Genomic DNA, 144,179 nt, shown 5'->3' on the forward strand with positions numbered 1-144,179 from the left:
ACATTACAGGTCGACCCCCCCTTGTAGCTCATGCTTGAAGCTCATTGGACCCCTGCAAGCCTGGAAAATCACCTACAAATAGCATATCAAGCAACAAGGGTAGGCTTGAGACAAGTGTCCCCCTTTCCCCTTTGAGAGAGAGGACTTGATAAATGCAAAAACAATAAATTAAATCTACTAAATTATCATTGGACTTCTTGGGAGGCCAACCAATAGGCTTTAAGTGCACCATGAGGGCAACATGTGGAGGAGCTTGACAAGTGTCCTATTTGCTTTTTTTGTACCAAGCTTGCCTTGTGTGAGGGTGTGTGTGTTCTCTCTCTTGCGGAACACCTCACCTTCAAGCACCTTAGTCAGCAAGCATGACAAAGCACCTCAAGCTCGGGTAGTGTTCCCACAAGCACCTCAAGCTCCCTAGTCGGCAAGCACAACAAGCACCTCAAGCATCTTAGTCAGCAAGCATGACAAGCACCTCAAGCACCTTAGTCATCAAGCACGACAAGCACTTCAAGCTTGGGCCGGACTCTTACCTCAAGCTCAGTCCTAGCTTTACCTAAGGTCAAAGGACTTTTAACACGAACCTTTGGAGGTCATTAATGAAGCTAACCCTAAGATCTTTTAAGCTCCATTGGTTAGCCTTGCCCTTTGACAGACCATCGGTTAGCAGTAAGCTAACACGGACACCATTTTTTGGAGTTCTCTTTGTAAAACATTTATTATTTTGATAAATTGGGAATATTGTATCTCCTATTTTCTCGAATAAACTCTGTAATTATTGAGCCGGGGCTACAAGCTTCCGAATTGTATCATCGAGTCAATTCCCAGCTTTGGTAGAACTCCAGATTATTAGTTTTGACCACCCAAAAACCTTGGCTAAGGTATAAAAGCCATTTTTTATAAGTTTTTGGATAAGAAATACACAGCGTGAGTTAACGGTGCTCACTCCTCTCCTTCTCATGCTTCCTACTCCCTCCCCGGTTGTCACATTGCAGTCCTGTTTGTTGCATTGTAACCGCAGGTAAGAGCTCTACGCATTGACGTAAGCAGTTCACAGTATTTCATAGCTTTTGGTGTCGCCGACCCGTGGCCTAATTTCATCATAACTAGGAATTTACACTTTCAAATCAAAAACTAAGCATAGGCGGGATATTGGGGCATCATTGCTAAGCATTTAGATGCATTGTGGGTCGAAAACGACTAGGTCAAAAATCCACTGTTGTTAATAGTCGCGATTTTGGAACTTGACCTAAAGTGGGATTTGAGACCATAATTATGTGTGCTTAGGTCTTATAAAGTTGTCCTAAAAGTTTCGTTACATTTGGATGTCATTTGATGCTGTACAACGGATGTGATTTGTTTGCCGATGAGCGATTGGCTTTTGGTGATTTCAGTCACTTGAGTGTAGCCTGAGTTAGATGCGAATTGTTAGTTGTTTTCTGAGAGATTGACACCCTCTTTTAGCCTCTATACACTAGTCAAGTTAGCTTCGTCCCATGCATTGACAATTTAATCGTGGTTCTTGCTAATACTGCAATAAGATAGGATGGTGAGGTTAGACATGCGTCCCACATTTGGCACCGTTGTCGGGGATCGAAAAGACCTAAACTACGGAAAAACACGAGCGTCTTGTGAAGTTATCCATAACTTCCTCTACGTTTGCCTAGAGTTCAAAACTTTCTTTTAGAAACCGCATAGCTTAAGATTGTCGTCTTTTGCTGTGTAGAGGTAGCTTGGAAGTAATCGTACTTGCTGAGTGCCTTTAGGATTGTAGGATTGTACAAATAGGTTAGGATTTTGAGAAAACGAGTGTTTGTGGACACTTTCCACAACCCCTTTGCATGAGAATCTAGGAGTAGGGTAAGTAGGATCCGAGGTGGATTTTAGAACATTGCTCTCTCTGAAAGAATCAAGTGTGAGTTGTTATTGGAAGTTGCAAAATTTCATGTCTACGGCTAGAAATAGCTCAAAAAGACTCGAAACCACTCAATCCGAATGGAGAGTAAGCTTAAGAGTTGTTTGAACCAATTGGTAAGCTCAAAAACACTTTGAGGTAAAATTTTCAAGAGTTGGCCAAAACTCAGACTATTTACTTTTTCTTGACATTTTAGGCCAAATTAAGTTTTGACTTGATTCATAGGCTTAAAATAGCTCATATAAAGACGGTCTTTGAAAAATTGCAAAAAAGTGATCATTTCAAGCCTGAAGTTAATAATCGCGATTATTAACTTTTTGCTCCAAATTGACCAAGGTTCATACCATTGACTCATTACATGTGTACAAACAACTTTAGTAAAGGCCCAAGAGATTTGGATCACCAAACTGGCAAAAAACTGGGTGAAAACTAAAGTTTGTACTGACTTTTTGAATCTTGAGTGAATATTAGGAAAAATTTGTCCAAACTTGTTGAATTGATTCATAGGCTTATATTGATGTGATAAACATGTGTACATGCTCACTTGACCAAAAATTTGCAAAAAAATATCATTTGTAAATAATCGCGATTATTTACATCTGCCTCATTTTTCAAATTTTTTGACCAAGTCAACATACCATTAGTTTTACCATGTTGTAATAAGCCCACAAACCGAATTTGGTAAGATTTGGATCACTGGATTGAAAAGTTAGTCTGCGGGGGACAGATAATTGATAACCATTTGACAAAAAATTATCCAAACTTTATGAAACTTGGCTATTGACCTTAACTTAAGGTGCTTAACAGATCTGTGTCAAAGTTGGGGCAAAAAGTTGCAAAAATATAGCTGGAGTAAATAATCGCGATTATTTACATCTGCTTCAAAACTTGAGAATTTTGCAAATTTGAGTATACCACAAGGTCAAGCACATCAAGTAGACCTCACAAAACCATCTTGGTGAAATTTGGATCACAAAAGTGAGACCCAAGCCATATTCTCAAAATCAGAGTTTGCAGACACAAAATAGTTGATAAAATTGATCAGATTTTGTCCAAACTTGTCGAAACTTATCCAGGGACTTTAACAAGTTGTATACTTGCCAAACCAATAAAAAAAGTGCTAAAAACTGACAAAAGGAAATAATCGCGATTATTTAGTACTACTATCCAGAGACATCAATTTTGACTTTTGAACTTAGACAATGTTAGACTAGCATAATATAAAGCCACCGGGCAATTTTGGGTTCAATCGGAACAAAACTGATACATGTTCACTCAGTTTTCAGGTTGCAGATTAAACCTTTGATTTTTGTTAAAGTTGAATCTGAAAGTTGAATTTTGACTCCCATAGCTTGATTTGAAGTGATACACAGAGACCAATCATGAGAGATGGCAAAAACTCTACTATCTTTATAGAAGAATAGCTAACTTGATCAAATTTATATAGGAATCAGGCTGCAGCCGAGGAATCAGTGGCTTAATAGAAAGTTGCAATTGAATCAAGTGGAAACTGACGACTGTTGAAAGGATGCCCTTTAAACAACGTTTCCACAAAGATTCCATTAAGATTCTGTAAAGATTCCACATGAAGATGGTGATGAAGTAATGAAGATGAAGATGTATGCTGCAACATAAAGATACGAGTTCATATATATCATCGAATATATAGGAATCAGGCTGCAGCCGAGGAATCAGTGGCTTAATAGAAAGTTGCAATTGAATCAAGTGGAAACTGACGACTGTTGAAAGGATGCCCTTTAAACAACGTTTCCACAAAGATTCCATTAAGATTCTGTAAAGATTCCACATGAAGATGGTGATGAAGTAATGAAGATGAAGATGTATGCTGCAACATGAAGATACGAGTTCATGGACATCATCGAATATCCTGTTATTAGTATTTTGAGCCATTACGGCCACGTTTGTAATGTTTACGGGAACCTCATATTTTAAATCGGCACTTGTATTTTGGCCGCAGATGCTTCTATAATGAGTAAAGCCAACTCAGTTTCTTGTAATTAAGCTCTGTAGAAGCCTAGGGACAATTCAGGTCATTTGGTCGGACATTAGGTTTGAAGGCTTGGTATATAAGGTGAAACCTAAGGCTTTGTAAAAACACGTTACGTTATCTCAAATAATATACAGTCGTGGGTTCTGCAACACACAGTAGTGAGCTTCAAACACACACACCATTGCGCACACTAATCACATTGCAGATATGAGAGTAGGAGCGTGTTAGCATTGAGGAGCTCTCCGCGTCAACGCAAGCAATGCAAGACCAAGACCACATCGCAAGCCCGCCTGCTACGAGCTATATTTGGTCGTAAGTACCTCAAATGACATCCGATCTGAATGATCAAGTAGTCGTTAGAATCAAGGCGAGAAGCTCTTCGTGTTGATGTCTTTGTAGATCAGCTCCGGACACTTTGGAAATTGCTGTTTTGAGTCTATCGCGACAGCGATTAGAGGTCTTACAGTTATGGTTTTCAGGGTTTAGGTGTTTGGCCATATAGGATATATCCTTGTGAGTCTTGCCCTCCGATTTCGAGTCATTCCGATATGATTTGAGACTGTTTCGAGCTTGTAGTGTTTCGTAGGATGCGTTGTCTGTTTCTTTGCTTTATGGTAGTGTTGTGGTAGGATTAGTGACTGTAGAGTGTTGTTCGTGTCTAGCTCAGGGTTAACAACCCAGAGATTGCCTCCATGCCCTAGTCAGGTCAGCTAAGGCCTCGGATTGACAGTTTGTTGGTCTGTGTTCTCGCTGTGCTCCATCGTCCGTCGCGGCGTACCCGCTAACATTGGCGCCGTTGCCGGGGATGAAGCGCCTAAAATAGCGTAGACCGTATCACTCGTGTTTGACAATATAGCGTTTCTCTAGAGTTTTCTAGAGTGTTGTCACCATTTGCCTTCTTAGTGGGAAGTCACAGAGCGGATCTCTTGACTGAGGGATAGCCATGGAGCCTGCGTCTCGCCGAGGTGGTCCACCATGAGGTTGAGGTATGGTTATATTATTTTGTTGTGTGTTTAGATTAGGTTTTATGGTTTGTGTGTTTGGTTGTGACTTATGGTTGTGAAGAACTCGAAAGAAAAAAAAAACGCAAAAGGTAAGCAGGAGGCTGTTTGCTTGCCAGAAAGCAAAAACAACCATTCAACCATCCAAAGTAGGACTTTAGGTAGTGCAGGACATCTGATGTTGATCTAGAGCAATTTTGACATGAAAATGTGCTTGAAAACACAAAAGGCGGAATTGTGCTGATTATGGTAAAAGTGCTCTAAAATGGTCGTTTGAAAGCCGATTTGAGTGCTTGTTTTTGCATTGGAGACCTTAAGGTAAGGGGCAAACACAGATTTGGTCCAATCCAAAAAACCCCCCAAAAAAAAAACTCCAAAAAACCCAAAAAAAAAACAAAAACAAAAACAAAAATCTGAAACCAAATCTGCAATTTTCAAAAAAAAAAGTTTTGCATATGACCTTGTTTTGCATAAGCTCTAGAGCTTGTATGTGGAATTTCAAAGCATTTGCATCACTGCTTGTGCATCTAAGTGGGAATTTGCTTTTTCTGAGTGTAAGGAAGTGAACTGTGAAATGCTTGAATCTAAAGGAAAAGAAGTCCAAATTGAATGAAACTTTGGGGATAGGCTTCTAAGGGCATTGGGAACCGAACTATCCAAAAACAGCAAAAAAATCACTTCCCAGTGGCTCTCTGCTCAGTCTATCGCGATAGACTGGTGAATTGGAGATAGACTCACAATCAAGAAAAATCCCTCATACCACAGGTAAAACACATCAATACAAGGCTGCTCCCAAAAATTGAGTATACTTGGACACCTGCTTGACCACCAAACCTCAAGTCTGGTGTTTAGAGTCAGACTTCAGAGACAAATTGGGTAAAGGGACTTGACCAAATTTCCAAACCTTATGAAACTTGGTATACATGATCTACAGAGGGTAGGGAACACATCTGTGAAGAGAAAATTTGAAAAAAGTGTCATTTTAGCATACTTGGTGAGTATATCGCGATAGACTAAGAACCCAGTGATAGAAACTGAATTTTTCAAAAACCTTTGTGGCATAGCTTGGAAAGGTGCTATCAAGGACACATAAAAATTTTTAAGTCATTTGGACATCAGAATGTGGGTCTAAGACCATTTGAGAGGATTCAGCTTGTAGAAAACACTAGATCTGGTCTAACTGACAAAGTAAAAGTCCAAACCACTTGAAAATTGGTAGGAGGACTAAGGAGAGATGTTGGAACACAGTGGTATAGTCAAAGTTCAAGTTTGACCTATAAAAGGGGTACTTGCTGAGTCTATCGCGATAGACTCAAAGCAGAGCCAAAGAAATTGAAATTTTCAAACCCCTCTGGAGCATAGCTTATTTAGCCTCTCAGGAGGTTACACACAAAATTTGGTGGATTTTGGACATTGGGAAGTCATCCTAAGTCTATTTTCTAGTGATCAAATAGACTCAGAATTCTAGAGTTGGAGTTAAGAGACCTAAGAAAAAGTCCAAAACAAGTGGAAATTGGTGAGCAAGGTGTACAGAGCATAGGGAACACAGTGGTAAAGAGAAATCTGGAACATTTTCAAAACTGAAGAATCTGTTGAGTCTATCGCGATAGACTAGGGTTTTTTCACAAAAATTGAAATTTTTGAAAATTGACCATAGGGGCTTGTTCTACATGTTGTTGTGAGCCTATGGTTAAAATTTGAGTAAATTTGGAGTATTGTAAGTGCATCTAAGAGGATTACTTCATAAGATCAGAAAAGAGATTGTTGTTTGATGCAAGTTACAAAGGAAAAGTATTCCAAATAGGTTGAAACTTGGTGAGTAGTATCTCAAGAGAAGGGGGAACTCAAATTTGTAAAAACAGTGGAACAATTGTATCCCAGTAACACTCTGGTGAGTCTATTGCGATAGACTCAGGAATTCACTGTAGAAAAATAAAAATTCAAATCTGACTTCATATTTGGGTTCAGAAGGCCCATTATACCCTGTACACAAAGTTTGAGTGCATTTGGACATCTTCAAGGGGTACTTGGTGAGCCTATCGCGATAGACAAGGGAAAAAATTTTGAGAAAATCTTTTGAAATCAAGTATACCACTGGGTTTATCATTGCCCAAGGAGTGCACACACCAATTTTGGGCTCAAACTGACCACTTACAAAAACATCAAATAGAGCAACTTTCCAAATTACATCTCACTGTTTTGGTCGTAACTTTCACATACGGACTCCGATTCCAAAACTTTTTTTATCAAAACGTAGCTTGAGAGCAGCACTACAGATCTTAGAGTAAATTGACCAAAATGGTTGCCGTAGGCTGCCGTAGGCATACATTTTCATTAGTTTTGAAAAAAAACATTGTTTAAGGCCTCAAAATGCATCCGGAAGTCAGGGGTGTCTAAAACCGACAATTTGAGAGAATTGTGAGAAAAAGCTCACGGTTTTGGACATAGTTTTGGATTTTCCCTGACCAAAACACTTGAACACACTGAGAGAGGTATTACTACAGCAAGCTAGAGCTATTAAGCCTAGAAGTCATGTCTACATCAGACTCAGACTCAGCTTATACAAGCACATGGATTGCAGGGATAGATGAACACCCACCCAGAATAGATCTTCCAAACCTACAGTACATAAAGACCAATTTTGTGGAGAGAGTTTGGACGTATAACCATGAAAGTGAAGGACTATATAGGTATATTAATGGAAATCAATTCAACCTTTACAGTTTCTTAGAGCCTTACCCAGATGACCTGACAGAGTACAAGCTCTTATATGTCTATACATACGAGGTCGACCGACAATGGACATCTTTATTTGTTGACAAGTATGGACAAGAATATAGAGTTGTAGAAAGCAAAAATCCGCGAACCAAATTAGAGATGAGTGGATATTTGGTCAATGAAGGACCTCAGATACACCCACCAAACACAGGAACCTCTAAGAGAATTCCAAAGAGGGGGCCACCACCTGGATTTCCCCCTAGAGCGATAACGAGAGATGAAACGATACCAGAGAGGAGTATGGTTCCATACTTTGCACCCCAAAGTATAAGACCATCTCAGCTAAGAAAATGGGTAAATAGAAAGTACAATGGCATAGGAGACCCATACGCCCATGTCTCGGCTTTCAAGCAAGTCCTACGAGCAGAACGAGTAGAGGACTTCCACACGTAGTATGAGGGTTTTGGACTTACATTGGAGGACAATGCACAAGCATGGTTCGAACTATTGAACCGGAGAGAGTTCACAACCATTGAGAAAATGTTGGATGAATTTGTTCAAGAATTCACCAAGAGGGGCATAAAACATAACACCCTTCCTAAGATTCAGGAATTTAAACAAGGCGAAACAGAAACATTGCGACATTCAATACTGCGTTTCAAGCAATATGTTGCTAGATGTCCTACCCAAGAGTTACCCACGCTAGAACGTCAGATCCTATGCTTCATCAGAGGGCTTAGGAATGAGAATCTCCAAAAGGACCTATACGTGAAAAGATATCAAACCTTGGAAGAAGTGACCAAAGCGGCAGTTGACCTAGTTGACAATTGCAAATTCTATGAAGATGGTCAGAAGAAGATGAATGATGCGAGTGAGAAAAAGAAAACCGCTGATCTTGAGGATCAAAGAGGGAATCTAGAACAAAACCAAGTAAATGTTGAGGAGCAAATCATAGAGAATGTGATGCAACGCATCAACCACTCTAACAGAGTACCAGCCTATAGAATTCCTCAACGACGCAGGTGCATGACATGTGGAGGGGACCATCCGACGCAACATTGTCCTGACTATAGACCTAAGACTCCACCAGGGTTTGAGCATGTTATGTCTCAACCGCCTAGATATCATCCTGTAGTAGCGGAACAAGTGTTCTTAAGTGAAAGACCCATAGCTGCTAGAAATGCATATGTGAGTCATGAGCTTCAAATAGAAAGAAATGTGGTAGATCAGAGGCCACTTCAAGGTCAATATCAAGTATTGCCACAACAACCAATACGTCCATGTGACAGATGTGGTAGTAGTGATCACTTCATTAAAGATTGTCCACACCATGATATCATGATAAATGTATATTGTAATGAGTGTGCAATCACACATATGATTTTGGATTGTCCTAAGAATCCAAGAAAGAAAGGTAAAATGCAACCACATGTTACCTTTCCTTCTACCAGCAAATCAGAGAAAGAACGAGCCGCAACAAAAGGAGAGACGACAACAACAACAGAGCAAGAAACCATTGCAAAAGAGCAGGTGCTTAAACAACAAGAAGATGAAAGTAAGCAAGTTTCTCCAGTAAACGTTGTCACAAGAGCACAAGCAAAAGTGCAAGAGCAGAAGCCTATAGATGGAGAGACTAGTAAGAGTTCCAAAAGCCGTAGAAACTCTAGACGAGCAAGAAGGACTAGAATGAAAGCGAGACTAGAAAGGGAGAAAGGAGAAGAAAAGGTTGTTACAGCTGAGTTGGAAACAACTCAAGAGCAACAGACACAACAAAGGGAAGTTGAAACCCTTAAACCAACTAAAGCACCCAAGAGTGCTAGTTCAGGAGCATCTGTCCTAGTGGACAAAGTGAATGAGCCTTTAGATGCGATTTTACAGGCTTATGAGGCTAGATTGGCAAATAGACAGACCTTAGAACAAAGATGGATGACCCATCCTTATCCTGAACTAGAGAAGCAGAGGCTAGAAATGTGTAAGCAGCTCATTATAACTGCTCAAGCATTGCTAGAACCACCTCCACCAGAAGTGAAGGATAGGATAGTCACCCCAGTGCACAAAGATGAGAGCATTAAAGTAGACGAATTGCCTAGAGAAGAGGTAGATCATAGGGAAGAACCACTGCCAAGGTCGCACGCAAGACTCGAGGGTAGTCCAAAATACAACAGATGAATCAATGAGGGATTTCCCACCCTATGTTCCTATAGTTGAGGAGCAGTGGCTAGAGGAGTTATGGAAGGCTGTCCGAGATGCCCAAAAAAGAGAAGAGGATGCTGGACCAGCACCATTTCCAGAAATCACATTAGATAGACCACAAATGAGTGTTGATGCGAGGTCATATCATGGTGACGTAGGATCGATAGCCTCCGAAGACAGTAGACCTACATCGTTAAGAACTTTGCCACAGTACATGGGAGATTTTGAGGCAAAGTCTGAGATTGTGAGAGTTCCATCACAGAGGCTAGGAGGGACAAAAGAATTGGAAACAAAAATTTTGACTGACTTGCTATCCACGCTAGTGAAGTGCACAATTACGTTGGCAGAACTTTTGAAAATCAGGCCAAGTATGTGGACGGATATAGGAAAATGCTTGGAAAAAATTGGGATCAAAAGCCCGTTAAGGTTCTTGGAAAAAGAGCTAGATGAGATCGAGAAGCCTAGATCAAATGTAAGACCGGTACCTCTGAACAAAGTAGGAGAACACTGTGAAGGAGAAGATGGTAATGCCACTTTGCCTGTCGAGTACAATGGGATTGAAACGAAAGCTATACTTGACAGCGGAGCAGGAATTGCCATAGCAACAAAACGAATATGGGATAAATGGGGTAGGCCCGCCTTTAGAACAACCAGAATAAAATTACAGTTAGTTGATGGGCATGTGGAAAGACCCATGGGATTGCTAGAAGCGATCGTGGTGTCTTCTTGTGGTATAGAGTATGCGCATACTTTTGCCATAGTTGACTTTGGCAAGAAAAATAACTATGAAATCATCCTTGGAAGACCATTCATGAGGCAACTCAAGATGGTACAAGATTGGGGTTATGATTATCTATACTTGAGACATGCTGAAACCACAACACATGTAAATATGAGAAATCATAGTTACCAAGATGTAACTAGAACACCCGTGGAAGATTTTGATTCTGCAACACAAAGTGGATCAACAGACCATCCGTGGATGGGCAAAAAGAAAGAAATCTGGATGTGCGGAGCATCGGAGTGTAGTGACTTTGGGAGAAATGAGAATTCCTTAGAGAGGGTCTTAGAAGATGATGCTTACATAAGAGAACCTTTTTCGGAAGAGGCGTTAGAATCGCTAGAGTGGACTCAGATATTGGCTACTTTGGATGTCTATGTTAATGAGACCACACCAACAAAATTTTGCTAAGGGTTATGTGTGAGACATATGAAGAATCTGAGTATGATGAACTCAAAGTCAAGACAAATGACTCTATGGGTGATCCTGCTTGTGATTCATATAATGAAGGGTCAGATAGGCAAGAAGTGAATACCTCAATGATGTCTACAATATCATTGGGTGGTATTGCTACACTTGCTACAACGGAGGGAGGTATGAAAGCTATCCAAAGTGCTAGATGCAAATCACCACCACATGATGCATCTCTCACCACTGGAACCTCAAACGACAAGGAGTCCAGGCCAAAGATTGCTCAAGTCACTCAAGAGAACACAAGCAATCTAGTACCAAAGAAGATCAACTTTTTGCTAAGTGCACAAGACGGAGTCAAGATGAATTTTATGGCAGAAATTGATACAAATTCCACGACTAATGTCATGTCATATGGCATGTGGTTACTTCTACGTAAGCCAAAGCTTTATGATATCCAATTAAAGGTAAATCTCTCACCCAAAGTAGATGTTATAAGTATGGGGATTGCAGAAGCTACTCTCCAACTACACTCACAGAATGTCAAAGAAAAATTCTTGGTGGTAGATTCTCGACAAATGGGAACACACTTGATTTTGTCCAAGCCATGGGCACAAGTCTTTGAAAACGAGCTTGAATCTTCAACAATGGTCATCACGACAAGCTATCAAGTGGCAACAGAGGTCAAGCCTACAACAGTTCAAAGATTCTTGGCTATTGAAAAAGGCAAAGCTAAAGTAAGCCCACAGTCTCTAGCCCAGCCAATGCAAGTGCAAGACAAAGCCTCTACATCAAAAGCCAAACCATCAACAAAACAATGGAAACCCAAGCAAAAAGTCTATCAAACGAAGTTTCCATTGCCCGAAAGTCTCCAAAGGAGGTCAAAACAAGTCAACCAAGTGCTAGTATCCAAGGCACAAATTAAAGTTAATGATCCAATTTGGATACAATCACAGGAACAACCTCAACAAGCAAAGGTAACAGGATGGATCACATCAAGCGAGTCAATTATTGCACAAGGCTACAAGAAAGGAAATTCAGATGTTTGGGTCAACAAGCCCAAGATAACAGCCTGGCGATATCCATCCCATGACAACCACTCAGTCAGGAATCACCAAAACCGTCAACGTCAATCACATAACTCAACCAAGAGAAAGGATAGATACAAAAATCAAAAGAGAAGGTCTTCCACTGGACAAACCGTACGACAAGTCTGGGTAATGAAATCAGAATTCTACCAGACTACCCAACAAAGTCAAGTGAAGATCACCTCCAAGCAAGTCCAAAGATTCATTCCAGTCGAGTTACTCGAAGCACAAGGATTCTATGAGGGTAACTTTCAAATCTAGTTACCTAAGGTAGTAGCTTATCAAGGAATCACCCAGGAAAAGCAAGAAACATCAAGAAATCAAGAGCAGCCACCCGCTACACCCAAGAGTACTACAGCCTATAGATGGATCCCTCGTCAATTACTACAAGAGCAAGGCTTTTACAAAAGCAATAGCCATATTTGGAAATTAAAGACAAGGTACCATCAAGTCAAAGAAGAAACAAGGCAAGTGGCAAAGGAGATCACACCAGGCCCAAGAACAATGTGGGTTCCAAAATCCGTGATTGAGGCTCAACAACAAGAAAGATACACAACTCCTTTACAGCCTCTTAACAACAAAAAGAAAGCAACGGTAAATGCGGAGGTCACAGTTTTGAACAACACTATCTGGAAGAAGAAGACTTCATCAACCATTACTTCAACATCATTACCTGTCTCATCAAGCGACCACAATTTGCTACCAAGGAATGAAGAGCAGATATATGCCAATGTGTTGGACAACATGGCATCTCAAACAGAAACTAACGAGAAAGGCCTAAATATCAAAAGAATATGGAATTGGATTTCAGGCCACGATCAGGTAAGTCCAAGTTGCCATTAAACTTACATGGCATAAGAGTCTAGAGTCGGGCAGCTAAGCCACTAAATGAGCGAAGTGTCAGACCCAAGCTTCAAGTTAATATTTTTATGTGGTCGTTGAGTCTAGCTAATAGGTATAAGCTCAAGCTGGAGAGTTGAGCATACATAAAGTCATGTCGCTCATGCTGGAAGAGGTGAGCATAAGAGTCAAAGTCCATATAAGATATAAGGTGGAGAAGGCGGAGTAGTCCAAAAAAAAAACACTCACGCACTTGACACAGTGAGGAAGAGTGGAGAAACCTCAACAGCAAAAACCCTTCTTGTGAGTAGTGAAAGCTTTTGAAGCACTCATGCTATATGTTTTGCTCGCTACACTAACTCCATGAAGAACCCATCAATACTCTTCTCTTGCACCGCATCTTGTTTAACATGCATAACTCTGTGCACGCATATAGATGTCCCATCATTGGACATATGCATTAGGCACTCTTTTTTATTCCACCCATGCACTTACACAAACAAACGACGATTACCAAGCGGAAACAGGTTTTATAAGCCTTTGCTCAACAACAATGACACTGACTTCAAGCTACTAACACTTATCCATGTATATCAAGTCCATACTAGTAGCCATATGGCCATATGTACTTTAACTCAACATAACTCTATAACATCAGAACCTAAGTACGTATAGCCTCGCATTTAATTATGACTAAAGACATTTTTTCCCACTGGGTTTTTCCCTTTAGTCTTATCCAGGTATCCAAGACCTTCATTTTGTATATACGCTACATTTTACTTTTACTCTTTTTATAACAACAAAAACAAGAAGAACCACGATATCCCCACACTACTAATTGCAAATCTACTGACAAGTCAAAAGGGAGAGGCAAAAAAATAGCTTGACAAGGCTTCAAGTCAACTTATAGGTACGACTTCCAGATAACAACCACAAGAACAGCAAACTAGAGCTACAATGACAATGACCTGCTGCACCAACAAGTCGATACAACCTCATGCAATTCAAGATACAACAACCAATTGGAGGGGGAGAGTTACAGGATTCAGATACACTACAGGTACAACTTCAAGGCAGCTTTAATATCACGCAAAGCAACCAACTACAGAAGAGGCTGCCACAAAAGCTTCAACCAACACCAAGACATCAAGAACTCGTCAAGGCCAGCAAAGGCATAGGGTCTTGTCGGGGACGACAAGAATTCGGAGGGGGAGAGTGTTGAAAGGATGCCCTTTAAACAACGTTTCCACAAAGATTCCATTAAGATTCCTCAAAGATTCTGTAAAGATTCCACATGAAGATGGTGATGAAGTAATGAAGATGAAGATGGATGCTGCAACGTGAAGATACGAGTTCATGGACGTCATCGAATATCCTGTTATTATTATTTTGAGCCATTACGGCCACTTTTGTAATGTTTACGGGAACCTCATATTTTAAATCGACACTTGTATTTTGGCCGCAGATGCTTGTATAATGAGTAAAGCCAACTCTGTTTCTTGTAATTAAGCTCTGTAGAAGCCTAGGGACAATTCAGGTCATTTGGCCGGACATTAGGTTTGAAGGCTTGGTATATAAGCTGAAACCTAAGGCTTTGTAAAAACACATTACGTTATCTCAAATAATATACAGTCGTGGGTCCTGCAGCACACAGTAGTGAGCTTCACACACACACACCATCGCGCACACTAACCACATTGCAGATATGATAGTAGGAGCGTGTTAGCATCGAGGAACTCTCCGCGTCAACGCAAGCAATGCAAGCTGAGGACCACATCGCGAGTCCGCCTGCTACGAGGTATATTTGGTCGTAAGTACCTCAAACGACATCCGATCTGAATGATCAAGCAGTCGTTAGAATCAGGGCGAGAAGCTCTTCGTGTTGATGTCTTTGTAGATCAGTTTCGGACACTTTGGAAATTGTTGCTTTGAGTCTATCGCGACAGCGATTAGAGGTCTTACAGTTATAGTTTTCAGGGTTTAGGTGTTTGGCCATATAGGATATATCCTTGTGAGTCTTGCCCTCCGATTTCGAGTCATTCCGATATGTTTTGAGACTGTTTCGAGCTTGTAGTGTTTCTTAGGATGCGTTGTCTGTTTCTTTGCTTTATGGTAGTGTTGTGGTAGGATTAGTGACTGTAGAGTGTTGTTCGTGTCTAGCTCAAGGTTAACAACCCAGAGATTGCCTCCATGCCCTAGTCGGATCAGCTACGTCCTCGGATTGACAGTTTGTTGATCTGTGTTCTCATTGTGCTTCATCGTCCGTCGCGGCGTACCCGCTAACAACGGCAAGTCAATCCAAAGGTGAGTACTCTATCCAGGGCTTCATAAGTCTATATGAACCTTAGATCTGATCGTGTACTAGGAAATCAGGGCATACTCAGAGAAACCTCCAGTAGAGTATCCACTGAAGAAAGAGTGAATCAAGGAAATTCCTTGCACACAATTCTTGAAGAAGTCTCAGACACTTTTTCAGACGCAACATCTGAAATGTCTTCTTACTCTACTTTCTCGGAAACCGGAATGACAATGTGCTATAAGCATATACTATCTTTTTACAAGACTAACTGTCATGGAGCCCAGGTTTACTTGGACCCTAACGAGGAGTATGCTATTTGCATTGATGACCATAGTATTGAGTTCGAAGAAGAGATTAGGGCAAACAAACAAGGAAAAATGTACATGGACAAAAATGGAACTCAGTATGTACAGGTCAAAAACCCTGATGTGGTAGACCAATGGGGGTTAGAAGTAAACACCATAATCCCAAATATGTCAGCAAAAGAAGGACCACCAACTTTAGAATTTGAGGGATACAATCAAGTAGACTTGAAGCCTTTAAAACGGCTTAGTATGGATAATCCTAGGATCGAAATCTATTGTTGGGAAGATAGAAACATCAAAGATCTTCTGTGGACTTCGCATGCCAAATCGGAAAAACTAACAGCCATGAAGATCATCTATATCTTCAAGCTCAAAGATAAGGGGTTAGCAGACCTACCAACCTACCTATTTAGGGATTGTTATAACAACAACTTTGTTATGATGACTCCTGAGGAGGTAGAGCAAACCAAATACCAAGGGTATTCCATACGGGATTGGATATTGGGACAAGGCCAGAAACAATTCTAAGGGATGAACACCGTGAGAGTGAAGGGGATAGGAGAGCACCACAGACGAAGAGAGAGAGAGAGAGAGAGAGAGAGAGAGAGAGAGAGAGAGAGAGAGGGAAGGAGACACACGACACACAGATATGGGTGGGGAGACTCAAAGAGTGAGCAGCCCCCTATACACTTATGCTATGTATAAGGTATACAAGTCAGTGGGCGCCCAGACTCTGGGCGGCCGGGCAAGGCACAGGCGCCTATACCTCAACAACCTCCCACTTAAAGGCGACTGTGCCTTTAAGCAAGGGAACCTAGTCTAAAGACTACAAAAGGCGAGAGAAAAACTGCTCTCAACCAATGCCCACTGGCTGGCTGTGATCATGTGCATCCGGCTGTCCTGCTCCCGTGTAAGTCCATACACCACCAGACGTATCGCACATGTACTGCAAGTATGTACGCAATACCTGCATATCTCCCTCGTGCACTATGCCATCATCAGTCAACAAATGACTGACAACCCGAACTGCTAATGCTCCCACTGCAGCTGCGATATCCGGTCTCAAGATCAACATCTCATACACGAGACCACCGAATGCCGATGAAATGCTAATGGGCCCTACTAGCTCTACGGAGCATGCATCAACATATATATCCCTGGCAATAGGCATCTCTGACTGACAAGGCGTGTCAGCCACATGCATCTCCTGACTGTCCGCAAAAGACACATCAACTTGTCGTGCAACCTCAGAGCAAACCAGCTGCTCTAGGTGTCTGCTGGAAGACATATCCTGTACAACTATATCCCCATGCTCACTGTCGATCATAGAAAGGAATGATTGCATAATCACTGACGTCTCAGCCTCCTCTACAATCATCCACTGCAAACATGACCACTCAATCTGCTGTGACTCACTAGAGCTCTCATGCTCTAACTCCTTATGCATAGACTCTTGCACAACTTCCTCCTGCCGTGACTCACTAGAGCAAGACCACTCTACCTGTCTATCCTGCATAGAAGTATCTCGCACAACTGACTCTCTGCTTTGCTCAGTCACTAGCAAAGCATGCATGTCTGACTCTGTCACCTCTCTGTGTGACTGCTCAAGTCGTGCCCCAACTGTGTGCACAACGAGCTCACTACTCTGCACTCCGTGCAAAGCACCCTGCAACCCATGAGCAAAAGATATTGTCCGGGTCTCTCTCTCTCTACATGGCTATAACAAGATTGAGACTCGACCATCTCGCACCAGTACTACATGCAATGGGTACCATGTGCCAACTCTAGCACCTCTCGCAATCATTAGCGAACACCCAAATGCAACGCAAAAGATCGCTCAAGCAGCGATACCCGACATCCACTATCCCGTAACTGTCTGACTGAGATCAAATCCCGTCTCAAATCTGGCACATAACACACATGACGCAGGGTAAATCTCATACCATTGGGAAAGGAAAAACATACGTCTCCTGCACCCTCAATGTCATACACAACACCATCAGCCATGTGCACACAACCAAGTCTCCCACTAGAAAACGTGCTAAACCACTCACGATGCGACGTGACATGGAAAGTAGCATCTGAATCTAGTAACCAATGTGAAGACAATGTGCAATCTGATATGCAATGCGTAGACATAAGATCGTCTGAAGACAAGCTAGATGTAAATGTGACATCACCGTCCCAAGCATACTCAGTAACCACCATACTGATCTCACTAGCATCTATCATGCCCAAATCTGCATCACGCTTCTGTCACCTCCGTTGTCTCAAACACCTGAAACATCGATGCCTAATGTGCCCTCTATGTCCACAATGCCAACATGTCAAGTCTCTATGCCGTCGAGACTTGCGTGTGGGACCAATCTCTCCCATGGACATAGAAGTGGGACTAAACTCCCCTGTAGACATGGATGTCGCGTACATAGCATGTAAACTCTGCCATAAAGCATGAGTTGTAGTCTCCCTCGAGACCTGCCAGTAAACAGACTCAACCAGATGCAAACGAATCGTAGACATGGCTAACTCATCAAGATCCTGCCAATCATCATCACGCATAGACTTGGGCTTCACCGATAAACCACGCAAGGGTTTATCCTACCCCAAATCCGCCAATGCAACAAGCATATGCTCCTTCCTAGCAACAAAATCTGCACCATCAAACTGTGTCAGACCATAACGTTGGAAGTCAAATGAAAAATCAGCCATAATGCTCGCAAAAGAGCAACCAACAATGAGTAGCAAATGTCAAAATTAGCCCTAAACTGGCTCGAGTCGCATCAACAAAATTCTGCAAATATGGCTCAAAACCTCATGCAAAATTGCGCCAATAACCGTGCAAAACCTTGCACAAAATCACAAGTCAATATGACTCAAATCCGTCTACCTAGCTCGTAGCCACACAAGCAAACATCACAATTTTCACTCATGTGAGTGTGCCAAGATAACTGTACGCCTGTCAAACCGTGAGCTAATCACCAAGCCCACACTCTGCGGTATCGATGCATACACACGCACAAATCTCCCACCTGCAGAGAACACTGCACGTAATCACTGAGTGCAATCGCAATCACAAGCTGGATCGCATCAACTTATGCGCATAAAACTCCTGGGAAAATTTCGCCAGAGTTTCAATGTACAATGGCTATCAACACAAAATAACCATTGTCCTGTAAGCTCAATACAATGAGCAATCAATGCGCATCAAACTACACTCAACATACATGCATAAGCTCTGCAAACCTGTGTCTAATAAATGCTCACAAAGAGTACCACAGGTGACCATACATGTCATCCACAACCAACCTTTGCACTTGCTCACAAGATCTACTGCTCACCACATAAGCATACATAGAGCATTACCCGCTCAAAGACCATGTATGCAAGCCACAACACTGCAGAAGAACCACTCAACTACAACTGGCAACACCTGTGGGAGTACTAGACTCAACCTGTACCTGGGAGTCAAACCTGATCTTGTAACATCTCATATGTGCCTGCTACCTGCAGTGTGCACGTGTAAGCTTTCTGCAACAAAGAAAACAACAGAGCCCAAAACTGTCCTGAAAAATAGTCTCTGTGTTTTTAATTTCAGACCCAGCTGCACTCCGAATCAGAAAACAATTCCTTCTACAAAGTCGTAGAGCTTGAAGCCAGCTCCATTTTAAACCAATTTTTTTTGGAATCGGAGCTTTGTAGCTCAAGTTATGAGCAAAACAGTAGACTGCTGTCAAACTACCAAAAATTGAACGACTTTCTTCTGCGCTTCTTTGAGCTCATAGAAAGGCTCAAAGTCACTTCTTATCTCGATGTGTGAGCTGAATGCATCAATCTCACAATGCTTCCATGTCTATGGAAGCTCCAAGCTCCAATTTGTCACCAATGTAGCCGTTGCAAAGCTTGCCGAGAAGAGGGAAGATGTTGTACACAGTGGGTTGATCTGTAGAGGAACTGTGGACTGATCTGTGAGCACTAGGAAGCTCGTGAGAGCTCTCTTGCAAGCCTCTGTATGGCTGTCCACAAGCCTCCTCTATTTCTTTGCTCAGATCTGTGACCACTCCGCCATAGCGGACGAGTTCATCGCGAAGCCGTCCATCTACGCTCTCACACCTGTCGCTCTGATACCAATTGAAGGGGATCGGAGAGCACCATAGACGGAGAGAGAGAGAGAGAGAGAGAGAGAGAGAGAGAGAGAGAGAGAGAGAGAGAGAGAGAGAGAGAGAGAGCAGACGGAGAGAGAGAGAGAGAGAGAAGGAGACACACGACACACAGATATGGGTGGGGAGACTCAAAGAGTGAGCAGTCCCCTATACACTTATGCTATGTATAAGGTATACAAGTCAATGGGCGCCCAGACTCTGGGCGGCCGGGCAAGGCACAGGCGCCTATACCCCAACAGAGAGATCATATGAGAGTAATGTAAAGAAACCAGAAACCATCTCATCACATAGAAAACGGGGTGACACTAAGACCAAACCAGGGCTACATGAGTCAATATTTCCAACAGACTGGTTTGAAGGACTCGGAATAGGACCAACTTCCATGAGACTGGGAGTTGAACCAAACAGACGCGTCAGACCAGCTGATTTCTAGAAATGGGTAGCAAGCTTTAAGCAAGTGCTAAGAGCAGAACGAATATTCAATTTTCATACTCAATTCGAGGGGTTTGGAATGACATTAGAAGGAAAAGCATTGACATGGTTCCAAAACATTCCACCAAGGTCAATCATGGACTTGAACTCATTAGCTCAAGGATTTGTAGCTGCTTGTTTCAAAAACGTGGATCAAACATAATATGGTAGCTCAAATCTACAGCTTTAAACAGAAACATGGTGAGTCTGTTAGAGATTTTACAACTCGAATGAAACAATACATTGCCAGATGCCCAAGGCTAGAGATACCTGCAGAAGAACGACTTGTATATTTGTTTCTAGAGGGACTGCTAAACAAAGAACTTCATGCTATACTCTAAGTAAAACACATACAACCCTAGAAGAGTGTGTGTCAGATGCTATTGACTTAGGAGACAATTGTGATATTTTCAACGAAGAAGATGTCCCTAAGGATAACCAAAGCGAGAAAATAGCATCCACTAAACACATACAACCCTAGAAGAGTGTGTGTCAGATGCTATTGACTTAGGAGACAATTGTGATATTTTCAACGAAGAAGATGTCCCTAAGGATAACCAAAGCGAGAAAATAGCATCCACTAAACCAGCACAAGTGGGAACGACTGCGCACCACTCTGAGCTATAGAAGATATGCTTGAAAGGATGAATGACATGATGAACAACATAAAAAAAGCACCTATGAGGGGACCAGGAAAGGGGATACCTCAACAGGGACAACCAATTATGCCACAAAAATGGTGTGCAATCGAGGGTAAATGGACCAACCATGAGATCCACGAGTGCTGTTTCAAAGTAAAGTATAATGGGAATGTTCAATACGTGCCCATGAGGCCACAAGGACAACCCATGTACAGATATCAGCCTAATATGGCCCAAGATCAAAGACCACCAATGGGTATGGAAAGACCTCAACCTCTGTTGGGACAACAACCTCCATAACCAAGACATAATGCAATGCCTGTAAAGTACATGCACTCTGAAGGAGTCATAGATGAACAAGCATTAGTGCATGTTACACCCTATGCAGAGCCTAGTCTATTTACGATAATGGTAGAAGGAGATTGGTATAATTCACATCCACCACCAATGGAAGAAACCGTGACTTATGCTCCATCAGAGCTTGCACCAATGTATTATGTAGCTAATCAAGGTGTCAGACCTCCCATGGTAAGACCCATGATGAAGCCAAGAACAGGGAACTGTCATAACTGTGGTGCTGATGATCATTGGAAAAATGAATGTCCAGAGCCTGACAAAAATCTCAAACCAGTTGAAGTATATCGCATACAATGTTGCAAAAAGGGAGGACACTTTCCAAAAGATTGTCCTAAAAATCCTTTGAACAAGGGTAAAACCGTAGTAAACGTAGTCCAAGTGATACCTAGTAGCTCATCAGAGAGTGAACCGATTATTCCAATCAAGGTAATCAATAGAGCCCAGGCCAAGAAAAAGAAACACAACTCCTCTGATGATTCAAAAAATACGAAAGTTTCCTCTCAAAGAATCAAAAGGAGCAGAAGTAAAAGATATGAGATGAGAAAACAAAAACAACGGGTTGAAAGCGAGGAGAAAGCAAAAAAGCTATTCCAGGAATAGTTGAAAGAAACTGGAAGTGAATTCAAGGAAACAACCATAAAATCTGGAGGATCCATTCTGGTTGATAAAATTTTTGAGCCTATTAATGCCGCCTTGGAAGCCTACCAAGCAGGACTTAAAGCAAACCAAAACATGAAAAATAAATGGAAAAACTATCCTTCTCCAGACATGGAAGCAATTAAGCTCGAAGCTTATCAAAATTTGGTAAGAATCACGCAAGAAATGATGGAAAAACAAAAACCCAAGCTTGAAAGTATTGCAAAACCTGAAGAACTTGTGGTAAGAGACACTAAAGAAATGGTGGCAGAACCCCACCTTGAAACAAAGGAACTAGAGCTTATAGTGCCTGACAACAAAGATGTCTTAGACGGAATTCCATTCATAGAGGAAGACTGGCTAGGACACTTATGGGAAAGAGTGAGAGAGATCAATGATGAGAGCCTAACTCTAAAGTCAGCTCCTATAGAGGAAGTCTCGTTGGATAACCTACCTTTTGATGTAAACATGGATGTACAATCCTTGTACGGGGATTGTGGATCTAAAGCTTCAGGAATGTCAAAACCATTGACCTTGAAAACATTACCTTCTTACTTGGGAGATAATGAAGATGAATCCATCGTGTGTAAGACCACTCAAGTAAAAAGAGCTGAATAGACCTTAGAAGTAGACAACATTCATTCAATCATGTCTACACACATCCGATGCACTCTTACCTTGAAAGAACTGTTAAAACTCAGACCATACTTATGGAATGATTTACAGAAAACCCTAGAGAAGGTGGGGATAACGGGGTTAATCTCAAAAAAATTTGAAAATTTGAAAAATGAAATGTACAACAAAGAGATTCGATATGTTCCCATGAACAAAGTCGGAGAATATTACGAAGGGGAAGAAGGAAACACCATCCTCCCAGTGAAATATAATGACAGTGAAACCATGGCAATACTGGATAGTGGAGCTGGCATAGCCATAGCCACTAAAGCAGTATGGGAATCCTAGGGACAGCTAGCCATTAGACAAACTCGAATGAAGCTGCAATTGGTTGACGGACACATTGAGAGACCATTAGGGCTGCTTGAAAAAGTGATAGTCAATTCTTGTGGAATTGAATATCAACACACTTTTGCCATAGTAGACTTTGGGAAAAAACTCAACTATGAAATCATATTGGGAAGACTTTCATGTGACAGGTACAGCTTATCCAAGATTGGGAAAACAATTATCTGTACTTGAAGCAAGTGGGATCTATAACAAGAGTAAATCTAACAGATCACACTTATAGAGATATCTTGAAAACACCCATCCAAGAGTTTGATTCAGTCTCTTCGGCTGAAACTAAACTTCCATCCTGGTTAAACAAAGACACTCCTATTTGGATGTGCGGAGCTTCAGAAAATGGAAGCTTAAGACGAAAAGAATGTATCCTAGAAAGGGACTGCACAGACGAAGCCATATACCTGAACCCTTTCCAGAGCATTTGTTTGAACCATTCGAATGGACTCAAATTTTAGCAACAATGGATGTATATGTGAATACGTCTATGCCTACTGAATTTTGCAATGAGGATGGCTACGGCATAATTCTCATCCAAATGATTTCAATCCTCAACATTCAAGACGAAGATGAGGAACCCAAGGACTTAATGAAAGCTCAACGAGTCTTTTCAGACCTCTATTACGATGCAACTAATGAGTTAGATGAATACTCAGCTACCTTAGAAGATTCGGGGTCAAAAAAAGAGCATATGAGAGCTAAGCTACTCTTAAAGGGAGGGGAGGAAAAGTTTTTTGACTTTCCAAACCAAAAATCGAGAAGACAAAAATGGTATAAACGAAAAAGAGACACCAAAAACGTAAAAAAACGACCTATGCCATCAATTTCGAGTAGAACACAATTCCTGATGTAGATAGATGCAAATGATTGTGTCAAGGACAAACAAAAACTCAAAAATGTCTTAGACATCGAGAAAAACAAGGAAGGGTACTCAAGCAAACCCACAGGATAAGAAACCACTCATGACTCGAGTCAAGCGGAAAAAGAAATATCAAGAGTTAAAAAAAGCTCTAAAGGAGATATACACTACCAAAATGGAAACCATAGAAGAGGATGGTAAGGATGTAATGAGTGTTCCATCCTATTACAAAAAGTATACTCTCCAAGATCGGAAAATCATAGTCAAACAACCTGTTAGGGAACTACAAAAACAGGGCGAGTCTTACGAAGGGCCTGAAAACGCTAAAAAATTAGACTTGGCTGGACTGGGAGAAGAGTCTAAACCTGCTTACATTGCGAATGACCTAGCAGAAGAAGAAGAAGAGCTTTTGCTAAGCTTGTTAAAGGAATACCGAGATATTTTTTCTTGGTCTTACAAGGATTTCAAGGGTGTTGATCCAAAAATCTGTCAACATACCATACCCATGAGAGATGATGCCATACAACTATAATGAAACATTTGCCAAGAAGATAAAAGAAGAAATTGAAAAACTAAAGAAAGCCGAATTCATTTATGAAATTGAACATACGGATTGGGTGTCTCCAATTGTGGTGGTACCCAAGAAGAATGGAAAATTATGAGTGTGTGTTAATCTCAAAAAAGTGAATGCAGCTACCATTAGGGATAACTTTCCTCTTCCAATCACTGAGCATGTTTTAGAACAAGTTTTAGGAAAAGAAGCTTACAGTTTCTAGATGGCTTTTTGGGATACAATCAACTTTTGGTTGACCCAAAAGATCAGCATAAAACTGCTTTTGCAACAGAATGGGGTATATTTGCCTATCGGGTTATGCCGTTTGGGTTAACTAATGCTCTAGCCACATTTCAAAGGTTGATGAGCCATGCTTTTAAAGAATATCTTAGGAAATTCTTAGAAGTATATATGGATGATCTATGCGTACATTCATCAATCCAGGCTGATCATTTTTGAACACCTCAAAAAGGTATTCGAAAAATGTAGACAAGGAAAAATTCTTGGACATATAGTGTCTAAAAATAGCATAGCTAATGATATTGAGAAGATTCAATTCATTGCTGATTTTCCTAGACCAACAACAGTCAAGGGGGTACAAGCCTTCATGGGGCATTGTGGATATTATCGACGGTTCATCTACATGTACGCTATAATTGCAAAATCCATGTATAGCTTGATTACACACTTTGAATGGACCGAGGCATGTGAAGAATCCTTCATGAAGCTTAAGCAAGCTCTCACCTCAACTCCAATATTAAAAGCACCAGATTGGAATAAGGTATTCCACGTACATGTAGATGCTTCCAAGTTTGCTATCGATTGTATACTAGCTCAACCAGGAGACGAGAAAATTGACTTTCCTATTTCTTATGCTAGCTGACAATTGAACATGTCGGAAAAGAATTACACCACCACCAAAAGGGAAGGATTAAGAATATCTATACCATTAAAAAGTATAGACATTACCTATTAGCCAACAAATTTGTGTTCTTTGTGGACCACCAAGCTTTGTTGTATTTGGTCAAAAAGCCATGCAACACATGAAGAATAGTGAGATGGTTCATCATTCTTCTAGAATTTGATTTCACTGTGGTTGTAAAAAAAGGCACTACACACCAATGACCAGATCATTTGTCCAGGATTGTTTCAGGAGAATCACCTAAGGGGTAGACGATGATCTACCAGATGCCTATTTGTTCTCCATGGAAATGATACGTAGATGGTTGAAAAACATTCTGTCATTGATGACAATAGCTCAAGTGGATTCAAAAATACCACTTCCTATTACGATCAGATTAATTGAGCAATCCGCTATGTACCAATTACTAGCTGGTCGGCTATACAAAAGAAATCGAGACGGGATATTGTTTTTATGCATCAAATCCTGAAGAAAAAGAATAGTACCTAAGTCAAGCACATGTTACCATAGTAGGACTTCACTTTGGGGAAGACCAAACTATGCAACGGATCTTGAGACTTGGAGTATTTTGGCCGACTATGAGGAGAGATGTTAGATCTTTTGTAAAGGATTGTCCTCAATATCAAAAACAAACACCCATACCTCATGTAACATTGTTTCAAATGTCACTTGTTCCTAAGTGGAGTAATTATCTGGTTACTTACTTATCCAGCCGAACATTCCCTGAGAGCAATTGAAACTGAACCAAGAGACTATGCTCTTATTGGGAACCAATTGTATCAGAGAGGTAAAGATCAACATTTGCATCTTTGTACAAATGAAAACGAGTATATTCCAGTTATGGAACAGGCACATGTTGGATTAGCTGGAGGTCACTTTTCTAGTGCGACCACCACGAGAGCAATCTTGGTGGCCAACACTTTTTGCAGATGCCAAAGAATATGTTCAAAGGTGTGATGCTTGTCAACGAGCAAAAATGCCAACACGAGTAGATAGCATGCCCTTAAGTCCAATGATGGGGGCTAGAGCTTTTGCAGAATGGGTTATAGATTTTGTTGGACCAATATAGCCACCTGCTTATAGAGCCCAAGCTCAATATATCATTATAGCTACGAACTATTTGACCAAGTGGTTCGAGGCCAAAGCAACTCAAAAGAATGATGCCAGAACCACTACTGCATTCTTATATGAGTATGTATTCACGAGATATGGACTACCAATAGAAATTATCAGTGATCGGGGAACTTATTTTCTCAATGAGTTAATCGAGTATTTGCTTAATGAGTTTATGGTTATCCATAATAAATCAGCTCCCTATCACCCACAAGCAAATGGACAAGTTGAGCATACGAATAAGATTCTAAGCTCGGTGCTGACTAAAGTGGTTAGTTCAAGAAGGACAGACTGGGAAATGAATCTCCATGCTGCTCTATGGGCTTATCAAGTTTCATTCAAAACAGTTTTAAATGTTAGACCCTTTAACCTTGTTTATGGTCTTGATGCCATACTTCCAATAGAATTTCTATTGCCGACATTAAGGGTATCATAGAACCTTGAGTGGACTAGACATGAATTATCAAAAAGACTTGAAGATTTGGAAAAGCTACATGAGCAAAGGCTAACTACTGTAGCTCATATCTATGCACAAAAGCAAAAACAAAAATAGTTTTTTGATTCCCACTTAATCACAAAAATCTTCAAGAAAGGGGACTTAGTTTTAATCTATTCCCTTAAGCAACACATTCCCAAGTTTAAGAAAAAGGGAAACGGACCGTTTATCATTGAAGATGTATCTCCAAGTGGTGCAGTAAAGTTGTCCACCCTAGATGGTGAACCAATGGCTAATTGGATTAGTGGATGTCGTTTAAAGAAATACAATTTGCCGCTAACCAATGAATTGCTAGAAAGAATGCATGCAGCCAAGCAAAGGAAGATTAAACGACATCACGTTATTGATGAAGCCCAAGAGGAAGCTCGACTTCGGGTACTCAAGCGGAAAGCTGCTCTCAAGAATCAACAGATACCGATTCCCATCAACACTCTGGAAATAGATGACTGACAATGGGAATTACCTAAATATGCAGTTTCAACAGATGATGGCTGGTTGAACGAAATGGACCTGCGCATCAAAGTACATATCAATAATCATAGCACCAATGCTTTGGTCGACACAGGAGCTAGAGTAAATGCAGTAAGTTATTCCACGTACAAGTAGGCAACAAGTCAAGCATTGACAGCAGGAATAACGACAATCAAAGGATGCAACAAGAACCCAACTCCAACATTAGGAGTAGTCAAGTTGAACGTGATAGTACATGGCTGTTCATGTCCTCATCAATTTGTATGCTTACAAGATGAACACATGAGTGAGACGATGATTCTTGGAATTCCCTGGATGCGAACATACAAAGCAGTACCAAATTGGGATACAAATCAGCTAAAGCTATCACCTAAAGGAGGGCAACTCATTTTTCCAATTGCACCAAGCAAGGAGGAATGGAAAAGAAGCAATCAACAAACCAAACCACGAAGTAGTCAATCTTCTCCATCCCCTCAACAATCAAATGCTACAAGTAGCATGCAAGGAGTCATGAAAATTTGGGTACCAAAAGCATAGCTTAAGGATAAGCCGGATCAAATATGGGTGCCTAAAACTTCACCGACAAAACAAAAGAAGGTTCCAAGGGTTAAAACACACAGACGAGCATCTCCGAGCCAGGAACCTAACATGAAATTGGTTTAGAAGAAAAAGGAGCACTTATCTTCCCCACAAACCGTAAAACCAATCAAGCAATGGCGAGTTAAGTCTCAAAAGACTTCACCACATCATACAACACCAAGCAAACCAAACTACCAATGGCGAGAAAAAGCTTGAAAGCAAACAAAAGTGCTACCAGTAGCTCAAGCAATCAGTGTGTTGAAGCATCCTGATGGTACAATCAAACAAAGAGCACACAAGCTACAAGATTTGCTCTTTGGAAGACATCAGCGACAAACCTCGACATCAGAAACCCTTGAGTTAATTACTCAAGACACAGCTCTTGCACAGCATATTGGTTTGAATTGCATTGATCTTCATAGCATGGTAGAGCCAATCATGGCTATGCATAGACATGATTGTTCAACCCATGCACACAGTTGTTCCGGAGTACGCCATCTAAGAGGCGTGGAAAGGCACTAAGTACTAAGTAATCAAGGGAAATGTTTGAAGAGGGAGCCCTTATAATTCATCATCAAGGGAAAATTCAGTGATAATATCTTCCCGATGAGTGTAAATAATGTATATACCATTAGAAGATTATCAAAAATAGTCCTTTTTTGGGTATTTTTCATCATTTTTATTGATAATGAGGCTTAAAAATAGAAAGATCCAACAAAAAACAATAAAGCTGTGTTTTTCAGTGGATTTTCTTAATTATTCGATTTTCACTTTACTTTTTTAGAACATTTTTCTATTTTCTTTGATTTTTTCAAATAAATAGGTCAAAAATTAATAATAAATACCAGGAAAGCTCAGATGGAAAAATGGAAGACACAATAATGGTGATCAAAAAGACAAGGTGGACAAGCACAAAAATTTTCAATGAAGTCAGAAGATGGAAGCAGGAAGCCTAAATTAGGCGGCCACACCTACTTTTGCAAAATTCTTGCAAAATGAGCTACAGGAATCCGATCAGGGAAATTTTTGAGTCTAACATAGATTTCACGGCTTAGTAGGACTAACGAGGGAATCTAGGAAAATTGGTTCGGGAAGTCCGGGTATAGATATCCAAGGTAGGCTAAAACCACCTCATTTCCACTTGCAGCCTTCACAGAGAGAGATTTCGACCTCTTTCGCGCGACTTTTCCGGAGCGCACATTTGATCGTTTTCAGCAATGTCTCACACGAGACATGAGGGGTAAGTTCTTTACTCGTCAATGATCCATTTTGTACGGCCGATAGCTAGTCTAAATCTCTAGAAAAAAACCCTAGAAATCGAGCAGTGCACGAAGACCTACGACCAAAAACTGACCATAGCGGCCTGTCAGCTCGACCAAATCAAATGGGATTTGAACTATAGCATGCCCTAACATAATAGAGTCTTTTCATATCATCAGTTGACCATTCGGCAGGGGTCGAGGGGGTGCCCATTAGAAAAGCTAGGTTTTTGGCAAATGCCAGAATTCCGATCTGACTCCACAGATAGCTTGCTTATGAGATCCATATACAATGTATATGATTAATTTGGTGAAATCAATCAAGCAAATCCCTCGAAAAGCAAAAAACGGTTTAAGACTACAAAGCGTCATATTCGACATATGGGGTCAAACTGACTTCAAATGACCCAGAATTGGACAAGTTGCTTCACGACTATGTTGCGGACAAGTCCAAAGCCTCGAAGTTGACCGACCAACCGAACAGGCAGTGTAGTCACAAGAAATGGTGATGTCAGAGTTGACAAAGCACAAAGTGATTCCGGCATGACCAAACTTGACCAAATTCAATTTAGGACTTGTTTTAGGTGTATAGAATATGTCTAGGTCAAAAGTTGTAAGTTTGCAAAGAATTTGTCACTGTTGTAAGTAATCATGAACATTTACTTTTGCATCATTTTTGCTTGGAAATTGTCCCATCACCTCACCTATCATATGTACACAGCTATTACATGCCAAAAATCAAGTATGAGCCAAAATCAGCACCCATTACTTGGAAAATTGTCAAAAAAGGCAAAGAAGTCTTTGCAAGCCAATTTTTGGGTTATGGATAACATTTCTTGATCCAAATCACCTCATATCTCACACAGAGGGTCTATATAATGCCTAGAACCAGTTTGTACCAAAAAATGTTAATTTTGGAAGAAAAGTTAATAACCACGATTATTTACTTTCTAACCAAAATTTAGGAGTTTTGATATTTTGCCATCATACATCCAAAGTACATGATGTGTTAAGCCCATTAGCCAAGTTTGAACCAATTTGGAGCTCAAAATCTCAAATTTCCTTTATATCTATTGTTTCAGAGACCTAAAGCCAAAATCTGGTACCATTTTCATCCTATGCATCCAAATAAGCCCAAAGTTCACTCAGAGTATGTATTTGGTATATACTTCAAGCCTATGAAGCCAAGTTTACAAAAAGTTGAAATTTTTTCTCAATTGTAAATAATCGCGATTATTTACTTTGGTTGCAAAAATTTGTTTGACTCTACAGTTTTGTTCCTTGCATGTTTTTATGCATCTATGCTTGTTCAGAAATTGATTTGAAGCAAATTGGACCAAAATTGTCAGCATTTCAGACTAAAGGACATTTCAGAGAAAATTTTGACAAATCTGCTAACTTTGCACTCTATTCACTGAACAGGATCCATGCAAGCAACAGAGAGGGCCAAGAAAAAGCTCAACCAGAAGGAGAAGTTGCAGGAACTGCCCGCTTATCAATTGGATCCAAACCTAGTCAAAGCAGCCAAGGCAGCCTACCTCTCCAAAGAGCAGCTAGAAGAGCATCATACCACAATATTCATCGGTAGATTCAAGAGTGAAGAGGGGCATGAGGTGGAGTTGCAACACTCCTACCTAAAGAAATTTATGATGTTGCCCCAAAGCCAGAGACCAAGGAAGTCAACCGCAGGCTGGGACTCAGAGACTTTTATGAACAGGAGCCTTGTGGAGTGGATTTTCAGGAAGCTTACGAGCTTCTATCCACAATTAAAGAAGATGGAACCACACAGATATCTGACACCCCGGGAGGTCACCTAATAAAAATGTAACCTATCACGTGAGTTCAACAGAAGGGTATTTAAAGTTCTTGAAACTTACACAAATATATATACAAAAGGGCATTATTTTTTCAAATTTGAAAAAAAATTACAGATTTTAAAAGAAAAGGGTACATTATATTCTTTAAAAAATCCACAGATAAGGGGTTTTACAAACATGTCTTAAACGCACGTGATATGGTAGTTTTACACATAGTGAACCCCCTGAGTCTGACACTCAGGGAAACAAGGTCGAAGCGGTCATAACCAAAGATATAGTGGCAGAGGCACTCAGACTGCCTACAGAGGGAATGACCATGAGAGCAAGGGACAGGAAAACAGCAAGCACCTTCACCAAGGAGACTGCCACGGCTACCTTTGCAGATTTGATTCACAAACAAGTGGAAGAGCCAACTAGATTATACCATCAGCACTTCCACTTTATGGCAAAAAGACCACCAAGGTACACCACTCCGAATCACGCGGTTGCCACCACATTGACCCAAGTTCTAAAGTCAACAACCAAGCAACCAGTGGACCACGCCTAGTATGTCTTAACCACCTTGAAGGGCACCAAGAAAGAAGGCAAGATCACTTACTTGGGTATGCCAGAAGTGTTGACAAGGATAGCGTACCATGCCATCAACATGGCCTACAATCTAACACCTGCCCCTGACCAAAATACAAGGATATTGGCTGCACAACCGTCTCCAAGAGCTACAAGGTCAGGAAAAAGATCTTATAAATCCAATGAAGAATCAGCTGAAAGCTCGCCGAAAAGGCACACCAGTGAGAGCTCTGATAACGAGGAGAAGAGAACGAGAAGAGAAGAAATGAAGAGAAAAGTTGTGGCCACCCACCAAGAAGAGCCCACTCAAAAACAAGCTCGTTTTGAAACAGAAAAACACGCCTACCAGCGCAGCCAACAAGCACAAGGGAAGGACCCAAAGAAATGGGTTCTGAGCAGACTTAAAGGCCCAAGAATGAAGCATCACACAAGAAAAGAGGTTGAAGACCCCACAGAGACTTTGGAGAAAATGTACCAAGAAGCCAAAGCCCTCAAGCTGAAAGAAGCCGAAGAAGCGGCTAGAAAAGCCAAAGAGGCAAAGGAACAGAGATGAGCTGAAGAAACGGCAACGGAAGAAGCACAAGAACAGGGCTACGAGTCTCCCAGACCCACCTCACCGCCTACAGAACAACAGGACTATCTCAAGCCCACCACCGCAAAAGAGCCAATTAAAGAAGCTGAAGTTGAGAAAGAGAGAGCCAAATAATCTGATTCCACCAAAGAAACAGAATCTGCATAAGAGGCGGACCAGCAAGAGAAAGAAAAAGATAAAGAAGAAGAGCCAGAACAAGAGGATACCACTGCACAAGAGGCCACCGCTACACAAGAGTAGCAACAACAGAAAGAACCTGAGCCAGAGAAGGAAGTGAGCCCTGCACCAGAAGAGACCACACAGTCTGAGCCCGCACCTACTTCCACACAGTAAGAAACAGTCGAGGCATCCACAAGGCCTCGGGATGACAAAGAAAAAGACCAACCTTGTACCTCCACGCAAGAAGAACCAGCAACCACAATGCAGCAGAAAGACACACATGAGGCTGCAGGCACATCTACTCAACTAGCAAGACTGGAGGATTGGCAGTCAAATGACGAGGTAATATTGCAAGTAAACAAATATGCAAGGCAAATGCAAGATATGAAAAAATAACTCCGTTTAGCAGCACTTAGCCACAGCACAAAGGCTAAGGAGCTCGAGATGGTGATTGATGCTCTCCAAGGAGAGTTAGAAGACAAAATGATTGTCATCACCAATCTTCAGAGGCAAGTGCAGGAGATGAAAGCCGAAGTTGAACAGCAGCAGCTAGCAAGAGACCATCAGCAGAAAGAAATGTTGGAGTTAGGTGATCTGCTCACCAAGTTATTCGATGCTTGCAAAGCAAGAGACGAGCAGCTAATAGAAGTTACAAATGAACTTCTTACAACATCCCTGTCAGCTCAAAAAATTCAAGTGCAATTGGATGTTGTAAATACCTCTTTACAGTAATCTGAACAACGAATCAATGATCAGGCAATCTTCTTACGACAAATAAGAGAAAATCGAGTCGTGGCCTCGATCAAAGGGGCTGATGAAGTATACAAGACACTAGAAAAGAAGAACAAGGACCTTGAGTTACGATTAAAGCTGGAGCAATCACAGCGTAGGGATTTGGCTTTGATGTGGGTCCAGAGAGAAGAAGAGATCCTTAAAGAAATAGTTGAGCTCAAGAGAGTTAACCAGCTCTTGAGGGAAGGAAGGCCGGATACGCAGGAAGAGGCAGGCACTTCAGAGCCACCGTAGATAGATATACCCTCGGTCTCATTTGATAAGTTGAAGACACAGTCCACGGCAGAGCCGAGTGGTGAAGAAGATTTTCAGATTAACATCACAGATACAGACACAACATTCTGTCTTGTACCCAGAGTAAGGACATGGCAGAGACCATGAGGCACTGACAAAAAAGAGGCCAACCTGGCTAAACTACCCAAGGCTGTCGGCTCCAGAGAGAGGACAAGCAACAGAGGAATACATGGTGAAAACCCTAACGGGCGCCATATCTTTCTTCAAGAGTCTACCGGATCTCTCCTGCGCAATGCTATTTAAAATCTGCAGAATGTTGCTCGCATGCATCGAAGTTTTTAATGAGCCTGAGCAAGCAGGAGCCCCATGGATGTCCTTTTTAGAGGTAACAAAGGCTTGTGTTATGATTTGAGTGGGCAACCTTCAGAAGAAGTCCTTTTACGGCTTCTATGCCAGATGTATGTTTTTACCATCAAGCAATATTTTGGCATTTGAGGAAGCTTTATTTCTACATTGGATTCTTCACCTGGCGAACGAAGATATTTGTGCCAGTTTGATCTGAAAATTTACCTCAAGATTTGTAGGCTACTCAGCGGTAGAGCTAAAGAACAGAGTGACCATGCAATTTCTGCAAGTGCCAGACAAAGAAAGAAAAAGCAAATACCAAAAGGCACTGAACGCGCTAAAAGACCACCTCGCCAGCTGTCAACCCAAAGATTATTTCAGCCCATGAAGCTGTGTCAAGGGACGACACAGACAAGGAGGGGGGGAATGTTAGCAGTAAGCTAACATGGACACCATTTTTGGAAGTTCTCTTTGTAAAACATTTATTATTTTGATAAATTGGGAATATTGTAACTCCTATTTTCTCGGATAAACTCTGTAATTAATGAGCCGAGGCTACAAGCTTCCAGATTGTATCAGCTAGTCATTTCCCAGCTTTGGTAGAACTCCAGATTATTAGTTTTGACCACCCAAAAACCTTGGCTAAGGTATAAAAGCCAATTTTTGTAAGTTTTTTTTAAATTTTTGGATAAGAAATACACAGCGTGAGCTAACGGCGCTCACTCCTCTCCTTCTCGTGCTTCCTACTCCCTCCCCGGTTGTCACATTGCAGCCATGTTTGCTGTATTGCAACCGCAAGTAAGCGCTCTACGCATTGACATAAGCAGTTCACAATATTTTGTAGCTTTTGGCGTCGCTGACCCGTGGCCTAATTTCATCATAACTAGGAATTTATACCTTTAAACCAAAAACTAAGCATAGGCGTGGTATTGGGCATTCATTGCTAAGCATTTAGATGCATTCTGGGTCGAAAACGACTAGGTCAAAAATCCACTGTTGTTAATATTCACGATTTTGGAACTTGACCTAAAGTGGGGTTTGAGACCATAAGTATATGTGCTTAGGTCTTATAAACTTGTCCTAGAAGTTTCTTTGCGTTTGGATGTCGTTTGATGCTGTAACGGATGTGATTTGTTTGTCGATGAGCGATTGGCTTTTGGTGATTTCAGTCACTTGAGTGTAGCCTGAGTTAGATGCGAGTTGTTAGTTTTTTTCCGAGAGATTGACACCCTCTTGTAGCCTCTATGCACTAGTTGAGTCAGCTTCGTCCCATGGATTGACAATTTAATCGTGGTTCTCACTAATACTGCAATAAGATAGGATGGTGAGGTTAGACATGCGTCCCACACCATCTCTCATTTGGGCCCCTTTACCATTGGCCCTGTGTCAAGATAGACCTAAAAGCACATGTCTATATTATAACCGTTGTTCCCGCTTATTCTCCCACATTAAGTGATCAATTTAATATGAGAAAATCATTTGGGTTGGTTAGATATTAGATTTTATGACACTCTTGGCTATGAAATGCAAATCCAACCAATAGCCATGCTTCAATGCTATACTTGCCATCTTCTTCATCTCCATTACCAAGTTACTATGCTATGCTAAGCACTATGAGTGATGGTATGAAAGGACACTACTTCTTTCTCGTATGTTACTTCTTCTTCCTCTTCCCTACCCTCATTCCCTGCTAGCTCTGTCCACCTTTGAAGGTGTTTGAGGTCTTGGGGTTGAGGCGGGGGACAAGTTAATGCTTTCATTAGATTAAGTTATGGGCATAATTGAGGTGGTGCATGAAGCTCTCTATCTTCATTGCACTATCAAGGTCTCAAGGAACACAAATATTGTATTGTACCAAATCTCTCTTTATGGGAGAAGCTATAATACAAAAGCCTTTTGGAGGGGGCACCGGCTCCATGTAAATCCAGTCCTCAACTATTGTGAATTTCTCTAACCCTTTCTCTCTCTCTTTTACAAGTATTGTTCATGCCAAGCAAATTAGGACTAATGTTCATTTTTTCTACCTTGAATCAATTATTCTTCTTATGATCTTTAAGAATTATCTTAAAGAAAATGCTTAATATGTCAATTTCCACTACAGTCAATGTTATAGACATATTCCATTACATTGGTGTTAGAGCTATTGGTTTCTCTTTTCTTGCTTAAGAAGAGAGGTCCTTAAGTTGTCCATGAAAGGTTGGACATATCCATTGCGAGAGGGTAAGTGGGATAGGGACATATTAACTTGGTTGAAAAGGACTTAGTTTGAGGTACACCGTTGGGAACTATAGACTTAATAAAGGAGTCTTTTGGGGCTTGGAACCATTATTGAGCTACTAGAAAGCTCAACCGGAACCATAATCAACCGAGCAATGTTAGAACCTCTCCACTACTCTTTGCAATCAACAGTCTCTAAACCACGGGTGTGGTTGCTTGAGAGCTAATTTTCAAATGTAAATAAGAGTAGCAACTAAGGTTTTTGAGGGTACCAAAGCACAAAGTAGCATACACGTAAGTTTAGTTAGCATGGATGACAATAACAAAGAGAGTAGAATGAATATTGACAACTATGATTTTGCATATGAAGGTGCTACTGATGATTCCCCAATATTTGTGAACTATCTTGTTACTAGGTTGCAACAAGCTATGGGCAACCTTGCCTTGCAAGCCGAAGTTACTCAAAACTTTGTGGTTATGGGATTTCTCTACCTCTCCAGGAAGAGAGAGAACTTAGGAAGCCTCTTGTTGAGACTTCCAAAAGAAGACTCTCTCCGATAAGAGAAGAGGAGGAATTCAGTGAACGAGAAAGAAGTGAATCTTTGAATTCTTCTGAAGATGTGGCTTCACGAAGACGATGGTCTCGACGATCCCCAACTCCTCCCAAGAGGAAAAGATCATCCTATAGTCCTTCTCCTTGTCACCGTGAAAGGGAAGAGAGGAGACAAAGGAACAAAAATCTGAGAAAGAGGTCACCCTCTTCTCCTTCGTCATCACCTTCCTCCTCTTTCGACGAAAGTAGCGGCTATTCTCCTTGAGAATACAAGAGGAGAGGACATTGCAAATCCTATCCTGCTTGGAAAAGGTCCCACAAGCTTAAGAAGTTCAAAAAGGGAGGAAAGAGTATCTCTTTTCTCACCTATGATGGCACCTTTGGTGCTACTGAAAAAGTATTGGCCTTCATCGATGCGGTCTTTCGAGTGAGGGATTCGCTAAATCCTCCATGTATCTATGCACTTTAAAAAATCTGCTCGTCAATGGTGGGCTAGGCTAGCCTTCGCGGCAATGGCAAAGCCCCAAAGACATGGAAAACTCTATGAGTTTCCATCATGAAGCAATTCCTTGCAAGCGACACCAAAGATAAAGTGCTCACCAAATGGCAGAGTTTGAAGTTACTTTCCATCAAGTCTATCCACAAATATGTAGGCAAGTTTTGGGATTTACATCTCAAAGCTACAATCTTTTAGAAGATAGACTTTGTCGAGCAAAAGCAATAATTATGTGCAGGATTATGTGAAGAAATGGCAGAGTATGTCAACTCCCAGCGGCCTGGTTCTATCACTGAAGTCATCCACCACACTATGGTTGCATCTCGTATCAATTTACAACAAGGGGCTAAAAGAAATGCCAAGCCCATGGAAAATAAAGATCAAAATGCTGCAAAGGGGAAGAACAATGCTCAAAGATCTTCCCAAGGCAATTCCAACAAGAACAACAACAACAACAACAACAAGAGCAACGAGAAAGGAGTTTACAAAGGTAAAAACAAACTCTCTCCTGAAGAGCTAGAGGCTTTTCGCAAAGATCACAAATGCTTTAAGTGTGGGGAGCAAGGACATGGCTATCGTTCTTACCCCAAAAGAAATGCCCGCAATGAGACTCCTAGAGCTTCCACGGTCAAATATCCAAAAGAGGATGCTCATTGCAAAGGATCATCCCTTTCATATGCTTGGGGAAAGGTGAGGGAGCATGATGCCTTCATCCTATTTGATCATGGCTCTACTCACAACTTCATATCACGAAGTTGGCCACAAAGCTGGGCATACAAGCTTTTGAGATGGGAGATACTATAACTGTTGATGGGGCTTTCAAGGGACAGCAAGCCTTTGTTACTCCCTTGATTGGGAAGTTGAGGCTTCATGTCCAATGCTATGTCGACAAAGAAGACTTTTTCATCTCTCCTCTTCAACATAGGATGTTATCCTAGGGGCACCATGCTTCAACCGCATGGCTACCAACATGAAGGTCCCTAAAAGGAGAATCTACTTCATCTATAGGAAAAAAAGCATGTATATAGATGTTAATGAGTCCGGTCGTACTATACCACTTGTAAATTCACCTGCTTTTGATAAGTCAATGAAAATCTTGATTTCCTCGTACATGATTTTTGTCAAAGAGTCTCTAAATGATGCAAATTTTTAAACAAAACAAAGTGATAGGAATAAAAAAGAATTAGACTTGTCTAATTTTTTAAATAGATTCCAAGATGTATTTATCGATGACATCCCTATGGAGTTACCTCCAAAATGAGGGGATGATGACCATAGGATAGAGCTTCTACGTGGGAGCTCATCGCCTAATAAACCTCCGTATAGAGTTTCTCAAGCTCAACAAGAGGAGATTATGAGGCAAGTGCATGATCTGGTATGAGGCAAGAGCATGAGCCTGAATATGAGCCTTTATGCAAGCGAAGTAAAACAAACACAGTAATAACACCCACAGAGAAAGAAAGACTCATAGTAGAGGGAGCAAAACACATAGAGTTATGGACTAATGGCTCTCTCTATCCTTTGAATCCTATGACCAATGCCTCCCCTCCATTTGCAAATCCCACTACTTTATTGACCTTTGCAAGTGACGGACAAAATGGTTTACTTGGTTATTGCAAAGCTCCCACTGGGAAATCAGAAATTCAGAAAAGCATGGTTCACCAATCAAGCAAATGAAATTATATGACTTTCTACTTTGCATTGTGAGGACCAAAAAACCCTTTTGCAGTGCACACAAGAAATACAGGTATTGCAAGAAAAAGTGCGGAACTTATAAAGGAAAGATACAAGCTTAGGTTCTTGTGTGCGAAAGAAGAGACTACGCAATCTTGAAACCTTGAAAAAAGAAAATCCAAGCATTGAAGTTGGGATTGTGAACCTTTTAGTTTATTTCAACTATACATTGTTTTTTATATGTCTGGTATATTTTCTATGTAGACATGCTATATATCCAAACAAAGAAAACATAGATCCAAAGGCCAATGTAGGAAAGCAATCAAAGCCTTTGATAACAAGTGGTCTTGCAAAGGATATAATGCATGACAAAAAGTATAAGGTTTTGCAGCGGGATGTTGTTGACCAGTTTATTACAAAGAGTGCAGTGTCTGCCAGTGAAATACAGGGCACACTTGACTCCCTTGGTGTGAGAAAGAGAGGGTACTCAGCTATTCAGTAGTCTATCTCCTCCATTTTTGTGAAGAATGAAATAAAGTCTAAACTTCTACCAATAGCAGCAAGTGTTTGAAAAGAGAGACTTCAACTCAACCATGCACGGACAGATTTCATTTGATGTCCATTTCATATAGTTGGTATTTATAGATCTCAAGGAACAACTGTAACCTACGATGAGTACAACAATATCTTCATGGACCTCACTTTGTTGCAAACTAGAATGGTTGAGTTCTACAATGTAACATTTGAAGAGACATGTGGTGTTTTGCATTTTGTTTTGAAGCTAGATGTGTGTGAGATCCTCAAAGAGAAGAAGCTAGAACGAGCCACAATAACATTGATGAATAGGACTTTTTCAAAATGCCCCATTGATGATCCTTCATGCTTTAGTATTCAATCAGAAGCAAACATATGGTGGCTTGGTGCTTTTCAGGTATTCCATTTCCATCTTCTCTTCAACTTTGGTGAACGCTCTTGAGATTTAATTTTAGATTTAGTTTCACGTCTCATGCGGATTTAATCTTGAAGGTAAAGAAACAAGACCACGACATTTTATATTGGGTGTTCCATCAAACCCCTATCTCTGATATCATTGATAAAAAAATGAATCAAGGAAAGGTGATGGTTGTCAATGGGAAGGGAGACTTTCAGGTCCAATGGCTTCTTGCAGGTGACCTTAAAACACTGAAGTGTATGTATAATTGTGGAATGCATGCTATGGTAAAGGCTCCATGCTTGTATTGCATGGAGCCTGCAAAGACGACGGACCCAAAATGGTGGAGAAAGGCACCTACTTACCACAATGAGGATCCTAATTTCCACCCAATTTTGGATATTCTGCTTGTCAATGTCCACATTTGTACAATGCATGCTCTTTGCAGAATTGTGGAGAAGTTGGTGTACATGTACATTGAGTTTTCTTGGAAAATCAGGAACTCAAAAGAACATAAGTTGCGGTAGAGGCGCTTGAACTGGTTTTGTCGGAGATGGGTCTCCATGGGGGCAATGTGAAAATCGAGCGGGACGAGAAAAGGTCAACCAATGATAAAGATGTACCTTGCAAACCATCTATTGGTGGGGTCAAAGGCACTTCGTTTTTTATCGAAACCAATAGGCGTCAAAGATAAGAAGCTAACTAAGCATGGAAGGATATATCAATCCACTTATGTTAGCAAAATTGAGTTTCAGCAATGGAGAAATCTCCATATGGCAGTGAAGGACCAAGAACACACAACTCACAATGCCAAGGGTGAAGTGTGGCATTCCATTGATGTGATATTTCAAATGTGTGACAAAGATGAGTGGACACAAAATGATCTGAACAAGTTTAGGGAGAACTTTCAGCTACTAAACAAAGCATTTAGGATAGCATGGACTAAAACTCAGATTACTCGCTACATGGTATTGTTAAAGCACCCTTTTAAACGATAAATGAAGATATCATAAAAACCGCGTTCCGCACAATGTTTGGTCTTTATGAATATCTTGTCATGCCTTTTGGTTTGAGAAATTCACCAGCCACGTTCAACCTCCTTATGGAGAAAATCTTTAGACTCTATCTATTGGGGCATTCTTTGACGACATTATCATATATTCCAAATCTTTGGAGGAGCATAAGCAACATCTCCAAGTAGTTTTTCAAGCTATGAGGGAGAATAAACTTTTCATTAACCAAAAAAAGAGTGAATTTTTCCTCCAAGAGATTCAATACTTAGGTCATATTATCTCTCAACATGGTATCTATATGGATCCAACCAAGCTTGAGGTAATAAAAGGATGGCCTAACCCAAGGAATCTACATGAGCCACGAAGCTTTATTGGTATGTGTGCATACTATAGATGCTTCACAGGTAAATTCTCCAAATAGCAGGACCACTACATGACTTGACCAAGGAAAATGCCAAGTATATATGGAGTACTAAAGAGAAAAGTGCTTTTGAAAAGCTTAAAGAAAATCTTACCTCTCAACCCCTGCTTACTGGAACTCTCAAAACCATTTGAGGTCCAAATGTGATGTTTGTGGAGATTTCCTTAAAGCAGTTTTGCTTCAAGAAGGGCATGCCATAGCATATGAGAGTCGAAGACTCAATTCCAATGAGCGAGTATTGGGCATCTACGAGAAGGAGCTACTAGCTGTCCTACATGCCCTCAATACATGGAAGCACTATCTTTTGTACACATGGATCACCAAAAAGTCTTAAGTACTTCATGACGCAAACCAAGCTCCTCGACAAACAAATGAGGTGGGAAAAGTTTCTTTGGTATAACTCCTATATTGCTCACATTGCTGGCAAGCACAATCAAGTAGCTTATGCACTATCACGAGCGACGACCAAGAGCCAATGCGGTGTCCATAGAAATCACAATGATCTATCTTCTAGGATAGATGAGTATGCTACTGACCCCAATTTTAAAGATGTAATTTCAGCCCTTGCCTTAGGGAAGAAAGAAGAACCATTCACCTTGCAGGATGGTTATCTTCTCCATGGCAATAGGCTATGTCTTAGTCACTCTCTTCGTGAGGAAGTAATGTATGAATCCCATGCTCCTCCTTATGGGGGACATTGAGGGATTCAACCTACCCTTCATGGAGTAGAGATGTATTTCTATTGGCCTACCATGAGGACGGACATACAAGACTATGTGTCAAAATGTGTGATATGCCAAAAGACAAAGTATGATAGGGGGAAGCAACCTGGATTGCTCCAGTCTCTACCAATTCCTAATTCACCATGGGAGAGCATATCCATGGATTTTATCTTTTGATTGCCCAAGTCCATCCATGGGAATATGGGAATATGGACAAAAGTAGACAGGTTTAGTAAACAAGCACATTTTATACTTGTCAAAAAGACTATTAAGGCACACCAAATGGTAACCCTCTTCATATCCCAAATTTTTAAACACCATGGCTTGCCAACATAAATAGTGTCGGATAGAGATCCTTGAATGACCAATAATTTTTGGGAGGGTCTCCTTGAGAATCTAGGTACTAGGCTCAATTTCTCTTTGGCCTATCACCCACAAACAGATGGCCAAAGTGAAATAGCCAACTTACAATTCTAGATCTACTTAAGACCTATGTTACCAAAGTAGATCAAAGTTCCCAATGGGAAAAGTACCTACCTCTTGTAGAGTATGCGTATAATAACATTGTCCATACTACTATTGAGAAGGCACCTTTTGAAATCATTGAAGGAAGAGATAAAAGTCCCTTGCTAATTAAGGTACATGGAAAGATCTTCGTTGCCGATGCATGTAGCTGAGACCTACAAGAATCTTTCCAAAAGATTAAGGAGGCTATATCCATCTCGCAACAAAGGCAAAAGGCTACTGCTAACATCAAGCATAGAAGGGCCTTAGCTTTCATGGAAAATGATTGGGTCCTACTCAAATTTCACAAGGCTCAATTGAGGCAGACCCAAGGCAAAAATCCTACCGGCCACCAACAGTATTATGCTAAACTAGAAAAAAGATACTATGGTCCTTTTCAAATCCTAAAACCAAACAATGAGATGGCCTATCAATTCAAGTTGCCCAACCATTGGTTCATTCACAATGCTTTTCATGTGAGCCTACTTCAGCCTTACAAAGGAGAACCACCACAAGAACCAATCATTGAGGACCCGCCCAAGATTGAAGATCAAGAAGAGGTGCTTCAGCCCAAACAGATTCTTCGGCATGAAGACAAGGTACTAACACATAATAAGTTTATCCGACGGTATCTTATTAAGTTCAAAAATTATCCTTTTGAAGATGCTACATGGATGCAAGGAACACAGCTTAAGAATAGTATGAACCTTATCAATGCTTATAATGCTACATTAGAGTAAGCAAACGTAAATCCTTTTTAAATGAAGTTTTTTTTGCCTTATAAGACTAGTTCTTTTTTTTGTGCACTAATTTAAGTAGTATGCATGCTTAGAATCATGTTTGTGATGACAACGTCTCTCAAACACCAAGTAGAATTTGTCACTCTACTTCGGGAATATGATATGGACTAAAGAGTAGACGTGCTTACGGCAGCTAGTCTCCCAAGCACCAAATGGAATTAGTCATCCATCCTGGAATGATGTCATAGGGTAAAAAGGGATCCTCTACCTGCTAAGAAACATAGACTAATGACTAAGGCTTTATCTTCTCTATCTCATAGTTGAGGACAACTATGATTTCAAGAGAGAGGTAATGTCATAAAATCTAATATCTAACTAACCCAAATGATTTTCTTATATTGAATTGATCATTTAATGTGGGAGAATAAATGGGAACAAGAGTTAGAATATAGACATATGCTTATGGATCTATGTCAGCACGAGACCAAAGGCAATGGGTCCAAATGAGAGATGGTCTGTCAAAGAGTAATGCCAACTAATGGAGCTTGAAAGACCTTAGGGTTAGCAAGGGACCCAAGTGGCTCAAGTAGGGCCATAGCGAGCTATCCTCGCCAATAGACCCACTGAAAGAGCCTCCAATTTGCATTGCAAATTTTTCAACATTAAGCGCACTTTGCAAAACATTTTAAAGAGCATTAATCTTATTCTTATGAAAATCTTAGACAATCTATCAAGTCAAGGTAACTTTTACCTCAGTATGGTCATCTGCTCGCATGCGAATTTTCTTTGCTAGGTCTATGTAGGAACGATCATCTCTATTCCCATTGTGATCAAAGGTGTGTGCGGGTGAAAAGCACTTTTGAGGACACTTTATGAAAAGAGTCGTAAGCCTTTATTTCCACCGAGGTGCTTAAGCTATTTTCTCTCAATCTATGACAAATTTAGAGAAGGCATCAACAACAAAAATTTAGTTTGTGATATGATCTAGTATGTCTAGATGATTTTGCAACCATTTTTTCATATAGAATCTCAGGAGATGATGGATTTTTTAAAGAATAGGAAAAGGGAAATGGGTGGACAATGATGTGACAGAGACGACTGGTGTGTACTGTGCGGAGAGCTAGGGTAGGTGGTGCGCAAACCCAGGCAATGAAGGTGGCAAGCTATGGATGCAAGGTTTTTTTTTTTAATTTGTGATATGATATATCATCTTACCTAATTGTATCATCAATTGAAAATTATGATCTCTACAAACAGGCATTGTAGTGCAAAATTTTAGGAGTCAAACTTACTAGTCACCTACCTTCAGAAGCATATAGAAAGAAACAGGTATACCTACTAAAGTGGGGGCATTCATAGGGTTGTAAAGGCTATCTTAGAGACTTAGTTTATAATTATTGGTTTGGGGATTGATTTCATTCGCCCACTTATTATTTTATGTCATTATAGCCTCTACACTTAATGTAATCTCGTTATTATGTTTATCTCTCTTGACTTATGTGAGTTTTCTTGGCCCATTACATCATTTTTATTAACTTGTGTGTGTGTTTGTGTGTGTGTGTGTGTGTGTGTGTGTGTGTGTGTGTGTGTGTGTGTGTGTGTGTGTGTGTGTGTGTGTGTGTGTGTGTGTGTGTGTGTGTGTGTGTGTGTGTGTGTGTGTGTGTGTGTGTGTGTGTGTGTGTGTGTGTGTACAAGATGAAGTCCAAACTCAAGTATTAGACATTGTCTTGGCTAAACAAATGCAACTAAAAGAAAAAGTGTCCCAAGAAAGAGAGCAACCCTTGCTTCATGAGACCACTAAACTCAAGCTAGCATTAGCAAGTAAAGAAGCTTGGGGTCCATATGAACCAAGCTGAAATATGCATACAAGTTAATAGGCCAATTACATTACATTGGTATCAGAGCATTTGGTTTCTCTTTTCTTGCTTAAGAAGAGAGGTCCTTAAGTAGCCTATAAATGGTTGATTTTGTTAATTATATTAGGGTAAGTGCAACTGGGATCTGTTATCGGTTTTGTTGAGCCCACTATGTGGGATACGGTGCACAGCTCTGGAGCTTTGGACTTAATAATGGAGTCTTTTTAGACTTGCCTACGGCTTTACCATTATTGATCCATAAGAAGTCCTAAAGGAGCTAGCCCTCGACAACTCTGCTATGTTAGACCTACTCCACTACTCTCTATAATTAACCACTTCGATCCGTGGTTGTAGATACTTAAGAGCCAATTTTCAAAGGCTAAGAGGAGTGGAAACTAAAGTTTTGAATTGCCAAAGCATACACTAAGTACATACATAAATTCTATTAACATGGCTGACAATAATCAAGAGAGTAGAATGAACATTGATAGCTTTGATTTTGCACATGAAGGTGCTAATAATGATGCCCCCATGTTTGTCAATTATCTCGTTACTAGGTTGCAACAAGCTATGGGCAACCGTGCTTTGCAAGCCGAAGTTACTCAACAAATTCGTGCTTATGGGAATTCCCTTCCTCTCCAAGAGGAGAGAGAGCTCAGGAGGCCTCTTGAATAGACCCCCAAAAAAAGACTCTCTCCCATTCGAGAGGAGGAATCCAAGAGCAAGAAAGCAATGAAAATATTAAGTTCCTCTTAAGATGTGGCTCCGCGAAGACGACGGTCTAGACGATCGCCCACTCCTCCCAAGAGGAAAAGATCAACACACAGTCCTTCTCCTCATCATTCCCAAAAGGAAGAGAGGAAACAAAGTAAGAAAAAGGCTAGGAAGAGGTCACCCTCTTCTCCTTCTTCTTCGCCTTCCTTCTCTTCCCATGAAATCTATGGCTATTCTCCCAAAGAATACAGGAGGGGAGGACATCGTAAATCATACCCTACATGGCGAAGGTCCCAAAAGCTAAAGAAGTTCAAGGAGGAAGGAAAGAGTATCTCTTTTCTCACCTATGATGGCACCTTTGGTGCTACCGACAAAGTATTGGCCTTCATCCAACAATTTAATGCGGCCTTTGGAGACGAGGGCTTTACGGAGTCCTCGAAGCTACACCATGTAGCTATGCACTTTCAAAAATCAACTCATCAATGGTGGGCAAAGCCCCAAAGACATGGAAAACTCTACGAGTTTCCATCATGAAGCAATTCCTTGCAAGCGATGCAAAGGACAAAGTGCTTACCAAATGACGCAGCTCGAAGCTCTCTCATGACTCTATCCACAAGTATGTAGACAAGTTTTGGGATTTACATCTCAAGGATACTGTCTTTCAAAAGATAGACTTTGCCAAACAAAGGTAGCAATTCTATGCAGGATTACCTGAAGAGATGGCCAAATACATCAACTCTCAATGGTCTGGTACTATTATCAAAGTAATCCATCACACCATGGTTGCTTCACGCATCAATTTCCATCAAGGGGCTAGACAGAATGTCAAGCCCATGGAAAACAAAGACAAAAATGATGCAAAGGGGAAAACCAATGTTCAAAATTCTTCCCAAGGCACTTCCAACAACAACAACAACAATCGGTCCAAGGAGAAGGGAGTTTACAAAGGCAAAAACAAACTCTCTCTTGAAGAGCTTGAAGCTTTTTGCAAGGAGCATAAGTGTTTCAAGTCTAGGGAGCAAGGACATGGCTATCGTTCTTGCCCCAAGAAGAATGCTCGCAATGAGACTCCTAGGGCTTCCACCATCGAAGCTCCAAAAGAGGATGCTCATTGTAAAGGATCATCACTCTCCTATGCTTGGGGAAAGGTAAGAGAGCATCATGCCTTCATTTTGTTTGACCCTGGCTCTACTCACAACTTCATATTAACAAAGTTGGCCACCAAGTTGGGCATTCAAGCTTTTGAGATGGGAGATATGGTAACGGCTGACACAGCTTTCAAGGGACAACAAACCTCCGTTACTCCCTTGATTGGGAAATTGAGGCTTCATGTCCAAAGCTATGTCAACAAACAAGACTTCTTCATCTCTCCTCTCCAACATAAGGATGCTATCCTAGGGGCGCCATGGTTTGGTCGCATGGCTACCAATGTGAAGTTCCCTGAAATGAGAATCTACTTCACCTCTACAGGGGACAGAACATGTATATAGATGCTTGTGAGTGTGGTCGCACTATTCCACTTGTAAATCCTCCTTCTTTTGATAAGTCAATGAAGAGCTCAATTTCTGCGTACATGATTTTTGTCAAAGAGTCTCTAAAAGATCCTAATGTTTCATAATGTAAATGGTAGGAATCAAGAAGAGTTAGACTTGTCTAATTTTCTAAAAGGATTCCAAGATGTGCTCATCAATGATATCCCTATGGACTTACCTCCAAAACAAGGGGATGATGACCATCGTATTGAGCTCCTTCCAGGAAGCTCACCGCCTAACAAGCCTCCTTATCGAGTCTCTCGAGCTCAACAAGAGGAGATCATGAGGCAAGTACAGGAATTGGTAGACAAAGGGATGGTGAGGCCTAGTTCCTCTCCCTTTTGTTTTCCAGTCCTTTTAGTGCAAAAGAAAGATGGTACATACCGTATGTGTGTGGACTATCAAGCACTAAACATATCACTATCAAAAACAGATTTCCCGTGCCTTGAGTAGAAGATCTATTTGATAATCTACAAGGCTCTACCTACTTTAGTAGGATTGGCCTTAAAAGTGGCTCATCAAATAAGGATAGTGGATGAAGATATCCTAAAGACCACGTTTCGCACAACATTTGGTCTTTATGAATATCTAGTCATGCCTTTTGGCTTGATTAATGCACTAGCTACATTCAAGGGTCTAATGGAGAAACATTTTAGACCTTATTGTAAATTCATTGGAGTGTTCTTTGATGATATCATCATCTACTCCAAGTCTTTGGAGGAACATAAACAACATCTCCAAGTGATTTTTCAAGCATTAGGGAAAACAAGCTTTTTCTCAATCAAAAGAAAATCGAATTTTTCCTTCAAGAGATTCAATACCTAGGTCATATTATCTCTGGTATCGTATGGATCCATCAAAGTTAGAGGTAATAAAAGCATTGCCTAATCTAAGAAATCTACATGAGCTAAGAATCTTTATTGGTATGTGCACATACTATAGACACTTCATAGCAAAATTCTCTCAAATACCAAGACCACTACATGACTTAACTAAGAAGAACGTTAAGTATGTATGGACTACTAACGAGAAAAATGCGTTTGATAAGCTTAAGGAGAAGCTTACTTCCCAACCAGTCCTCATGCTTACGGATCTCTCAAAGCCATTTGAGGTCCAATGTGATGCTTGTCGTGACTGCCTTGGAGCAGTTTTGCTTCAAGAAGGGCATGCCATAGCCTATGAGAGCCGAAGGCTCAATAAGGATGAATGAGTCTTGGTCATTTATGAGAAAGAGCTTTTAGCTGTTCTACATGCCCTAGACACATGGAAGCCCTAACTATTGGGGACTCCATTCATTCTACACACCGACCACCAAGGTCTCAAGTATTTCATGACGCAAATGAAGCTTTCTGACAAACAAATGAGGTGGAAAATTTTCTTTTGCAATTCAATTTCTATACTGCTCACATTGTTGGTAAGCACAATCAAGTATGGCCAATGCACTTTCACAATGACCAAAAGTTAATGCGGTGTCTATAGCTACTCACAGTGATCTATCCTCTATGATAGATGAGTATGCTACTGACCCTAACTTTAGAGATATAATGTCAGCCCTTGCTTTGGGGAAGAAAGAGGAACCATTCACCTTGCAGGATGGTTATCTTCTCCATGGCAATAGGCTATGTGTTACCCATTCCCTTCGTGAGAAAGTTATGTATGAATCTCATGTTCCTCCCTATGCGGGGCATAGAGGTATTCAACCTACTCTTTGAGGAGTAGAGACATATATTTCTATTGGCCTACCATGAAAGTGGACATACAAGAGTATGTTTCAAAATGCGTAGTATGCCAAAAGACCAAATATGATAGAGGGAAGCAACCCGGATTACTTCAGCCATTGCCTATCCCAAATTCACCATGGGAGAGTATATCCATGGATTTCATCTTTGGATTACCCAAGTCTATCCATGGGAGCATGGGAATATGGACAATAGTTGACAGGTTTAGCAAGCAAGCACACTTTATTCCTGTCAAAATTACTATTAAAGAACACCAAATGGCAACTCTCTTCATATCTCAGATTTTCAAGAACCATGGACTACCCACATCCATTGTGTCAGATAGAGATCTTAGAATGACCAGTAATTTTTGGAAAGGTCTCTTTGAAAGTCTAGGAACAAGATTGAATTTCTCTTCGGCCTATCACTCACAAACGGATGGCCAAAGTGAGATAGCCAATCTTACGATACTCGATCTACTAAAGACTTATGTTACAAAAAGTAGATCAATGCTCACAATGGGAAAAGTACTTACCACTTGTAGAATATGCTTACAATAATACTGTACATACTTCTATGGGAAAAGCACCTTTTGAGATCATTGAGGGAAGACCTAAAAGTCCCTTGCTACTCAAAGTACATGGGAAGATCTTCGTCGCCAATGAGTATAGCTGTGACCTACAAGAATCTTTTCAAAAGATTAAGGAGGCTATATCCATCTCTCAACAAAGGCAAAAAGCTATTGATACAAGCACAGAAGGGCCTTAACGTTTAAGGAAAATGATTTGGTCTTACTTAAGTTTCCTAAGGCTCGATTAAGGCAAATGACGGGCAAAAATCCTACTGGCCATCAAAATTATTATGCTAAGCTAACAAAAAGATACTATGGTCCTTTCCAAGTCTTGAAGCCTATCAATGAGACGGCCTACCAACTCAAGTTGCCCAACCATTGGCTCATACACGATGCCTTTCATGTGAGCCTACTTAAGCCCTACAAAGGAGAGTCACCAAGTGAACCAATCATTGAAGACCCTCCCGAATTTGAAGACCAAGAAGAGGTGCTACAACCCAAAGCTATCCTTCAGCATGAAGACAAGATACTACGACATGGTAAGATTATCCAACGGTATCTTATTAAGTTCAAAAATTATCCTTTTGAAGATGCTAGATGGATGCAAGGAATACAGCTTAAGGATAGTATGAACCTTGTCAATGCTTACAATGCTACGTTAGAGTAAGCAAATGTACAAGTTTCTTTTAAATGACCCATGTTTTTGTCTTATAAGACTATTTCTCTTTTTAATTGTGCTTAAATTTAAATAATATGCATGCTTACAATCATGTTATAATCATGTTTGTGATGACGACGTCTCTCAAACACCAAGTAGAATTTGTCACTCTACTGTGGGGCAATGAAATGGACTAAAGAGCAGACATGCTTGCGGCAGCTATTTCTCCCAAGCACCAAATGGATTAGTCATCCATCTTGGAAAGATGTCATAGGGTAAAAAGGGATCCTCTACCCGCTAAGTAAGATTGACTAATGACTAAGGCTTTATCTCTTCTACCTCATAGTCAAGAATGACTATGATTTCAAGAGAGAGGTAATGTCATAAAATCTATATCTAACCAACCCAAATGATTTTCTCATATTAAACTTATCACTTAATGTGGGAGAATAAACGAGAACAAGGGTTAAGTGTGCTTATGGATCTATTTCAACACAGGGTCAATGGTAAAGGGGCCCAAATGAGAGATGGTCTAACAAAGAGCAAGGCTACCAATGGAGCGTAGAAGACCTTAGGGTTAGCTTCATTGAAGACCTCCAATAGTTGGTGTAAAATTCCTTTGACCCTAGGTAAGCTAGGGTTGAGCTAGAGGTGGGAACCCGACCCAACCTTAAGGTGCTGGAGGTGGCAACCTGGCCCAAGATTAAGGTGCTTGAGGTGCTTGATGACTGAGGTGCTTGAGATGCTTGAGGTGCTTGATGATTGAGATGCTTGAGGTGCTTGACATGCTTGAGATGCTACGGCTGTACTTTATGTGAGAACCCAGCCCAAGCTTGAAGTGCTTAAGGGCCAAGCTTGTGGTGGGAACTGAACCTATGCATGAGGGGCTTGAGGTATCAAAAGTTCAAATCCAATCCCTACAAGGAAGGGGCGAGCCCTACAAGAGGGGGGATTAGAGGGAAGAAGAGGTTTGCAAGTCAGTTTCATTGCACAAGAGTACATACACCACCTTTTTCCTTGTTTGCTCCACCATGAGGCTTGGCTCAAAAGAAATGGGTTCAACGAACTCTTCTAAAGTTCCCTTTTGTGGCTCTCACAAAAGGGAGATGACATGCAGAGCCCCATGATTGAGCTCATCACGTTCCGGTTCCACTGAAATCTCCACTCTAAGCCACTTGCATGGAGCCACTTTGTTGCGCCTATTGCAATTACTTACATATTTAAAAAAAACAATTTCCTCACCCCTTGCCTGTGCGTTGCTTCTCTGACACCTGTCATCCCCTTGCCACTCGTCCCCTCCATCTGGCTCGCTAGTCGACCTCCCCCCTGAATTGCATCCCACACTGGCCTACCTCGCACATGCGTTCCATCACAAACTAGAGCATCCCATGAGAGTCCCTCTAATTAAGCTTCTTCCCAAAATCATGCCCACATACTTTCTCTATTTCTACTCAATTGCTATCTCGTAATGTAATGGATGGATGTGTCCATACATCTCTCTAAAGGCTCTCAATTTTTTTCACTAATGATCCCACTAGTGTAGTTTTTTTCTCGACAATATCGTTGATATTAGTCAGTCACTGCTATGACACATGATGCAAGATAGCTAGCAAAGCACTAACATACCAATGCCAATACTTGAGGAGTAGATCTAGAGAGGGCATGGAGGTCCTTAGGTTTGACAAACCTAATTGAATCACTAACTATGTGTTCAAAAATTAGGATTTTTGGGGCTTGCCTTTTACCCTAGGTCTACTTAGCCTCTATGCATCCCTTTCTCATACCTTTTATCCATAAAAAAAGGAGTTATTCCACAAATAGGGTTTGATTTGCCATTTGCTATGGTTTTTGGGTATTCAAGTTATGCTCACTTTTATTGTGTTTCTCGTGTATCCAACTATGCATAGAGGTATATATTTAGTAGCTCTAGAAGCTGATCAGGTCACTATCAAGGAATCCAAAAATCATAATTCTTGGGGCTCCAAAGACTTGTGGGTTTTCATCTCATCAACTCCTTGTTGCCTTTAATATTCAGCTACTTGGAGAGGTTTTTAGGAAATCAAAGATCAATTCATATTTAAATCCGCCAATTTGGAATGCAAATGGCTACATTTTTTGTGATTATGAGGGAAGAACTAACCCACATGGCCTTTGTAAGGTCTATATACAAAAAAATGGCTTCAATTGTATATTGTATGATGGGCCCCATGCAATTTTTAGGGAAAACCCAAAATCTACTATTTTTTTAGCTCTAAGTGTAACAAAATGATATTACATGTGTTTTAGAAGAATATTCAACTTTACAACCAATTTGAAGTCAAAAGAATATTCAACTTGAAAACCAATTTGAAGTCTCAATTTTTGCAACACTCTAGCCAATTTAGATAAAACTAGTGACACCTCTAGGAAAGGTTGGGATGACTTTTGACCCCCATACCAAAGAGCCAATAGGAATTTTTGACCCCTCTTACCATGCTCATATAGTAGATGGATGATCTCACTTATGCCACCATTTGGTCATTTATGACCATAAGATAACCTTTGTACTAGTTTTGGTCTAGTTTTTCTTTTAGTTTTCCTACCTCTAGCTTGCATTCTTGTAGACATAGCTCCAAACAATTGGCATCAGAGAAAGCTATGGCATCCTAGATAGCTATTCCAACACTCTCCTTTTTTGCTGGTTTTTCTACACTATAATTTTTTGTGTAAAATAGGCACTTTGGTCTTTTATAGGTTGTGCTATCTTGGATCCTCTACATAAGCAACGATTGCATACTATGCAATCACCAGTCATGGCTAACAAGAATGATTTCACATATGATCTTGTCACAGAATCTAATACTTTCATGCATTTGCAACAGAATTAGTGAATGAAAAGAGAATTTTTCATTAAAAGGATTCTTTAGAGGAGAACTGTAGGTAGGCTGATTTCATAGCATCACTTACACATAGAAATATCAAATCATGCAACATAACTTGAAGATAAAAAAACCAATTAAGATTTAAAGGTTGTTGCAGATCGGGTTTGCTTGGAGCCGCTTCCCCCTCCAAAAGGACTTTTGTATTATAATTATCATAATGAGAGCTCTGATTACAATACAAGCTTGTGCTCTTGCGGATCTTCCTTGAACCTATGAAGGTGGTGAGCTTCATGATTCCATTAACCAAGCATGGAACAACCCTCCTTCACAAGTCCTATGTTGGGGTAAAGGCAGTGTGCCTTAACCCATGCTAGACACTAGATTCATCCACCCACAATCTATCCTTATTGAGTATACATATACAAGCAATAAGGAGCACTTTCACTTACTTCTATTGGGAGGTTGCTCCACCCATTCCTTGCGTCATCGCCCATCTTCCTTTTCCTAATCATTAGAGCCGATACAGCTACATGTAGATCGAATGAGCTTGATAGGCTTCACATGGAGTTTTGTTGTCTGGATTAACTTTAGTTGTGTCTTTGCTAGCAATAACTGCTCCACCATGTCCATTGCTTGGTTGGACATGCGAGCTAAATAGATATCTCAAAAAGTTACAACGGAGGATTTGATCTTATTAGAGGGCCATTGCCTTACAGACAATGACACCGCTATGAGACTCCACCTGCAAGTAGGAAACCAATGGCAATATGATAAGCATAACTATTAGATTGGAAATAGTAATGAATCGCACTATTCTTACCAAGGAATACACCAAAACAAGCTTAATCTTCTTCCCAAACAATGCCAGTGCCAAAGAAGAGATTTTTTCTTGAAAAAGTTGTGGCATGAGGAAAGAAAATTTAAGATCTAGATGGGGAAGAAGGAGATTGCAAGATGTTGAAAATAATAGATCCTCTCAAGAGACAAACTCTAGAATCATCCTATGCTACAAATCTATAGCTATAGAGAGGGGCATGAAGGTGAGGTTCACTAAGCAATGGAGAGCTTCAATATATGTGGTGGCTACCATTGAGGAGAAATACAAGAAGCAAGATTAAGGTATGGCCTGATAGCTTGAGGAGGGAAGTGAGGTTTCAAACCTTTACACCATGAGGCATTTGGGAGGGAAAGGTGATTTTGAAGAAGGAGATGCAAGTTGCATAGTTAAAGTGGAGAAAGGATATAGATGGTAGAGTGTGGACTTCCTTTTTAGAGAGAAGGTAAAGAAACTACCAATTTCTAGAGAGGGAAACAACTAGTTTTTATCACAAAAGTTTCAAATTTTCTATTTTTTAATACATTTTGTAATTAAAATAATAAATATTTATTCCCCTAGGCCTACAAATTTGACCATTCACTTTTATCCACACTCACCATTTCAATGTACATGGAAGCCACCCATTTACTCATTCCTTAATCCCATTTTTAATCCCATGGCAAATAAAGAGGCCCTCCTAGATCGCATTTTTTTCCTTATCCATCCTACTACACAGACACGAAAATCAAGGGCTAGTAACAAACCTGAAGATTTTGATGACTCGATGATGTGCAATGAACTCATTCACAATGTTGATGTAAGGCTATGCTTTGATCCTATTTACTGTGATTGATATGCTGGAGTTGAAGATTGTGTCCCCATTTTTGCCAGTAGAAAGAAGGTCATATATCTCCAATGCAATAGGATGGTGACCTTTGCAAAAGGAGGATGGCACATCTTAGACACTCATTCTACAATGCTCTTCTCATTAATTTATCTCTTGCAATGCTCATGTTGCCTTGAGAGCTTGATCATTTGCATCTCCTTCCTAGCTTTATCTAAGTTAATAAAGTCTCTATTGTCCGGCATCTCACCCTTATTTATATATATATATATATATATATATATATATATATATATATATATATATATATATATATATATATATATATATATATACATATATATATATAGTGTTGATTGTTTCGTATCCCTGAACTGAAGAAGCTGTAACTATTTGGCGTTGTCTATGGCTATGATTGCATCATGGCAATTCATGCACGGCACGGAGACCCTTCTCACAGGTGTCCTGACGTTAACTAACTGGGGCTAGGGAATGTTGGTAGTGTAGTGTTTGTTAAATGTAAAGACGTATCCTCTAGTAGTAAAGGCCTGACACTGCGCCGCTGGGTGATCTAAGCGAGTCGCCCGTCTCGCCTCAACGTACCAAGCATAAGTAGACAATAACGTGATGGATCAGGGCTTAGACGACTTTACTTTTTTCTTTTTGCAGAACTCACAAATTGTGAGTGTTTAATGTATCAAAGCCAAAAAAAATTTACAAAGCCATCATGACGAGCCATGGTACCACCCCCTCAAGGGACAAACATCAGATTACATAGCTAACCATACATCGGCTGATAATGGGAGCCACCCGATCGACAACACATAAATCCGCAGAACAGTAGTCAAACTCCATCACCTGAGACATCTACTAATGCCGAGAAGAACCAGAACGGGAATGCCACCAAACAGGGGAATCTGCCACTTTCACCTGCATGTTCACCGAGCCGTCAAAGGAATCAACAAGGAAAGACTTCCAAGACCACCACCCATTAGAGATGGGCCACAAGACCAACATCCGCACACCATTCCGCATAAGGGGGGAGCCTGAGAGCTCCATCACCATCGCAAGAAACAACAGCCGAAAACACCAACTCCAAGCCGAAGACAACACATCCACCCCTGGCTTTTGAGGAGAGCCTTGCACCTTCAATGGGAGGATCAACGATGCCACCAAGAAGATGCAGGTCTGCCACCCCTGCATAACCCGTCGTTGAGCCAGACAAGCCACCAACCGTACCAAGCAAACACCAACCGCACCTTCGCAGATAGTGAACTATTAAAGGCCATTAAAATTAACGATTTAACCCTTAAACAAAGAATCTATTATGGTTAATAAGTAAACCCTATTTACCCTTAGAAAACAAGTTGTTATTACAAGTTGCACTAGCTCTTCCTTTGCTTTAGTAGCACCTTTGTTCCTACGACATAAAGCTAGCCCCTGTAATGGCAAGCGAAAGGTTTTCTAGGGAAAGCCCAAGAGGTCAAGCCAATACAAGAAAAGCATTTGTGGGTATACATATATATATATATATATACATTTTATTTATGTATGTAAAGATTTGTACTAGGATGGTATTTGATCGTCTTTGAGCCCCCAACTTTCGTTCTTGATTAATGAGAACATCCTTGGCAAATGCTTTTGCAATAGTTCATCTCTCATAAATCCAAGAATTTCACCTGTGACAATGAAATACAAATGCCCCCACATGTCCTTATCAATCATTGCTCCGGTCCCGAGGACTAACACAGTAGGACCAAAGTCCTATCACATTATTCCACACTATTATATTCAAAGCATAGGCTTGCTTTGAGCACTCTAATTCGTTCAAAGTAGCATCACTGTATCTACATCCTAGCCAATTAAGGCTAGTGATTTACGGCAAAACTACTCCCCTGTTCATACTCACGAGTACGACACAGACAACATACTTATCATCCGATGACACGACTAACCCATAGGTGCACGTAGGCAATCTCGTTAGCTTGTCAGGCTGAGACCAATCTACACATACGCACTTTTATGATGCATCACTCATTAACCCTGATAAAATGAAACCCACTCTATCCCTTAACGCTTACAACACAGTTTACACGTCCAATGAACTCGGAATCGCATCAAACTTACTAGGCATCATCCTCTCACTAGGATATACTTACCTATAAGTCTAATCTCACCAGATTTGAACCCTAGCTATCTCGAATGCTATCGCGATAGACCAACAGGTCATAATCCAAAAGTGGGCAAAACTTAAGTTTATCAGTATCTATGTGTAGCTAATCTCTTTCTCATTCCATGAAGCACTTGATTATTGAAAACAGACGCCGTTTGTGCTACTTACAAGCAAAAAAAGCTCGTGGAAGAATCGATCGTGATCAACTCGAAACGGCGAATGCGTGGCGTGGGCGCGTAGCTCTCGGAGAGAATATCGTGGTGGTGTGGTCGCGTCGTGAATCCGGTGAGGGAGAAGCGCGTAGCGAAGAGGATAAGACACACTCTCTCTCTCTCTCTCTCTCTCCGACTCGTACGACACAGGATTAATTCAAATGTTGTCTTTAAAAATGGTTCTAAGGTGACTTTTATACTTTAGTCACCTTAGCTCAAAAATGTACATGGGGTTCTCTTGCTCATGATTACAAAGTGGGAATAAATCTGAGTCCTAACTAACTGACTAATATTTACATAATCCAGACAAATGGATCAAACTGATAAGACGTCTTTGACATAAAAAATGGAATTTGATATGCTTTACAAATGGTCTCATTACAATAGTTGGACCAATGGGGCTCCAACACTCCCCCCCTCCTAGTTCATGTCTACCACGACATGATCGTCTTTGTCTTTATTGTCGTTGTCGCCTTTCTTGAGTGATTTGCTGTAGAAACGCTTCATAGCGCATGGAGTCACTTGCCATTAATGGGCCAAAATTTTTTGACTTATACATGAAGAAGCCCGTGTAAAATGCTTCTTCTAATGTCTGGAGATGGTAGCTTGGCAAAAACATCAGCCGTTTGAAATAAGCATACAATACTGGCTCTGTCGGTGGCCCGCTTAGATTGTATGACAATTCTGAGATGCTTCTTTCAGTATTCATATACTCTGATGTCCAGCTTTCCGAGAAGGCTTTGAGACAGGCCAAAAATGTGCAAGCTATTTTACATAGCATCTTGCAGGATAGGTCAGGAGAGCCTCCGAATTCTGCTATGGCGCCCTGCACAGTTTTCACCATGTAAGAACCGGATATTCTCTCTCCCTCTGCTGGCCCTGGCATTATTGGATAATTCAGCCATGTTGGATTTCTGCTCTGTAGTGCTTTATGTTGGCTGTAGGTGTATGTTCGTGGAGTTGGGCAAAACGTTCTATCATTCCTCAGCTCAGGCGGTGCGTTGACTAAGTGGATCAGGTTATGAGGATGATCCAATAGCCATTGACGCCTCCACTTTGGCTGGTTGTCCACTATTCTGTTTTGTTGTTCCCTATCTTGTACTTCTCCTTCAAACACCGGCACTTGTTCTTCTTTTTCTAGCTGCCGTTGATGTGTTAGAGTTTCGTACTTCAGCAGATCATAGGGCAACATGGGTGCACTCCATTCCTTTCGTAGCTCTGCTGCGGTTTTGCCCGATCTAGAAAGTCCTTGTAGCAACTCCTTCTCGAGTTGCATAGCCTTGTACCATATCATTTCTGTTTGCTTTTCCATCTGCTCGGCTAGCCTCTGCTCTTCCATCTTCGTGACTGAATCCTCTTCTGTCTCTTGGTCTTTGGAGTCGGGTTGATCCGTCTGCGTATCTGGTGCCTCCTGTTCATCTGAATCATCCCCGTACTCATCTTGACCCCCACATACTTCGGCGAGTCTAGCCAAATTCGTTGTGGTTGGCTCTGTGTGCACTTGTACCTGTCCCTGGTGCTGCCCTGCACTTTGTAGACTTGCGATTTGTGCGGCCATTGTTCTACTATTGATTTGTAGAGCTTGAAATTCCATGTCTTTTTTAGCGGCCGACTCCTCTAACTGTTTTATCTTGATGTGTAGGTTTTCATTTTCTTCCCTGAGTGATTTGGAAACAATGCTTTCCATTTCACTGTCAGGAGCTGGTCCTTGCTGTTGTTCACTTTGCAAATCTGAAATTTGTCTTTGTAGTTCACCTTCTGCTCTAAGCGCACTTTCAGCAATCATTAAACGTTGTTTTCTCTCTAACTCCAGCTCCCCGTTTAGTGCAGCCACTTCTTCTTCTGGATAGACTACTGATGTTGTTGGTAGCGACGTTTTTTGCTTTTTAGCGCGTTCGATTTCTCTTGCTTGGATATCTGTTACTGCTCTCAAATCTTTGACTTCAACTTGCAAGTCATCGATGACGAATTGCAAACTTGTGATGGCCTCCAGCGCATCTTGCTTTTCCTTTTCCAATTGTTGGATGTGTTCGTCTCTTTCACTAACATCCTCAAGGAACACGTTTATTGTATCTTCACATATGGCACTGAAGTCTTCCGATTCCCGTAAATTGTCCCTGAGAAGATCTATTGTGCCTTTGAGTCCCAATATTTCAGCATCTCTGATGTTGATCAGCTTTAAAGTGTCCTCCCTTTGCTCTTGCAGTCTCAGGACTTCTTCATCAGTTTTTTGTAGCTTCATTTTGTTGGATCGGTTCTGATCACCTAACCATTGACTGTGCAGTCTTGTTCGGCTTAGTATTGTCGCCATTGACTGCAAATCTTCATCTATAGTAGCTTCCAGCTCAATTTCCTGAGAGGAGGAAGCTTTATCTTAAGACTGATCCACCACCTTTTGCTTGCCTTTATCACTTTGTGATATGGCTCCAGTGTTTTGGCATCTATCTGTTCCTTCTTCTTCTTCTTCCTCTTCTTCCTGTTCACTGGGCGGTGTGTGAACTCTGTCATCTCGATGTGAGCTTTCTGAATGCGAAGTAGATTCAGCAAGTGGGCTAGAGTGCCTCTCACTTGTATCTGGCCTCTCCTGATCACGTGAAGTCAGCCTCAGCTGATCTCGCAAAATTTGGAGATCCTCCTCTTCTAGTAGCAGTTCTGGCTCATCCCTCGCATTTCTTTCTTGTATGTATTTCTCGAACCAGTCCAGCTCAAAGGCTTGGTTGTTTCTATTCTTCGTTCTCAGTGTGAAAGTGCTACGAGAAGGTTTCCAAGTGGCGCCTACATCGCCTCGTAGAGATCTTTCTAGAGCAAACCCTTCTAGCATTCTTTCCATCTTTGCTATCTTCTGCAACCTGGTGTTGTTTTCCAATTCAGCTTTCCGCTTCTTTAGTCGGCCATCTTCCCCTTCAGTTCTTTTGTCTTCTTCCATCTTTTCTTGTGTACTTCTTGTCACTCTTTCCATCTTGCATCCTCCAATGGTATTAATAGATGCCGGTACTTTCCTTTGTGATCTGTCTTCGCTATTTTCCCTTAATACCAGCCAGTCATTCTGATGAGGGGCAGGTGGCAACTGATCTGCCGCTCCTATGGCATGGTATATCACTCTGGTTAGGACTTCTCCTCCTGCAATGTAATTGGGTATGTGCTACCTTAGCTTTGTCATTTCTTCAAACAGATATGACGCGTGATCTATGTAGAATTCACGGGTCATTCCCATAGCCCATGTCAATGTGGTTGAGATGATCCCATGCGGTGTAGTGTATCTTGGCGGCCTTTTGTTGTAGCTCAACAAACACTGACTATAGATCTGTGTCAGTTCTTTTACTTCTGGGTTTTCTATGAGTTCGAAAGAAGGTAGCTTGGACTTTTGCAAGTAAACTGTGAGGTTTTTCCTTCTTTCTCTCATGTTTGCCCCTTGATCTTACAGTTTCAATGCTTCTTTGATGATCTCTTTGGTGATCTGGATCTCCATCACTTCATTATCCATGCCTGCCACTCTCCAAGTACCATCTTCTTGGATAGTCTCTATTAGATGTTGTACCCTCTTGAAATCTATCCCTACTGGTGGTAGTGACACAAAGTTCCACAAACCGACTTTTTTGAGCCATGACCTTTGCGGTGATCTTTTCAAGTAATTCTCTGCCTCCTTGGGAATCATCACCGTATCCACTAAGTTTCTTTTGTCATCCACATATGACCCTTGATATATCTGAAAGGCCGCTGCCTGTTGCACATCTGCAGGTATCCATGTGGCTGCTGGCTTTAAAGAATTGGGTAGAAGTGCATAGGGTATTGCACCTTCCGTTTCCAGATTCTTGCCTTTTCTTTTTCCCGGAGAAGCCTCCATAGATCCTGTCATCACAATTAGCAGTTAATGCACAAACATGGTACTACTCTCCTAAATTGATTCCCACTTAATCATGCATCTAGATGAGCCTTTTTAATCCCAAGATTAGTTAATATAAAATGTTAGCAGATAGACAAGCTCTTCCATTGTGCGACTTTGGCGGCTTCAAATTGATGTTGTTGGTGAAGGAGAATAAGTCCAAATGTCTTGAAATTTTGTGTGGTGTATGCTCTCATGGCATGTAAGGTCACTCTATAGGCCAAAGCTCAAAATCTGTCATTTTGCTACTTTTTCTTAGTCTATCGCGATAGACTGGCATTTTTTTGATCTGGCTCCTTTTTTGTAGTCGTGACTCCACCAATGGGTTTCCCATACCTTGCACATGGTCTGACCCCAATTTTACCTCAAATGAATGTCAAGTGACCCCTATTTTGATCAACTCCCATTTTTCTAGATTCCCTTCAAGGAGATGTTGGTCTATCTCCTTCATTTTGCGTTGTTTTGGGCTCAAACTTAGTGGGTGGTTACCTTGACTCATGTTGGAAGACAACTGCTAATTCAAATTTTTGAAAAGGTGGTCCAGTATCCATCTGCTTGGTCTATCGCGATAGACTGACCAGTGTCATTTTTTTTGGTTTTGTGACCATCTGTCTGTCTTCTCCCAGTTGATGCAAGGTTTCTTGACCCTTCACATGTAAATTTTACCTGTCTGCCCATGAGATGTCCTGTTCTGACTCTGAGTTGTCTGCATGTCTTTCTCAGCTTGCCATATGAGTCCCTCTTGGCACCAAATTTGGTGTACTGCCTTCATTTGCTCCCCCAAGTCTAGCTTGTAAAAATTTGAAAATCCTTCTCCCCCTTAATTGTTGTAGCAAGTCTATCGCGATAGACTGGGTTTTTTGGCCAAAATAGATTTTTCCTGCACTTTGACTTGATATTGGTGGTTAACCTCCCTTGTTAGTATTTTTCATGAAGCCAAAGTCAAAGATTTCCTTGTCTAAATGTAAGTCCTAGTCTATCGCGATAGACTGAGGTTTGGTGCCATTTTTTCCAGTTTTTTGATGTTAGTTGACAATCATGGTTTTAATAGGCCCTCCTAGACACACACATTAAGTTTTAATCAATTTAGCAGAATGTACTCCCTGTTTGCAGCACTTAGCTGGTCCTGAAGTCGAAGTCGACCACTTAGGTGATAGTCGCGGTTCCTTTTGGTCTTTGTATGATTCGGGCTATCTTTTACTTCCTTTTGACCTTCCATCCAAGCAGTCGGTTGTTGTTTTGGTGTTTGATACACCAAGAACGACCATTTGGACGTCTTTCTGGCCTGTTGCCGGCATTTGCCCTAGTGGCAGAACTTTTTTCCTGAGTGGAGACATTCCATCTCGTAGTTGATCTCCTTTGGATGTTCCTTGTTGAATTTGGTGTAATGTTGTCACTTGGTCGGCCCGTTAGAGTATCGTGACGCTTTGTGCGGTTTTTGTCAGATAGGGACTTCAGGCTTCGTTTTGACGAACTTTTTCATAATCTAATCTTTCAGTCGGTTTGTCGAGGTCATTGGCTTGCTGTCTATGAATTTTGGCTCATTTCCGATCACCTTGGTTTTGTCGCCCCTTTGCAGGTCCTGCTAAATTAGGGTTTTCTGAGCGGCTTCTTTCACGCTCACCGAGGTCATAGGCTCGATCCCTAAGCTATAGGCATTGTGCCTTTCACTTTTGGTCCCATTCGGTGGCCTCTAGGTCTCCCTAACAATCATTCTACCGTATGTGTGCACAGGTTGTGATTGTGATGCCGGCGAGGTTTTGCGACTAACTGAAGTAAACAACACTTAGAGTCAGTGTTGACGAGCATACCTCTCATATCTGATGTCGATCTGGCGACCGTGCGTGATGGATGAGCTCCTGGAAGTCTCAACTGCTGTAGGGAGCTCTCTCTCTCACTATGGAAAATGACTCAAATGAGGGATTTCTAGCCTAGCCTCTCTATATGTAATCGAGACTACGACACCAAATTTTCCCATCTTTTACCTGTGGTCATAAATTTTTGCGAGATGCGGTTTAGGCTCGCAAATTTCCTGATTTGGACTTCGGTTGCTCCAGTTTTACCAGTTTTGTAGATTTCCCCTGTTGGAGGTCCCTTCATGGCGGTGGTCATTTTGCTCTGTCACCTTTGCAGTCCTTATTTTTTCTGTGTCTTCTTTACTTTGCTCTGATCAGGCATCTCTTCTTTTGTGTTTCCATCTGGATTACGGAATTTTTTCTATAATTTTTGCTAGAAAATGGCTAAAATAAAGCAAATAAATCCCAAAATAACCCGAAAATAGCAATTCCAACCTAGAAAAATACCAATGAGAAGCTAAACACTTTGTAGCTCACTTTTCTCTCGTCTATGTACAATCTCGCTCACTATCGTCAACCTTGGCCTATTTTTTGCTGTTTTTAGACAGTTTTTGGCCAGAGTTGACTCTCTTTATAGTCTATACACATCCCTAGGGGCTCATGAATGATGATTTGGTACCCGATTTTGATTAATTATGAGGGCATATTCTTTTTCCCAAAATCACACAATAAAACGCAAAACTGGTTGAAAAATTACTCGCAAACATTGCCCTCTAATATATGACATGATGAGTCCGCATTTGGAATGCCTCCCCCCCTCCTAGTCGGAGTCCTCCCGGACGATAGGGTATCGTCAAGGGTATGTGTTGTGCATGGGTTTGAACTCGTGCTAATGCAGGCTTTGTAATATAGCCCTATATGCATGTACGGTCAATGCATGTAGAAAGAATTTATGCAGTGCAAGAGGAAGGTATAAGCGATTCGCTTATTGGCATTTGTCGTTGAGGTTTCCTGTGGTATCTTGAATTGGCTGGCAGATTTTCTTTGCAAGTAGTAGTTGTAACTCCGCCGCTCATTGTTTGATTGTTTTCCACTGATTTTGAATTGACGTCTGTGGTTCCTTTGAAGTCGATATTGTCGTATCTGGTGGAACATTCTCTCCTTCTGCCTTGATGACTCGGGTCTTAGACATTGTTGTTTTTGTTGTTGATTCTGTTTGTTTTCTCGTGCTGTTTCTATTATGTTGCTTGACCTTGACAGTTGTAGATATCTATACGATTGTCATCTTGGTCTGCCCTTCTTGTGTTGTTGGATTGTTTTGAATTCGCACTTTTGGTCGCCATATCAATAGAGTCCGTTGAGTATTTGACAGATTGACTATGTTTCTTTGAAATTCTGCTGGCTTTCGGTGTTTTGTATGTTCTTCAAACTCCTTTTTTATAGGGATTAGGCTATCGCGCCGTATCCACACTTTGTATTGCCCCTTTTGATGTAATTGTGCCTCGGTCAGATTTGTACTCCGTACCCAAACTTGCCTGGTTCCCTGCATGGTTGCTGATTTTTTATAAGACGTTGTTGGACTTGTAAACTTTGTTTGTTGTTGCTCAGATCTTTGTGGTTGTATTGACTTTTGTTTCCCCCTTGACATGAATTGGTTATATGATAAGAAGGATTCTGAAAGTTTTCCTTTCTGAACAATGCCTCATTCGTATCCAAATCAATGAATACCCTGTTAGCTTTCATCCATGACACTGCTAAGATACACGGAGTTGCTGATTTGCTTGTTGGCAGTACATGGAATTTTGTAGTGTACGTGTGTGCCTGCACTGTGATTGGTATTCTAATAGAACACATCGTGGTCACCTCATCACCCGAAGCTACTTTCAACCTATGTGTTTCTGGAATCGTCTTCATTGGTCCAAGTTTCTGAAAGAGCTCAGATGACACTCATTTTTGCTGCAGTATCAAGCAATGCATAGATTTCAACTTGTTTTGTGCCTACATAAGCTTTTATGTAAGGACTACACCATGTATCTTCAAGTCGTTGATGATGTTATCATCCTGAGCCCTAAGGTCTGTCATGGTCTTTTCTAATTCGTCGCTTTGTATATCCGCTTCGATTGTATGGGCTGTTGAAAGAGGATATTCGTCAGTCATCATTGGGGTGACCATGTTTATTGTTCTGAGAAACTGCTTTCGTTTAGCAATCCGTTCCTTTGCTTCTTGTTGTGCCTGGTCTTGAATTCGTTGTTGTTCCTGTCTATAGGTTTTTCCATAATGGAGTTGAAACGACATTTCCGGTGTTAAAGGTAGATGATATTTTTTTAAATGACACCCATTAATCCAGTTCGGCATTTCTTTTCCATCTAGTGTCGACAGTTTTACTGCTCCACTAGATGATATTTCTTGGATCACATAAGGCCCCATGCCCCTTTTCTTTAGCTTTTTGGCGTGTTGTTTAAGGGTGTATACTAAGACATAGTCGCCTGTTTTAAAGTCCTTGTTCTTGACATATTTGTCAAAAAACTCTTTCTGTTGTCTTTTTTTTGCATAGATTGCCGCTACAGCATTGAGTCGTAACTCATCTAGTTTTTCAAGGTCCTCTAACCATTCTGAAAGTTCATGCCCCGACCAGTCCAATTGTTTTGCTACCCTTAGTGTGGAGATCAAAAAGTCAATAGGCAATATTGCATTTAACCCATATACCATATTAAATGGTGTAGCATTGAGTGTTGTTTTGTTTGCAACTCCATAAGCCCACAATGCCGAATAGAGCATCTAATCCCAATCTGTTCTTGTTTCACTAACCAGTTTCGTAAGAACCGTGCACAATATTTTGTTGGTCGCTTCCGCTTGGCCATTGGCTTGAGGATGATAGCGTGCAGACTTGCGATGAATTACCATAAACTCATTTAAGAGATGTTGGATAACTTCATTTACAAAGTGTGTCCCTCTATCACTCACTAGCTCGATTGGAAGGCCATAACGTGTAAACACATATTCATATAAGAATTGTGTCGTGGTTCTCGCGTCTGCTTTTATTGTGGCTTTTGCTTCCACCCATTTGGTCATGTAGTCCGTGGCCACTATGATATATTGTGCGTGTGAACGATACGCTGGTGGAGTGATGGGACTAATAAAATCCAATCCCCATTTAGCAAATGCTCGAGCACTCATCATTGGTCTTAAGGGCATTTCGTCTCTTTTAACTAGTACCTTAGTGCGTTGACATTCATCACACCTTTTCACTAATTTTGTTGCGTCCTGAATCATGGTCGGCCACCATATACCTGCAACCATAATGATTTTCACGGTTCTCTCTGCTGAAAAATGACCACCTGCTATGCCTACATGAGCCTGTTCCAATAATGGAAAGTAGTCATTTTCATGTGGAACTAACCTCAGCTGGTCATCAATTCCTCTTTTATACAATTGGTCATAATGATGGTATACCTATTCGCTTCGATTTGTAAAGCCTTTTGTCTGGCTTTAGACCAATCTCCTGGCAGCTCCTTATTAGTCAAATAATCCGCAATAGCATGACTCCATGAGGGTGCTACTGTCACTTGGTATAATGTGGCATAATCCACAGTGGTATTGGATGTGCAAAAGTCGCATTTCTTGATGTAATTTGCTACATCGCCTGCCATTCCTGGCCAATACACTCCAAGTCTTCTTAATTGTGCATACATCATTTGATTTCCTCTATGGAATCCCCCTGTTGGTGTGTGGGCCTCCTCTAGATACGCTTCGTACTCCTCTGGGCCTATACACAATCTTAGAATCCCATCGTTTCCATGATGGTACATTCTTCCCGCAAGCATTGTGTAATTTCGTGCTTGTCTAATGTCTTCCACCGTGCGTTTGTCGTCAAGATTCATTCCATATGTCAGCAACGGAATAATTTGCTCTGACCATTTCGGTACCATCTCTATATTAAACAGGTATGCGTCTGGGAGATCATCATCTACTCCTATAGCTTTTTCGCCATGTAGTAATCGAGAAAGGTGGTCTGCTCTTTGATGAGTTTTTCCTTTCTTAACTACTACTGTAAAATCAAACTCCAGCAACACGATGAACCATCTTACAATTCGTCCCGTGTTGCAAGGTTTGTTTACCAAGTACAAGAGTGCCTAATGATCCACAAAGAATGTGAATTTGTTCGCGAGTAAGTAATGCCGAAATTTCTTTACAGCATATATCATACCCAATCCTTCTCTTTCAGTGGTAGTATAATTCTTCTCTGCACTGTTGAGTTGTCTACTAGCATAACTGATTGGAAAATCTGTCTTTCCCTCATCTAGTTGTGCTAGTATACAGCCTATTGCAAATGCCGAAGCATCTACATGTACATGGAAGATCTTTGACCAATCTGGTGCTTTTAGAATTGGTGCAGATACCAATGCATCTTTTAATTTCTGGAATGACTCCTCACATTCATTTGTCCAAATGAAGAGCGTGATTAGACTATACAAGGGTTTTGTTATTACAGCGTACATGTAGATAAAACGTCGGTAGTATCCACAATGTCCCATAAATAATTGTACCTCTCGTACAGTGTTTGGTCTTGGCAATTCTATGATCACCTTCACCTTGTCTTCATCAATGGTAATTCCATTAGCGGACACTATGTGGCCTAAGATTTTACCTTGTCGTACCATGAATACGCATTTTTGTGGGTTGAGGCAAATCCTATACGTTCTGCATTTTTCGAATACCTTTCTCAGATGATCTATATGGTCTTCTCTCAATAGAGAATAGACACACAAGTCGTCCATGTAAATATCCAAGAATTTTTGCAAGTATTCTTTAAGCGCGTGTGTCATTAATCTCTGAAATGTGGCTGGAGCATTGGTCAAGCCAAATGGCATTACCCTAAACGCATATATGTCCCATTCTGCTGCAAATACTGTTTTGTATTAATCTTCTAGTTTAACCCCCAATTGGTTATAACCAGAGAACCCGTCCATAAAGCTATAGGCTTGCCTGCCTGCCACTCGTTCTAGGACGTGTTCAGTGATAGGAAGAGGGTAGTTGTCTCTTATTGTTGCTGCGTTTACCTTCTTGAGATTTACACACACTCGTAATTTCCCATTTTTCTTGGGTACCACCACTATCGGGGACACCCAGTCCGTGTGTTCTATCTCATAAATAAATTCAGCCTCCATAAGTTTGTCTATCTCCTCTTTTATCCTTTTGGCGAATGTCTCATTATACGTGTATGGACGTTGTTTGCTTGGCTTTGCATCAGACTTCAGAGGGATTGAGTGTTCACAAATGTTAGGATCCACTCCCTTCAAATCTTTGTACGACCAGGCAAATACATCTCGAAATTCCTTAAGTGTTTTGATCAGTAAGTCCTCTTCTTCTCGACCTAGATCTGTGGCAATGTAAGCAGGTCGAGGATTTTCTCCTAGCTCTGCTAAGTCTATTTTCTTGGCGTTCTCTGGCCCATCGTAGGACTCGTTTGATTTAGGCTCCCTCATTGGTTGTTGAACCACCAATCTTGTTTCCTGAATGGTGTACTTACAATAGTGAGAAGGTACATCTATCTTTTTACTCCCATCACTAGCGTTCGCTCCATCACTACTTTCCATTTCAGTTGTCCACACATTTTTAATTTTTTGCTTCCACTCATTGTATCTCGTTTTCCGTTCAATTTTCATCATAATTGGACTACCACAGACATTCAGTTTTTTTGTTGCGACTCTTTTGTTTTGTTTGTTGGTTTTCTTAGGTTTCAACAGTCTGGACTTAAATCCTGAGTTTTCAGCAACCTTAAGAAATCTTCCTGACACTTTATCCTTAGCACAATCAACAGCGTGAATGTTCATAAGGAAATGTGTCTTACCTTCAAACTCCGGCATAGGTCTCCACCTGGTTGGTGTACTGATGTGGTGTTGTTTACTCTTGTATCTTTTTTGGCGTCTCGCGCTTTGGTTTGGGAAATTGTAGAAGACGTCATTGTCTTGATCTTGATTGTCGTCTCCTTCTGTATTTTCCGACTTCTCGTCATCCGCGTTATGCCTGTTTTCACTTTGATCAGAAGAATCATAAAATGGTTCTCCTTCCTGCTTGATTTCTTTAGTGGGGATGTCCACATAGCCCACTATTTTAATCTCAAGTTTCGTTTCTGTTTTATGGATCCTCGTATTCTCAGCATCTACCTCGTCCTCGTCCTCATCCTCCTCCACAATTTTGCTCAACATGTAGTATGGTATGATATCGTAGCCATTCTCATCACAAAATTTGGTGGGAGTGACTTCATTGACGCATACATCCAAGGTAGCCAAAATTTGAGACCATTCTAGGGGTTCGAGCTTCTCTTCAGGAAAAGGTTCTCGTATATAGGCGTCGTCTTCCAAGACCCTCTCTAGTGTCCTTTCATCGTGGTCAAATTCACTACATTGAGATGCCCCACACATCCATATCTCCTTTTTCTTACAAAGCCACGCTGGGACTTCTGATCCACTAATGGTGGCTTAGTCAAATTCTTCCCTCGGGGTTCTCGTGACATCATGGTAGCTATGGTTTTTCATGTTTACGCGTGTAGTAGTTTCAGCATGTCTTAGATACAAATAATCATACCCCCAGTCCTGCACCATTTTGAGTTGCCTCATGAACGGTCTACCAAGGATAATTTCATAGTTGTTCTTCTTGCCAAAATCTACTATGGCAAAGGTATGTTCGTACTCTATGCCACAGGAAGATACCACGATTGCCTCAAGAAATCCTATAGGCCTTTCTATGTCCCCATCCGCCAGTTGCAATTTCATTCTAGTTGTTCGTATTGCTGGTTTTCCCCATTTTTCCCATAGCAATTTGGTCGCAATGGCAATGCCAGCTCCATTATCAAGTATTGCCTTAGTCTCTATGCCATTATACTCAACTGGTAGGGTCGTGTTGCCGTCTTCCCGCTCACAATACTCTCCTACTTTGTTGAGTGGCACTGGTCTAGTGTTGACTTTCTTCGGTTCTGTGTCATTAAGTTCGGTTTCGAAGAACTTAAGAGGCGTCCTTATGCCAAATTTTTCAAGACATTTGCCCACTTTCGTCCACATGCTTGGCCTAATTTTTAACAATTCTGCCAATGTGATTGTACACTTGATCGGAGTGGTCAACAAGTCTGTCAGGATTTTAGTGTCTAATTGATTTGAACCGCCTATTCTTTGAGAAGGTACTCTTCAAATTTCTGACCTTGCCTCATAGTCCCCCATATATGATGGCAAAGTTCGGAGAGATTGGGGTCTACTATCTTCGGATGCAACTGAACCATTATCCTCTTGAAATGATTTAACGTCCAAATCCCATGGAGTCTTATTCAAGTTCAGCTCCGAGAAAGGCGCTGACTCGACTGTTTTTGTCTCATATTTTTCTTGAGCTTTTCGCACCGTTTCCCATAGCTCTTCAGGCCACTTTTCTTCCACAATAGGAGAATATGGTGGAAAATCTTTCAGTGATTCATCAGTGCTATTAGGTTCGTCTTTTGCATCCTCTATATCCGACAAGGACTTAATGTTTTCTATCTTGTCAGGTATCCTTTGTTCGGTTTTGTGAGGTGTTTCATTGTTTGGTGGTTTGATTATTCTATCTCCTGCTTCCATAGGTGGAGGCTCCAGTAAAGCTTGTGCAGTTTCAATCAGCTGTTTACACATCTCTAGTCTCTGTTTTTCTATCTCCGGATATGGATATGTCATCCACCTTTGCTCTAGAGACTGTCTGTTCTTCAATCTTGCTTCATATGCTTGCAAGATTGCATCTAAGGGTTCATTGATCTTATCTACCAATACCGACCCTCCTAAGCTTGCACTTCTTGGTCCTTCTGTTGATTTTAGAGAGTCGGACTCTCTTTGCTGTTTAAGTTGTTCTCGAGCTATCGTTAGCTCAGCTTCTACATCTTTTTGTTTTCGCTCACGTCTAGCTTTCATTTTCGCTCTTCTTTCTTTCCATGGATTATCACGACTGACACTAGACTTGTCAGTCTTGATTTCTTCTTCATTTTCATCGTTACTCTTGGGCTAATTGTCATTTTTCCTTGCTTGGGCTCTAGTCAAGACCTTAACCGGAATCGGAGTTTCGTTTTTTGACCCTCCACTGGACGGTAGCGCTCCCAGCATATTCAAGGTAGTTTTTTCTCCTTTGCTCGGGTTTTCAGTGCAATCAGGGATCAAGTGAGTAATTCCACACTCCGTGCAAAATGCGTTGACCCTAATGATTTCGTCATGAGGGCAATCCCTTAGCCAATGGTCTCCTCCACACTTGTAGCATGGTCCTTTAGGCTATTGAGGTGCTCCTGGAGCTCCTCTTTGTTGGTGTGCACTCCTTTGCCCGCTCATGCCTCCATTGGCTATGAACAACAGTGTTCTTTCATCCAGGCTATATCGTCCTTCCCCCGCTGCCTGTGCAGCAGTTGGTGGTCCTGTATTTCCTATCATGCTCCATGGTTCTGGTGTAGAGGGTTCGTCCTATGGATAATAGACAGACTTCGCCGCATATCCATTGGGCTCTTCGTAGTATGCATGCATAGGTAGCAAAGCCATTGGGCTCTTCGTAGTATGCATGCATAGGTACCAAAGCCTTCTCGTCCGACTCGGTTACTGTGGGTGTGTATCTTATGCCGACTGGTCGTAATCCTGGTAGGGGTGTTTGTTGCCCCAACACTGGTTGTGGTCTTTCTGCACCTACAAGTCCTGGCAGGTTGCCAGTCTGATATCTAGGCATCGGTTGGACTTGAGGAGATGTCGCCTGAGCTTGTGGAGCATAGGGTTGTTCTCTCACATATCCCTTGTTATAATAACACTCCTCAGTTCCATGGTTTGTCCATTTTTGTTCAATCGCACACCATTTTGGTTGTTTAGCTTGTGGTTTGGAATACAAGTTAATCTTTTTAAGCACTTCCTCTACAAGCTGCTCTTGGCTTACCGCTACTTCCCCCTTTAGTGTTGTCTTAGTAGACTTGCTCCCGCTTTGTTGTGAGGAAGAATCATCATCAAGATCCTTGAACTCACCCTCTTTGCAGACTGCACAATTGTCCACAAGGTATAGTGCTTCTTTGGTCAAATCATTCAACGTAGTGCTCCTTTTCATATGTAAGTCCTTTTGAAGATCTGCATTCCTTAGTCCTTGTATAAATATAAGCATGAGTCTGGACTGAGTTGGCAGTTCTTCCACGGGACAGAACTTAACATATCTTTTTAATCGGAGGGCGGCCTTTCGCACGGACTCTCCATTTTTCTGTTTGAATTTATGGATTTGCGAGACTGTATTATGAGCTATCCCCCTTTGTGAGAATTCCTCGATAAACTCGTCAAACACTTCCTCCATAGACTCAAAGTCTCTTCGCTCCACCGAGTCAAATCATGTAGCCGCATCATCCTCTAAGGTTAAACCGAATCCTGCAAATTGGGTAGGAAAGTCTAGCACCTCTTCAGCTCTAATTACACGCACAAAGGCTGCTACATGATCTCTTGGATCCTTGCTTCCCGTATATTTCTTGTTTACCCATTTTTGCACTTGAGAAGGTATAATTCTACGATGGTCTCCAAATCTCATCATGGGATCTCCCCTTCCTAGTCGATATACCTCCTCTGGTCTTCTGTAGTGGCCAGGTTCTTCTCCCAATGGTGCTCCTAATCCATAATTTCTAACAGCTCTTGGGAGAGATGGTTCATCTCTCTGAACTCGTTCTCGGGGTGTTCTTCCAAGCTCAGTTGACCTTTGAGTCTTTGTCTTACTCTCTCCTTGATACTGTGCATAAAGCGGTGGTTCTTGTAAATCCCTTAACCCTCGTGCGGTTTGATAACCCTCTCGGGTTCGGTCTTGTTCTAAGGTAGCACTCTGTCGAAGCCATGCTTGCAGTGATGGCTGAGTAGCTGGTTGGTCCTGGTAGTTGGACGTTGGTGGTCGGGTAGAATGTGAGGTAGCATCATACTCTTCTGAAAAGGGATTAGTCGACTTGCTAGGGGAGTAGGTGGCTCTTGGTACCTCGTCGGGGCCATAGGTCGATGCTCCCGAAACTGTTGCCTTTTCAACCTCTTCTGGGAGAATACGTTTGTATTCTCGCCCATATCTATCAACAAAAACAATATCCTTCCCCATAGCAGTTTCATATGAAAATAAGTAAAGAACCTTTTCTTTGCTTAATTCATTCGGGTAGGGTTCCTTGCATTGAAAGTAAGAGACTATTCCTTCGCTTTCATGCTTGTAAATCCCTACATTCTCATTATAGGTTGGGACTCTGGTTGTTTTCTTATCATACATAAAAAGCGCTCCAGGTAGATCAATGTTAGGAGGCGGTTCTTGGGTTTCTAAAACCATTTTCCCTTTGGCCACGTTATCCCCATATCTGTTGTAATCCTCAGGGTTACTCACTATCAGATAGTGGTTTCCCTTTTCGTCTCTGAATCTGTCTCCATCATCGTAGACTCGAATTATCTCTAGTCTCTAAGCCGGTCTTTCTTCAATACATATACACTTGCGTCCCCGATAGTCAGAATAGACTAGGGCTCCCCTCGAGTTAGTTCCTTCCAAGAAGATCATAGTGAACTGGGTTTCGTTTACAGGATGTAGGGAGGTACTCCCCCCTGGCATTGATCCTTCACCGTTGAACCCTACTGGCTGTTGACTCCCCATCATGAAGAAGGACTTTTCCGACGAAGTGTCAGTATCACTACCCTCTTCAATGATCGGTGCCAATGGGTCTAGTCTCGTCTGAGTTACACTCTCTTCTGTTGACGTGGTGCTAATTTGACTTTTGACACTTTTAGCTCCCGACTTAACAAAGGCTCCTGACCTCAAATACATATGAATGAAAGTTTTGTTGCAAACTTAAAGCTTACCTGGACTCCTTCTTCCTGTATAGCTTTGTGATGACCTCCTTCTGGGATCTACACAAAGATGGTTAGTCTGTTCACAAGTGTTTTCCCTAAATTACCAAAAAATCTTTCAAGTATATACAGTAACTACTTAGTCAGTCTTCTGGTGGTCCAATTTCAATTCTGAAATGATGGCTGGGATTTATATAGAGAGTATGTCCTAGCAATATAGTCACAAATTACAAAAAATGTCTAACTCACTACTTCCTTAGTCTATCGCGATAGACTGACAGTTTGCTCAGCACAAGTCAATTCAAAATTGTGACTTTACCCTTGGGTTCCAGTTACCTCTATAGCCTATCCCTCCAGTTTTGTGAAGTTTGGACACTTGGGTTAGGTTTTGGTCCCCTTTTAGTATTTCAGTCAGAGCTTGATTCTCTATCTGACCCTCAGCTTGACCTTCAGTGATCTAAATGCCTTGAATCTTGGTGTGTGTTCTATTTAGGCCCTGATAAAGCTCTCCTTAGGGAAAATTTGAAAGAAAAGTTCCCTAGCAGAAAGTTCCTTGGTCTATCGCGATAGAATGAGCACTTTCTTCATTTTCAGCTTTTTTCCAAAGTTTTCCCCACAGTTAGTTTAGTCTCCCCTTGTGTAGTGCATTGACCAATTTTGGCACTGTTTGGACATTGGGTCAAAGATTTCTTGCCCTTGAATCTGAATTCAGACTCCCAACACCAGTTTTGAAGTTTTGGGGTCAAAATTTGGTGTTCAAATTCACTCAATTTTTGTGAGTACCCTTGTATTGATGTGTTAAGCTTGTGGTATCAGGGTTTTTTGCTTGTTGCTAGACAAAAACCACTTTCACCAGTCTATCGCGATAAACCAGGCAGTGAGCAATGGGGACTAAGTTTTTGTTTGTTTTTGCATAGTCTTGTTCCCTGTGCCCATACAAGTCTATCCCTCAAGTTTTGTGAAGTTTGGACTTATTTTGACCTCAAAACTTAAGCACTTCAAAAATTTCACTTTTCTTTGACTATTCACAACTCCATTGCACTTGAAGTCATGCAAATTTGATGACACTGCATCTTAAACTTGTGCACTTCAGTCATTCCTCATGACACAGTCAGTTTACCCTTGGCTAATGGTTATATCTCATCTTGGCCTCTTTTAGGTTCACTTTAGTGTTTCCTTATGACAATCATCTGTTTCTTTTTTCCTTTTGTTGGTTTTGGTCACAGTTTTTATGTTTTCTCGAGTGTTGAATCATAAATTTCAATGTCGACTCTTTTCACCCTTTTCAAGGGTATATGAAGTGGGTTTTGCTTTCAAGGCAAGCAAACAGCCTTATTGTTTCTTCTTTTTGTTTGCTTTTTGCGGTTTTAAAGCGTTTTTCTACTCTATTTCTTCACAAGTATAACAAGCACTCAAAACCAAAAAACATAACTCCTCATTATCCTATTTAACTAAATCTAACTAGTTGCAGACCCTCGGCAAGACACAGGCTTCCTGGCTATCCACTAAACCTCAGGATACTCTATCCTGGATCTTGTTCTAAAAGTTTAAGCTCTCTCTAGTCAAAACTAAAGTAAGCTAACCATCACACGAGTGACGTAGATCTCCCTACTTAAGGTCTTATGTCCCCGACAGCGGTGCCAATGTTTTGTGTCCCCGACAGTGTTTTAGGGCAAAACTACTCCCCTGTTCATACTCACGAGTACGACACAGACAACATACTTATCATCCGATGACACGACTAACCCGTAGGTGCACGTAGGCAATCTCGTTAGCTTGTCAGGCTGAGACCAATCTACACATACGCACTTTTATGATGCATCACTCATTAACCCTGATAAAATGCAACCCACTCTATCCCTTAACGCTTACAACACAGTTTACACGTCCAATGAACTCGGAATCGCATCAAACTTACTAGGCATCATCCTCTCACTAGGACATACTTACCTATAAGTCTAATCTCACCAGATTTGAACCCTAGCTATCTCGAATGCTATCGCGATAGACCAACAGGTCATAATCCAAAAGTGGGCAAAACTTAAGTTTATCAGTATCTATGTGTAGCTAATCTCTTTCTCATTCCATGAAGCACTTGATTATTGAAAACAGACACCGTTTGTGCTACTTACAAGCAAAACAAGCTCGTGGAAGAATCGATCGCGATCAACTCGAAACGGCGAATGCGTGGCGTGGGCGCGTAGCTCTCGGAGAGAATATCGCGGTGGTGTGGTCGCGTCGTGAATCCGGTGAGGGAGAAGCGCGTAGCGAAGAGGATAAGACACACTCTCTCTCTCTCTCTCTCTCTCTCTCTCTCTCCGACTCGTACGACACAGGATTAATTCAAATGTTGTCTTGAAAAATGGTTCTAAGGTGACTTTTATACTTTAGTCACCTTAGCTCAAAAATGTACATGGGGTTCTCTTGCTCATGATTACAAAGTGGGAATAAATCTGAGTCCTAACTACCTGACTAATATTTACATAATCTAGACGAATGGATCAAACTGATAAGACGTCTTTGACATAAAAAATGGAATTTGATATGCTTTACAAATGGGCTCATTACAACAGTTGGACCAGTGGGGCTCCAACAGCTAGGAGGGCATCCTCGACTGAAGGGTGAAGCTATCAGTGCACACATGCTATTGGAGTTGGAATTACCGCCGCTGCTCCTAGAAACAAACTTGCCCTCCAATGGATCCTCGTTTAAGGGATAGAGATTTTGCTCATTCCAATAACTAGACTAGAAAAAGCCCAATATTATTATTTATTGTCATTATCTCCCCCTGTCGGGATTGGGTAATTTGCACGCATGTTGCCTTCCTTGGATGTGGTAACCATTTCTCAAAATCCCTCTTTGGAATCGACCCCTAATTCTTCATCACTTGTCATCACCATGATAGACCTCTATTCTACCATCAAAAGTTGGTAGGGCAAAAATTTGAATGAAGTATCGCTATTACCAAGGCCGTGTGGTTTGCTAAGATATTATGATTCATCGCATTGCCGAAAAATCTTGCATCGGTAATAAATGCATACCTTCTAGAAGTTGGGATTTGGTGCACATATTAGCTCTAGAATCACTACGATCATCAAAGAAACTATAATTGATTTAATGAGCCATTCCTAGTATCACAATACAAAAGAGTTTATACTTACACAAGCATGGCTTAATCTTTAAGACAAAGCATACGACTACTGGTTGACTCTTCAAGCTCTACATGTTTGAGACATTGTATCCTAGTTTTAACAAGGTTTGGTCTTTTTGGAAATAGCATCTTTTCAAGTTCTACAAGTTTGAGATGATGTTTCCTAGATTTAACAAGGTTTGCTATTTTTGGAAACAACATATTTTCTCAAAATTTATTTTTACCAGCTACTACAAAAAAGAAAATGGAGGTTATTTGCTCATTCATGAACCATGCATGGAACTCTATAAGTAAAACTCTTCTAAAGAGAAGCATGCACATGTTTCTAAGAGTTTTTTATGGTTTTGTGATGCTTTCTATAGGATGAATAAGAGATGCCAAAGAAGGAAGAAGATGATGCTTCTTCAATAAGATGACTCCATGAGTCTATATTTTTCATTAGAGAAGGGAAAACCGTTGGCCTAATTAGAGAATGCCATTATATTGGCATGATAAAAAGTCCACCTTGTTGGCAAGATAATGTAGCATGATTGTATTATAAGGCTATCAGAGACCCAATATCTACCATAGAAAGATAAAAGAGATCAAAGCCCAAAATCATAGAGAGATGAAGCTTCAAATAATACGAAAAGCTCTATTGGGGGGGGGGGGGGGGGGGGGGGGGGGGGGCGTCGGCCATTCTAATTGGCAATTTAAAAGGTAAATTGCCAAGTGTGCAAAACTTCAAGTAATAAGAGGGAGTGGAAAATGAGACAAGGTAAGAGGAGAGAGATTGTATAATGTCCAACATAATGTAGCCTTAAGCCGGTCTCTTCAGGGCAAGTACAATAATAAAGTATTGGATTTTATAGGAAAAGAGTGTTGGGTTTGGTTTACTTTTTTAATTCCAAACAGTTGAAGTTAAGAGGGTAAGAGGACAAAAGGTGACTTCTTGGAGATGGATGGCAAGAATTAAAGATCTAACAAGCGTTAAAGGAGTATTTGAAAACTCTCAAGCTTGCTTTGTGGAATGAGCTAGTCACTTTTGACACCTATTTCAGGTTGGAGATTTAGAGTTAGATGTTAGATCAGATAAAGAATCAGATTCAAACTTCAAACAATATGAAAATTAGATGTAGATTATAATGAAAGTACAAAGTCAGAAGTTGGACACAAAAAATGGAACTGGTATATTCATATATTGAAGAACCAAATGCTGACACAACAGAGCTAAATGACAATAGCAGCAATAGCTCAATGATTACAAAGATTTGTCGTAGTCTATGGAATGATAGCCCCTCAAAATGAAGTAGCAGTTCCTATTTATAGGTATCCACACCAGAATTTGATTGATTGTACACTACTATAGTTACTATGGTAATTATAGTTGGTAAATTCCAAATCCAACTACGTAACCTAACTATGAACAAGCACATGACTAAGGCCCATTCCCAACCTCTACATTCCTCCTCCCCTTTCTTTGAATTTGGCGTATTCCAAAATTCCAGATATGCATCTAATTTCATAATACTTGTAGGTGGAATCTTGATTAATCCAATATGAGTTGTGCACTCTCAATCCACCCAACTTTCTTCCAGATCACTCTCATGCGACTGATCTCCAGCTTTGATGTTCATTGAACTGAGGTTCAAATGCTGCTTTGTTGGCAAGCTCTTTCTCAAGGATCTTGGATGCTTTGACAGATAGCTTGAGTACCTCATTAGTGTACTTTTGATATGTTTCCTACACTATGTCATCATGCCTCTAAAATTGATTAATTCATCTTTCAGCTATGATACTATTGTTTTCAGTTTAGTGTCATTGTGAGCATTCTTACAGGGAACACAAAGAGCTTTAGTATGTACATACCAGTCTTTGATATGGTCTACTATCCTAATGTACCTTTGTTGATCAGTTGGTTCGTTGTATTTTGAGTACGAAACAGGGAAAAATTTGGGCAGCTCATCATGAGTGAGCCAATATGATCGCTAAGGAATCAGGTACAGATTCAATGGAATTCAACACTATTTGATTCTCTTGCATCATCATTTTGGACACAATCAAAACCAAATAGAACAAACTTTTTATGGCAGTTTCTTGTTCCTGGAGGCTCATTCTGGTCTGGGGCCTCTACTATTACTAGATGTATTGTTATGGAGCAAAATCTTCACTTTCTTGTCCAGTATGTGCCTAGCAATTTTCATCTTTGTTAATAATGCCTACATCTTTAATCTCATGTCGTTCATACACTTATAGGAAGGGTGGTTTCCCAACAACATTTCCAAGTGCAACCCTAAACTTCAATAATTCATTGTAGTCAATTGGTGAGCATGAGCTTTCAACAGCACATCATCCGTAGTCAACACATATTTCAAAACTCTATCCAACAATTGAATGGTGTTGGGTTGTGGAGGTAGCCTACATTGATCTTTGCCCCTACATACAGCATTTGGAACCTCTCTAGATCCAAATATGCATCATCATCATGTAAAACATTCCGGATCTAGAGGGCCTTCTTCCCTCATAACTTTTTGTTCAGGCTAAGGCACTAGGTAGAATGGCTTGGGTCCTCTTGTAAATCCAGATCAATCAGCACAGCTTTACCTTTATTTTCTCTAGTGAGAGCCCTAGTCTGCATGTCAAGAGAAGTTCCAAGGCTCAAGTCCCATTTTAAAATGAGTAACCATCGAGGGAAAATTTCAAAAGTCACACTCATTATAGTTGCAAGCATTTTTTGGTCTGCCAAGGTGCAATCCCTAGGATGCCTTTCAACCAATTTTTTGGGTCCCTAGCATGCATTCCTATGGACATCTTGAGCTCCAAACATCAAGCCCTGCTTACGGATCTTCTCACATACAATAACCACTGAGCTCAAGGCTCAATTCCCACGGTTCTTTTGGAGCTTTCAACCCCAAGCCTTGAAGCCTACAATCTGAACACTCCAAGGAGATGATGGACTTCAAGAAGACCGACGAGCAGTGCAAAGACTTCAAGCACATAGAGGAGCTCATCAATGAGAAAAAGGAGTACATGAAGGATTATGAAGATTATGAATAAAAATACTTAAGCTAACAAATACAAAGATCATGAAGATGAAGAAATTTGCAATAGATATGGGCAATTTTGTTTTGTATGCAATGCCACCATCTGCATCCGTTTTAATTATTTTGATGAGACAAACTTTGAGGGGAGGAGAGTCACAACCAAACAATGCAATGACACTTTGACGAGACAAACTCTGATGGGAGGAGATTCATCAACCAAACAATGCAACGACACTTGAAGACAAAGATTGACTGTAACAACACTGTCAACAAAAACACTTTGAATTAGGCATGATTTACATCAGAGGCAGTCATTTGCAAGCACTTATTATGATTTTGTAACCTACCAGTTAGTTGACTACTACTCTCTAGAGGAGGTGATATGTTTGGCCTATACCCTATTTTAAAATTCTTGAGAGAAAAGCATTTTTTATTCTACACTTGGTTGAATATTTTCTAGGGAGGATATTTGACTTTGGTATGATGCTACATTGACACACAAGGGGAGGGTTGTTGGGGTGTGTGCCATATCCACACCACCAACTAGGTTGAATATTTTACACTTGGTTGAATATTTTCTAGGGAGGATATTTGACTTTGGTATGATGCTACATTGACACACAAGGGGAGGGTTGTTGGGGTGTGTGCCATATCCACACCACCAACTAGTTTAGTATGCAAACCCCCTCTACTCTCATTGAGTCTATAGTAGATAACACCTAGGTCCCCAATGATATCATTGCTTGTGTCACATGAAGATGCTCTCTCTACTCCTATAATAGAAGCCCTATCCATACACTTTGTATCCCATCACTTTGAACCAAGTTTGTAAGCATGATTTTTTTTTAGTTTGTGACTAATCTAGTTTCTACTTTCATTAGTCTTAATCTTTTTGACTTAACTCTTCAATCTTACTGTGAAGGGGAACCCTTTGTTTCGGCCATAGCTAGGTTCCTTTCACTTATCCATTGATCCTTCACTTGGTTAGATTAGATTCCACATCCCTTTACCCTCCCCCCCCCCCCCAACCTTAGTAGGTAGCCTTGATGGGTTTCCTTAGGTTCCTACATACCTAGCCTAGACCTTTCTTTTATCCCTTTAGGCTGGAACAAACCTTGACAAATATTGCACGACTTCACAAAAAACTGGGGGTAATAAATCTGACTGTAGATGTTTTTCACTCATCACACTTCTTCACTTTTTATCATCTCTTCATCTCAAATTTTATCATGTCTTCATCTCAATTTTTTCTTCAATCTTCTTCTTGGTCTTGCAATTTGCAATGCCCTTTATCTCTTGGTTGTGGCTTCTCCTTTCTAGACTTGTATTGAAGACTCTTTCTCTTTTATGGGATGTGTCACAATGGACATGCAAAAAACATGCCAAATATGCTAGTTTTGAAAAACATGTAAATACCTAATGCAAAAGACTCTAGATCCTCCATCTAGTGCACTCCAAAGCGCCCAAGCACTAAGACATTGCATCTATCAAAAACACTTCAAAGAGAGTTTTGTCTCGGCCACAAAAGGTTGTTGATGCCTTTAGTAGGGGCATAGCATACAAATAAAAGATGCCCAAATACTCTTTAAAATTCCTCCACTCCAAATCTTTAAAACACTGGTGCCCAAATTTTGATGTTGAATTTTTCACCTCTAGCCCTCCATTCATGGACCACTAGCTCTTGATTTTGTGTGTGCGACACATTTGATAGATGAACCTCGCATGAGAAATTGTAAACCAGATGATGTATTTTAATGCTCATTAAGAAGCTGTCACTAAGGGATTTCACCACACACAAAGTGAAGTATGTGAGTGTAGTGAAAAAGCTCTCCGTTGTTGACACAATCTTTGACCATTTTTCCAAGCAAACATTGAATAGGAAAATATTGTCCAATTTGTGCAATGTTGGGCTATTTGAGAAGTTCTTAAAAAGATTTGAAATTTTAAAACACTATTAACAAACTAAGATTTGTAAAGGTGGCTCAATAGATTGGGAAAAATCAAGCAAAAAAACATTTTTTGGCCTCTTTTTCTCAAGAGAAATTGAGCGGTGTGAGGGAAGCTCAAATAACTTCCACATATTGGGCTTAAGGAAATATTCCCACACACTAGATGAAATTAGTCATTTTAGTTATAAATAAGGCATCAACCTAATGCAACCTAATTATCCCTTAATTCACCTAATGAGGATAGTGACTGAACCCAATGAACATATCCACAATTATGCAAATCAATGGGCTAATTAAGCTTGAATCTACACTTAGCACACCCTAACATAGACTTTTCTATCACTATTAGGGTAAGTAGGCTATGGAGAATAGCTTAGTGTAGCATCGATGGGCGAGAATAGGTGTGTGCAAAGAGAGAGAGAGAGAGAGAGAGAGAGAGAGAGGGAGAGAGTAAGTATTAGCTTGTAAATTGTAAGTTATCTTAATGAGAAATATTTTGTAGTCATCTATTGCTCACTTTTTCCTAGATTCATGACTTTGTGAATGGCACACATTTGATGTTGGTAGCCGGTAGAGTCACAAAATTAGAGTGTCAATTTATAGAGGAGTTCATGTGTCTACAACTTCATATTGCTCAAGAGGATAATCTCTAGTTCTCATTCAAATTCTTGGGATTCAAGCCCTTTCTTAACATTTTATGCTAGGATCCATCCAATGTTGTGGTTCAAAGAAATAGAAAAGCATGTGGTGACATAGAGATTTTGATAGAAGGGCAGCTAACAAATGAGGCCATGTGGATTTTGGGGCAAGTAGTGAGGATTTCTAAGACCCTTGATCCAATAGTGAAGACTTGACCAGACTTTATGGATCACATAAAACTAGTTGAAACTCTTTACCGCAACTAGAAGAAAAAGGCCAATCATCCATGCACAGATGATGAGCCTCGTGCTAGTGGAGAGGCATGAGCACCCGTGGTGGGAGTGGCCACCAGATACAAGTAGCAATTTGCCTTGTGTGCTTTGTATTTTCCACCATGCCAAGTATAAAGGATTGCAAAAATGAACATGATCACTTGGAGGGCTTGGGTGGCTTAAAGCAAATAGGCCGTGGATTATCACCCACATCAAGGTTACAACCATTTGACAATTGATAGCACAAATCACATTTTTGTACCATCAAGCATCATTGATGAATACAAATCTATTTCGCGTCTTTTGATTGTTGTTAACCTTTATGTACATTTTTAAATGGTTTAAGTTGTTTGTATTGAGTATTAATTTTGTTGTTTTCTACATCTTTGTTACTTAGATTACGTACTTCAAATCAATGGTGTAGAATTGTTCTTATCTTTTAACTTTGGAGTCAATGACCTAATGTTTGATATGGTTTTCCTTGATAGTAAATGGCTATAGATCATATTCTTGATGTTGGCACCAAGATTAATTACAATGAAGTGCAACACATCCTACAAGAGGAATCCCATAGGGTTGGCATGGAAGGATTTTCATGCTTTTTTGGACAGGAAATGGATCTTGAGGGGCTCGAGGGTGAGCCCCTTGACCACAAGCAGTGCGCTTAGCTCTGTCCTCCTTGGTGGGTCACGAACACTCTAAACTTTTAGAGTGTCTTGATTACAAAAACTTGACATTAAAGATTTCAAACTTGAAGTAGCATAAGGTTTTAACAAGGTGGTTGTTGGTGCACTTCATCCAAAAAGAGAACACAATGCCAAACAACAATCAAATTGCAATGTACTTCATACAACAGGTTTTTGTTTAAGATATCTTTGGACGAATAGTAAACTGGGTTTACAAACCACACAATGAAGGTATGGGATTGGGAAGGGCCAAGGAAAGGTCCCAATAGCAAAGAGAAGATGTAGCCCCCCCCCCCCCCCCCCCCCCCCCCCCCCCCCCCCAAATGAAGAAAGAGGCATATTGTGCTAGCAAACGTTGGAGATGGCCACCCAAGGGGCCACATTGGTGATTTAAGGGGAGGATGCATCTTCTCTACCAAGCTTGCAGAGAAAGTGGCATGAATAGTAGAGCTCAAGGCTATCGTGGCACAATACGAAGCCAAATACGGGCCTCTTTCCCCAACAATTGCATCAAAGAACAATATCGTTGGCATCAATGAGCTACAAAGTAATGAGTATGAGTGCCAAGGCATATGTGCCACCATATGTTGTCATGTTTATGAATCATGATTACCATTGAGCCCCTGTTCTGTAATTTCAAGTATGTATATAAATGGACAAATCAATTTCACAAGTCTCTGTACTTTGGGTTTTTCTCTACCAATTTGTATATGTGTGCACTAATTAATGTGAAAATTTAAGACGTGAGAGTGCTCAACATTTCTATTTAAGAAGCAAGAGCATGCCATTACAAAGCAAGAGCTACCTTTGTTGAAAATGATAGAAAGATACTTGATTGATTTAACTCAAATAGTAAAGAAAGATTTGGTAGAGTTATGGCCAGCTGACAATTGTATTGATTAGTGACGAGTTACGCAAGGTGAGGCATAAAATTTATATAGTTTAAGAAGAGCCAAGACCCATGAGGGATTTAGTGCTCTACATATTCCACATCCAACACCCAACATAATATTATTGTGGCTTACTCTCTGTTGGGTTAAGCTCACCTCATTCTCCAAGCACATCATCAGTCTTTGTACTTTTGGTTTTACTCTATCAATTTGTATATGTGTGCACTAATTGATTTGAAGATTTAACAAGTTAAAGAGTGCTCAATATTCTTATTTAAAAAGCAAGATCATATCATTGCAAAGTTTAGGGTATGTCACTCTTGACACCCATCTATCGCATGCACTAGATCATCAATCTCATCTTGGTCGGAATTCTTTGATGCCATTTCCCAATCTATTTCATCATCACTCACTTGTTTTGAAGCAAGGCTTTCATGGGTCCTTTGTAAGGGTGCATGCCTTATATTGGCCGGGCGTCAAGCACCACCCATCTCTGTGTGTCTAAACTTATTCTTTATAACATAAAAACAATAAGGAGTAAGTGGCCATTATCCACTCTAGCTCCACCCCAAACCCAAGTGTATTGTCTCCTCCACAGCACACTGCACTCCTGCACTCACGCTTAAACGCCTCTTCACACCCTCACAAGTGGTATCAGAGCGAGGCGGGAATCTCAAGTCTGATGGCATGTGCATGAGCTTTCTTTTGAGCTAAGGTTCAATGCCTTAGAGCAGTTGAGGATTTTACACAGTTTACAATAGTCTGCAGGATGGAGTTCCAACTAGAGGAGCTCAGTCAGGGTAGCAAAGGAGTTGACTTTAATGCTTGAATCTATCAACATCAGAGAGCAGACAGCGAAGCTTGTCAACATTGCATTAATTTAATCAACGCTAAAGGAATACTATAGAAAGTGCCACAATAGCAAGAAGGTTGCATGAGGCAACTTTGGAGATAGCGCATCAAAAAAATCAAAAGAAAATTGAGTTGCATTAATTCTGAACGCTAAGGCAACAACAGCAAATCGTTGGTAGCTTTTTGAGATAGCATAAGGCACATTGACCAACATTGTGGGCTTCTAAGAAGCGCTGGTGAGAGAGAGAGTGAGAGAGAGAAAGCCTCAATCATATGTGTGTGTGTGTGTGTGTGTGTGTGTGTGTGTGTGTGTGTGAGAGAGAGAGAGAGAGAGAGAGAGAGAGAGTGTCTGTGAGAGAGAGAAAGAGAGATTGAGAAAGATAGAGAGAGAGAGAGAGAAGGTTCTCTCTTTTGGTATCGATGTCAAAAAGAGAGAGAAGGGGTTACTTTTGGCAAGAATAATACAGTTCGACCTCGCACTTTTCTCACATACATTCGGCATCGCTCTTGACATCGGGTTTTTTCTCAATCTTGACATCTTCAACATTGGCATCCTGTCTCCGACTCTAGACTCTTCGACATCGAGTCCAATTTCTTTAGCTCCAACGTCGACTCCATCTCAAATACTGTCAGCTTCGGCATCGGCTCAGCTTCTCGGCATCGAGTCCACTTGTTCTTAGTTTTTTGGCATCGACTCTATTTGCTTTCAGTTTTTGGCATCGACATCACTTTTGGCATCGGTTCTTCTCTACATCTCTGCCACCAGCTTTCCCATGTATGACCATTTCCCGCAGACAATTGCGTTCATGACATACACGGGTGAGGTACCTCTATCATAGAGGAGTGACTCCCAACATCCGCGTCGAGCGCAACGATTACGCTTTATGGCATAGTTTTGGCTTTGACTCTTTTGGTGGCTACTCGACTAGCTCATTTTCATCCGATGGTGGAAGTCAACATTGTCATGATAGTCTACATTGACACGCAAGTTTATAAGTTCTCAGATATGCATAGGTACAGAGCTTTTTAGGCAAATTTGTCTGTCACTTTGGCACCAAATTCTCTATGGACGGTTATGCATTGACAGCTACATACTTTTTGAGCACACACAATGCCATTGAGCTCTTTTGAGAGCAAATATCCCCGCAGGGATTTGTTTATTGCATGCAGAAATTTTTTGGCGCCTGTTGAGCAAGACTTCTCATGTACATTGAGTTGCAATTATTGCCTCTTGTACTTTGTGTGGAACCATTTTTGGCTATTTTGGCAATTTTCTCGGCTGTTTCTGAGACTTGGGCCAGAAGAGCCCTTTGTGAGACTATGGCTAGTCTTGAGTTTGCTTTAGCCTTTGGAGGGTCATTTGCGTGAGGTTTTCTTTGAATTGAGGTGTTCTTGAATGTTGAGACACTTTCAATGATACAAGTTATTGAAGTACCCCTCTTTCGATATCCTTGCCATAGGCCATGTATCTTGACAATTTCTTTTACTTTTGACGTCGAGTTGGCAGTCACATTACATCTCGTTACATCAGTCTTATGCCCAGTGGTTGATTGGTCAGTTTATGCGTTGATTTTGTGCAATTGGGTTTGAGAGTTTGCTCCTTGTACAGAGGAGACTCTGCCGGTTTTCCCCCCCTGAGTCGACCATATGCGTTATTTGCATATTTGAGTGCTTATAGCCAGTGATTCTGCTACACTTTGTCTTAAGCTTTTGCTCCTGTTCTAGAGGAAACTCTGCCAAAATTCTCCCAACACTTTTTGCCATAAAACTTTGGTGAATTTCTCTTGAATTATGTCTGCTAGTAGTGCTTCAAAAAGGAAGATTATGACATAAAGAAATTTGACGGCACAAATTTTACAATTTGGAAGCAGCATATGCTTGATGTTTTGGTCAACAAAGGCCTAGAAGCACCATTGAAAGAGCATAGAGAGCATGCTTACACTAATGATCAGTGGGAGGAGTTGGATGCCTGTGTTATGGCCACATTAGATTACATCTTAAAGAGACCATATTCTTCACGATTATGGACAAGACTACAACACAAGAGATTTGAGGATCTCTATGCGCACCATGGGATGGAAAGAGTGTGTCTAACAAATTTTTCTTGATGAAGAAACTTATGCGTTTGAATATATGAAGGAAGGAAGCACCATTAATTTCATAGTACATTTTTTCATTTGACATCAAAGGAGCTGAATTTTGATGATAAAATGAAATTCATTTTCTTGCTATGCTCTTTGCCTTCTTCTTGGGTTACTTTCAATACTACAATTAGTAACTCCACACCAAGTGGTAAACTGAAATTCAATGATGTCACTAGTGCATTGCTCACTTACGAGATTAGATGTCAATCTCTCGGTAGTGGTGGGCATGGAGATGCATATATAGCAAGTGGCCATAATCGCCATAGACAAAGAGGTGGATGTATTCATAGCTGCGGTCGTTCACAAGATCATAAGGATCGTCACAATCATAGCAAGAGTTGGGGTCGTGATTTGAGAAATGTAGAATGCTATCATTGTGGTAAGAAAGGTCGTTTAAAGAAATATTTTTTTATTTTGCAGCATGAAAAGGGCAAAGCTATTGTGAAGCATGAAGCTCCAAAGAGAACTGTAAAGATTGAGGAGATCAATGTGGTTGAATCTTCACCTCTTAAAGTTTTCCTTGACGTGCATTAGCCATCAGATGTTCTTGTTTTCACTTTTGATTTGAGTCTAGATGCATTATTGGCTCTTGATGAGTGTTATGCACAGAATTGGATCATTGATTCAAGTGCTAGTTTCCATGTTACTCCCAATAGGAAATGGTTCTCCACATATACTGCAATGCATGGTTCAGCCAAGCTTGGAAATTCCTATCAGCTTGATATATGCCGTATGGAGATGTCAAATTATGCATGACGAATGGCACTGACTTTATGCTTTGTAAAGTCAGACATGTTCCTAAACTGACAAAGAGCTTGTGTCAGTTGGTCAGCTTGATGCTCTTCTTTACACTACTGTTTTTGGCAATGGTTCTTGGATGGTGTGTAAGGTAAAGTTAATTAAAGGTCACAAATTTGGTTCATTGTGATCTTTGTATGTCTCTTCACTCAAAGAGAGTTCTATCTATGTAGCCGAGCAGCCTTCTACTGAGTTGTGGCATAGCCGGCTAGGCCATATGAGCCAAAAATAAATAAAAATCATTCAACATTTGGGCTACTTAATTGTGTTAAACTATTCTAATTTCAATTTATGTGAGCATTGTATTCATAGCAAGCAAACTAGGAAAACTTCCTCTCCATTACATCAAGAGTTTGGAAATACTCTAGATTTAGTTCATAGCAATTTGCGTGGGACTACGCCACATGAATCTCTAGGGGGAGCATTGTATTTCTTGATATTCATGATGACTCTACTCGAAAGGTGTGGGTCTACCTCGCAAGAGGAAAGACAAAGTGTTTGCTATAGTTTAGAAATTCTAAGCCATGGTTAGAACCAATCTGATAGAAAGCTCAAAGCTTTTTGAACCGACAATGGGGGAGAGTATGTCTCCACAAAGTTCAAGAATTTTCAAAATGAACAAGGGATTTGATGACAGTTTACTACACCATACACACCTACTCAAAATGGCATTGCTGAGCATATGAATCGCAAGATTCAAGAAAGAGTCGCAGTCATGTTATCTATGGAAAGTTTACCTCCTGAGTTTTGGGGAGAGGCTGTTATGATACCTATACACATCATAAATAGATTGCCTAGTACTCCGTTGAGTTTTAAGATTCTGCAGGAGATGTGGACTGGCAAGAAGCCAAATTATGATAGAATACGTGTGTTTGGGTATGAAGCATTCTCACAATTTCCCAAAGAGCTTTGCAAGAAGCTAGATCCCAAATCACACAAGTGCATCTTCATTGGTTATGATGCAGATGGAGAGATGGGATATGGTATCTGGCATCCAAAATCTAGAAGGGTTATTCACAGCTCACAAGTGATATTCAATGAGTATAAGATGCATAGACAGTCTGTTGAAGAGGTTGAATATTGGAAAGTCAAATTTGAGGATGTAGCCTCCACAAATTTGGAAAAACCAACTCAGTCTACTAGTGACGTTCCTACCACTAGTAGTGCTCCAGAAAGAGCAGAATCCAACAGTCGAGCAATGAGGAGATCTACACATGCATCTCGTGCCTCTGAGCGGTTTGAGCCAAGATTCGACTATATGTTACTCACTGATTGCAATGAGCCCACTTGTTACAAAGAAGCTATTCAGATGGATGATAGCGTGAAGTGGGGGCACGCTATGCAATCTGAGCATAACTCGATTTTAGCCAATGAAACTTGGTAATTGACAAAGTTACCACAGGGTAAACAGGCATTGCCTTGCAAATGGGTGTACAAGAAGAAGTACACGATAGAAGATCCCGAGCCTAAGTATAAGGCTAGATTGATTGCTAAAGGCTTGGATGTGAGAGGATCTTGAAGAAGATGTCTACATGAAGCATCCAGAAGGTTTTGAGACCAAGCCGAAGAAGCCAACAAGGGTAGAACTAGTATGTAGACTAAAGAAAGTTTTGTATGGTCTAAAGCAAGGTTCAAGGTAGTGGTACATCAAGTTTGACAAGCGCATTCAATTCCAAGGTTACATCCTCTCCCTCCTCCACAAGGCGCTCCCTCCAAGTCCAAGCCCTCGCGATTCCGTGCACGACACAGTGGTTTCCAAAACGGGCAAGACTGCCCGATTTAGACAGTTCTTTGCTTAAAATAGGAAAAAACCCCACTAGAGCCATGGTTCTCACCTAAAGACCCTATTTTTAGGAGCTAAAAGTGACCACGCCTAGAGAGAGAGTGGAAGAGAGACTCCTAAGCTCTGATACCAATGTAAGAACTAGGGAAACTAGACCTGAGATCCTCCTCCCAACCTCCCTTTATATAGGTGGGCTCCTAGCCCCTTTCCCTAAAGGAGCCAAGAGGATCACTGCTTGTACACAAAGAGGTTGAATGATGGTTCCCTCATCATTTTGATCTTCTACATGGATGACATGCTTATAGCCAAGAAATCTAAAGATGATATTGTACTTCTCAAGGATGCCTTAAGCGAGCAATTTTACATGAAATATTCTAGGTATGTGTATCAAGAGAGATTGTAAGTGTGGAATACTTGAACTATCACAAGAAGAGTATATTCACATTAAGGTCTTGCAATGTTCTAATATGCAAAGGGGGAAATAATTGAGTACCCCAATGGTTGCATATGTAAAACTCAGCATGAATGATTGCCCCAAATCGGATGCTGAAAAGGCAGAGATTGAAAAGGTGCCATATTCTTTGGCAGTTAGCAGTCTCATGTTCACCATGGTTAGCTCGCAACTAGATATTGCATTTGCAGTGGAAGTGGTCAACAGATATATGGCAAATCCAAGCAGAAAGCATTGGAAAGCAGTGAAACATATCTTGAGATACATCAAGGGTTAAGATAGCAAGTGCTTATGCTTTGGGAACAGTGATGCATCCATAGTTGGATACACTAATTTGGATTAGGGGGGTTGTGTGGACATTAGGAGATCTACATATGGCTGTGTTTTCTTGTTTGCTAAAGCGTGCCATTTCTCTAGTAGTACATTGGTTAAATTATTTTGTTTGTCTAATAGCTTCAAACATCAACCAATACACCTTGCCAATTACAATTTTTTTGATGTCAACAATCCTTAGAGTATCCACATAAGGCTTGCTAATACCACATAATTTCTCTTATTATGCCAAAAAACCAGCAATGTGCATGGACCATACAATTAGTTTTTCTTTCCATAAAAGTGCTATAAGTAAACAAGTGCATGTAAATATCATAAAAATACAATGCAATTTAGGGATACTAAGGTTTAGATTCTAAACAACATTCAGCAATGGAAATTGGCATATGAGGCTACTATCCTACTTGGAGGTAAAAAGAGTTAACTCATGGACAACAAGTAACACCAATTGAAAATCCTCTATCGATGTCTCTTGGAAGTAAGAGTGTAAGTTCACAACGCCAAGAGACCCTAAAAACATAATTCTACGTGAACATGGAGGTAAGAACCAAAGCTCAAACACAACCAAGTTATGCTTAAATTCACCAATGACCTCTCTTTCCTAAAAAGTAGGAGTCATCTTCTTGAACATAACTAGTGAATTTAAGTAAGATACCATCTATGCTCACTTAGAAGTAAGAGTGTTTGCTCAAAAACAACTAAGCAATCCCTATTGTATGCCCTAACTACAAATAGAGCCTACTTGGAGGTAAGAGGGTCATCTCATAACAACCAAGAGGTTTGTTTGTTGTGCTACTCTTGTCCACTTGGAAATAAAAACAAAGGTTTAGAACAACTAAGAAAACTCCTCACACCAAATCAATCTTAGAAGTAAGAGCACGTGCTCAAATAACCAAGAGATAAATTGTTGTCCAAAAATCATTCTTAAGGGGTTAACTAAAATTCTCCCATAACCCACAAAAATAATCCCTATTTCCTATCCTAATCCCCAAAATCCTATTCCTATATGATGTGTTAAGCTCTAAACTTAACACATGACCCTAATTCTTTAATTATTAGCAGGAACAGGATTGTCCATGCCACATTAATGATAGCAATGTTAATGGTTATCCAATGACATCATCTATTTTTACATATATATAAAAATTGGAGCTAAAAATTTATTTAAAGCTCATCTATTTACCATATTGTATTTCTTCAAACGCCAAAATTAGAATATCCTATGATCAAGCTACATTTAAATAGCCAATTTAGGATTTCTTTTTTTTAAAGTCAATTTAATGATTTTTTTTAGCAAATCTCTATACCTTTCATTGCTTGGGCTAACCCCGTAGCTTAGAGAAAGTAAAAGATGCTAAACCAAAAAAAACTATAGTATTTATACCCAATTATATCAATCAATAAGATTATTGACTTAAAAATCAATTGATCAATGACCTATTGATCGATTAGTTTCTCGATCAATATATGTAAGAACAAATATGAGATTTTGAAAAACAGCGGCGTATCATCATATAATACGTTTGAATAATTTAAATGAACATATTGTACAACAATTATTCACATTATTCAATTATTCATATATGTAAGAAAAAATATGAGATTTTGAAAAACAACGGCGTATCATCATATAATACGTTTGAATAATTTAAATGAACATATTATACGACAATTATTCCCACTTAAAACCTTTTACAAATAATGTATCATGCAACCTAGGTGAATTGTGGGGTTATTCCTAAGAAGCCTGGACTTCATTGGTCATCTTCCCCTTCTTGTTTTCCTTGCTTGTTAGTTGGTTAGCTAGTTAGTAGTTAAAATTGTTTAGTATCTTAGACAGGAGGTGTGAGCATGATTGGAAAGTGATTTTGGTCTTGCTTGCCATAATCTACCATTTAATTGGAAAGTGATTTTGGTCTTGCTTGCCATAAGCAACCATTTAATTGGTCTCCCTTTTGCTCCAAAACTCCTTAGCTTCTAGAGGTGGATTTTACACTTCAATTCTTCCAAATCCTACCAAGAAATACCCCAAATCTATGGACACCTTCTCAAGCGCCCTAGCAAGATTTTTAATCCCTTGAGACTTATGTGATTTTTAGATTCAGGAGGCTAGATGTGAGCTTCTAGCATCCCTTCCCATCCAATTTGACCCTGAATGGAGCTCCAATCTTGTAAAAATCATTTGTGATGATTTTTTGGGAGGTGGATTCCAACTAATTTTTGTCCGTGGGGTGTATTTTTACGTCAAGTGGGTGTCCCATGGTCCCATTAAGCTCATATATGATGTGTGTTAATGATGTGCCCTTCTTACCTCCCATGGTTGAGAAGGTCAATAATCACAATTTTTGGGGCTCCTCATAATGCTACACCATGATGGTATCTAACGTTAGCTCTTGAACCCAGTAACACTTCTACCACATATTGGGTTGAGTAACCCTTCTACCACATTGGGTTGGAGTTCAAGGTTTATTTTCTCATTGAATGAGTTTCCCCTTCCATGTGGCATATCCTTTTTGGAATCAAGTAAAGTGCTTAGTCCATAATTCATTTCATGCACTAGGGATTTGAGGAAGCATCGTGGAAGGTTTGGAATCTAGTGGTTTGTGTTGACCACTACATAATGGAGAGCTCAAAAAAGTACAACCCAAATGCATTAAATCTCTCTCTCTCTCTCTCTCTCTCTCTCTCTCTCTCTCTCTCTCTCTCTCTCTCTCTCTCTCTCTCTCTCTCTCTCTCTCTCTCTCTCTCTCTCTCTCACACACACACACACACACACACACACACACAAAGCAATGAGATGGGGGTTGGTGGACACTTTTCCATGTACGCCCCTTAAAACTATGCTTAACTCTTGCATTTCTAGCCTTGTCATCTTGCCCCAATTGGACTTTCCATTACCCTTATGTAACCAAATGGCTATAACTGACTGCAATGCAAATGAACTAAAATTTTATGTTCTCCAAATTTTTTCAAAGTTAAAGTGGTTGTACCTTATCCTTCATAGGTTTGATGTTTCTCTTGCACTTCTTAATTTGAGTTTTGACTTTTTGATTCAAGATCAAAAGAGATAATAAAAGAAATAAGCAAAACATTACTGTTAATCATAATCATCAAATAAATTTCACTCCATCCCTTATTTATGTGATCATATCATTGCAAACCATTTTGCTTAGACTTCAACCACAATCCTAGTTAATAAATTAGCTAGAAAAATATGGTATTCCTTATGTATGAACAAATAAAGCATTTTTCATGAGTTATCCTTATGGACCTCCTTTAAGCTTGGCAATTGCAAATTGTTTTGCAAATTCAAATGGAAAAATTTATCTTCAAGGGTTACCTTTGATCCTTGCATCAATCTACAATTATAACACACGGTTAGTTAATTACTAACATAGGACAACAATCAAATACCATCGTACGAGTCTAGCTATTCCCTAATCGCTTATGAGCAATCTCACGTGTTGACCATTATCCATAGACCATACAGTATGACCATTTAGGAAATATCTCCAAGATCATGGAGAAAGTAGAAACAATTCATTAACAATGTGTATGGTGTAGATTACTTGTAGATTATCCCAATTGAGTCATCATTCTAGCTAATAAGAAAGTAGAAACAATTCATTAACAATGTATGTAGTGTAGATTACTTGTAGATTATCACAGATTGAGTCATCACTCTAGCTAATAAGAAAGTAGAAACAATTCATTAACAATGTGTGTGGTGTAGATTACTTGTAGATTATCCCGATTGAGTCATCACTCTAGCTAATAAGAAAGTAGAACAATTCATTAACAATGTATGTAGTGTAGATTACTTGTAGATTATCACAGATTGAGTCATCACTCTAGCTAATAAGATGTAAAAATCATGACAAAATTAGATCTTGTCGACCATCATATTCAAGGCAGCTTGGTATATGGTACTATTGACTGTTATGTTTGCTACCCATAGTTACAACTCATGGGGATCCATCAATGCATTAAGGATCCTCCTATAGATTGATTTACAAATTACATTGAGGCTTGCTTGCATATTAAACAAAGCCTATTATGTGATCCCTTTAGTGAAGTCCACCAGGATTTTAGGCTCCATTCAGTGAGGGAGTACATGCTAAATAGCTTGAATACATGTTTGTTCTTCTAACGTATTGCCAATGTTCCTATTCCTTGTTGTCATTCAATTCTAGGATATCTAGCTACATGCATATGCTTAAGCACTTCATTGGTAAAGGACAAATAGTATCTCCAAAATTAGTAGTCATGCTAATCCAATTTTTCATTATGTCCCCATCTAGCTGCCAACTTAATTGCCCCACATGGGTGACATAGCCTCAAGGAAAAACAATTCCTTTCCTTTCTTCTTGAATCTTGAAATGTGTTGTGTCTACTTAGGGGAAACCCTTTGATACTAACCAATCCCCCTATCTATGGTCATTGAAGCATTAAGATAACCCCCTTCATATAGACTTTTTAATGTTAAGACAATCCCCTACTATATATGTACACATTAGCAATAGTCAAGATACAATGGTCATGTAATGGAAATGGCCTATGAACATTAGTGAGCATTTTCATGAGACTACTTTGAGAACATAGAGGGTGAACTTAATTAGCGGTAACAACATAACTATTATACTTAATTAACTTGGCATGAACAATACTTTTGCAAGAGAGAGAGAGTTAGAGAACAATAGTTGAGGACCACATTTTTGTGGAGCCGGGGTCCCCCCTCCAATAGGGTTTGTATTATAGATTCTCCCATAAAGAGAGACTTGGTACAATACAATCTTTGTGTTCCTTGTGACCTAGGTGGTGCAATGAAGATGGAAATTCATGCATCACAAACTGACATAAACTTTCTAAAAGCATTAACCATCCTCGGCCTCAGTCCCAAGGCCTCAAACACCTTCAAAGCTAGAGAGTGTTAGTGGGGAATGAGGGTAGGGAAGAGGAAGAAGAATCATTCATAGGAGAAAGAAATAATTCCTCACTTGTCATCACTCTTCTTGCTTAGCATAACATAATAGCATAGTAATGAAGATGGAGAAGATGGCAAGTTTAAGCATTGAAGTATGGCTCTTGGTTGGATTTGCATTCCATAGCCAAGAGTGTTGGTGTAGGTTCTCAAATTCTCAACAAGCTTGGAGAAGGAGATGGAGTGATTACACTTTGCACTTCACACAATGAGAGTGTGTGAGAGTGTGTGGGAGAGAGTATACCTTGCAAGCAATCCCCTAGCTTCCTTGGTTGACCTCTCATTGTAGCTCAAGCTTCAATTTTATTGGACCCCTTTAAGGTTAGCCAATCACATGCATAGTGCATATCAAGCAACCATGCTAGCCTTAGAACAAGTGTCCCCCTTTCCTCCTTGAGAGAGAGGACCTAATAAATGCATAAGCAGTTAATTTAATTAGATAAATTATCATTGGACCCCTTGAGAGGCCAACCAATAGGCTTTAGGCACCTTATGAGGGCAACATGGAGAGGAACTTGACATGTGTCCATGTTGCTTCTTTAGACAAGGCTTGCCTTGTGTGAGGGTGTGTGTGTTCTCTCTCATGCCCCTACAATTAGGGCTTGCCCCCCCATGAGTAGGGATGTAGGTTGACTTTTGGAACACCTTTAAGCCCCTCAAGCACCTTAGTCATGGAGCACCTTAGCACCTTAGTCAGCACGCACGACAAGCACCTCAAACTTGGGCCGAGTTCCCACCTCAAGCACAACCCTAAATTTTCTAAGGTCGAAGGACTTTTAACACTAAACTTTGGAGGTCTTTAATGAAGCTAACCCTAAGGTCTTTAAGCTCCATTAGCTAGCATTGCTCTTTGACAGACCATCTCTCATTTGGACCCCTTTAACTTTGGTCCCGTGTTGAGATGGATCCATAAGCACATGTCTATATTCTAACCCTTGTTCCTGTTTATTCTTCCACATTAAATGATAATTTTAATATGAGAAAATCATTTGGGTTGGCTAGATGTTAGATTTGTTGACATTACCTCTCTCTTGAAATCATAATCGTCCACGACTATGAGGTAGAAGAGATAAAGCCTTAGTCATTAGTCGATATTTCTTAGCGGGTAGAGGATCTCGTTTTACCCAATGACATCATTCCAAGATGGATGACTAATCCATTTGGGGCTTGGGAGACTTAGTTGCTGCAAGCACGTCTGCTCTTGAGTCCATTTCATTCTCCCAAAATAGAGTGACAAATTCTACTTGGCGTTTAAGAGACATCATCATCACAAACATGTTTCTAAGCATGCATACTACTTAAATTTGTGCACAACAAAAAGAGAATTAGTCTTATAAGACAAAAACATTGATCATTTAAAAGAAACATGTATATTTGCTTACTCGAATACAGCATTGTAAGCATTGACAAGGTTCATACTATCCTTAAGTTGTATTCCTTGCATCCATCTAGCATCTTCAAAAGGATAATTTTTTAGCTTAATAAGATATTGTTGGATAATCTTGCCATGTCGTAGTACCTTGTCCTCATGCCGAAAGGTAGCTTCGGGTTGTAGCACCTCTTCTTGATCTTCGATCTCTGGTGGGTCAATAATTGGTTCTCTTGGTGGCTCTCCTTTGTAGGGCTTAAGTAGGCTCACATGAAAAGCATCGTGTATGAGCCAATGGTTGGAACTTGAGTTGATAATCCATGTAATTGATTGGCTTCAAGATTTGAAAAGTACCATAGTATCTTTTTACTAGTTTAGCATAATATTTTTGATGGCCCGTAGGATTTTTGCCCGTTGTTTTCCTTAATCGAGCCTTGGGAAACTTGAGTGAGACCCAATCGTTTCCTTTGAATGTTAAGGCCCTTCTGTGCTTATTAGCAGCTGCCTTTTGCCTTTGTTGAGAGATGGATATAGCCTCCTTAATCTTTTGGAAATATTCTTGTAGGTCACGGTTATACTCATCGACAGCGAAGACCTTCCCATGTATTTTAACTAGCAAGGAACTTTTAGGTCTTCCCTCTATGATCTCAAAGGTGTCTTTTTCATAGTAGTATGGACAATATTATTGTATGCATACTCTACAAGGGGTAAGTACTTCTCCCACTATGAGTGTTGATCTACTTCTGTAACATAAGTCTTTAGTAGATCGAGAATCGTAAGATTGGCTATCTCACTTTGGCCATCTGTTTGTGTGTGATAGGCTGAAGAGAAATTCAATCTTGTACCTAGATTTTCAAAGAGACCTTTTCAAAAATTACTGGTCATTTTAGAATCTCTATCTGACGCAATGGATGTTGGGAATCCATGGTGTTTGAAAATCTAAGATATGAAGAGGGTTGCCATTTGGTGTGCCTTACTAGTCTTTTTGACAAGTATAAAGTGTGCTTGCTTGCTAAACCTACCGACTATTTTCCAAATTCCTGTATTCCCATGGATAGACTTATGTAATCCAACCTTGGATATACTCTCCCATGGCGAATTAGGGATTAGCAAGGGCTGGAGTATCCCAGGTTGCTTCCCTCTATCATACTTGGTCTTTTGGCATACCACACAATTTGAAACATACTCTTGTATGTCTACTTTCATGGTAGGCCAATAGAAGTACATTTCTACTCCTCAAAGATTAGGTTCAATGCCTCTATGCCCTACATAGGGAGGAGTATGGGATTCATACATGATTTTCTCACGAAGGGAGTGGGTAACACATAGCCTATTTCCATGGAGAAGATAACCATCATGCAAGGTGAACGGTTCTTCTTTCTTCCCCAATGCAAGGGCTGACATTATGTCTTTAAAGTCAGGGTCAGTAGCATACTCATCTATCATAGAAGATAGATCATTATGAGTTGCTATAGACACCACATTCACTCTTAGTCGTCAAGAAAGTGCATCAACCACTTGATTATGCTTACCAGCCATGTGAGTAATATGAAAATGAAATTGTGAAAGAAAAGCTACCCACCTCATTTGTTTGTCGGAAAGCTTGGTTTGCGTCATGAAATACTTGAGACTTTGGTGGTCCGTTTGCAAAATAAATGGAGTCCCCGGTAGATAGTGATGCCATGTGTCTAGTCCACATAGAATAGCTAAAAGCTCTTTTTCATATATGTCCAAGACCTGTTCATTGACATTGAGCCTTCGGCTCTCATATGCTATGGCATGTGCTTCTTGAAGCAATACTGCTGCAAGGCAATCAGCACAAGCATCACATTGGACCTCAAATGGCTTTGAGAGAGCCGGAAGCATAAGGGCTAGTTGGGAGGTAAGCTTCTCTTTGAGCTTGTCAAAAGAATTTTTCTCTTTAGCAATCCATGAGTACTTAATTTTCTTCTTTGTTAAGTCATGTAATGGTCCTCCTATTTGAGAGAATTTTGCTATGAAGTGTCTATAGTATCCACACATACCAATAAAGCTTTGTAGCTCATGTAGATCTCTTGGATAAGGCCATGTTTTTATTCCCTCCAACTTTGATGGATCCATATGGATACCTACTTGAGAGATAATATGACCTAAGTATTGAATCTCTTGAAGGAAAAATTCGCTCTTCTTTTGATTGATAAAAAGCTTGTTCTCCCTCAAAGCTTGAAAAATTACATGAAGATGTTCCTTGTGTTCCTCCACGGACTTGGAGTAGATGATGATATCATCAAAAAACACTCCAGTGTACTTGCGATAGGGTCTAAATATTTTATCCATCAAACACTTGAATGTGGCTAGAGCATTTGTCAAACCAAAAGGCATGGCAAGATATTCATAAAGACCAAATGTTGTATGGAATGCGGTCTTTGCGATATCTTCATTCACTTTCCTTATTTGATGATAGCCACTTTTAAGGTCAATCCTACCGAAGCAGGTCAAACCTTGTAGCTTATCAAACAGATTCTACCCGTGGTACGGGAAATATGTTTTTGACAGTGATATGGTTTAGCGCTCGATATTCCACACACATGCAGTATGTACCATCTTTCTTTTGCACTAAAAGGACTGAAGAAAAAAAGGGAGAGGAGCTAGGCCTCACCATCCCTTTGCCTACCAATTCTTGTACTTGCAAGCCTCATGATCTCCTCTTATTGAGCTTGGGAAACTCAATAAGGAGGCTTGTTAGGCAGTGACTTCCTAGTAGGAGCTCAATTTGATGATCATCATCCCCTTGTTTTGGAGTTTATTCCATTGTGATATCATCGATAAAAACATCTTGGAATCCATTTAGAAAATTAGACAAGTCTAACTCTTCTTGCTTCCTACCATCTTCATTTGATAAAACATTAGGACCTTTTATGGAGTGTTTAACAAAAACATTTGCGCAAAAACTGAGCTTTTCATTGATTTGTCAAAAGCAGGAGTGGTACGACCAGGCTCATTAGTATCTAAATATGTGCTCTTTTCCCTATATTTGACATACAACCTTCTTTCAAGGAACTTTATATTAACAGCCATGCGGTCAAACCGTGGTGCCCCTAGGATGACATCTTCATGCTTGAGAGGAGAGATTAAGAAATCTTCTTGTCAACATAGCCTTGGACATGAAGCCTCATTTTCCCAGTCAAGAGAGTAACTGCGGCTTCTTGCCCCTTGAAGGCGTCCATTGGCTACAACTACATCTCCCATCTTGTGAGCTTGAATGCCTAACTTGGTGGCCAACTTTGTGGATATGAAATTGTGAGTAGAGCCAGGGTCAAATAGGATGAAGGCATCATGCTCCCTTATCTTTCCCCAAGCATAGGAGAGAGGTGATCCTTTGCAATGAGCATCCTCTTTTGGATCTTCAATTGTGGAAGCTCTAGAAGTCTCATCGTGGGCATTTCTTTTGTAGCAAGAATGGTAACCATGTCCTTGCTCCCCACACTTAAAACATTTGTGGTCCTTACAAAAAGCTTCTAGCTCTTTAGGAGAGAGTTTATTTTTACCTATGTAAACTCCCTTCTCCTTGGACCGATTGTTGTTGTTGTTGTTGTTCAAATTGCCTTGGGAAGAGTTTTAGGCATTGTTTTTCCCTCTTGTATCATTTTGATCTTTGTTTTCCATCTGCTTGGCATTCCTTTTAGCCCCTTGTTGGAAATTGATACCCGAAGCAACCATAGTGTGGTGGATTACTCCAATGATAGAACCAGACCATTGGAAGTTGACATACTTGGCCATTTTTTCAGGTAATCCCGCACATAATTGTTTCTTTTGCTTGACGAAGTCTATCTTTTGAAAGACAGTAGCCTTGATATGTAAATAGAAAAACTTGTCCACATATTTGTGGATAGACTTGTTGGAGAGAAGCTTCAAACTCTATCATTCGGTAAGCACTTTTTCATTTGCATCTCTTGCAAGGAATTGCTTCATGATGGAAACTCGTAGAATTTTCCAGGTCTTTGGGGCTTCATCATTGCCACAAAGGCTAGCCCACCATTGATGAGAGCAGATTTTGGGAAGTGCATAGCTACATGATGTAGCTTGGAGGATGTGGGATGGGTGTCTAACCTCACTCCTATCTTATTGCAGACATAGCAAGAACAATGAATATAATTGTCAATCCATGGGATGAAGCTGACTCGACTAGTGCATAGAGGATACAAGAGGTTGTCAATCTCTCGAAAAACAACAAACAACTCGCATCTGACTCAGGCTACACTCAAATGACAAAAATCACCAAAAGCTAATCGCTCATCTGCAAACAAATCACATCCGTTACAGCATCAAATGACATCCAAACATCATGAAACTTCTAGGACATGTTTATAAGACCTAAGCACACATGCTTATGGTCTCAAATCTCACTTTAGGTCAAGTGCAAAAATCATGATTATTAACAGCAACAGTGAGTTTTTGACCTACTTGTTTTTTACCCAAAATGCATCTAAATGCTTAGCAATGATGCCCCAATGGTCGACAACGCCAAAAATACGGATTACCATGAAATGCTTATGTCAATGCATAGAGCTCTTACCTACGGTTGCAACACAATAGACGGCACTGCAATGTGACAACCAGAAAGGGAGTAGGAAGCGTGAGAAGGAGAGAAGTGAGAGTTGTTAGCTCATGCCGTCTTTCTATTATCCAAAACTTATTTAAAAACTTACAAAAATTGGCTTTTATACCTTAGCCAAGGTTTTTGTGGTCAAAACTAATAATCTAGGAGCTCTAACTAAAGACAACTGATATAATCTGGAAGCTTGTAGCCCCGGCTCATCAATTACAATGGTTATCTAGAAAGTAGGAGTTACAACATTCCCGATTCATCAAGATAATAAGTGTTTTTACAATAAAAGCTCCGAAAAATGATATTTGAGTTATCCGCGTTAGCTTGCTGCTAACATTCCCCCCTCCTCGACTGTATCGTCCCTTGACACAACTTCATGGGCTGAAGTAGTCTTGGGGTTGACGGCGGCTAGCGAGGCGGTCCTTAAGCGCATGTAATGCTTTCTCATATATGAATCTTCTTTCTTTGTCTAGAACCTGCAAGAACTGCATGGTGACTTTGTTTTTAAGCTCAATGGCTGAATAGCCAACAAATATGGATGTAAGGTTGCTTATCACTGGCCCAAATATCTTTGTTCACCAAGTGAAGAAACCTGTATAGAATGCTTCCTCAAACGCCAACATATTGCTAGAGGGCAAAAATATGCATCGGGCGTAGAAGCCGTAAAGGAATTCTTTGGAAGGCTGGCCACTTAAGTCCTAACAAAGGCCCTTATTCCCTTTGAGGAAAGACACCCATGGCGCTCTTGCTTGCTCTGGCTCGTGAAAATCTTGAATACATGTAAGCAGCGTTCTACAAATTTTGTATAGCATGGCACATGAGAGGTCAGGAAGGCTTTTGAAGAAAGTCATGGCGTCCATTATGGTTTTCACCATGTATTCCTCTGTCAATGTCCCCTGCTCTAAAGCTGGCAATTGTGGATAATTCAGTCATGTAGGCCGCTTCTTTCTCAGTGCTTCATATGGTTGCCATGTCCTTACCCTTGGTACAGGACAAAAAGTTGGGTCTCTCTGTAGTGCGGTAGGTGCTCTTGTGAACAGAATCAGATTGCTTGGATTCTTGTTCAACCAGCTCTTTCTCCACTTGGGGTGGACATCCTCTGTGCCTTCTGCCTACATATCTTTGTATAGTCTTTCTTTTACCTATAATAGCTCCACTTTGATCAAGGGTTATAGCAATGACTGCTGATGCCACTATGCATTGATTTGGTTGGGAGTGATTTGGTTACATTGACTAAGTGGAGAATTCTCAACTACCAATCCATTGATGCTTTCCATTCAGCATCTGTCTCCTGGGCAACCTGCTCTTTGAGTGCATCTTCCTCAGCTTTAGAAAGTTGGACCATGGGCACTTGCTCAGCATCAGTCAGTGGTACATGAAAATCTTCTTCTTCTTCTATCCCTTCCGTCGGTTGTGTTTCCATCTCAGCAAAAGAGACTGATGGAATGTTGACAATTGGTTGCTTCAAGGGACCTACTTCTTCCTGTGTCTCTGGTTGTCCCTCTCTCAGTAGTAGCTGATTGACTCTTTTTAACTATGTTATCTCTTTGAGCAGTTGCTCCTCTCTTTGCACCCGCATCAGTGCAAGGTTTCTTCTTTGTGATTGCTCTAACTTCAGCTCCAACTCGAGATCCTTGTTTCTTTTTGCCAAAGTCCTATAGACTTCATTTGTACCTTTGATCAAGGTGATAGCAAGATTTTCCCATATTTGTCTCAAAAAGACTGCATGATCATTGATCCTTTACTCAGAGTATTGCAAAGATGTGTTTGCTACATCGAGCTACACTTGGATCTTTTGTACTAATAGAGTCGTGGTTAGGAGTTTATTTGTTACCTCTGTCAGCTATTGATCTTTGGTCTTGCAAGCATCGGATAACTTGGTTAGAAGCTCTCCGAGCTCCTCCATTTCTTTCTGCTACTTCCCTTTGGCTAGCTGGTGTTGTATTGCCTCATGCTTTAGCTCTTTGATCTATCTTTGTAAATCTAAAATTATATTCATCTTGTCATCCAACTCTCCTTGTAGAGCATTGATGACTAGCTTAATATCTCTAGCCTTAGCACTACGGCTAAGTGTTGTTGTTCACATTTTTTCGGTCATCATCTGCATCTGCTTGGCATATTCATTGACTTGCATGATGACTTCATCATTTGTTTCCCATTCTTTAGACTCTGTCGTATGTCTAGAGGTTTCAGCCATCTCAGTGTATGGTTCTTTGGGTGGTGCTATGGTGGCTCCTTGTGGTTGCGGCAAGGGTTTTACTTCTCATTGAGGCATTGCACTTGCCTCGACGGTTTCTTGTTGGGTGGTCGTAGAAGGGTGTGCCTCAGTTTGTTTTGTTTCTTTGGCCTGTTCAAAACTTGTTGCTACCTATTCCTAGTGTTTAGGCTCTTTTTCTTTGGCTTCCTTGCCCTCCTTCGCTTTAGCTGTTGGTGAAGGGCAAGGGCTTTGCATTGGATGGTTTGCCTACTCCGGAGCGGGTGAGGTGGGCTTCGAAGACATCTCCCTCTGGTAGTGTTGTGTCTTGCTTTGTTTCGTAGCCTCCGCTTGTCTTTGTTGCTCGGCTGCGTTTTCTTTTTCTTTCTTTTCAGCTTCTTGAGCTTCTTTTAACTTTAGGGTTTTTGCCTCTGCGTACATGCATTCAAGAAAGTCCGTGGGATCCTCCGCTTCTTTCCTTGCAGGATTCTTGGTTCTGGGTCCTCTTAACTCTCTTGGAACCCATCTTTCCGGGTCTTCACTTGTAGCTTGGTGGATTCTTTCATAAGTTTGTTTTTCTCTTTCACCTATAGCTACAGATTTCTTCTTGATTTCTTCAATTATGGCCCTTCTTTCCTCATTGTCTGAGCTCTCACTGCTATGAGCTTTGTGGGAGCTTTTGGCAGATTCTTCACGTGACTTATAAACTCTCTTTGATGAACTTCTGGCTCTGAGAGAAGGTTGTGCAAACACAATCCATGTGTTTTGATCTGGGGCTGGTGGCAAATTATCGGCCATGCCAATAGCGTGATATGCTATTCTCATCAGCACTTCAGGCACGCCCAGATATATGATTTTACTTTCTTTCTTGGTGCCCTTCAGCGTTGTCAGCACATACTGCACGTGATCAATTGGCTACCTGGTTGTCGACTTCAATGCTTGGGTGAAGGTGGTCGCAACCGCATGGTTTGATGTGGTGTACCGTGGCAGTCTCTTTGATAAAAAGTGGAAGTGTTGATGGTATAGGTGTGTTGTTTCTTCCACTTGCCTTTGGTTGAGGTCGGCAAAAGTTGCAGCAGCAGTCTCCTTGGTGAATGTGCATGTTGTCTTTCTGTCTCGGGCCCGCATTGTCATCCCTTCAGTCGGCAGCTTCAGTGCCTCATCCACAATCTCTTTTGTGATCACTACTTTGACTTTCTACCCTTGTTGGTCGGTGATTTAGGATTACCCATCTTCTTTAATTGTAGACAGTAGTTCATATGCTTTCTGAATATCTATGCCGCATGGTTCCAAGTTGTAGAAGTCTCTAAGGCCCAGCCTTCTGTTGGCTTCTTTTGTGTCTGGCTTGGCAGCTACATCATATATCTCTTTTGGTAGCATTTGTAGCTCTATTTAGTGTACTACTTCGCTCTTGAACGTGCCTGTGAAAACCGTAGTGTTGTTTTCTTCAAGCTATTCTCTTGACAAGTATGTTGCCTTGGACATCTTCACTAAACTTGGGTCTAGCTGGTAGGGTGGCAACTCTTGCAGCTTTTCTTTTTGGGACACTCTTTTCTTGGCCTTCTTCGCATCTTGCATTGCTCCTATTAGGGGAATACAGTGCCAAAGTTAGAAAATTTTGCAAATTTCGCTCTGAAATGCCCTTGAGTCTAAATTGCTAAATTGAGTCCAATTTGCTTCAAATCAATTTTGGAGCATGCATAGATGCATAAAAACATGTAAAGATCAAAATCATATAGTTCAGGCAAAAATTTGCAATAGAAGTAAATTATCGTAATTATTTACAGCTGGGGATTTTTTCCAACTTTTTGCATTTTTGACATATAGGCTTGAAACATATAGCATTTAGGTGCTCTGAGTGAAATGTGGGCTCAATTAAGTGCACAGGGTGGAAATGGTGCCATATTTAGGCTTTCAGTCTCTGAAACAGTAGATATAAAGGTATTTTTAGATCTTTAGATCCAAACTTGCTCAAATTTGGTCAGTGGACTTCGGACATCATGTGCTTTGGTTCCATAAGGTCAAAGTTGTAATTTTCCCCCATTTTGTCAAGAAAGTAAATAATCCCGATTATTAACTTTTTCATCAAAATGTATATTTTTTGGTGCAACTTGGTTCTAGGCATGATGTAGACTCTTGTATGAGATATGGGGTGATTTGGATCAAAAAATGTGACAGATAACTCAAAATTTGGATTGAAAAGACTTCTTTGCGTTTTTTGACAATTTCCAAGTTTTCCTTGATCATTTTGGCTCATACTTGAAATGTGGCAAGTAGTAGGTGTGTACAAGTGATAGGTAAGGTGAAGGTATCATTTTCAAGCCAAAAAAAACACAAAAGTAAATAATCGTGATTATTTACAGCAGCAGTCAATTTTTTTGCTAAACTTGACAATTTGATGACTTAGACATATTCAATACATCTAAAACAAGTCCTAAATTGAATTTGGTAAAGTTTTGTCATGTCGGCATCACTTCGTGCTTTTTCGACTCTAAAATCACCGATTTTTGTGACTAGATGGCATGTGGAGTTGGTTAGTCACTTTTGAAACTATGAACTTGTCCGCTACATAGTCCTGATGCTACCCATCCAGTTTTGGCCCATTTGGGGTCAGTTTGACTTCATATATCAAATTTGATGCTTTGTAGCCTTTGAGTTGTTTTTTGATTTTCAAGAGCTGACCTTGACTATTTTATTGAAACCATCCATGTACATTGTGTATAGACCCAGTCTATAAGCTGTCTGTGGAGTCAGAATCCAATTTTGGCATCTGGCAAAAACCTAGATTTTCTACTTGGGACCCCCCTCGACCCCTGCCGAATGGTCATCTAGTGATATAGAAGTATTCTATTATATAGGGGCATGCTACAATTCAAGTCTCGTCCAATTTGGTTGAGCTGACAGGCCGCTATGGTCAATTTTAGGTCATAGGACTTCGTGCACTGTTGGGTTTCTAGGGTTTTTTCCTTGAGCCTAGACTTGCTACCGGCCATATAGAATTGATCATTGATAAGCATAGAACTTATCCCTCATGTCTTGTGTGAGGCGGCACTATAAAAAGGCGACTGTGGACTCTGGGAACCGCGCACGAAGAAGGTCAACAGCTCTCTTCTCCAAGGGCAACTAGTGGGAAAGAGGTGATTTTGGGCTACCTTGGATATCTATACTCGGACTTCCCAAACTATTTTTTTCCAAATTCCCCTGTTAGTCCTACTAAGCTGTGAAATCTATGTTAGACTCAGAAATTTCTTTAATCGGATTTCGGTAGCTCATTCTGCAAGAATTTGTGAAAGTATTATTTGGCAGCCTAATTTAGGCTTTCCGTTTTCATCTGTCGATTTGATTGAAAATTTTTGTGTCTGTCCCCCTTGTCCTTCTGATCATAAGCGTATCTTTAGTTTTTCCATCTGAGCTCATTTGCTATTTATTATTAATTTTTGACCTGTTTATTAAAAAAATCAAAGAAAATAACAAAATGTGCTAAAAAAGCAAAGTAAAAATTTCAATAATTAGAAGAATCCATTGAAAAACACAACTTTATTGTTTTCCAAAGGATTTCTCTATTTTTAAGTCTCAATATCAAGAAAATTGATGAAAAAAACCAAAAACAACCATTTTTTATGATTTTCTGATAGTATATACACTATTTACACTCATTGGGGAGATGTTATCAGTTAAATTTTCCCTATTGATGATTTTGTAAGGGCATTATTAGGTAATTTTGCAAAAATCACGCGTTAACATCAAACTTTTTCCTCCCTCTTCAAACATTGCCCTTAATTACGTAGTTCCCTTCCACCCCTTCCAGATGGCATACTCCGGGCCGACTGTGTGCATGGGTTAAACAATCGTTTCTATGCATAGCCTTGGTTGGCTCTATCATGCTTTGAAGATCAATGCATTTCAAATCATTATGTTGTGCAAGAGTTGGGTCTTGAGTAATTAAATCAAGGGTTTCTGATGTCAAGGTTTTCTTTTGTTGTCTCCCAAAGAGCTAATCTTGTAGCTTGTGTGCTCTTTGCTTGATGGTACCATCAAGATGCTTTGGCACGCTAATTTCCTAAGCTGTCGGTTTCAATAATGATGGTTGTCGAGCTTTTACCCACCATTGATATCTTGGTTTGCTTTCGTCCGAATGTTGTGGTTGAGTCTTTTGAGACTTAACTCTCCACTGCTTTATCGGGTTTACAGTTTGTGGAGAAGATAAGTGCTCCTTTTTCTTCCAAATCCATTTTGTTTTAGGTTCCCTGCTTGAAGATGCTCCTCTTTGTGTTTTGAACCTTGGAGCTGTCTTTGGTACAGTGGATGATGTTTTGGGCACCCAAATTTGAATTGGTTTGTCCTGACGCTGTGCTTTTGGTACCCAAATTTGCCTTGACTCCTTGCATGCTAATTGTAGCATTTTCTTGTCTATAGGATGGAGAAGATTGAATGCTTCGTGGTTTGCTCTGCTGGTAATCTCCTTTCCATTTCTCTTTGCTTGGTGCAATTGGAACAATGAGTTGTCCGCCTTTATGTGATAGCTTGAGCTGATTGGTATCCCAGTCTTGTACTACCTTGTACGCCTGCATCCATGAGATTCCAAGAATCATTGTTTCATTCATGTGTTCATCTGGTAAGCATACAAATTGATGAGGGCATGGACATCCATGTACTATCACATTTAAGTTGACTACTCCCAGTATCGGTGTTGGATTCTTGTGGCATCCTTTAATAGCCGATATTCTTGTTGTCAAAGACTGACTTGTTGCTTTCTTGTATGTGGAATAGCTGACTACATTTACTCGAGCTCCTGTATCAACCAATGCATTTGCACTATGATTCTTCAGTTGTACTTTGGTGCAAAGGTCCATTCCATCTAACCATTCATCATCTGTTGACACTACATCTTTATGTAATTCCCATAGTCGTTCATCTAGTTCCAGAGTGTTGATGGGAATAGGTAATTGTTGATTTTTGAGAGCAGCTTTCCTTTTGAGTACTCAAAGCCGAGCTTCCTCTTGGGCTTCATCATAACCTGCTATCATTTTATCCTTCTTTGCTTTGCTGCATGCATCTTTTCTAGCAATTCATTGGCTAGTGGCAAATTGTACTTCTTTAAACGGCATCCACTAATCCAATTAGCCATTGCTTCACCATCTAGTGAGGACAACTTTATTGCTCCACTTGGAGATGCATCTTCAATGATAAACGGTTTGTTTCCCTTCTTCTTAAACTTGGGAATGTGTTGCTTAAGGGAATAGACTAAAACTAAATCCCCTTTTTTGAAGATTTTTGTAACTAGATGGGAATCAAAAAACTATTTTTGTTTCCACTTTTGTGCATAGACGTGAGCCATAGCAGTTAGCCTTTGCTCACAAGATTTTCTAAATCTTCAAGTCTCTCTGACAATTCATGTCCAGTCCACTCAAGATCCTTAGCTACCCTTAGTATCGGCAAAAGAAATTCTATCGGTAGTATGGCATCAAGACCATAAACAAGGTTAAAGGGTGTAGCATTTAAAGCTATTTTGAATGAGACTCGATAAGTCCATAGAGCGGCATGGAGATTCATTTCCCAATCTGTCCATCCTGAACTAACCACTTTAGTCAATACCGAGCTAAAAATTTTATTCGTATGCTCAGCTTGTCCATTTTCTTGTGGGTGATAGGGAGCTGATTTGTTATGGATGACCTTAAGCAGATACTCAATTACCTCATTGAGAAAATGAGTTCCCCTATCACTGACAATTTCTATTGGTATTCCATATCATGTGAACACATACTCATACAAGAATGCGGCTGTGGTTCTGGCATCATTCTTTTGAGTTGCTTTAGCCTCTACCCACTTGGTCAAATAGTCCGTAGCTACAATGATATATTGAGCTTGGGTTCTATAAGCAGGTGGTTGTCTATATCCCATTTTGCAAAAGCTCTAGTCTCCCATCATTGGTCTTAAGGGCATGCTATCTACACGGGTTGGCATTTTAGCTGTATCACACCTTCAAAAATATTCATTGGCATCTGTAAATAGTGTTGGCCACCATAAGCCTACCATTAAGATTGCTCTTGCGGTGGTTTCACTAGAAAAGTGACCTCCAGCTAATCTAGCATGTGCTTGTTCTATAATGGGAATATATTCATCTTCATTTTCGCAAAGATGCAGATGTTGATCCTTACCTCTCCGATACAATTGGTTTCCAATAAGAGCATAGTCTCTTGCTTCAGTTTCAATTTCTCTTTGGCGGTGTTTACTCATATCCTCAGAAAATGTTTGGCTTGATAAGTAAGTAACTAGATAGTTACTCCACTTAGGAATGAGTGATATTTGGAACAATGCCACATGAGATATGGGTACTTGTTTTTGGTATTGAGGACATTGTTTTACAAATGAGTGAACATCACTCCTCATAGTTGGCCAAAATACTCCAAGTCTCAAGATCCATTGCATAGTTTGGTCTTCCGCAAAGTGAAGTCCTACTATGGTAATATGTGCTTGACTTAGGTATTGGGTTTTCTCCTCAGGATTAATGCACAAAAGCAATATTCCATCTTGATTTCTTTTGTACAGCCTTCCAGGTAGTAATTGATACATAGTTAATTGCTCAATTAATCCAGTTGTAATAAGAAGTGGTACTTGCGAATCCACTTGAGTTATGGTCATCAATGATACCACATGTTTTTCAACCATAGAGATATCATTTCCACAAAGAACAAATATGCATCTTGTAGATCATTGTCTACTCCCTTTGGTGGTTTTCTTGAAATAATCCTTGACATATGATCTGTTGTTTGGTGAGTGGTGCCCTTTTTCACAACTACAGTGAAATCAAATTCCAACAGAATGATGAACCATCTCACTATTCTTCCTGTGTTGCATGGCTTGTTGACCAAGTACATAAGGCTTGGTGGTCCACAAAGAACACATTGTTAGCTAATAGGTAATGTCTATACTTTTTTATGGCATAGATCATTCCTAATCCTTCCCTTTCGGTGGTTTTATAGTTTTTCTCTGTCATATTCAATTGTCTGCTAGCATAAGAAATAGGAAAATCAATTTTTTCGTCTCGTGGTTGAGCTAGTATACACCCAATGGTAAAATTGAAAGCATCTACATGTATGTGGAATATCTTATTCCAATCTGGTGCTTTCAATATTGGAGCTGAAGTGAGAGCTTGCCTAAGCCTCATGAAGGATTCTTCACACTCATCAGTCCATTCAAAGAGTGTAATCAAGCTATACATGTGTTTTGAAATTATAGCGTACATGTAAATGAATCGTCTGTAATATCCACAATGTCCCATGAAAGCTTGCCCTTTGATTGTTGTCGGTCTAGGCAAATCAACAATAAGATGAATTTTATCCATATCAATAGCTATGCCATTTTTAGACACTATATGTCCAAGAATTTTTCCTTGTCTACCCATAAATGTGCACTTTTCAGGATTTAAGAAAATCATATAAAGTCTACATTTTTTTGGAACCTTTTTGAGGTGTTCAAAATGATCAGCTTGGATTGATGTTTGTACACATAGATCATCCATATACTTCCAAGAAATTCCAAAGGTATTCCTTAAAAGTATGGCTCATCAATCTTTGGAAGGTCGCAGGAGCATTAGTTAACCCAAAAGGCATTACCCGATAGGCAAAAATACCCCATTCAGTTGCAAAGGCAGTTTCATGCTGATCTTTGGGGTCAACCGAAAGTTGATTGTATCCTGAAAAGCCATCTAAAAAGCTGTAAGCTTCTTTTCCTGCAACTCGTTCTAAAACATGCTCAGTGATTGGAAGAGGAAATTTGTCTCTAATGGTAGCTGCATTCACTTTCTTGAGATTAATACACACTCTTAATTTTTCATTTTTCTTGGGTACTACCACAATTGGAGACACCAAATCTTTGTGTTCAATTTCATAAATGAATTCGGCTTCCTTTAGCTTTTCTATCTCTTCTTTGATTTTTCTGGTAAATGTCTCATTATAAGTGTATGGCCTTTGTCTGCTTGGTTTTGTATCATCTCTCATAGGTATGGTATGTTGACAGATTTCTAGATCAACACCCTTGAGATCCTTATAATACCAAGCAAAGATATCTCGATATTATTTTAGTAAGTTTAACAAAATCTCTTCTTCTTCTTCTTCCATTAGGTCGTTTGCAATGTAGGCAGGTCTAGGCTCTTCTCCTGGTTCGGCCAAATCTATCTTTTTTGCATTTTCAGGTCCTTCGTAGGACTCACCCTGTTTTCATAATTCCCTGACAAGTTGTTCGACTATGATTTTTCGGTCCTGGAGAGTATATTTCTTGTAATGGGATGGAACACTCACTACATCTTTATCATCCTCCTTAGTGGTTTCCATTTCAATTTTATATATCTCCTTTAAAGCTTTCTTCAACTCTTGATACTTCTTTCTTCGTTCAACTCGTATCATGGTTGAATCCTTGTCGTGATATTTAGGTTTTGCTTGAGTTTCCTATCTCGTTTTTCTCAATGTTTTCGATATTTCCTTCTTTTTGTTTAAAGGATATCTACCAATGATTTGTCTTTGACATAATCATGTGCATCTATCTGCCTCAGAAATTGTGTTCTACTGGAGACTGATGGCATAAGTTTAACTTTCAAGTTTCTCTTGTCTTTTTTTCTTCTATACCATTTCTGTCTTCACGGTTTTTGGTTTGGAAAGTCAAAAAACTTTTTCTCCCCTCCTTTCATGAGTAGTTTAGCTCTCACATGTTCTTTTTCTTACCCCAAATCATCTGAGATAACTGAAAGTTCTTTTAACTCATGTGTTGCATCATAGTAGAGGTCTGAAAAGACTTGTTGAGATATCATCAAGTCCTTGGATTCTCAAATTTCGTCTTCAATGTAAAGGGTTGAGATCATTTGTATGGGAATTATGTCATAGCCGCCCTCATTGCAAAATTGAGTAGGCATAGACGTATTTACACATACATCCTTTGTTGCTAAAATTTGAGTCCACTCATGGCTCAAACAAATGTTCTGGAAAGGGTTCAGGTACATAGGGTTCGTCTGTGCAATCCCTTTCTAAGATACATTCTTCTCGTTTTAAGCTCCCATTTTTTGAGGCTCCACACATCCAAATAGGTGTGTCCTTGTTCAACCAAGATGGAAGCTTAGTTTCAGCCGGAAGAGACTGAGTCAAATTCTTGCATGGGTGTTTTCATGACATCTCTATAAGTGTGATCTTTTAGATTAACCCTTGTTATTAATCCCACTTACTTCAAGTACAGGTAATTGTTTCCTCAATTCTGGATCAGTTGTACTTGTCGCATGAAAGGTCTTCCCAAGATGATTTCATAATTGAGTTTCTTTCCAAAATCCACTATTGCAAAGGTATGTTGATAATCAATCCACAGGAACTAACTATCACCTTTTCAAGCAGTCCTAAGGGTCTTTCTATGTGTCCACCATCAGCCAATTGCAATTTTATTTGAGTTTGTCTAATGGCTGGTTGTCCCCATGATTCCCATGCTGCTTTTGTGGCTATGGCTATGCATGCCGCCCCACTATCCAATATTGCCATGGTTTCCATATCATTGTATCTCATTGGAAGGGTTGTGTTTCCTTCTTTTCCTTTGTAGTATTCTCCAACTTTGTTCATTGGAACGGATCTAATCTCTTTGTTATCCACTTCATGTTTCAATTTTTCCAAATTTTTCACGATTAACCCTGTATCCCCACCTTCTCTAGAGTTTTCTGTAGATCATTCCATAAATATGGTTTGATTTTTAACAGTTCTCCTAAAGTAAATGGAATTGGAGCTGATCTCTTGAGACAGCTAATTCCAGTGCTGAAAGATTTCAGCTACTAGTGTGGGAAGATTTCAGACAACAGACTGGACAGGAATCAGAGACTAGACTGAAATGTGGATACTGAAATAAGAATAAGAATCAGACTTATGTACTGGAAATAAGGTTCAGATTCAGATTCAGATTCAGAAGACTGGATGAGAAGTGAGTATAACTAAAATATATGCCATGATTGGGATTACATATCAAGATTAGAGCGAATATGATTACAGAGAGAAAGTACAGCCGACAATACTGCCAATGATTCTCAAGTACAATTATAGCCAAAGCGCTAACCCAAGTGATAATGATTGCCAACCCGATTACAATGTAATGGGCCCTATTTATACACTTCGGGTTTACTATAGTAATAATTACTAAGTAATTCGTTGCCCATCTTCTAAGAAGACGTTCCCACATAGTGACTATCCAGCCGTCTACATCCTTCCCTTCTTTCTTGAATTTTGGCAAGATTCCAAAATTTCTAAAAAAATCCCCTGTCTAATTCTAATGTGAGACTAAAAAATCCATCGTCTGGTTCTGATGTTGGGATTTCGGCTTGACCACTGATAGAATGGCCATTCAAAGATTACGAGTAGGAGTTCAAGAAGGACCAAGGATTGGACTTGACCAATGATAGAATGGCCCTACAAAGATTAAGAGAGGCAGCTGAAAAGGCCAAGGACCTCGAGAGGCAACAGAAAAGGCCAAGGTGGAGCTGTCATCAGGCCAAGGTAGAGTTGTCATCTCTCCCTGTCCGCTGAGAAGAAAAGTCGCCACTGAATTCTGAGATGGAACTACCCAGTATCCTTCCATTGGACCGTCTTCTGTTTGCCTTTGCCCTTAGACCTGGATGGTGCCTAAGAAGTCCCAGTACCAGCATTCTCCTTCTGAATCAGTCGATAAATGGCCTTTTGCTCAAGCTGATCCCGCCGGTCGGTGGTCATCTCTACTTCATAAGGCGTGAGAGAATGATAGGTTTTGGTGTCAGGATCATAGAGTGTACGCCTGCCCTTACTCAGTCTGGTTCTGGCTAGCTTATGACAATGCAAAGCAGTATGGATCCATCCTTCTGGAAGAGGCTGATTAGTTTTGACTCGAGCTTTGAAAAGAATCTCAACCATCTCCCTGTACTGTGGTGCCAGACCCGGCTTTGCTGCAATGTCTTTTTCAGGCAATTTGGAAGATTCGACCGTAAGTTGTAGCAACTGATTAGTAATCCTGGTCAGTCCTCTGACTTGAATCTTCCACTGGCCCATACACAGTTGGATCCTTTGCATCTCCTCTTTTAGTGCCTAAATGTCATTGATTTGGAAAGCATCATTGAACAACGTCTGCCAAGTCTTCCATTCTACAGTTGACCGCTCATACCAATCCTGAAGCTCATCAGTAATTTTGAAGTATGTGAGACGATCAACCGGTTCTTGATGTTGAGGATAAAGCGCTGGAAAGAATCTTGGTAGCTCGGTTTCTCTTGCTGGAACAGCATACAAGAGAACTGGAGAATCAGACACAAATTCTAAGAAATTAAGAACAGCCTGGTTCTCCTGCTGCATCATCTTTCTGGTGATTCTCACTAGCTGGAACAGTGTTCGAAGAGCAGTTGCCTGTGCTCCGACTGACATTCGTGTCTGAGGTCCTCTTCTAGTGGCTGTATGGTCCTCAAGAATGGCTTTGACTCAAACACCTCTGGTAGTTTGCATTTGCACCAAAACTTCCTTGAGTTGTACCCTAACATCCTTCATACAGCGGTAAGTTGGTTTGTTACCCAGCAGAAGTTCCAGTTCCAAGGCTAGGGAGCGACAATCTGCAGTAGACTGCCTTTACAAGTGCGAGTTTGCCACTCTCTCATTAGCATTGAGTATCCATTCAGGAACTCGTTCCAGCAGCTGGATTGTACTGGGATGCGCAAGTAGTCGGCAAGCTTCTTTATCATGGAAAGCTGTTGATTTCCAATGTTCTACCATTTCCCTGGCTCCCACATATAGCCTTTGAAATCTTTCCAAATCAGTTAAGAGATCATCATCCTCTAGATACTGTCTGGTGATGGAGGCTTGTTGATGTCTCAATTGCCTATTCAGGGTAATGAGCTGCAGTGAATGCTGATGATCAGCAACTCGTCCCTCATCCTGTAATTTCATTTTCCCTTTAGCATCTCTACTGAGATGGGACTGATCAGGTGGCTGATTCCTAGTGTGACTGGGCTACTGCTCTTCAGTCTGCTGATTACCCGACTGGTGCTCTTTGTCCTGTCCTTCTTGCTAGCCCTCATTCTGGTCTGGCTGGTCTGGCTGTGACTGGCCTCCTTCATTTGGCCCTGCCCCACCAGTTCAGGTCCTGGAGGTGGAGATGGTGGTGGGGCATCATCATCATCCCTTGTATGCCCAACTTCTTGATCATCCTCCTCCTGATCAGCTTCATCTTCTTCGTCTTCTTCTTCCTCATCCGGAGAAGTCTGCTGCTCAATATAATCCATTATAGCTTGGTTCATCAGAGCATTATTGTACTCACTCACCTTGTCCTGCAAATCGCTCTGCATACTTTCCATCAAGGACTTTAAATTCTCTAAATTGAAAACAGCATTGCCTGATGGATTTAAAATTTCAGATAAGCTGTTATAAATGTATCTTCCAGTCAGAGAAGCCTTCAAAGCTATATGGTGCAGTAGCACTTTTTTGAATTCCGCCCGCTTCATCTTGAGCATTGTTTCAGCCCGCTCGGCAGCTCTCAGTGCTTCATTCCTTTGATTCTTGATGATCATTATTTCAGATTCAGCCTTAGCTAGCTTTTTGTTCAACAACTCATTAGTCCTTTCTGAGTGAGCTTCCAGTACCCTTTGTTGTATGTTTTGCTCTTCCTGGGCTTTCTGGAGCTTTTCAATCTGATGTTGTGCTTCTGTCAAGTCAGCTTTGAGCTTTTGGACTTCCTCTTCTAATCCAGCAGCCTCCATCAGTTGTCCCATACAACTGACAATGGTATTCCAAGAAGACTGTATAAGGACTGAACATTTGTCTTTGACTGTGGTTGGATCAGAATTAGTAGGCTAATATATTTCCACTGGAGCCACGTAGGGTAGAGTTGCATAATCAGCTTTGCTGAGCAGAAGATGCCCTTTCAATTGTTGAGTCTGCATTTGCTACAAGTTATCTTGTTTTACCAGTTGCAGAAGGTTTCCAGTATCTGTAGGAACTCCACCAGGCAAAGTCGAGAACGTTGGACCTTTCCCTTTGTCCAGTTGAATCTTGCCTTTGTCCCCTGACTAGTCTGCTATCTTCTCAACAGTGGCTGGCTTGCCACGATCTTTCCCAGATCCAGTAGTAACTGTATTTTTTACAACTGACTGGTCAGGCACAGTCTTCTGAGCAGATTGCTGCTCAGTCTGACTCACTACAGCTTTCTCAGTGGTTACTGCCTTGCCCCGGCTTTCTATCTGCTTCAAAAATTCATTGCTTTTTGTCAGTGTAATTTTTGGCTTCTTTGAACTGCCAGCCTCTTCTGCAGTTGCTTTCCTTTTCAGGTCGGTTGAAATGGTTTGTCTGTCTGTTTCCTCGTCGTCTGAGGACAGTTCAATGTTCTTTGGTTGAGGAATTGGCTTCTCACTCCAAGCCTTCTTTACCTGCTCATTAACATTTGCAAACAGCAGTAGCCCAATACAAGAATTTCCAAACATACCAGGCCTTGAAAACAGTTTGAGATTTTAGCTTGGCAGTCTGCTGGAGTACATTATGCGAGAAAATTTGACAAAGGTTGATATGAACCTGTGGATCCAGTATCTTGGCCAACAGCATAGCAAACAATTTTTCGGATACATACGTTGGGTTGTTCTTAAGGCTTACTGCTTCAGCTACAAACCTGTAAGCAGTGGAGGCTTCCAGTCCTGCTACTGGAACTCCTTGAGCACTTGCCTTGCGCTTCCGTCTAGTCGTTTCATCCTCCTTCAAAGCGATACTTATTTGCTATGCAGTTGCCACAGAAGGTTTGGGCTCATTGGGCATCCGGAATGCAAATGCTATGGCTTCTCGTGTCACTGACACCTTCCTACTATTTACCATGGCACTGCCATTTTCAGTGTCAAAGGAATCAAGAACTTGCTTGATGATATCTGCATCAAAAGCAATCCTTGTAGCTTGCAACACAACTCGAAGATCCCAAAGTTGTAGTAGAGTCATTGCTTGATCAGTAAATACATAACGTTGGATTTTACTGTACGAGATAACAGGAAGGCTTGCCTTTGCCTCAGCAACTATGGCCTAGGTTTCCTCAAGAGACTCTTGCATCTTCTCTAAGTGTTTCCTTCTACCCATACACTGTGAGGTCGATGACGATGAAACAGGCGAAGGATAAGATGACTTACTTGTTGTGTCGAAGTCGTTTCCTGGTGTCGCTGGCAAGACTATCTGACAGTCAACTATCTCGTCAGAGGTCGAAGTTTGCAGTTGCAACGAAGAAACCTCGGAGCTTGGCGATGGCGAATGGTTAACAGGAGGGAAGCGTCGCGCAGGGGATTTATGAGGAAAAATGCTAACTCTCCTGACTGTTATACGTGTTCGTGCCATAAAAGCTCCACCACTCGCCGCTCCTAGACTTTTGTGCGTCGTTGCTGTCGTGGAAGACATGCACTGGACAAGACTGCGACCATCCTTGAAATAATTATCACTGGCGTGCCATTTGACCGTTGGGCGTTCAGAAATTGAAAAGTGTGCACATACTGGTACTGGACTGATTTCCACTCTGGCTCGACCATACTGGTACTGATTCTAAGGTCGGCCTGATCTGGTCCTTCTGGTACTGGTTTTGAAGCTGGAACTGGTTGCACATGAAAAAGTCCAAAAATGTCTGATTTCGGTATCTCTTGATCAGCAACCTCCAGTTCCTTAGTACCTTGTTCTGGCCCAGTTTCTCTGGTCTCTGAATAATAAAGCTTGATCTTTGCTCTATTATATATACTCCTGGCAACATCATTCCAGATAAATCTTTCAGTTTGACTGTGCCATTGGAGAAGACCCAATCTACCTCAAAAGGTCCTGCCCAAGCAATCTTCAAGTTCGGCTTCTTTGGACCCAGTCTAGACTGATATAGAAGCACTAAGTCTCCTTTTTGGAATTCTCGAACTTTAATCCGGTGATCATGCAAGTGCTTCCTTCGTTGTTGAACAATTTCTTGTTCCAATATAGCCCTTTTCCTGAGTTCATCTAATTGCATCAGTTCATCCAGCCTCTTCTTAAGATTATGGTTGAAGTCTAATCCATACTTCACAGCCATTCTCAGACTGGGAATTACAAACTCCATAGGAACCACAGCTTCAGTACCATACACCATTCTGAATGGTGTCATTCCAGTAGTTACCTTATAAGTTGTCCTATAAGCCCATAGAGCAGTCTGAAGTTTCAAATCCCACTGGTCTGGTTTCTTTTGCACCACCTTAGTGAGAATAGTCTTTATTGTATTATTGCTACTTTAAGCCTGTCCATTGCATCTGGGATAGTAAGGAGTAGATTTCTGATGCTTGACTGAAAGCATATCCAATAGGATTTCCATAGTGTCATTGATAAAATGTGTTCCTTGATCGGTCACAATCTCTACTGGACATCCATATCGGCAGACAATATTCTCAAATAGAAACCTTGCAGTTGACTTGGCTGTGTTGTCAGGAAGAGCCTTAGCTTCAACCCACTTGGTAACATAACAAGTAGCCATTAATGTGTACTTGTTCTTCCTGGGAGTCACCTTCTTAAAAGGTCCCATAAAATCCAGTCCCCATTTCATGAATACTCCCAGTGGTTGTATTGGCATTAAGGGAGTCATATCTGCAACTGTTGGTCGGCCCATTCTTTGGCATATGTCACAAGTTTTACAAAAACTTATGACATCAGAAATCAGTGTTTGCCACCATAGACCAGCTTGCAGAATCTTCTTGTAGGTTACTTCGTTGGAAAAGTTTCCACCAGACTCACCATTATGCGCTTCTGAAATCATTCTTCTGCCTCTAACTGAAATAAATCAGCATCCACTGGTTCATCTCTCAAGGGTGATTCTGAATATCCTTCCGTACTTCTTGAAAGAAAATCAGCTCCACAATGGTTTCGGCCAGGCTTATGGAAAATTCTGAATTCAAATTCCATAAGGAACATCATCCATCTTATCAGCCTGCCTTGAATAATGACTTTGTTAATCAGAAACAGAAGAGCTTGATGGTCCACATAAAAATGAAATAACTTTCCCAACAGGTAATGCCTGAACTTTGTGGCGCTAAAAACCATTCTGAGGGCTTCTCTCTCAGTAGTCATATAGCCTTGTTCAGCCTGACTGAATCTACGACTAGCAAAATAGACTGGATAGTCTGTTCTGCCATCTAGCTGAGCTAATATTTCCCCCATTGCCAATTTGAAGCATCTACATGTACGTGGAAAATAATATCCCAATTCGGCTGCCTAAGGACTGGTTTACTGGTAATGGCTTTTTTCAAATTCTGGAAACTCTCCTCACACTCAGCAGTCCATTTGAACTTACTGGTCTTCTTTGTAAGCTCATATAGTGGTACTGCTTGAGAAGCAAACTTGTGTACAAATCTTCTATAGAAATTCACATAACCCAAGAAAGAACTCAACTCTGAAGCAGTTCTGGGTGCTTTAGCTTGCTGGACACACTGTATTTTGTCATTGGCCATCTCTATTCCATTGCGGGAAACCACATGTCCCAGTAGCTGTCCCTTCCATACTAGAAAAACAGATTTGAATGGATTCAAACAAATCCTCTTATCCTGACAGCGTTTAAAAACCATCTCTAGGAATAGAAGGTGTTGTTCCTCATCTAAGTAGACAGTGAAGTCATCCATGAAAATGGCGAGGAACCGATGAAGAAATTCATTAAACATCTCCATCATACACCGTTGAAAAGTAGCTGGTGCATTGCACAGGCCAAAAGGCATCACCAGATACATGAAAGCTCCCCACTCAGTGATGAAAGTGGTCTTAGTTCTATCTTCAGGAGCGATCTGTAACTGGTTATAGCCGTTATAACCATCCATGAAGCTATACATCTTATATCCTGTGATCTCATCAAGCAACATATCAATAAAAGGTAAGGGAAATGGATCCTTAATAGTCTGGGCATTTAGTTTCCTATAGTCAACACAAACTCTCAATTTTCCATTCTTTTTGGGAACGACGACTATGGGAAATAGCCAATCACTGCTTGCCACTTCCGTAATGAACCCAGCCTTGAGAAGATTATCAATCTACTCCTTGACCTTCTTTGCATAGTTGGGGTTCATCCGGTATCTTTGCAATCTTACTGGCCTAGCATCCGGTTTCAGTGGTATTCGGTGCTGACAGACTTCAGGATCTACTCCCTTCAAATCTGTATGTTCCCAGGCAAACACATCTTTATAGTTCTGGAGCATTTTTCGTGCCTTTTCCTTCATTGCCGGGTTGAGGTGCTTGTTAACCTTGATCATTCTAGGATTTTTCTCTGATCCCAGGTTCCACTGTTCTACTTCCTGATCGTCTGGAAGCAACCAGTTTGGTCCGCCTCCTTTTCATTTGGTCGATTCTTCAACGTAGTCCCAGGATGGTCCATTCATTTCTGAATCATTATTCTGATCCAGTGGGTACTCTGCAGAACATATTGGTTCCTCTACTATACCAGTATCAGCTGGTTCCTCCATCCTTCCAGTTAGCTGAACTGTTCTTTCCCCTGCATTGACTTCGATAAACTGATCAAGGAATTGTCGCTTCTGCTTGTCACCCTGCTCTTTGTTCAACAAGACTGCATTCAAGTCAATTTATGCCAAAAGGAATATGTTCATAGACGCTAGCATTCGCTCGATTTTCTTGGCTCTATACTTCTGACACAACTCCTTCGGCCTCTGTTCCTTTTTCAAGCTCCTGGTATTGTTGGTCTGGATTTGGATTCTGCCACTGGCCCCTTCTATGGTCAGAGTTTGGTTTGCATAGTCATGAACAACATGTGTTGTTCTTAACCATGGGCGCCCTAGTAGCATTCCATATGCTCCCTGCACATCCAGGACTAGGAAACTGGTTTTGAATTTCTCCCTCCCAAATCTTATCTGCATGTTTTCAATCATACTCTTCGCCTGTACGACTCTTTGATCTGCCATTCTTACTTTGAATGATGTTGGTTTCATATTAGTGATACCCATTGTTTGCTAAAGATGGGCTCCCATTATGTTGACTCCTGTCCCTCCATCCAGGATAACGCTTGAGAGAGGTTCCCACTGCTTCCTAACCTTGTAGTCTACCTGAATAAGTGGAACTTCATCATCCCGGATAGCCGTCAGGTCCACTGTTCTGGCCTCTGCCTCAGTCTTCCTGCGCTGTCTCATAAAGTTGGCCACCTCAAGCAAGGTCTTTCTTATATCCTCCAGCTCTACAGTCAGCTTCAGGATTCTATCACAAATTTTCACATGAATTTCTTCTCTCTCTTGGTCAGACTGATTGTCAGAGCTTCAAGAACTGGTATCTTCACACTGCCATTGTTCTTTTGCAATGCTTCTACTCTTTTCATCCACTCCCATTTCATCAGCTAGTCCATGTACCACAGCCAGCATGGTCTCTGTCATGGCCGGTACTGACTGATCTTTATCAGTTGATTGGGCTAGTATCCTCTGAATGACTCTAGCTTCGGAACTTTCTGGCTGCTATGGCAGATTCTTAGCTAAATCCTCCTTGATTTTAGCTGCTAGTTCTCGCTGCTCTTGCCACTCATCTACCACCTTTTCTTTAACTTTGGCCTTCCAAACTTCCCTTTGTTGAGCCCACTTGCTGCTGTTAGGATTGACTGGTACTTCTGAAATGTTTGGGATTTCTTCAATGACTACTCCCTTGCTCCTGGTAACCACCCTGACTGGGACTGGCTCTGCTGCCTTATCCTCAGTAGTAGTCGTTACAGGTGCATCTGGACATTGGGTTGCAAAATGACCATACTTACCACAAGTATAGCAATTCATGCTCTTGTTCTGGAAGTTGCCTCTTCCTCTTCCTCTGCCCATTCCTGGTTGGTATCTGCCACATCCTTGACCAGTACCACTGGTACCTGGTCTCTCCTCTTGAGCTACTTTGACTGGTTCTACCTTCACTGGTTCAGTGTACGCAACCACTGACAAATCCTTTCCTTTCTTAAAATGGTGAATTCTGATGCCACAATTATTCCATAGGTGACCAAAGGCCTTGCAGTAGGTACATTGTGGACATTCAGTGGAGATATGGTCCTTGGATTTGCATCTTGAACACCAAGTCTCCATCTTTCGGACTGGCTGTCTTGTGTGGCTAATTTCTGCAATCTACCTAGCCATCTCTTCAATTTTCTTGGTCCATGATCCCTTCTTTGATTTCTCCTTTGCTCGTTCATTGGAGCTGCTCTCGGAGCTACTGGACATTTCACTGGAATCAGAAGTTTCAGTAGCAGAGCTACTGCTACTGGTCCTTTGCTTCTTGTGGCTCTTTTCCTTCTTAGCCTGCTGTTCCAGCTTTAATGCCCTTTGGACCAGATCATTGAATTTTTTTGTAGGGGATGGTACTTCTTGTTCCCTAAGCTTCTTACTTCTGAACCCATTCAGGAACCATGCCCTCAATCTTTTCTCCGATGGCGGTTCTTGCAATTTCCTGGTTAGCTCTTTTATCTTTTCCACATAGCTGCGGACTGACAAATTCCTTTGTTTGATCGTATCTAATTCACAAAGAATATCTTCGTCCCCTCTATTGTCGGAATATTCCAACCTGAAGGCCTTAAGCAATTTGTTATATGATCTCAGCTAGCATGCAGGGTAATGGTAATACCATTTCCTCACCGCCTCCTTCAAGGTTTGTGGAAAATATTTCCCCCAATCATTTTCATCAATGTTTTTTAGTTCAGCATACTGCTCGAAAGCTTGTATGTGAACATCTGGATCATCCTTTTTCCCCCCTTTGAATATTGGAAAGGAAATCTTCAGTGAAGCTGTATAATCATTTCGATTACTATTGATCCTGCCACTTCTCTTCTTGGATTCAGAATGAGACTTGGGAGCCTTCTTGCAATTGTCAGTGTCAGCATCCCAATCAATCTTTGTCTCTGTCTCAGTGTCAGTGTCTTCTCTGGTTTGTCTGCTAGAAGTACGGTGACTTCCCTTACTGCCCTTGGTATCCTCATCTCTATGGCGAGACTGAGAACTCTTGGAACTCTTTGCCTTCCATGCTTCCCATTTTGCCCGTCGTCATCGAGAATGACTGGAGTGCTGTGAGTCCTGCGCCTCATCAGCCTGACTATGCTCCTCCTGAGCCTCAGTGTCAGTCATCTTCTCTTGCTTTGGGTCAGAATCTCTTCCTGACTCCTCAGGAATGGGGTCCACACGAATGGTAGATTTCCGGCCACGATTGGATTTTGGTGCCATTGCTGAAAACTCCAACTGGGAGAAGAGTCTTTCAGTCCACGAGCTTCAGCTCGTCCCACCGTGATCGCCAAAATGGAATTGGAGCTGATCTCTTGAGACAGCTAATTCCAGTGTTGGAAGATTTCAGCTACTAGTGTGGGAAGATTTCAGACAGCAGACTGGATAGGAATCAGAGACTAGACTGAAATGTGGATACTGAAATAAGAATAAGAATCAGACTTATGTACTGGAAATAAGGTTCATATTCAAATTCAGATTCAGATTCAGGAGACTAGAAGAGAAGTGATTATAACTGAAATATATGCCATGATTGGGATTATAGATCAAGATTACAACGAATATGATTACAGAGAGAAAGTACAGCCGGCAATACTGCCAATGATTCTCAAGTACAATTATAGCCAAAGCGCTAACCCAAGTGATAATGATTGCCAACCCGATTACAATGTAATGGGCCCTATTTATACACTTAGGGTTTACTTTAGTAATTACTATAGTAATTACTAAGTAATTCGCTGCCCATCTTCTAAGAAGACGTTCCCACATAGTGACTATCCAGCCGTCTACAGTAAGAGTGCATTGAATGGGTGTAGACATTATTGAATGGATGTTGTATACCTCTAAAGTCTGTTCCGTTATTTTTATCTGAGTGGTTTTACGCACTATGGATTCATCTTCATTATCTCCCAAGTAAGAGGGTAGTGTTTCCAGAGTCATGGGTTTAGACATTCCTGAAGCTTCAGAACCGCAATCCCCATACAAGGATTGTACATCCATGTCCATATCAGGAGGTAGATTGTCTAACCAAACTTCCTCTATAGGAAATGACTTCAGAGTTAGACTCCCATCTCATTAATCTCTCTAACTTTTTCCCATAAGTGTCCCGGCCAGTCTTCTTCTACGAACGGAATTCCATCTAAGGCATCTTCACTGTCAGACACTATATGTTCTGACTCTTTTGTTTCCAGGTGGGGTTCTACCACCACTTCGGATTGCTCTTTATTGGTTCCTACCACAAGCTCCTCCGGTTTTGCCATACTCTCGAGCTTTGGTTTTTGTTTTTCCAGCATCTCTTGAGTAATTCTTACCAAATTTTGGTAAGCTTCAAGCTTAGTTGCTTCCATATCTGGAGAAGGATAGTTTTTCCATTTGTTTTCCATGTTTTGGCATGCTTTAGTCCCGCTTGGTAAGCTTCCAAAGCTGCATTATGGCTCAAAAATTTTGTCTACCAAAATTGATCCTCCAGATTTCACTGTGGTTTCCTTGATTTCACTTCCAGTTTCTTTCACTTTTTCCTAGAATAGTTTCTTTGCTTTCTCCTCGATTTCAACCCTTTGTTTCTGTTTTCTCATCTCATACCTTTTGCTTCTGCTTCTTTTGGTCTTTTGAGAGGGAATTTTAGTATTCTCTGAATCATCAGAGAAGTTATGTTTCTTTTTCTTAGCCTGGGCTCTGGTGATTACCTTGATTGGAACAATAGGTTCACTCTCAGATGAGCTACTAGGTATCACTTAGACTACGTTCACTACTGTTTTACCCTTGTTTAACGGATTTTTTGGACAATCTTCAGGGAAGTGTCCTCCCTTTTTGCAACATTGCATACAAAAAGCTTCAACTAGCTTAACGTTCTTGTAGGCTCTAGACATTCATTTTTCCAATGATCATCTACACCATAGTTATGACTGCTCCCAGTTCTTGGCTTAATCATGGGTCTTACCATAGGAGGTCTAATACCTTGATTAGCTACATAGTACATTGGTGCAAGTTTTGGTGTAGTATAAGTCACAGGTTCTTCCATTGGTGGTGGATGTGAATTATATCAATCTCCTTCTACCATTATTGTAGATGGACTAGGCTCAGCATAGGGTGTAAAATAGGCACTAGTGCTTGTTCATCTGTGACTCCCTCTAAATGCATGTACTTTACATGCACTGCATTATGTCCAGGATATGAAGGTTGTTGACCCAACACAGGTTGAGGTCTTTCCATACCCATCGGTGGTCTTTGAGCTGGGGCCATATTAGGCTGATATCTATACATGGGTTGTCCTTATGGCCTCATAGGCGCATATTGAACATTCCCATCATACTTCGGTTGATAATAGCACTCGTTGGTCTCATGGTTGGTCCATTTACCCTCAATTGCACACCATTTCTGCGACCTAATTGGTTGTCCCTGTTGAGGTATCGCTTGCCCTGGTCCCCTCATAGGTCTTTTTGCATTATATTCATCATGTCATTCATTCTTTTGAGCATGTCTTCTATGGCTGTAAGTGATGATGCAACCGTTTCCACTTGTGCTGGTTTGGTGGATGTTGTTTTTTTCGCTTTGGTTATCCTTAGGGATATCTTCTTCGTTGAAAATATCACAATTGTCTCCTAAGTCAATAGCATCTAACACACACTCATCTAGGGTCATATGCTTCTTGCTATAGAGTATAGCATGAAGTTCCTTGTTTAGCAGTCCCTCTAGAAATAATGATACTAATCTTTCTTCTGCAGGTATTTCTAGTTCTGGGCATCTTGTGATATGTTGTTTCATTCTTGTTGCACAATCCCTAACAGACTCACCTTGTTTCTATTTGAAGCTATAATTTGAGCTACCGTATTATGTTTGATCCTAGTTTTGGAACATGCAGCTACGAATCCTTCAACCAATGTATTGAAGTCCATGATTGACCTTGGTGGAATGTTTTGAAACCATGTCAGTGCTTTTCCTTCTAATGTCATTCCAAATCCCTCGAATTGAGTATGGAAATCAAATATGCCTTCTGCTCTTAATACTTGCTTAAAGCTTGCTAAGTGGTCATATGGATCCCCAAATCCACTGTATTTTTTGACCCATTTTTGAAAATCAGCTGGTCTGACACGTCTATTTGGTTCAACTCCCGGTCTCCTGGTAGCTGGTCATGTTTCGAGTCCTTCAAACCAATTTGTTGAAAATAGTGACCCATGTAGCCCTGGATTGGCTTTAGTGTCACCCGGTTTTCTTCGTGATGAAATAGTTTCTGGTTTTTTAACATTGCTCTCAACAGTTCTCTCGCGGACTTCATCTCTTGAAATACTTTCTGGTCCTTGGCCCAATATCCAATCCCTTATGGAGTACCCTTGGTATTTGGTTTGTTCTACCTCTTTAGGGCTCATCATAACAAAATTATTGTTATAACAATCATTCAATAGGTAGGTTTGTAGATTTGTTGAACTTTTATCTTTGATTTTGAAGATGCGAATATAATTGTCAATCCATGGGATGAAGCTGACTCAACTAGTACATAGAGGCTACAAGAGGTTGTCAATCTCTTGAAAAACAACAAACAACTCACATCTGACTCAGGCTACACTCAAATGACAGAAATCACCAAAAGCTAATCGCTCATCTACAAACAGATACAACATCAAATGACATCCAAACGTCACAAAACTTCTAGGACATGTTTATAAGACCTAAGCACACATGCTTATGGTTTCAAATCTCACTTTAGGTCAAGTGCAAAAATCGCGATTATTAACAGCAGTGAGTTTTTGACCTAGTCGTTTTCGACCCAGAATGCATCTAAATGCTTAGCAATGATGCTCCAATATCCCACATATACTTAGTTTATGACTTTAAGGCTTAAATTCCTACTTATGATGAGATTAAGCCGCGGGTCGGCGATGCCAAAAGCTACGGATTACCATGAAATGCTTACGTCAATGCGTAGAGCTCTTACCTGCGATCGCAACGCAACAGATGACACTGCAATGTGACAACCAAGAAGGGAGTAGGAAGCGCGAGAAGGAGAGAAGTGAGCACTGTCAGCTCACGCTATGTTTCTATTAACCAAAACTTATTTTAAAAACTTATAAAATTTGACTTTTATACCTTAGCCAAGGTTTTTGTGGTCAAAACTAATAATCTGGGAGCTCTAACTAAAGACAGGTTGATACAATTTGGAAGCTTGTAGCCCCGGCTCATCAATTACAATGGTTATCTAGAAAGTAGGAGTTACGACATTCCCGATTCATCAAAAAAAGGAGTGTTTTTACAATAAAAGCTTCGAAAAATGATATTCGAGTTATTTGAGTTAGCTTGCTGCTAACAGAGGACTCTGTGAAGCCCTCGTCTCCAAAGGTCACATCAAATTGCTGGATGAAGGCCAATACTTTGTTGGTAGCACCAAAGGTGTCATCATAGGTGAGAAAAGAGATACTCTTTCCTCCCTCTTTGAGCTTCTTGAGCTTTTGGGACCTTCTCCATGCAAGGTAGGATTTGTGATGTCCTCTCCTCTTGTATTCTCTAGGAGAATAGAGAATAGTTGTTGCTTTCGTCGGAAGAGGAGGAAGGTGAAGAAGAAGGAGAAGAGGGTGACCTATGTCTTGCCTTTTTCTTCCTTTGTTTCCTCTCTTCCCTTTCGGAGTGACAAAGAGAAGGACTATGGGTTGAACATTTCCTCTTGGGAAGACTTGGAATTCGTCTAGATTGTTGTCTTCGTGGAGCCACATCTTCAGAGGAACTTAGTGATTCGCTTCTTTCTCATTCTTTGGATTCCTCCTCTCTTATGGGAGAGAGTCTTCTTCTGGGAGTCTCATCAAGAGGCCTCCTAAGCTCTCTCTCTCCTCTTAGAGAGGAAGGGAAATCCCACAAGCACGAAGTTGTTAACTTTGGCTTGCAAAGTAGGGTTGCCCATAGCTTGTTGCAACCTAGTAACAAGATAATTAACAAACATGGGGGCATCATCATTAGCACCTTCATGTAAAAAATCAAAGTTTTCAATATTCATTCTGCTCTCTTGGTTATTGTCAGCCATGCTAATTAAACTTATGTATAAAATTACTTTGTGCTTTGGTACCCTCAAAAACCTTAGTTGCTACTCTTCTTTATCTTTGAAAATTAATTCTCAAGCAACCACACCCAAGGTTTAGACACTGTTGATTGCAAAGACTAGTGGAGAGGGTCTAGCATTGCTCGGTTGATTATGGTTCCTGTTGAGCTTGCTAATAGCTCAATAATGGTTAAGCCAAAGGCAAGCCCGGAGAGACTCCATCATTTAAAATTGTAGTTCCCAATGGTGTACATCAAACTAAGTCCTTTTAAACCAAGATAATAGATCCCTGTCCCACTTACCCTATTGCAATGGACATGTCCAACCTTTCACGGTCAACTTAAGTACCTCTCTTCTTAAGCAAGGAAAAGAGAAACAGATAGCTCTGATAATAAAGGAAAAGAAATGGCCTATGAACATTGAGAATAGCGGAATTATCAGAATTATAGTGAGCATTTTCATGAGATTACTTTGAGAACATAGAGGGTGAACTTAATTAGTGGTAGCAACATAACCATTATACTTAATTAACTTGGCATGAACAATACTTTGGCAAGAGAAAGAGAGTTAGAGAACTTGACAACATTTGAGGACCGGATTTATGTGGAGTTGGTCCCCCCTCCAATAGGCTTTTGTATTTTAGATTCTCCCATAAAGAGAGACTTGGTACAATACAATATTTGTGTTCCTTGTGACCTAGGTGATGCAATGAAGATGGAAAGGTTCATGCATCACGAGCATAACATAAACTTTGTAAAAGCATTACCCATCCCCGACCTCAGTCCCAAGGCCTCAAACACCTTCGAAGGTGGAGAGAGCTAGTGGGGAATGAGGGTAGGGAAGAGGAAGAAGAATCATTTATAGGAGAAAGAAATAGTTTCTCTCTTATCATCACTCTTCTTGCTTAGCATAACATAATAGCATAGTAATGAAGATGGAGAAGATGGCAAGCTTAAACATTGAAGCATGGCCCTTGGTTGGATTTGCATTCCATAGCCAAGAGTGTTGGTGTAGGCTCTCAACTTCTCAACAAGCTTGGAGAAGGAGATGAAGTTCTTGCACTTGGCACTTCACAAAATGAGAGTGTGTGTGAGTGTGTGGGAGAGAGTATACCTTGCAACAAGCAAGCTCCTAGCTTCCTTGGTCGACCCCTCATTGTAGCTCAGCTTCAATTTGATTGGACCCCTACAAGCTTAGCCAATCACATGCATAGTGCATATCAAGCAACCATGCTAGCATTATGACAATCTCCCTTTCCCCTTTGAGAGAGAGGAATTGATAAATGCATAAACAATTAATTTAATTAGCTAAATTAACATTGGACCCCTTGAGAGGCCAACCAATAGGCTTTAGGCACCTTATGAGGGCAACATGGAGAGGAACTTGACATATTTCCTTGTTGCTTCTTTAGACAAGTCTTGCCTTGTGTGAGGGTGTGTTGTGTTGTCTTTCATGCCCCTACAATTAGGGCTCGCCCCCCATGAGTAGGGATGTAGGTTGACTTTTGGAACACCTTTAAGCCCCTCGAGCACCTTAGTCATGGAGCACCTTAGCACCTTAGTCATTAAGCACCTCAAGCACCTTAGTCAGCAAGCATGACAAGCACCTCAAGCTTGGGCCGGGTTCCCACCTCAAGCACAACCCTAACTTGCCTAAGGTCTAAGCACTTTTAACACTAACCTTTGGAGGTCTTTAATGAAGCTAACCCTAAGGTCTTTAAGCTCCATTAGCTAGCATTGTTCTTTAACATACCATCTCTCATTTGGACCCCTTTAACTTTGGTCCCGTGTTGAGATGGATCCATAAGCACATGTCTATATTCTAACCCTTGTTCCCATTTATTCTCCCACATTAAATGATCAGTTTAATATGAGAAAATCATTTGGTTGGTTAGATATTAGATTTTATGAAAGGTCATTTTAACATATTGATAGAATTTCCCCTTAATGTGAACTTGCATTTCAATTTCCATCCAAAAAGCGTGCACCCTATACTCAATAGGATTCTCGCAAGGGATTTAAGGCTTTAAAATCTCAAACTTGTCACAAAAAAATAAAATAAAAATTCATGTATGAATTGGAAAGATTTGAATATCCATAGAACAAACAAAAGTTATCCTCATTACGCAAGTATCTTAATAGAATTTAGAAAGGATGGTAACTTACACTTGTCCACACATTCATATGAATGAAACTCACAAAAAGATGCAACCATGTTGAAAGGTGAACGTGAGAAAGCAAGCCACATTTTTTGGGTCCAGAAGTAGAATTATGTGCAACAAAAGTTGAAAGCCCTTCGACATTAAAACTTGCCAAATTGGAGTCAATTGGTAGATAGGGTTGGTATGTCATGACATTACACCATCCTAAGAAATATAGGACAATGGGATTAGGCATCAAATGCTAAATTGCAAATTCAAGCATAGGCTATCATGAATATAATTGATGAGAAGAGGAAGAAGAAGGCGAGGATGGTGACCATTTTCTTTGCTTCCTCCTACTTGGATTTCTTTCTCCCTTGTTTGGATTTGCATGGGAGGAAGTGTTTGATGACTTTGTCTTCTTTTTGGGAGGGCTAGGTGACCGTTGTGCTTGTCGTCTTCTTGGGGCAACATCACTTTCAAAGGGACGTAATTTTTTGGCAAGCATTTTTCGGCGAGTGCTTTTTTGGAATTTGGTGAGCAGATTCTAAGAAAATTCTTTCTCCCTTCTCAACTTTATTCTCTCTCTCTCTCTCTCTCTCTCTCTCTCTCTCTCTCTCTCAGGTGTGTGTGCTTTGTCGATGGTTGTATGTGTGTTAAAAAAAGTGGTAAATGTTCTATCAATATATCACCCAAGCTTCTTTCCGTCATCATCTGCTTCTCTCTCTCTCTCTCTCTCAAACATTCATAATTTATAAATCTCTCTCTCTCACACACACTATCCTCTCACTCATACATGCGACTTGTCTTCTTAAATGTTGTGATATATGTTGGGCAACAAGATTAACCACCAATGTGGTAAGTGTCCTATTTTGTCACATGTGAGCACTCGTACACATGCAACAAATCAATTTCAATTGTTCACACTCCATAATAATGAAATTCAATTTTGAACAACATTTAAAGACTGCAATAAAAAAACCACTGACTAATATTAAAAGGGTTTAAAGTACACAACTTAAAACAACAACTACAATAAGATAGATATGGAGAAAAAAATAGTAGAGTATCCTAATATGGTGTCAAGGCCTTATTTCTCCAATATTAGCGAGGAAAGGTGAGATCTAGTTGTTATTGTTGTTGGCTCCATTGGCTATTCCTTGCACAGAAATGTATGCCATCCACACTTCTACCCAAGCCTCCACATGTCGTTCGAAGGATGCACACTCCTGTGGGCTGCAAAAACCATGTTCCTCCCAAATCATACTTGCAAGCTTGTGGCCTTGTCGACTGCACGGAGAGCGTTCGTGTAGTTGTGTGCACTCCTTGTTGTGCATACAACATTCATAGCATATACACTATTGAGAATGTAATTGGCGTGCACATTGTTAATGGGGTCAACACGCAGAGGGGGGTGAACATGTTGATCACGTTGTCCACGATTTCCCCTAGGCATGGTAAATATGTGAATGAGAGAAAACCAAAGGAATAACTTTAAAAAATAGATACTTAATTAACGTGACTTGCGCATGAATAAATGAATGAAACTAGTGTTCTTCTGGCTATTTACTTCAAAGGTCATTCACACCATGTCCTCCGCAATATATTCACTTTGAATAGTACAAAGGAAAAAAATCAGTGAAAGATTGACCACCATCAATTGACTTGCCTTCAAAAATTAAACATAGTTACAAATTTTTTTATTTAGATTGTGCAAAAATTAAAACATAGTATGACCAACCAGTAAGTTCAAATGTGCCACTACATAGAAATAAGTTAATATGGGGTAATCAATACAAGTCGGGATTTAGGTTCCTGGTGGTCGCAAATCTTGTGGGGGTTGCGCTACTTGGGTGTGTGCAGGTGGGGGGACACCATGGGCAGTGTGGGAAATAGTGGCCGATAGAGTGGTTGGCCATAGCTTGGCCAACCAGGAACTATGGCTAAAGGTCTACTCAGAGGAGAAAAAAATGGCTTAACCGACTCTTGGCGACATCGTAAAGGAGACGGGGGTGGTTGTGACTGGGCTCTACGTGATACCTCGCCCACATGATGAGTTGATCCTAGACCTGTAGGAAACTGCTGCTGTGGTTGAATGTGTGTCAATAATAATTCCTTGTCTCGGTCAATGTTGATGCAATGTCGTTGTAGACGCTTGCACTCCATTGCCAAGCCACCACAACCTGCAAGACTATCTAATATTGCATCCCCAACCTTTGTGAAGGTACCCAACAACCACTTGTTTACAAAAGCACAAACATTAGCAGACATTTCAATGGCACATTAGTTGACTAGTTCAATGGCAAAAACCAAGCATATAAAGGCCCTCCACAACTTACCGAGCAAAGAACTCACTCTTCTCCACTCTAGGCGGAAATGGTGCTCCAAGGGCATCTATCATCCATGGCAAGTCCTGTAGTGGCTCTTGGATCATGTCACAATCAAACTCAAACCCATCGTTTTCAACTACCACGTCTCATACTTGACGATCATGTAGTGGAATCACTGCAAGGCCTTCAATTTTACGTGTGAACATGACCATCAATAAGGTCACGGCCTGCAATATGGGTACTGTTTCAAACAAAAAACACGCCAATATCTACCAACCATGAAATTCATGGAGAAATGGTTGATAACTTATTGGATCCATGAAGTTATCTATCACATCGTATGTGCGTGACACCATACGAAGAAAAATAGTGTGAAGATGGCAAAAATCGTGCAAGCGGACTCCTCAGTGATGAGTGCCAAGTGGTATGCCCGGCATGCCATGATTACTGCACCATCCAATAAGAAAAAATCCATCAGGGTATGCCACCAATGCCAGAATCAAGTTTGCAATGTGTGGGAAGGTCTACCCACACAAGTCGCACCCCTCCAAGCCGCTGATCGGGCTCCATTTTGACGGAGTGTGAGAGAGACCCAATCAAACATTGGATCACTTGAAGGCTCTTGCAATACATAAGTACCATGCAAAAGAAGATTGAGAGAGTGCTTATGACGTTCAAAGTGGGTGCCAAAGTGTCATAAACTCACTCAAAAGAAATATTTGGATCCATGATAGCCTTTCAAAGATGGCATACATCAACAAGATGTCCTATGACTACCCCATCACTTATATTTTTTTCGTTTGTGCGTCAGAGTGAGCCGAAACTGTGTCAAATGCAAAATTTAATGAAATGTTAGGTACCACAATTTTGTTGTTGTCAAAACAAACATTTGTTTGTGGTGGCATTTCTTACCTACTGGAAATAAGTCAAGTGGTTTGGGTGGCCGAATAGAAACTGGGTGGATGCCCTCGCTTTGTCCAGGAGCAATGGATATGGTTCGCTCAGGACCCCGTGATCTCAAAGCTTGGGAAGGACTAGATCTTTGTGACTCAAAGTGATGTTCATTCTCACCTTGCTCATAATCTGACCCGTCACCTTCATGCTCGCTCCTTTCGCTTTGAAAATCCTCCAAGAACTCTAAAAAATCGTTGATGATTGGTAGTCCTCTTTTCTTACCTTGTTTAGGTCTATCCACTGCAGTTTTTGGGCTTTGACATCCCTTGGTTGTGCTACGGGAAACGACATTGGTGGGAGGCTGATTGATGGTGACACTTCCACTTTTTCCCTTACCCTAGACCTTCTTGTTCAATGCTACAAGTCCAAAAAAAAGTGAGGACACTATAGTAAACACATTTGTTGAACAAGAAAAACATTATTTACCGTTGCATGCTTCAGCTTCGTCTTTGAAAATTCACCATCCGCATAGTCCAAAAACCATGGACAGTCTCTCCACGTTTCCTTAGCATGGAGCTTCTCTATTCAACAGTCAGGATCAAGACCGCTCTCCTCTCTCTCAGACTCCACCCACGCATTGCTAGGATGCTCGAGGTATGGACTACAAAGACCTATTTTAAGGACGCCCAACCACCGTCTACAAAAAAACAAGAGGAATAACTCCACCATTCATAACACACGATTTTAATATTATATAGTTCAATACTTGTATAGCATGCGTCGGGACAGTACAAGTGAAATGCGGCTGCTACAAACATCACTTATAATTTCAACTACAAAAACATTTTTATACAATTAAAAAATTTAAAAGAGGGTAACAAGCAAATGCCTTTGCTATCAGGACTTTAAGGCTGCTTTGTGTAGCTCCATGGAAGAAATGAGAGGGATAGAGGGGACATTATGGTACCTTGTAGGGTGATGCCCTACCACCATGCCCAAATTGTAGCGTCTCATGAAAATAACTCTGAACTAAACTAGGGCCCACGCTATACAGCCACTCCCTACCTAGGTCATGCCTGCTCTAGCCAAATGCATGACCTGAAAGTCAAGCAAAGCCTCGTTGTCCTGCATGGCTAATGGAACTCCTAAGACTACGATATTCCATACCGTCTTATCATAACCGTTGGCCAACCCAACAGTGTACTCATGATCTCTCTTCATTTTGTCTTCCATTCTCTTTCCAATCTACAAACATTCAACAATAAGGGAAGAAATAAATGTCAAACTTTGATGAACCAAAACTCTGGTGAAAACTTCCTCACCTTGTGACCTTGGAGACAAAATTGAGCTTGTTGAAGGTCCTCAAAACCCATAATGGCTAAATGTTCTCGCACGTTGCTAAGATTCCAATTCTTGTTCACTTGGACAGCTTCCAAAGCATCATTGGGCATCTTCACTATAATTTCAAAGCTTGCAATAGCTTTGTATACACATTGTAAGGGATTCCACACTCCAAGATTGCAGATCCAACGATCATAGTGAAATCATGTGTACAAGGAGGTGCAAAATTTTAAATAACACATCCCAATACCTGATACTCGAACCCTACAATGGCACCTGAATCTCGAGCATTCCGCTCCTTGGATTCTCTAGTTCTTGAGCATCATGCTCTGTCGCCTTCTCAAGAATCCCAAGTCTTTGTGTCGACTTCTTGAAGAGAGAAATTTTCTTTTTTCCAACTCTGCGAGCTTTTCTTGCAGGACTTAGGTTTCCGCCTGCTTACTTCTCTCTTGGCTTGTCATGGCTTCTTCTCGTATCTTCCTAGAGTCGTCCTCCTTTACAGAGAAAGAGAGGAGACCATGCTCTGATACCACTGTCACAAACGGGAGCGCATAGCAATATAAAATATGCTCGGATAAATAAAATTTATCACTTCTTAATGAAGCCAGAGGATATAGAGAGAAATAAATAGAGAAAGAGATAGAGAGTGAGAAGATCGACACGGTACTGGGGACCAAAAGATGGGCTGGTCCCCCCCCGTAATAGTATCTTTATTACTGAGGAGAAGTCTATACAAGCACTTACCGAACGTATTACCACGTTCGTTCCTGAATAAGACTTGATGGTTCCCGGAAGCCTCAGCTTCCGATTCCTAGGGCAAAACCCTATTCCAAGGAACTTCCGTTCCTTATTCCAATTCCTCGAGAATCAAGGTTCTCGTCTCTAGATCTCACCTTCCAGATTCGGGGCATGGCATCCCTGCAACTCTTTTCCAACTCTCTTTCCCAGAGTCCTCTTCCCGCAGAACAACTCTACTTTCCCGGACACGAAGTCCTTACTTGGAAATCCCAACTTCCGGATCGCAACTTGAGAGACTACCTCTCTCCGATCCGTGGATCTACTTCCCAAACTCGAGTACGAAACCCTTGGGCTGATCTGGCTCTAGTTCCTAAGAGCGCTTTCTCCTGCAGAGGCTCATGCCTTCCTCTGCTCCTACTCCCTCACGACGAGGAAGTACACCTTCAATCAAATACTCACAGATCATAACATGAAAATCGTTACCTTCAAAGTCTTGACGCTCGAAACGCAACTCGGTTCTCGAAAAAAGCAATTCCCCGGAAGAGATCTCTGCATAGAAAATCCTCTCTTCCAATCCTACACACAAAAGAGGTGTGTTCTCGGGTTCCTTCTCGTAGGTCAGCCCCGTCTACGACGTTTATGGGCTGAAAACAGAGAAAACCAACAACTTCTCGCGATGGAAACATGCTCCGTAGGCACTTCTTCGCGAGGGAACTCGCGCACTGGGTCTTGGCGACATCTGGTACACTTGGGGCAGCCATGGGCATCACCGCAACGTCTTCTTTACGGCTGAAATCTGCAACAGCATCTCCTCCTTGCAAAGATTGGTTCTCCTCTCTGAGTAAGGGCATGTGATGCTTTTATAGCTCCTAGCCACGGGCACGAATAGCTGCTCGCATAGAGATCACAGCCGTTTTTTTTTTTTTTTTTTTTTTTCAAAAATTTTTTTTTTTCGTTTTCTTTTTTTTTAGTTGCTCTACCAGAAAAAGAGAGAGAAAAAACGCTAGCTAATCTGTTGCCTTATTTATCAAATGGCTGCCCACTTATTAAGTGGGCGGTCGGTCACCTTTAAAAATGGTCTGAATCTGTCCAAAAACTCAATAAAACCTTATAAGTTAAAAACAATGCTTTCACAGCACTTCCCAGCGTCCCTGGATGCAATCACATGCACAGTTGAAATGCAGACATAGACTTCCTCGCAAGAAAGCATCTGCTTTCCCGAAAGGCAATCCCGCTTTCTCAAAACGCATCTGTTTTTCCTCAAAGTTTCCTCTGAACCCATCTTCATTCAAGTGCTTGCTTTTTCCTTGTGCACAATTCTAACACAGTTCGGAATTTCCTCCCGACTATGGATATTCCCTTTCCGATGCACCCGTCACCCACCTTGTGACGCATCAGGAATACCCATCACCTAGTCCTTTCCTACCGAACTTACGGTACAATCTCCTTCATGATGCCCATCCTATGACGCATCAGAGATGTCCGTTCCTGGATAGTCGGATACTTCTTTCCAATGCTCCCTGTCACCCATCCGATGTGACGCATCACAAGTACTCGTTCTTGGTGGCCTTACAGATATTCCCGTTCACAGTGCTCCCGTCATTACTTTGAATGACGCACCAAGAATACTCTGTACTCGGATGTCTCCAGTGAGAAAAACCCTCTCACTTAAAATTCCAATAATTCATTTAGAATTATTTTTCCTTTTGTTCCAAGCGAGAAAAACCCTCTCACTTATAAATCCAATAAATCATTTAGAATTATTTTTCTGTTAGATAAAGCCAATTTAGCAACAGGACATTATTGGGGGCCACACCGTCCCCTCCTCACACTATGGCACATTACTGGCACAAGTGCAATCCACCGTCATTAATCTCCTCACCATAGTTCTTCAGTATCCGAAAGGTATTAGATATCTGTTGCTTCATTACAGAGAGGTGTTTCTTTAGGTGTTCATCATCAGAGGCAATCCAGGCTAGAGATGAGCCTTTACTCTGGTAAGTTGCTGCTTTGTGGTGAATTCCATTGGATCAGAAGATCAAGTCCTTGGGTTGTTTTTGGTTTTGTTCGTCGGAGGTGAGGCAGTTATTCAATATCGATTCTGGTGGATTATCCTTTGGGATCAACAGAGCACATCATATGGCAGTTGGATGCACTAGTATGATAGAGCATCCAGAGCAGAGACAACAGACAGTGCCTCAGGAAAGACAAGAGGGATCTAGGAGTACACAGGCTAAGAGAGCCAGGAGGAGAGAAGCAAGAGAGATGAGACGGCAGCGCCAGAAGCAAACAACACTGCCTCCAGTCAGACAGAATACAGACATTGAGATCCACGGTAGGATCCACCTCTTTAGGCTTGCTCTTCTTCGGCAAAGATAACCACCTTGTATCTCCTGTTTTTGGGATCACACCTCTGTGGTGCTCGGCTTTGTACATTTATCTTGATGCTGTGCCCCTAAGATGTTTATTTTAAAACAAGATATTTCTTGGGACAAAAAAAAACTAGCCTCTAAAGAATAAACATGAGGGAAAAGAGCTCATAGGGCTGAAAAGGCTAGAGCCCAAACGCATGGAAAAAGGGCCAAAAACGCAGCCCACAATGTTAAGAAAAGGTCACTTTAACTCCTCGAAAGAAGCCCAAAAAAGACCCTAAAAACTGTCAAACGAGTCCTGAACAAAACGTAAGAGATCATGGTACAAAACAGCACATACAAGTTGTCTCATACGTCAAACATAAACAACTATGTGAGTCACAACCAACCTTGTCCAAGCTAAGTTGCATTCATGCCTAAAGCATAATAGCTTAAATCTGCAACCTTGTCTGACCTAAGCTACCTTTGTCTGTCCCTAGCTCGGAATAGCCTCAACCTTGTCCCCCAATAAGCATTGGAGGCATTCATAAAACAAACTCACAAAGTTAGTCATACAGGATAAGCATCAAATGCGCTGCAGTGATGAGGGTTAAAGACTAACCAGCCCTAAGAAGGCAAATGGGCCCTAGAAGTAGCAGTTCTTCCTTCCATTCAGGCCAGATAGTTTGTTAATCAACTATCTTTTGTAGGCCAAAAGATGTGTTTACTTACTTATCAAACGTCCAGAAACAGTTGAAAAGCTCAGCTACCTTGGTCAATTATTCCAACCTCAAGAACACCACCTAACACATCAAAGGCTTCAGTTTGCACAAAACACTTAATTGCAATTTCTTGATAGATAGTAACAACCTTAAGAATCCCTTCGCCATGAGCTTACGAGTCAGTCCCCTCCCCTCTCTTATTGTGAAGTTTAAAAAATAATCTTTTGACTACAGAAGCATTTTGAATAATCCTACAGACACCAAAATAAAGACCAAGAATCGCACCTGAAGTTTTGCAGACACTGGACACCAACCCTCTGCTACCAAACACTTCCTAGTGACATCAATATTTAGCATGTTCAAAATATGATAGACAGCCTTTTGCTTCCTGACCTGCTCACAAGTAGCCCCCACTATCATCACATAGCAAAAATGTTGAGAACAAAACCATGAAGAGAACACAAGCCTAAAATGACAGACTAAACAGTCCTAAAGTAGTCAGTAGGCACTCATGAGAAAGCAATGTTTGCATTGCATACCATCAAACTCCATGGCTCAATCTGATAAGATATCATAGAAAGCATACTGTCCCGATGTCTGCTACCTGCATCGATGGTTGCTTTGAGTTCCGCTAGCCTTGTTGAAACCTGATGTATGGCAACCTCTAAGCAATAGTATCAGAACATATAGGCCAGACATGCTAATAATGTTGTTATACCTCATCAATCATTTGTGCTTGGTGGCCAACTTCCTCTGGGAACGGATATTTATTTGCTCCAAATGCTTCACAAATCTTCATTACCTTCATCCTTGCTCGTTCCCCAGAAAAGAAGACAACAAATACAAGCTTCTCTACCTGCAGTTGCCTATAAGCATTTATTTGTACAAAGAGCCAGGAACTTATGTAATGCAGAGAGCACACAAATAAGATAATTAGTCCAATTGAGTTTCTTGATTCATTCAATATGCACTCCAAGCATCAAATGATAGCTTAAAAAACACGAGTATAAAGCTGAGAGCTTGAAAAAAGTTTCCAGAATAATAGAGAGGGACCCAGCACTTCCAACGGAACAATTTCTCTGTCTCTGTCCTAAATTAAAGATTGGAGCCAAGGCCAGGGCCCACCACAGTACTGATAAATCAAGCAATCCGTCTTTAGAGCAATTCAGAAGATTAGACCCGAGAATAAAAACCCTAGCCAATGTTCTTGGTTGGGATCTGAACAGCCCCATGTGGCTTGTTCAAGTAAACAAATGCAGAAGACCGTCAGCCTCCCTAAAGAGGCCCAGTAGTCTTGCTGATTACACTAAACAACCCCCCCCCCCCCAAAAAAAAGGTCTTTTATGTAAAACAAGGCAGTCTGAACCATTTCCTTCTTGTTTAATATGATTAAAAGACTGCTGTTCTCCTCTTATGCATCAAATACAAAAAATGTAACAATCACTTCGATATCCTGTAGGTCAAGCATTTTTTTCTCGAAGGATTGACTGCATGGGGTTTAATAAGGCTACCCTTTGAAGCCTCCACATTTTCTTCTCGACTGATTTGAAACCTTTGCATAGTTGTTTACGACAAATTTTGATATCAGAAAGCAACTTAATGTGAAATGTTAAGACCATAATACATTTCTCCTGAGAACACTGAGTTGCTACAAATGGTAACTTGTCAATAAGCCATGCATTGTATGAAGTGTAACTGCAAAACAATACCCAAATCATAACAGTAAGATAAGAACTGACCTTCTCATTTGTAGCAGGATCCAACACAGGCTCCTCAACTAGAGCCTGCTTGAAAAACAAGTTTCCACGGGTAGCACGAAAAAGGATTCTCTCAAAAGCTGCAACCTTAGTTTTAGCTATCAAACCAGTAATAAACCCCAACCTTGTTTGTTTAGAAGGGTCTGTCTGCATCTCCTGTAATGGAAGGTTCGTCTACTTGAATGATTATGTGCAAGGATGAACAGAAAAAACAAATAGTCTGTAAAAACACCCACCTGTTCTAATAACAATGGGATGTCCATTGGGATGTCTCGTGAAGATGAAGAAACATCCTCTAATTCCCTCTGATATGCAGATGCAGTACTACGAGCAGAAGAAAAGAAAACGCCAGCCTAGAACCACAGTAACAACAAAGGAGAATGAGATCAAACACAATGACCTTGTTCAATCATGTCATTATAACTCTAGACTAATAATGCAGAATAGTGAGATACCATAAATGCTAACTCTAGATCACATTATTTTATAATCTTCTTACCCGCATAAAAGCATAACCAGTACAAGTGAGCTTAGTGCGCTGAAGTTTACTGAACAATTGGCACATGTTCAACTTCACACACCAGAAGATAAATTATAGAGTACTTTCTTGGAAGTAGAATAGTTCTAGACCTTTTTTAGTACAAGCTGAAACTCCACGAGTTCACTGTAACTGCGCAGCAACTTGTCACTACTTGAGTTGATTTCTAAAAGCTCTGTCTCTAGCTCCACAAGCTTAACCTGGAAATAACAGCCATAGCATGAAAAAATTATTTTCATAAAAAAGAGAAGTTTTTGCAGTAAAATTACACTAACAAATCTGCACAAACAAGCGCCTCCTTTTATGCTTCAGAAAAAGAAAGAATAATGAGAAGGCATAAACATATTGACTATTTGAAAAAGGCAATTACACCTCAAGCTCATCTAGCTCCAGATCCTTTTGTGCTGCTGATCTGACAGCAACAGATATGCTCGCTTTTGTCATCTGATCTTTAAAGAAGCGCAGCTTACGTGCCATTTCTCCACAGCGTTTAACCTGTGTGCATGAGGAAAACCAGTAAATATTTTAAGAATTTAAAAAGATGATAGTAAGATTAAGTTACCCTAACTCTTACCCAAAAAAACCTCTAAATATATGTATTATATGTAAACACAATCATGCCAATAATTGTTGTGCTACCCCACCTAAATCTACCACAATATGATACTTGCAAGACCTTGCATGAGCAAAATAGGATTTTTTTCATCCAAGTTGTGTGATTTGTTAAGGAAAGAAAAATAAAACAATGCATGCCAAGGAATATGTAAAACTCTTTCTAATGACTTCCAGCAGTAGGGAGAACCAAAACCAAAACAAATCTCTAGCCAATGCTAAAAGTGCAAACACTCCAAATCAGCTCATCTCTTAATACACAAAACTGGCAGGAAAAGCATATATTGCCTGATTAGCATAAGTTCGCTGGAAAGGGCTCTTGTCTGCATTAAGCTGCAAAAAGCAAGACAAGCAGATCATTAGACTCTTGACAAATTGTACATTCACAATGTGCTCTTATGACTGAAAATTAAGCATTGGTCATGTCCCTATTGCTACTTTACAGCATCTTGTCGGCTTGTCCAAGCTTCAGAAACATCATTATATTGGTTCCTCCTGTACTTTATGCAAACAACACAAAGACTCCTTTCTTCATATGAAAGGGGTGTGTTTTCTGCCTAAGGTTGTCTTAAATGATATGTTTGCAATCTAAGTTCGTTTGAAGTCTTTTAGTTCTTCACCGCCTGTCAAGTTAGCACCCACCGGTTTTGGTTGTATGATGTGTTACGAGCTCAGCCAATTTCTTTTTCATCAAGCAATCAAACCCAACAATTGTTCTAGACTTGCCTCATGTTGTATAATCAAAATCAACACATGTTGAAGGAAGACAATAATAAGCAGCTAGAATTGGACAAAGAAGATGAGGAGAGAGAATCTCTTTCGGACAAAATTAAAGAGAGAGAGAGACCTGGAAGAAGCAATGGATTTCTAGGAAGGAAAAAATGTTTTTGACCCAAAAGCAAGGAGGTTTGACCACTTTTTGTCAAAGTTGACGATGCGGAAACGTAGAGCCACGAGGGAGAAAGGGAGAGAGAGCTTCTGAACCAACCAACTTGGCAATGAATTTAAGATAAATTACAATGGGGGCTCAGAGTGCACTTATATATCAGCTTGGGGGCCTAAGTACCCCCCTCAACAAATTGCCCTACCCGAAATCATGTCAATAAGTAGAATAAATACCTAAAGACAAACAATTAGCTAGGATCACATTGGGCCATTCACTTGAGATGCTAGCTCATAGTGGACATATGTAGGAAGACCAAGTCGATGAAGAAGCTACCATAGACACCCCAGCAAAGGCCGCCTTCTGGATATACCTCGGATTTGCTACCACCATCCTGTTACCTGAGAAGAATGCCATCTTGAGCACCGGTTGTGTCACGTGCACATGGCTCTATGTGCCACTTGGACAAGCTTCATCGACTTCCAGAGCCAGTTTTCCACCTATCCCTAGATAGGAGTGTCTAGAATCCTAGGAGGATTAGTAATGGCAATTTTGTGAGCCTGTTCACAAGACCTGCATGTCCAGTCGAGTCCATTAGATTAAGTTTTCGAGTTTTGGAACCCCCTTGCATAAATGGATTGTACAAGCGCTTGACAAATGTTATTACACTTCACTCGGCATCTGGCATGATGTGCATGTAGTTTTAGATTAGAGGAAAACAACGAGCAATTCCGCGCGTCAATTGGATTCCTAAGTGGGCAGATGTGCGACAGTTTCACCCAGCAATTTTACCGAAGTCAAGTTTATTAATAAAATTATTTTAACGATTTATTTTTTATAACTTTGTCTTCCAAACTTGCCCTACTTAAGTCCTAGAAAGTTTATGACCGGTATCGTACCCTACATAGGGAGAAAGATAGCCAGCGTTTTGGATGAGAGGAGGCAGTGCCACATCTAGCCCCAACATTTTTGCATGCTCCCTGCGTTTTGCTCCCAGATCGCAAATCAGCCCAACGTTTTCAGTTTTCAGCCCCTTCCTCTCGCCATATACGGCCCGGATCTTGTAATATTTTTTAGCTACAGCTACAGATAAATGAAAAGGACTTTTGTGCACACTGAATGAATTTATGAATTTATAAATTTATTGGTACCAACTAATTACGAACAAGTAAATTTTCCGCTACAATGTGCCATCTCGAAATTTATCCGTGTCCGAATAGTATGATAAGTAGAACAGAAGCCGCATGCAGTGCAAAACAATTCAAAACAAGCACATGAATAAGATGGTGTCCATAGTTCACTCAGAAAAGCTATAATTAAATACTTTTGCGGTGGCCGCCCAAGAAGTGGCCGGCCGGACACAGTGGAAGTACGACCCGGCGGGAGCTGGCAAACTGAGTCAAGAGAGACATGAAATCGAGCGAGTTACTAATGCTCTAGATTGGCCAAAAAACCAGGTTTTAAA

At 40.7% G+C, this 144,179-nt stretch overlaps 1 protein-coding gene across 1 annotated transcript; it reads right to left on the bottom strand.

Annotated features, from left to right (window-relative positions):
• Positions 1-139,137: 139,137 nt before the first annotated feature.
• On the bottom strand, positions 139,138-142,192 carry LOC147458519 (V-type proton ATPase subunit a3-like). The gene is made up of 8 exons (XM_086511860.1): positions 142,120-142,192; positions 141,592-141,714; positions 141,312-141,419; positions 140,918-141,034; positions 140,664-140,837; positions 139,643-139,780; positions 139,464-139,571; positions 139,138-139,317 (listed from the first exon to the last, which is right to left on the bottom strand). Exons 1-8 carry the CDS (start codon positions 142,189-142,191, stop codon positions 139,153-139,155), a joined length of 1,005 nt encoding a protein of 334 aa, XP_086367986.1. The 5' UTR covers position 142,192; the 3' UTR covers positions 139,138-139,152.
• Between the last annotated feature and the right edge of the window lie 1,987 nt (positions 142,193-144,179).

Source organism: Adiantum capillus-veneris, chromosome 5 (assembly GCF_014529385.1).
Source record: "Adiantum capillus-veneris isolate H3 chromosome 5, ASM1452938v2, whole genome shotgun sequence".
Classification (NCBI taxonomy): Eukaryota; Viridiplantae; Streptophyta; class Polypodiopsida; order Polypodiales; family Pteridaceae; genus Adiantum; species Adiantum capillus-veneris.

What these genes read in the sequence shown, in the direction of transcription:
- LOC147458519 (XM_086511860.1), bottom strand. Translation starts at nt 142,191, where the DNA reads ATGATCTGCTTGTCTTGCTTTTTGCAGCTTAATGCAGACAAGAGCCCT. An exon ending in ATCCTGCTACAAATGAGAAG is followed by an intron (nt 139,781 to 140,663) that starts GTCAGTTCTTAT and finishes AGGCAACTGCAG; the next exon opens with GTAGAGAAGCTTGTATTTGT. An exon ending in TTGAGCCATGGAGTTTGATG is followed by an intron (nt 139,318 to 139,463) that starts GTATGCAATGCA and finishes ACTTGTGAGCAG; the next exon opens with GTCAGGAAGCAAAAGGCTGT.